Source organism: Cervus canadensis, chromosome 12 (genome assembly GCF_019320065.1).
Source record: "Cervus canadensis isolate Bull #8, Minnesota chromosome 12, ASM1932006v1, whole genome shotgun sequence".
Classification (NCBI taxonomy): domain Eukaryota; kingdom Metazoa; phylum Chordata; class Mammalia; order Artiodactyla; family Cervidae; genus Cervus; species Cervus canadensis.
In genome coordinates this window covers 25,035,788-25,179,966 of record NC_057397.1, presented here as the reverse complement: position 1 = coordinate 25,179,966, position 144,179 = coordinate 25,035,788, and the positions used below count along the sequence as shown (strand labels likewise).

At 41.9% G+C, this 144,179-nt stretch overlaps 1 protein-coding gene, 1 non-coding gene and 1 pseudogene across 3 annotated transcripts; 1 reads left to right on the top strand and 2 right to left on the bottom strand.

Annotated features, from left to right (window-relative positions):
• Positions 1 to 27,643: 27,643 nt before the first annotated feature.
• On the bottom strand, positions 27,644 to 92,962 carry RAB2A (RAB2A, member RAS oncogene family). 2 transcript variants are annotated; one of them, XM_043483153.1, is made up of 9 exons: positions 92,820 to 92,954; positions 80,297 to 80,352; positions 67,772 to 67,843; positions 58,190 to 58,257; positions 51,877 to 51,959; positions 51,356 to 51,448; positions 46,077 to 46,188; positions 30,983 to 31,051; positions 27,644 to 28,968 (listed from the first exon to the last, which is right to left on the bottom strand). In XM_043483153.1, exons 2-9 carry the CDS (start codon positions 80,313 to 80,315, stop codon positions 28,873 to 28,875), a joined length of 612 nt encoding a protein of 203 aa, XP_043339088.1. In that variant the 5' UTR covers positions 80,316 to 80,352; positions 92,820 to 92,954; the 3' UTR covers positions 27,644 to 28,872. The 2 variants fall into 2 exon arrangements, with proteins under 2 accessions (XP_043339088.1, XP_043339087.1); XM_043483152.1 differs by lacking the exon at positions 80,297 to 80,352 and having other exon boundaries at positions 92,820 to 92,962.
• LOC122451565 lies at positions 35,642 to 35,748 on the top strand. The gene has a single exon (XR_006272459.1). It is a non-coding gene; the product is annotated as a U6 spliceosomal RNA (small nuclear RNA).
• A 7,360-nt stretch (positions 92,963 to 100,322) lies between the features above and the next one.
• On the bottom strand, positions 100,323 to 103,082 carry LOC122450928 (annotated as a pseudogene).
• Positions 103,083 to 144,179: the final 41,097 nt, after the last annotated feature.

The window sequence follows — 144,179 nt, the reverse complement described above, 5'->3', positions numbered from 1 at the left end:
TATGCTAGTGTTATCTGAGAATTTTCTGTTATGTGCAGCCAAACCTGATTCTATTGACATGTCAAGTATTAAAATTAACTAGTAGGTAAAAAAAGATAATATAAAAGATAAAGACATGATATTTATAACAAGATAATAAAATTACAGAAATAAAATTATAAGCCAAATTATCATTGATTAGACCAACCTATAACAATGTGTAATTTTTTTTTTAAACAGTGTGTTCTTAAGAATATTCAGGGGGAGACTTCCCTTCTGGTCCAGTGGCTAAGACTCCTCTCTCTCAATGTAGGGGGCCCAGGATCAATCCCTGATCAGGGAACTAGAAGCCACATGCCACAACTAAGGATCCTGCATGCCTAAACAAAGACCTGGTGCAGCCAAATAAAGGAATAAATCAAAAATAAGGATAAGATGGTTGTATGGCATCACCGACTCGATGGACATGAGTTTGAGTAAGCTCTGGGAGTTGGTGATGGACAGGGAAGTCTGGTATGCTGCAGTCCATGGGGTCGTAAAGAGTCGGACATGACTGAGCAACTGAACTGAAGCATTTTTTAAAAGTATATTCAGTGACTTATTCAACAGGTTTATTGTGTCAGGCCTGCATCAGATTGGGAGCATGCCACTATAAAGACGCCAAAATCCCTGCACTTTCATGGGAAAGTCGTAATACACGTATGATGGGAGGAATAAGCAGGGGGTGCCGTGGGCACACAGGCTCCTGCTACAGCCTGAGGGAGGGGCCAGCATCAGCTTTCTCAGAATTGAGCCCTTAGGAACACGGAGGATCTGTTAGACAAAGAAGAGGGAAGAAGTAGTGTGCCAGGCAGCAGGATCTGCTTGTGCAAACACCTGGACCGAAGGAGTATAGCACTTTTGGAGGGCTGCAAAAAGAGCAGTTAAAAATGAGGTTTGTTTGTGTAGAACAAGGCTGAGGCATGACAAAACAGAGCCCCAGAACATGCATTAGCGGAGGCCTCCAGTGAAACGGAATGAGACATTACTCAGCATAATGTCTCCAAGGCTCATCTGTGCGGTAGCATGGGTCAGGATTCCCTTCCTCTTTAAGGCTGAGTACCACTCCGTTGTGTGTATGGACCACATTTGTTCATCCACACAGCCGTGCCCGTTCAGGTCGTTTCCACCTTTTAGGAGCTACCACATTCTTTTTTGTTTTGTTTGTTACCACCTGTGGTTGAGGCTTAATTACAGTAAAAAGAGTTGGGAGAGAAGTTTGCAGGGAGAGGATGGAACCCAGATCAGAATAGGAACAGAATCCATTCCTTCTTTTCTACAAATGTGGCAACTGAAATCTGAATAGCTCAAAGTCCCAAAGAACTGGGGTCTTCTGACCTTCAGACTGCTTTTTCTTCTAGTGCCACTTTTACCACAAAGCTAGTCTGAATCCAGCTGAACCTCAAGACAGTCGAGAGCTACGGGTACTGCCAGATGCAGAGATCTAAAAGCCTGAGGGCAGAGATGGGAACCCCACGGCAGGATGTCACACCTGCAGAGAAGCAGAGCTAGAGGGACTGTCCCAGCAAAACTGTCAGCGTGCTTCTCTCTCCTCTCTGCGGGACCTTCCTCTCCACCTTGGCTGGTCACATGCTCTTGTGTGTCCATCTTCTTCCCTTCCTTGCTCTCAGCAGGATAAGAACCATCTCTGCTGAGCAGGTAAAAGATTATGTGGGTGTTAACTCCCAGTTCCAGCAACACCCCTCCCAGGGAGATTTATACTTTAACGGGAACTTCAGAAAATGGATAGTGTTAGGACCCAAGAGAATGAGACTCTGAGGGAGGAACAGTCCAGGGTGAGTGGAGGGTACTCATGTAGGAGATGCCTCCTCTGCTTGGTGCTGGGGTCCGTTAGAAGCAGTGGGAAGTTGCCCACCCAGGCTTCTTCCAGGGCAGAGTGCAGGCTCATTCACAGACATCTTAGGGCTCTGTTTCTTTTCTTTCTCAGAATTCTTCCTTGAGAGAAAATACATCTTGCATTCATTTAACCATCCACATCACGTGCACTATTGCTTTCTGCATGTAAGTTTTCAGTCAAACCTAGGATAATTAACCACTGGCCAAATATTTCAAACTTGGGTGAAGGAGTCAAGGATGTAGAGGTGTTTTGGTTGCCATTTTGCTACTTTATTCTCCAGGTTTATCATGGGTAAATAACAATAAATAAATACTGTCATTGAAGAACATCTTTCATCTTTAGCCTTCAACAGTGAACACCAGACAAGATATACTTCACTGGGGCTTCCCTGGTTGTCCAGTGTCTAAGACTTCATGCTTCCAGTGCAGTGACCCTGGGTTCGATCCCTGGTCAGGGAACTAGGACTCACATGAGACAACTAAGACCCAGTGCAGCCAAATAAATACTTTTTTTTCAAAAAAAAAAAAAAAAAGAGAGATATGAAATCAGTCCTGAATATTCATTAGAAGGACTGATGCTGAAGCTGGAGCTCCAATACTTTGGCCACCTGACGTGAAGAACTGATTCATTAGAAATGACCTGATGCTGGGAAAGACTGAAGGCAGGAGGAGAAAGGGACAACAGAGAATGAGATGGTTGGATGGCATCACTAACTTGATGAACATGAGTTTGAGCAAGCTCTAGGAGTTGGTGAAGGACAGGGAAGCCTGGCATGCTGCAGTCCATGGGGGCGCAGAGAGTCAGACATGACTGAGGAACTGAACTGCACTTAACTTCATTAACTATCTGCCTTATTTTCCTTTATCCATTTTTATTAGTTTCACACACACACATATCACCTTGCTCCTGCATTCTACATAGAACACCACAAATTCTAGACACACCATCATCCTCTGTACCTTTACTACAAGGATTGTTTTTTATACAGGGTGCCCCAATTGTCTCTAATATCAGCTATTACCCACAGATAAATGCAAGCATATATAAATCCTCCTTGAAGAGTCATAGTTTATGACAAAGTGATTTATTTCCTTTATATATACACATACATATATACACATATATACATATACATATATGGCTTCCCATATGTGCTAGAGAGCCATAAGAGATATGGGGTTCAATCCCTGGGTCAGGAAGATCCCCTGGAGGAGGGCATGGCAACCCACTCCAGTATTCTTGCTTGGAGAATCCCATGGATAGAGGAGCCTGGTGGGCTACTGTCCATGAGGTCATTCCACGGACTAACATTTTCACTTTCATACACACACATATATAATTCATATATAATTTTATGATTTCCATGAAAATCAAATGTCTCCAATGACAAGGCAGAATGTGTAGGACAGTAGCAGGAACTACGAGTTATCTAGTATTTCAAAGCTGGCAGGATACATTATCCTCACATGATCCTCACAGACACAGTGGTCAAGATGACAAATAGTTGCTTAATTTATAAATGTGGACCGTTGGTCTCAGATGTAACCTGCAGAAGGTACAAAGCTCTCTGATTTAGACCCGAGTCTTTTCATTCCAAATCCCACCCTCTCTCCACTTTGCTCCCTGCTGGTCTTCAGTGTCTGCATCTCTCTTCTGAGCTGACTGCCCAATCAGCTTGAAATCTCTGCTAAAACCAACAAATGTAGCAAACGGCAACCTTAGATCTCAGCCTCAATGTGTGATTCTCTTAAGGTGTCACCTAATCAGGTTTGACATTTTTAAATAAGGCTGAAATGTATGTCGTTGTAGATATGCTCTTTTTATTTATTTATTTACTCTTGTTAGGTCATCCTGTGCAGGTTTCGGGATCTTAGTTCCCCAACCAGGGATTGAACCCTCACCCTCAGCAGTGAAAATGCAGAACCTTTAACCACTGGACCACCACAGGGAATCCCCTCTTAAAATAGCTATTTGTAAAAAATGTTTCACTATAAAGTTTTTTTTAACAATCTTTTACCACTCTATAGTTTAGAAACAAGATTTTTTTTTAAGTTTTAAAAACTGAAAACCAGAACTAGCTAAAATGTAAGTAAAATACAGTATTTTTACTAAATCACAGTACATAAAATGTTTTCTAAACTCAAAATTACCCAAGCTGACATATGCAAAAGAAGCCATTTCTCTCACATTTTTTAAACCCTTATCGTTTATAATAATCATTTGGTGAGTCCCATAAACAGATATGATACATGCTGAGAGAATATTTTTGTGTAGAAATAGTAGATAATTATAATGCATGTTTTTTCTCCTTTAAATACTTTAAGTACATTACTTGCTTTTACTTTTATATAATTTTGTTGATTTTTTTGGTTGTTGTTTATTTTACTAAAGAAATAAGCTTACCCTCCCTTCTTTTTAAAAAATGTTTATTTCTTACTAAATTCCCCTCCCTTCCACCAAGGTGTAACAGAATCAACAGACTAGTTGTACAGTAATGAGAAAACCAACAAGGATCTCCTTCAGAGTAAGGCTGCAGGGAAACAATTTGCAGTAGTTAAGATTTATTCCCCTATCCTCCCCTCCAAATATTACATCTCTCAACAAAGAATTCTTGTTGAACTTCATTGGAAAGTGTGTAGCAGGGCGGTGTTCGGAAATACTACATATCTAAATGTACATATGTTAGTATTGTGAGCTTCAAGCACAAGGAAATGAGAATTTCAGTTTGTTACGCTGACATTTCTTGCAAGCAAAAGAAAAATATTAGGTGTATCGGGAGTTGTTTTTTTAAAGTCAGTATCAGTAACTTCTTAACATATGGCTAGTGGTATTCTAAAAATTAATAATAATAATAAACAAGGAACCAAAACTCTCAGCTTAATACTCTTTCTTTCCATGCCTTCCCTCAGTCATTACTGGGGCATTACTTTCAGCTTAGATTCAGAGTCTGAGTGTCAAATAAGCCCATTTAACCCATTTCTGCCTATTTGCATTGAACGGCAGCCACTGGTCATGAATTTCATTTCATAAACCACACATACTATTTCTGCTGAAAGAGATTTATAGTTGTGACAAAAAACATCACAGTTGGTTTAAGTAAAATCCATTGTTTTTTTTTTTTAAATGCTACTCTTATAAAGAAACCTGTAACTAAGAGAAGAGGAATTCAAAACTGAAAAACTCAGCAATAGAAAATGAATCAGTCAGTAGACACCTAAGGCTACCGGTTTCCTGTGCCCCTCACTTGGTATTCTAAAAGGGTCACCCGGCTCCGACCACTACTGCCAGGATGTTCCCAGGAACTGGGAACAATGCTGAGCAGCACAAAAGCCCCTGCTCTGAAGGGCAGGACGACAAGCCACCACAGGAAAGGGCTATAGTTTGTTGCAGAGGTAGGGGTGCAGTGGGCGCCCCTAATTCTTTCACACTTTGGGGAAGGAGGTAAGGGAAAGGCAGGAAGCCAGCTCTCAGGAAAGGAGCCTAGGGAGGGCTGCAGAAGCCAGAGCAGACTGGGCACATTTAGAGAATTTGAAAGCAGTTCAGGTAGGCTGGAACTGGGGACGGGTGGGAAGAGTGGCCGGTGGTGAGAGATCTAGCAAAACACAGGATTAGGAGGGCCTTATAAAGAGAAGTTAAGGGGACAGGACTTTATCCTGAGGGTGACAAACATCCCCTAAGAGATTACACGCGACACTTTACAATAAAGTATCTATGTGCCTGCAATATCGAGATGAGGGTGGGGCAAAATCCCTGGACAGGAAGATGAGTGAGCAGGTAACTGCGGTGACCCAGGAGGGAGACGCCGGTGGCCTGCGCGGAGGAAGCCAGAGCAGGGCAGCAGCGACAAACAGGCGTCAAGAAGTACGGAAGTAAAGCGGGCCCAGGGGTTTAATGACTCGACGATGGGGTGAGGGGTGGACGACCGAGCTGCAGCGACGCAGCTGCTGAGATGGGAGCCGCGGCAGGTTTGGAGGGGAGGTGCCGAGCTCTGTGTAGGACACCCAGATGACGTTTCTGAGGCTCCCAGATTACCCACGCCTGCACCTCAGGACGAGGTGGGCTGGAGCAGGACTACGCTCTGCGAGGGGACGAGACCATCTGGGGGGAGAAGGTGGCCTAGGACAGCTGCCCAGGGGGTCCCTCCAGTGCGACCGGACAAAACTTATATTCCACTTTTCCTCGATCGCATCGAACGACAAAACATCGACGAGATTAGGTAGAGATCATGGCTTTCATTGTGCAGGTGAGTAAAATGAGACTCCGAGGTGCGGGTTTGTTCATGTCGGCATACACCCCCTATTCTACCCTAAAAACTAACTCAGTGTCTTGACTGCAGAAACATTCTTTCTCAAATTTTCGATAGAAGAGATTGCAGAAATTAGTTTTAAAATGCCCTTTGTTCCTTTCCCCCGCCCCCAACTCCCATGATAAAATATTGTGATCAACTTTCTATTTTAATAAACTTTACCAGATATCAAAAATCTGTACCCACTTTAGAAAAACGCGGACAGAGGAAAATCTTAGGACGCATCTCACCAGTGAGTGCACAACTTCTTCAAGTTCTCCGTGCTGCATAAATAAGCCCTGACAGATTCTGGCTTCACGCTCATTAACTCGGCACGTCCATCCCTAGTTCTCTATCTCCGGGACTTGCCTGCTCGCCCCCGCCCCCGCCCCCTCCCCCGCCCGCTCTCCTCCCCCGCCTCCGGCTGCACCACCTGCTCCCGGCGCCGCCCCCCTCCTCCCGCCCGCGCCGGTTCTCACGCGCGGCTCGCGCCCCTCCCCGCCGCTCCCTCCCTTTCACTTCCGCGGAGCTGCCGAGTCGGAGCCGGTAGGCTCGGTGTCCGGCTCCCCCGCCGGTCCGCACTCCCTGGTCGCCAGCCAGCCGCCCCGCGCCGCGCCCCCCACGAAGTTCTGCCTCCCGCACCGCCCCCCGCGAGGACTCCAGGGGCGGTCCCGGGTCGACCGCCGCTGATTGGCTGACTTCTCGGCGCCCCGCCCCCCCGTGCACGCGCAGGAGGTGGGGCGGGCCCGACGCGGGCGCGCGAAGCGCGGCCCCGAGGGCGAAGCGTCCGTGACCCGCGTGCCGGCCCTGGCGTCCAAGCTCCGGCGACTGTGAGGTGGGGGCGGGCGGCGGCGAGGCTCACCAGGGCCGGGGGCTTACGTGGCTCTGAAGCCCGCCCCTTCCTCCCCGGCAGCGCCCCCCGCCCAGCCGCGGCAAGCCGGGCATCCCGCAGAGGCTGGGAGCTGCCCGAGGGGCCGTCGTCGTCGCCAGCCCGGTAGCCCGGATGTCGCTGCCCCCCGCGGCGGGGCCGCCGACGCGCTCCTCGGCCCGGGAGGAGGCTCGTCTTAAAGGGACAGCGCCGCGTTCTAGCCGGAGGGGGCGGTGCGTCTTGCGCTCCGAGCGCGACCCCTGCCCCGGGGTCCGCCGCCCCGGGCCCGCTGCTCCGGGCGGGGGCGCAGGCGGGGCACGGCGTCCGGTCCCAGGATGGCCGCAGATGGCCGCCCAGAGGCCAGGTTTTCCTCCGGCCCGAGCGTGGCCGGTGGCGCCGCGCGGGGCCGGGAGGCGCCGGCCTGTGATTGGCCGAGGCCGCAGTGAATGCAGGACATTGTCTGGTCGCGGCCGTCGCTGTCCCGGCCGCCGCCCGGGCACTGGGCAAGATGGGTGCGAGCGGGGCCTGGGCGGCCCGCAGTCCCCGCCCCGGGGGAACCCGGGTGGGAAGCCGAACTTATACGAGGTCACGGCATCTGAGCCTGGAATGAAGGCGCTGTTTCAAAACACAAGATCATCTCCACTAGGAAATAAAATCATTTGTGTTGCCATAAAGATTTCCTTTAAGATTAAAAATATTAATTGAAAAGGGCCAAGTGTTATAAAAAACCGCTTAGTTTTCAAGATCCCCTTAATTAGTATCTGTGACGATTCATGTGATATTCTTTATAAAATTTTAAGCAGTATAGATGATACATACACATAGATTTGTGAAGTAATTCTTTTCTACACAGTACAACTTCTCTGGGTCTTAAGTTTCCGTGCACGTAAAAAGAGGGGCTGGTAGATTTCTACGGGCCTGGTAGATTTCCAAGTTTGCTTCCATTGTTAAAATAACTGATTACAGGCGTAAAATCCTGATACATCCTATGTACTGGATCATATCTCAAGGCCTGGGAATAGATGAGACCTTTTAAAGAATCCTTGAGAAGATTATAGTTCTCCTCGGACTGTCTATGAAAATAAGTGGGAGTTATTTAAGTGGAGCTGTAATCTTTTAGTGTGTAATTTTGGCATCAAGGAAAATGAGCAGTAGAGAAATGTATGGAGATGAATCAGTTATTAGCCAATGTGAAGAGCAGGGTTTACTTTCGTTCTCCGTAAGTTTTCTGAGTAATAGAATATTGTAATAGGGAACAACCATCTTTCCTATTTTGTTTTCAATATCAAAGCAGTCAGAAGATGGCAAAAAAGAGAAGACACACTTGAAAAAAATCGATGCAGAAGAGAAAACGTTAGGAGAGTTTTGAATAAAATTAAATCAGTATTTGCTTTTTTAAAAAAACTGGATAGGAAAAATTATTGCAGAGTTAAAAGATAGTTGATACAAATAATATTTTGTAGCTTCAGTTTCATGCCCTTTTGAAAACTGAAAAAATAAAAATCAGTGCTTCCATTTAATTGAGCAATCAACAAGAATTAGAGACTTGGAAATGACAAAATGAAGGAAGGAAAGTATCCAGAAAAGAAGATAAATTTAATGGACATGATTCATTGCAAGAGACATGACCTCATTCCTTAATAGAGGGATTTCCACTAAACCAGATTTGATGTGAAATAAATTTAGTTTACAGACTTTCCTCAAAATTATATTAATTTGATATTGCCCCCCCTTTTGTTATGGAAAAGGGAAGAAATATTGAGAAAGGAAGAAATACAAGCAAGATATTTAAACATTGTTGCAGCTTCCTCAAATGACAATTATTGCAGGCTCCTCACCCTCACCCATTGTAATAAAGAAATGAAAAAGCAAAAATCATCAGCATAAAGACTCTAGCTGTCTCCAGAAGTGAAACATGAATAACTGTGTGGATGACTGTCAGTGAAGCAAATATACATTTGATAATTTAAACTTCTAGCATTTAAATTGTTGATTTTTCTAATTATATGAACTTTACTTAAAAGTTACTAAATTTTACTAGAGATTGTCGTACAGATTGTAGTAAGTTAGAAAAGAAGAAAACAAATATATGTTAATGCATATATGTGGAATCTAGAAAAATGGTATAGATTATTTTACTTGCAAAGCAGACACAGAGACAGAGGCATGGAGAACAAATGTATGGGGACCAAGGGGGAAGAGGCGGCTGGAAGAACTGGGGGACTGGGATTGACATACACTATTGATACGAGGTATAAAACAGATAACCAATGAGAACGTACTGTATAGCACAGGGACCTCTGCTCTGTGGTGAATTAAATGGGAAGGAAATCTAAAAGAGTGGGGATATATATATATATATATGCATAGCTGATTTATTTTGCTGCACTGCAGAAACAACACATTGTAAAGCAACTATACTCCAATAATAATTAATTTTTAAAAGTTATTAAAATTTAAAGGTTAAACTGAGTGCAATAGGTTGTTTACAATTAACACAAGCAGCAAATAATATGATACAGTCTATAAAGCAAGAAATATCTTACCAAAGAAGTTCGAGACTCTTCCAGCAAGTTTCTTCCTTCAGAGTTTTGCTTTGGTATTTGGTGTGTAACTATAGGCCAGTCTGTATAGAGTTTGGTAATATTTATGGAACACTTGGTCTATGCCAAACCCTGTCCTAAGAATCTTCTTTCATCCTCACAAAAATCTTGGGAGCAGGTATAATTACCCCCATTTTAAAGATTTGGAAACTGAAGCTCTAGAGGTGGGGTAGCTTGTCCAAGGTCAAGTAGTTGGTGGGTGTAGAGCTGGGACTCAGGCCTAAAATCCTGAGTCTGCTCAAAAGTCCTGGCTCTGTTTTCAGTCACTCACTAGATAGACTTAATTATTTCTATGAATATAATTATTCATTTTTTTATCAGTTCTTTTTGACAGTTATACATTTTTTTTTTAAATATTTATTCATTTATTTGGCTGCACCAGGTCTTAGTTGCAGCATGTGGGATCTAGTTCCCTGACCAGGGATTGAACCTGGGCCCCCTGCATTGGGAGCTCAGAGTCTTAAGCACTGGGCCAGCAGGGAAGTCCCTTGACAGTTATACATTTAAATATTTCTGCATTAGCCCTTTCATTCATTTATCTTTTGGGTGACCATGTAGATACAACATTGCCACCTGTATTTACTTTGCTACCGAAAGTCAAACATCCCTGTCATTTTTAAAGAGAAAACCCCTCTCAGAGTTGCATCTCCTGTTCTCTTACAGACAGACATGGACGTGGACAGTAGCACATGAGCAAGCCCTCACCCTCTGCTTTTCTGTCTTTTGTCTTTTTCTCTCTTTTTCTTCTTTCAGATATACTGCTTCTCATGCTGTGTGCTAAATCACTTCAATCATGTCTGACTCTCTGCAAACCCATGGACTGTAGCCCACCAGGCTCCTCTGTCCATTGGATTCTCCAGGCAAGATTACTGGAGTGGGTTGTCATTTTCCCCTCCAGGGGATCTTCCCAACCCAGGGATCGAACCGGCATCTCCTGCATTGGCAGGCGAATTCTTTGAGGACCCCCTTAATACCTATTGGCTGTGTTAGCTACATCTAATTGGTGTCAGTCTCAGAATAGATCTAGGGTGTTCAGTCACTCAGTTAGTGTCTGCATGCTTACAAATCAGCCAGTCCTTCAGAAGATAGGGAAGGGAGGAAGAATCAAGAATGCAACACAGGGACTTTCCTGGTGGTCCAGTGGTGAAGAGTCCACCTCCCAACGCAGGGGATGCCAGTTCAATTCCTGGTCGGGGAACTGACAGCCACATGCCACCAGACAACTAAGCCCCTGTGCTGTGATGAAGAGCCTGAGTGCTGCAACTTAGATTTGATGAAGCCAAAAATAAGAAGTAGAAACATATTTTAAATAAATAAAAAGAATGCAAGACAGGAATGTGGGGGATTCAGTAGCATAAAGCTGAGGCAAAGGGCTGTACCTTTAAGACTTTTTTTTCCTACCTTTTTTCTTCAGTCTGTACCTTTAGCTGAGAAGTGGCACATCCTTAATGACAATCAAGGATGCAGAAGACAATCAAATGTCCTCACATTTACCTTGCTCTGTGGAGGCACTGGTTCCATGGTTAGTGGCCGTTGCTATCTTCCGCTGTAGCTCTGCCCAGGATGGGGAGAGTGGGCAGCCTGCCTCAATTCTGTCCGTCACTTGTTCCAAGGGCTTGTATCAGGAGGGTTAAGAAATTAGAAATAAAATTATTCTGAAGGGGATCATTTGTGGTTCATTAATCCATGTGATTTCTGATGCTCATTATCACAGGAAATTGAGTTGGCTAAGTCTGTTTAACTTTTGTGATGAAGGATCAGCGTTAGGATTTGATGTACTGGGGGGCTGAGAGGCATAAAAAGATTGCGTTCAGCTGTCCTCCTCTCCCCCCAGCACCCGTGGCAGCACTCCCCACTCTTTGCCCTTGGTCACCAGGCCTCCTCCGTCTCCCCCGAAACGCTGGCAGGGAAGCCCCCCAAGTAAGCAGCATGCAGGGCAGCACAGTGGCCGGCAAGCCCAACCCGCTGAGTCCCACTGCCACCAGTGGGTGACAGGCATGGCCACCATCAGTGTCTCAACAGCTCAGGTGCCCAGAGAGGCAGGGGAGACCCTCTGCAGGCCCCATAGAGAATCATCCGGCTTCTTATTAGCCAGTGGTTGTCTTTTTATTTACGTATTTTTTTTTTACAAACGTCCATAATTAAGCTATTACTGTCTGATATTTCTCAAATCTAATTATTAAGAAAAATATTTTACACATTACAATTGTTGTTAGATGACTAACAAGTCCCTGAGCTGTGCTTAGTTGTGTCCAACTCTTTGCAACCCCATTGACCACAGACTGCCAGGCTCCTCTGTGGGGATTCTCCAAGCAAGAATACTGGAGTGGGTTGCCATGCCTTCCTCCAGGGGATCTCCCAACCCAGGGATCCAACCCAGGTCTCCTGCATTGCAGGCAGATTCTTTACCGTCTGAGCTGCCAAGGAAGCCCAAGAATACTGGAGCAGGTAGCCTATCCTTTCTACAGGGATAGAAGGAAATTCCCTACAGGGGAACTTCCCGACCCAGGAATCGAACCACACTTTCCTTCATTGCAGCAGGATTCTTTAGCAGCTGAGCTACCAGGGAAGACCTACCTACTCTCTCATTTCTTCCTGTCCTAGTACTTCTTAGCATTCCACATATGGCCACTGTTCTCTTCCTGGGCTCCAGTGCACAGCCAGATTTTGGAAATGCCATCTTCTCTCTGTGACCCGCAGGCTACATGGGGATGCTGGTCCCCAGGTGCCTTTCCTTGTCAACGATTCCTTTCAGTCTGCCCACACTTCTTTTTATTTATTTGTTTATTTATTTATTTTTGGCTGCGCTGGGTCTTCATCCCTGCACGCAGGCTTTCTCTAGTTGGAGTGAGAGGAGGCTACTCTCTAGTTGCAGTGACTTCTCTTGTTGCAGAGTGTGGGGTCAAGACAGTGTGGGCGCAACAGTTGCGGTGCACAGGCTTAGTTGCTCTGTGGCATGAAGGGTCTTCCCAGACCAGGGATCGAACCTATGTCCCTTGCACTGCAAGGTGGCTTCTTAACTGTTGGACTACCAGGGAAGCCCCCTGCCCACACTTCTTAAAAGTCTTTCCAAAAAGCCCAAATGAGCGCGCCTCTTCTTTCCTCCATTCTCTCCCGCCTCCCACATCCATCAGGACCTGGCCCCGACCCACTCCTCCCGTGTAGCCTGTCCCTGGCCCTTTCTGTATCCTGTCTCTCTTCCACAGCAAACTCCTCCTCCTCCTCTTCCCCACATACTTGGACCCTCGAGTCTACTACTCTTTCTGTCCCAAAGACACTATGAACACATCCTTGGTGCCTTCCACATAAGCTGTCTCTCCTGTTCACTGACCACATCACGTTTGAATTGATGTCCTACCATTCCAAGATGTCAGTTCCCTGAAGTCAAGAGGCCACGTTTTATTCACCTGTATACCTTGGAGCTTAGCACAGTGCAGAACGCATGAAGAACATCAAGAAACCACTGCTAGACCCCAGCTGAAAAGGTTTTGTCTCCTTGATTGATCCATTCAGGAGATCAGCTTTCTAGCTCTTCAAATTTTAATCAATTCAAAATTGAGGAGTCATTTATTTCAAGTATAAGTATGTGTGCATCCATACTAAGTCGCTTCAGTCGAGTCTGACTCTGTGTGACCCCATGGGCTGTAGCCTGCCAGATTCCTCTCTGTCCATGAGATTCTCCAGGCAAGAATACTGGAGTGGGTTGCCATGTCTTCCTCCAGGGGATCTTCCCCACCCAGGGATTGATCCCACATCTCTTTTGTCTCCTACATTGGCAGGTGGGTTCTTTACCACTAGCACCACCTGGGAAGCCCAATTATACCTTGCAATTAATATTCACATGATAGCATGCTCACGTGATAGTGTGAACATACAAGCCCACGCTGTATACAACAGACATGCTTTCAAAATTTGAGTAAATTAATATTCCTAATTCAAACATTTAAAATTTAAAGATAATTTGATTTCTTTATTAGTGGTGAGGCCTTTTAGTTTTCTTTTGTAGAGCAAATAGTCATACTCTAGGTTATTTATTTTGGAAATACTACTTCTCTTACATCAGATTTACCTTAAGAAAAGTAACTGTATGTTGTACTCTACAACACTACAAGTAGATTAAACTGGGAAGTGTCATTTTACTGTCTTTTGCCTGTAAATGTAAAAGTAAAGGCAACGACGTAAGAGTTGTATTTTCTCTCAAGACAGCACATCATCTGTGTGTGTTCAGCAGTTGGAGAAGGGCGGGGGCACGTGTTCTTCTGTCCCTCCCAGTGCTTCTCAATCTCCAGCAGAGACGTTTTCTGTAATTGGTTTTCCACATTTGCCAAGAGTCTGTTTCCTCTTAACATTTAACATGTTTAACAGAAGTCTTGTAATAGTTCCAAAAACAATAAAACTGGTCCCAGCTATACAAATGATACACATACACAACACATTGGGTTGGTTTTTTTTTTTTATCATGGTTTTGGTTTTGTTCTTTTCAATAATTTTCAGTGTCAAATCATGCGACAGAAGTAAAAAGGCTTCCTTCACATTAACAAAAGCCCCTAAAAAAATGCCATCTGAGGGCTGTCTGCACAGAGGCCATCCGGGACAGAAGGGCCTCTCACTGTTCTGCCCTTCTTCGTGATGATGAAGTGGGGTTACGGTTCAATTTAATGCTGTGTCATCAGAAGGAACGAAAACTTACTTGAGATGCATGCTTCTGAGGCATTGGTAAGGCAGTCCTTAATTTGACAAAGTCCATTTCTCACACTGTCAAATGTTAACATAAAAAAGCAACACTGTCTTATATTTGATCCCACTCACTATCACTCCTAAGAAGGGGGTTAAAACATCCCTACAACAAGTAGATATTGGACAGGTGAAAAGAATGTAGATTTCTTTTTCAATTATGACTTGATTGAAATATTACAAGTTGTATTATTATTAAAGCATCTTTAAGTGCTCCAAGGAGCTGGATTTAGGAAGGACTTTGAAATTCCAGAGAGGAATCAGAGGTACTGACAAGCTGGAAACTGTGGCACTGATAACAAAATCTCCTCCATCTCGTGCAAGGCATTCTAACCCTGTCTTCATCAGTAAACTGGAATCTAAAAGATAAGACTTTGGCAATAAAAATAAATAACCCAGGAGAAGGGATGTCCCTGTCACTGCAGCAGGGAACGTCCCAGAGCTGGCAGGGTTCTGTATCCTCTGACCCAATGCATGTCAGGGAAGCCTGTTCATACATTCTCCCATCCAGCCTGGCTGTTCTCTCAAGGAGCCCAAAGTTTTCTACCTGACCCCAATGGGCCCTGAACTAAAAGCCCTCTGGTACTTCAAGCCTGTTGGGAGTGACCAACAGTGCAGCATCGGGGTGACCAATGACCTCATCGGAAATGCAGAGGCTCAGGTGAACCCCGACCTGCAGAATCCGAGCCTGCATGTTAACGTGGTCCGAGGGGCACCCCCCACCGCCCAGTTGAAGACCAAGCAAGAGTGTCCAGAGCTGGTGAAGTGGGAACCACCCCTTCCCCACCCCCCCGCCTTGGATCCTGTGGGTGTCATGTGAGCAGCTGTGTCCCAGGAGTGGGAGATTTGAGGGGGAATAATAAAGGGGTACTTACCTCACAGCGCCCCATCAATACATGGAGTTCAAATTATGTCATCACCAGTAAGGTCAAAAACAAGACAAAACAAAGAATTGGTGGGCGTGCTTGTCAGCCAGTGGAAAAATCTTACGTTTCAACCTGCACCCATTTCTTAGGGTTGCTGTTTTAGCAAAGAATTGGGTGACCCTGCAAACCCAGCTTCTTTCCTGAAGCCAAGACACTGGTGGGCGGGGCCGCTCCGGCCTGGGCACTGGGCGCATGTGCGCGGCCTGGTCCAGCAAGGTGGTACCCGCGGTCCTTGGCTCACTGCCCCAGCGCTCACCACTCTGTCCTGGGTGGCACGTGGCCTCTCCTGGGGGTGTGCTTCTTCACAGGGTGTTTCCTTCCTCTGGAAAAAAACAGTCGTGTTGGATTAAGCTCCCCTCCCGACCCCCAACCCTAGTGTGACCTCACATGAAAAGATATCATTTCTAAATAAGGTCATGCTCTGCCAGCCTCGGGGATGCGGAGGTGAGAATACAGGGGAGAGGGATGCGGGGGAGAGGGCAGAGCAGCCTGAAAGTCTCGCAGGATGTCTTTCCAGCCGGACTCTATGACACCCTCGCCACCCCCTTTTCAATCCCGTGGCCCTGGCACAAGCCCCAAGCGACCCTGACGCAGACACAGCCTCACTTGCCACCCAGCGCCATGGGCTCCAGGATCCTGGCGGGGGGCCCACCTTGCCAGCCCGCACTGCCCCCCAGCTGGGGAGGCAGGCCCCAAGGGTGCAGGGGCACCGCCTCGTGGGGAATCATCCGAGTACAGCGACAGCGACAAGGTCCCTTAACCACATCACGGCGCACACTTTTATTGTTCTGAGGTCCCTACACCAACCTCAGAAGTTTCAAGTTAGGGGCTGTTCACTCACTCATCAAATATTTTTTTCTTTTTCTTGGCCTCGCCATGTCACATGTGGGATGTATTTCCCCGACCAGAGATGGAACCCGTGACCCTGCATTGGGATTGCACAGTTTTAACCACTGAACCGCCAGGGAATTCCCACACTCATCTAACATTTGATGCCGAGTTGGTACAAAGCCTTGTATTCAGCACTGTGGGATTTGAGGGTTTTGCTATTAAAAACAAACATCAAATTAAATAAATTTGGGAAATTAATCCAAGGTTGCAAATAATTTTTTAAAATCTTGCCAATTATATTTTAAAATTGCCATCATAAAAGCAAGGACTTCAATTACTTTATATTTATTTAAAATTTGCATTTCTTTGAACAGGTGATAGAAAAAAGTACTAAGGATGATCATGAAAAATAAATGTACCTCCCACAGGGGCAAATACTATTTCTTGAAAACAGCCATTTCAACAGCAAAGAGGTAGGAAGAAAATAATCTTAGAGAAAAAGAGATTTTTCAAAAAAAGAAACAGTTGGAAAAAATATATGGATGAATAAAAATATAAGTGGATGAATAAAAAGGAAAAATATATTTTCAATATATATTTATTTTTGCAATATATTTGTGAATTATTATTTTTACAATATACTTGTATATATACAAAATATTTATTTCAATACATGTTTTTACAATATGTATATGTATACATATATATTTTTTCCTTTTTTCTTCATCCATTTTTTTTTACAAATATTTTTTAAACTCCTTTTATGAATGAGGCATTGTTTTAGATGCAGGAGATACATCAGCGATCAAAACAGTTAAAATAGCATTCCCTGCCCTCTTGGGCTTTATGTTTTGGTGAAAACTGAATCTGAAATTGAGACACAGGAGTCCAGGTAGGTGAGGCTATAGGAAGAGTGTGCCTCTGCGGCCAAGAGCCACCTGGTGTCCTGTGGGCACACGTGACACGAGGAGGGTGTGAGTTTAGAAGTCGCCCACCTGCCTTGCCCAGGACTGGTCAGAGCCAGGCCAGGTGGGCCAGCTGAGGGTCTTCATGTGTGGTGCTGAACAGACTCGAGAAACAGTGTCTGACAATGGAATTGGTCCAGGTGTGAGTGAAGATGCAGGAGAAGGGTGTCGAGGTGGAGGTTGGAGTGATATTATGGGACGGAGAAGAGAGTGATGTTTAATGTTTTGATGGGGTTTCTGCTCATGCAAAGAAACCAGCTAAATCTGTCTGCCATTTGCATGCTTCCTTCTTCCTTCTTCAAGCATCTGGGTGGGGCTCTAACCTAGGGAGCACAGTTCAACAACTGTGATGATCACCAGGCTCTGCCTGTGATTCTCCCGTGAGATCTGGTGAGAAGCATGCACCCCACTCTCCACGTTTTAAAAAAATTAATAGACTTAAAAAAATTAATTTACTTAATTGGAGGCTAATTACTTTACAATATTGTAGTGGATTTTGCCATACCTGGCATGAGTCAGCCATGGGTGTGCATGTGTTCCCCATCCTGAACCCCCCTCCCTCCTCCCTCCCCACCCCATCCCTCAGGGTCATCCCAGTGCACCAGCCCTGAGCACCCTGTCTCATGCATCAAACCTGGACTGGCGATCTATTTCACATATGATAATATACGTGTTTCAATGCTATTCTCTCAAATCATCCCACCCTCGCCTTCTCCCAAAGAGTCCAAAAGTCTGTTTTTCACATCTGTGTCTCTTTTGCTGTCTCTCATATAGAGTCATCGTTATGATCTTTCTAAATTCCGTATATATACATTAATATACTGTATTGGTGTATTTCTTTCTGACTTACTTCGCTCTGTATAATGGGCTCCAGTTTCATCCACCTCATTAGAACTGATTCAAATGCATTCTTTTTAATAGCTGAGTAATATTCCATTGTGTATATGTACCACAGCTTTCTTATCCATTCGTCTGCTGATGGACATCTAGGTTGCTTCCATGTCCTTGCTATTGTAAACAGTGCTGTGGTGAACACTGGGGTACACGTTTCTCTTTCAATTCTGGTTTCAATGGGATTGCTGGGTCGTATGACCCAGTTTTTTAAGTTTTTTTAAGGAAAACTTAAGGAAATAGACTTTTTTTTTTAAATAGAAATTTTAGGTTTATAGAGAGGTTTCTATGTACTTCCTCAGCCATCCCCATATTCCCTATTAGCATCTTGCCTTAGTGTGATAAGTTGTTACAACTGATGAATGCATACTGATATATTTATCATTAACTAAAGTCAGTGTATTGGGGGCTTCCTTGGTGGATCAGATATTAAAGAGTCTGCCTGCAATGCGGGAGACACAGGTTCAATCCCTGGGTTGGGACGATCCCCTGGAGAAGGGAATGGCAATCCACTCTAGTATTCTTGCCTGGAGAATTCCATGGACAGAGGAGTCTGGCAGGCATTTGTATTTACTTTAATTTCTGCCGCACCATGCATCATTCAGGATCTTAGTTCCCTGACGAGGGATCGAACCTATGCCCCTGGCAGTGGGTGCATGGAGTCTTAATCACGGGACTGCCAGGGAAGTCCCGGGAGAACTCATCTGTACATTGTCTCTAAGGTAGAAGGGTGGGTCGTGGAGCCAATCAGGGCAATTTGTCTTGTGACGGAACTAAAAGAGCCCACCTGCTGGGCAGGACACCACGTGGAAAACTCAATTAGGCCGTAAGCAGGGACTCCCATAGTCATTATTTTTCAATGATTTGGATGCTAAATATGAAAGAATATCTCATTATATTATCTAGTAGCACATTCATATGATTCACTCTATTTACTTGGCAAATACCCAGTATTTGCTGCATGTTCATTTACACTGAATTGAATCAGGTGCACACTGAGTGAATATCTGCTGTTTATTCCTGGATGACATTTCATAGCTAAAAAAAAAAAATGAAAGGCTGTTTTTTAGGATCATGAACCAAAAGAAGTACAGAAGAGAAAACAAATAGTTGAAAAATAAGCATAAATGAGAAATGATTAAAATAAGTGGAAATCATAAAATGCCTAAGATTTGGTCAAATAAAAAGCAAAATGAGCAGAAATTTCCTCCCTAAAATGCACTGAATTTAAAAATGCATAAATCAGATTAATTTTAGATTTTTGAAAACAAACTGAGCTCCTTAAACTTCTGTTTCTGGTATTAATGTCATTATCATAAAAGTCCTTGCTGCACAGACATATCTTGTTCCTGGATGACAGCATTTAATATCATAACAATGTGGATTTCTCCCCAAATTAAACTATACATTTAAAACAATTAAAAAAAATTAAAAGCCCCCCATAGAATTTTGGAGGTTTTGAGAGATGGTGCTAACACAGAAATGTAGTCACCTGTGACACGATAAAAATGTCAGTAACAAGTCAAATACGCACATAAAAATGTTTGTCTGAAGTCAAAGCAGTTAAATGGAATGAGAGAAAGAAGAACTGCTTAATAAATGACACTGAAACTAGAGATTTTCAAGTTGCCAAAAGTGTATTTTTTAAATGAAAAATCCCACTGTCAGTAACAGTACAGGAAACAGAGTGCTCTCATGGTCTGGTGGGACTACAAACTGGTACATTTCTGGAGGAAAATTATTTATATAAAAATCTATACTATCATCGAGTCAATGGGCATGAGTCTGAACAAACTCCTGGAGACAGTGAAGGACAAGGAAGTCTGGTGTGCTGCAGTCCATGGGGTCATGAATAGTCTGACACGACTGAGCGACTGAGCGACTGAACAACAAGAATTTCTGCCTGAGGGCTAGTGTGCCTCGTCCAGGGCAGGCCTGGGGGCTGAGGTCCTGGGAGCAGTGCTCACCTGTGAAGGAGGGGCCCTGGGCTGGGGCGTATCCTTCTGTTTCTCAGAGGGTCCCCGGTGGGCAACGAGCCTGGGGCACCTGCAGCAGCAACACCTCTGCTAACGCTGCCCATCGCAGGCGTGGTGTCCTCTCCCCTCCGATTCTGCAGGTCTTCACTGTGCCCCTGACATCCTCTTCCTTAAAACTCACTTGTACCCAAATCTCTTCTTTGTGGGGAATCAAAACTTAGAGAACAGTTTCCCAGTTTTCTTCTTTTGTTTACATTCTCTGCAGAAAATAGACTGCACTTTATAACACGTTATAAAGGAAGGCAAAGTTTTTTGAAAAAAAGGAATTCACTGGGGACTTCCCTGGTGGTCCAGGGCTTAAGGACTTCACCTTCCGATGGAGGGGGTGTGGGTTCGATCCTGAGTTGGGAAGCTGAGATCCCACATACTTCAAGGTCAAAAAGCCAAAACACAACCAGAAGCATGTTGCAACACATTCAATAAAGACTTGGTCCACATCAAAAAAAAAAAAAAAATCTTAATTCAAAAGGAGTTCACTGGACTTCTAGAAAAATGAGATAAATTGAATACATGCATTTACCTCCTCCCCAAGGTCTCAGCAAATGGCATTAAAGAAATAAAATGGACAAGCACACAGGGCAATGAGGAAAGGAGAGGAAGTTGGCCGTGTACAAGGAGTGCCCACAGTACTCTGACTGAGGAGAGGGAAAGTCTGTGAGCAGGGAGCCAGTCACTGGGGAAGAGGAGCTGGAGGCACGAGGCTGGCTCCCATCATCTCCCACTGATGCTGAGCCAGGGTGCCCATCTCCATCCCTCTGAGTACAGGGCCTGGAGATTGACAGGGATGCCAGGCACCACAGGAGCAGGCGAGGAGCAGGGCTGAGAGCTCCAGGGAGGGGATTATCAGAAGGGGACGGGTGGGATGAAGGATGGTTATTTTTACCTTATGCCTTCTAATACTATTCATCGTTCTTTTTAATTAGTTTATTTATTTCTGGCTGTGCTGCGTCTTCATTGCTGCACGGGCTTTTCTCTAGTGGCAGAAACTGGGGGCTACTGTAGCTGCGGTGCTCAGGCTTCTCATTGCAGTGGCTTCTCTTCTTGCGGAGCACAAGTCCTAGGCACGTGGGCTTCGGTCGCTGAGGCACATGAGCTCAGTAGTTGTGGCTTGCCGGTTCTAGAGCACAGACTCAGCAGCTGTGGTTCACGGGCCTAGTTGCTCTGTAGCATATGGAATCTTCCCGGACCAGGGATCAAGTCGGTGTCCCCTGAATTGGCAGGCGGATTCTTACCCACTGAGTCACCAGGGAAGTCTGACTATTCATCTTTTAAAAAATCTATGTGCAAGCATCATTTTAATACTTAATAAAATGTTGAAGCCATGTTTTTGTTATTTAAATGCAGGAAAATCAGAACCAGGTTGGGCGCTAAGTACTATTAGATCGTCAGACTGATTCACACACACACTTGTCCATCGTAGATGTCGTCACAATAGCCACAAGGTGGAAACTGGCCAAATGCCCGTCAGTGACTGAATGGACAAGCAAACTGTGGTTGATCTACTCGATGGAACAGTATTCAATCACAACCAGGAATGAAGTACCGATGCATATTACAACATGTGTGAACCTTAAAAAACATGCTTAATGAAAAAATCTGACACAGATGGCCACATATTCATATGATTCCATTTATGTGAAATGGCTAGAATAGGTAGATCCACGGCCACAGGACACAGATTAAACAGTCACCAGGGGATGGGTGGAGAGGTAAGGAAGAATAACAGATGAATAAGTATAGGGTATCCTTTGGGGATCGTACTGGCTTGTTCATGCCCCATGTGACCGCCAAAGCCTAGCTTCATCATAAACACAGACTAGGCTGATTAAAGGGCCGATTGGCTCCCTTTCTTACTGTCTAAATCCACAATCCAAAACCACATTGGTTATGGACTGAATAGTGTAGCTCCCCTCCCAAATTCGTGTTGAAATCTTAAACCCCAGTGTTTTAAGATTGAGTGTGACCTCACTGGGAGATACAATCTTTACAGAAGCCATCCAGTTACAACGAGGTCATTAGGGCAGGCCTCAAACCATACGACTGGTGTCCTTGTGCAAGGAGGAAGTTTGGATTCGAAGAGAAACACAAAGCAATGATGATGCAAAGAGATACAGGGATGACAAGGCCATCTACAAGCCAGGCGAGAGGCCCAGAACAACCTTCTCTCACAATCCTCAAAAGGGGCTAGCCCTGCCAACACCTTGACCTTGGATTTTTAAGCCTCCAGAACTGTGAGATAATAAATTTCTGTCATTTAAGCCCCCCAGTTTATAATACTTTGTTATGGCAGCCCTAGCAAACTAATAAAACATTGTACATAATCCTTTTTACCTTAAAAGGCACATTGGCTGCATAAACATGTTACCTATCATGTAATGGCTGGTTGCATGGAATAAACTCGTGGTCCTCTGAGACAGTAAGTTCCTGTTCCAGTGGACAGGTCCCATGAACAGGCAGCTTTTTGGCCAAAGCCCCTGACAGAACCATCTCTGACCACAGTCGTTAGCAAAGGCTTTCATAATTCTGATTGCAAAGAGGATGCTGAATTTCAGTGCTTTAACATAAATCAGCACCAGCTTGAAAGCCGGGTATGACATGAGGTCTGGATATTTGTATTGGCCACTCCCAACACACACACAGGTGCATGAAGACACAGCCGAGGGCTCACTCTGTGGCCAGTTTTCACGTTCTTATGTGAATTTGGTATAGCAGCTCCTGGGGACTGGAATGTGGCAATTTGAATGCAAAATCGATTGTCAAATATAAGACTGCAACAGTCTTCTCCCTAGTGACCATCTCACCCTCCAGCTAGTTGTCTTCACTCTTGTTCTGGATGCTCTGTACCTTGTTGGCAATATTCAAATGATCAAAAATGATTTCAGGATCTCAAACAACCCCTCTTGATTGGCTTACGCCTCCCTTTTAATTTGTTCTCCCTTGCTTATTTTCACAACAAGAAGGATGTCATTGCTGAACTTGTTTTATCTCCACTTCCACCGTCAGCATCACAATCGTAAGATCACTCTTATACACATTTGACACCTATTTCAATTTTAAACTGAATTCTGCGCTTAAGTAACACTAAAAACTGTATCTTTAACATCACATCAAGGAAGTCCTGCGTTGTGTCTGGTTTTTCATGCAATCTCTAGGTAAAAATGTTTCATATTTTGAATAGCAGCTGGATGTGTAAATTATTCCAAAGCAGGAAAATGTAAAAATAACATCCCTACAGATTAACTTTGCTTCTCTCAGGATGTACGCGTGCCACACAGTGAAGCAGGTGGTACATTTCCATGAATCCAAAGCTTCAACATGAACTTTCACCTAAGGGACACAGACAACCCGTCAAAAAATGTCTTCATTCATTGGATATAAGGGACGTATTAATTTCCTAGGGCAGCCATAACAGTGCTGCTGAGTGACTTGAAATAGCAGGAACTTATTCCTTCACAATTGTGGAGGCTCAACCCCTGAAGTCAGGAGTTCGACAGGGCTGTAACCCCTCTGGAGCCACAGGGGACTCCTCTGGGCTGCCGGTGGCTTGGTGGCCATCTCTCGGGCTCCTGGGTTTGAGGCTGTCTCGTCACACAGCCTTCTCCCCGTGTCTTCACATGGCCACAGTCCTGCTTTAGTATGACTTCATGTTCACGCATCAGATCTGCAGCCATCGTATTTCCAGAAAAAGACAAATTCTGAGGGACTAGGGGCTAGAACTTCAGCATGTATATTATGGGGGCAGGGATAGGGAGCACGATTCAACCCATTGAAAGGGGATAGGGTAAACTTCACATATGTAACTTTTGAGGGCAACTCATAAGGCAGCATTTTTGTTTGATGGAGATAAATTCTTATTTACAAGAAAGTGCATACTGCACACCGTTGTTTAGTCGCTAAGTCGTGTCTGACTCCTTGTGACCCAATGGACTGTAGCCCACCAGGCTCTGTCCATGGGATTCTCCAGGCAAGAATACTGAGTGGGTTGCCATTTCCTTCTCCAGCAGGTCTTTCTGACCCAGGGATCAAACCTGTGTCTCCTGCATTGCAGGCGGATTCTTTACCACTGAGTTACCAGGTTAGCCCATACTGCACACAGGCACAAAGAATTATAAAGCAAGTACCCCTGTAACCCCCCTTCAGGCCAAGAAACAACACTGCTACACCAGAGATGCCCCGCATACCCCTCCTTCATCAACACCCCGTCAAGGACCCATCCAGCACCCCACATTGCATCTAGTTGTCATGTTTGTCTCCTCCAATCTTTGACTGTTCCTTATCTTTCACAGCCTTGAATTTTTTCTTTGGCTATGCCATATGGCATGTGGGATCCTTCCAGACCAGGGATCGAACCTGCAACCCCTGCAGCAGAACTATGGAGTCTTATAAATCATTGGACCACAAAGGAAGTCCACAGCCTTGATAGTTTTGAAGCGTACTGGCCACTTACTTTGTAAGGTTTTCCTCAATTTGGGTTTGTCTGAGGTTTCCCCACGGCTAGGTTGAGGTTATACATTTTGGGCAAGAATTCTCCAGCATTGTGCCATGTGGTCATGTCACTTTTCCATACTATAGAGAGGTCCAATCATTAGTTTTTATTTCGAGTTCCTGGTACATTATGTTTGATTTTCGTTATTTTCAGAGTATGTAAAATATTACTATAGTTTTGAGTCAAACAAAAATGTATATTGAAAGGTGCTACTTGTCCCCAATACCCCATTCCTGTTCCTCCTTACTTTCTACTCTGAACTCAGCCATTCTCTGTATGTAACCAGTCTTTTGAGTTTCTAGTATTTCTTGTGTTTCTTCTGCACAGATGAGCAGGTACATTATGTATTTTCTTCTACTGCCTTTCTTATTAAATGAAGGATGGCGAACTGTAGACATGCTTGCGCGTTGCTTTTCTCACTGAACAATATATCCTGGGAGTGACGACGTCAGCACACACTTTACACAGTGGTGGAGGACTGTATCGTGTGATGTTCCAGGTCACTGAAGCATTCTATGTGTAGACACAGGCCATTTTCAATTATCTTGCCATTACAGCCAATGCCGCAGTGAGCAGCGTTGTGCACAGGGCTTTTGCACTGCTGGAAAGTATCATCAGGTCTCTTCCGAGAAGCGGGAAGGCCAGGTCAACGGCTAAGCGTATCCTGGTTCCATAGGGATTGCGAGTTCCGCTCCAGAAAGGGAACATTAAGTCTGCACTTTCACCAGGAACAGGAGACATTTCACCGACAGAATGTGTTGTCATACTTGTATATTATAAACTTCTTCCAATCTCATAGGAGAGAAATGGTACGTGTTAATTTCCATTTCTCTGTTTGAAGTTTATTTTTTGGCAGCACTGTGCAGCACGTGGGACCTTAGTTCTCTGGCCAGGGGTTAAGCCTGTGTCCCCTGCAGTGGAAGCATGGTCTTTTTTCACTTTGGCTACAACACTTCAACACCATTGGTCTTCACTGAGGTATGTGGGATGTATAGTTCCCTGACCAGGGATCAAACCCGGGCCCCTTGTGTTGGGAGCAGAGTCTTAACCACCAATCACCAAGGAAGTTATGTTTTGTTTGAATTTTGAAATACATTTTAGGGACACTTCTGTTATTTTTGGTGAGCTTTTCTCCTAGCAGGTTTTTGCCTCTTGTCTTTCAGTTTTTAAGAGCTGACCTGATGATTTTCCAAAGCTAACGAACACCAAGTATATACACTGGCACCTTGAAGTTTCTTATCCTGACTCCAACCAAGTGAGCCCTATTGTCTAGTATATACCAACACGACACGAGAAACTCTACTTCTGGGGTTGAACACCAAAGTGCGTGTGAACTCTTTCTAAGAAACACAGGGAGGTATAGTTCAATTACATATCATGGAAGAGGGTCATTTTTTCCATTATTATGGTTTCCTTTCTGCATTATTTTTTAGCTCACAGTCAAACCCTGGGCTGCCAACCTTAGTACTGTGCTTAGATGAGGTTTCACTAGCTACAAGAGAATAAATGTTTAATGTTTTCCAAAGCCAAACAGAATTTTTGGAGTGATTAGATGTTTTAGTATCATATACATTCCTACTCTATTAGAAGAAAATTACAGACTATTTCCTGTGAATAGGCTACTTTTAAAAAGTACACACACACACACACACATACACACACACACACACACACACACGTATGTATAAGCCAATCATTCTGCTGCACACCTGAAACTAAAACAATATTCTAAATCAACTCTATGTCAATAAAAAATTACTAAGTGTATGAAGATAGAGTTTTGCTTTCACATGTTGTTTGAATTGTATATCTAAGTATATGCTACTCTTTCAAAAATTTGGTCTTAATTCAGTTTTGTTAAATCCAGAAGGCAAATTATAATGCTGTCTTTATGAAGATTACCACTTTGTGATGTTACATGTTGAGACATTACAAGTTGTATTTTTTTTAGTGATTGATTTTCTAGCTCTTAAAACATGTCCATGGATGCTACAAAAACTGATCAAAGACCACTTAAAGACTTGAAGTTTTAAAAGGTTCGGTTCCAGGCATCACCATTACATTATTTGTGAAACGGGAGAGCGGAAACCAGAGAGTAATGCTGCTTTGTCGACTGAAGTCAAGGATTCATCACATGTTTCTTAATGGCAGGTGAGGTATGCAGAGAAAGTGGTGTTAACTACGGAGAAGCCCCCACATGCCCCTCCTGCCCAAGTCCCGAGGCAGGGAAGGCTGTGTATAGGGGTTGCATTTGAGGGCTCCAGCTCTTCTTAGGGCTTTCCTGGTGGCTCAGGTGGTAAAGAACTTGCAGCAGACTCGGGGTAGATCCCTGGGTCAGGAAGATCCCCTGGAGAAGGGACTGGCAATCCACTCCAGTATTCTTGCCTGGAAAATCCCATGAACGGAGGAGTCTGGTGGGCTTGTCCATAGGGTCTCCCAAAGTCGGATGTGACTAAGCACACATGCACGCTTTTCTTAGGTTACTAAGATACATGTGTTTTGTTGTTTTTTTACCATTACTTTCTGTTTTTATACTTGACTTATAGAAGAATTAGAGGAGACAGCATGGAAAAGGAATATGTTAAGCTTCTGGAAAAATTAATGGCAGCTGAAGAATCATCCTCTTCCTGGTTGAGTGGAACAAGTCTTCATTGTCTCACCTTGTCCTGCCCACCACTGATGAGTGAATGGGAAGATTGGGAATTTGGTAAGACCACTTCCAGGGAAAAACAAATATAGTAAAAATACTCAGGAACCTCAATTTCCCCTCACCTTTCCCTATGCCCACAAGGAGCTTGTGAAAACTAAGACAGCGTTAGGTGACTTCTCCCAAGAGCAATGTCAAAGCTTTGACAGAGCATAGCTGAATCTTCAGGGAAGACAGGCAGAAAGGTGAAGTCAGTGAGTAGATTGAAAGTAGTTGGTTTCATTCTTAAAAATACTTGCTTATATATATCATCAATAACAAAGAATTTTAATACTGTTGAAAAGATTACCACATTCTAGCAAAATTTTTAAAAAGGGTAGTGTTAAAACATTCTGACCCTTTTAAAAAATATGCTTAAATACACGCCAAAGCTGTGGATGGACTAAAAAAATTAACTTCTTAAAAAAGGATGTGGTCATAATAAAAAAAAGAACATTTTTATACATAGGATTTTATTTTGCACTGCTATAACAATTTCATTATAGACCAAGGGAGATAAAAGAAAAAGGGTAAAACCACCACACTGAGTAAATTACTAAAGCTTTTCTACTTTTAACAGGATTTTCCATCTGGTAGATTTATTGTCATATCCCCTTCAAAACAGACAAGATGCTTACCATATTTTAAAGATTATAGGTTGCCACTGAAAGAAAAATTTTACACAGTCACTGTACATCAAGGTTGAAAAACTGTCCTGCATGAAAAATATACTTAGAAATCATGTGAATAAAAGGAAAAGAAAACATTATTGTTGAAAGAAAGATTAAAGTCCTCGCAACGTGCCATCTACACGTGGACACTCGATCCTCCTGGAGTTGCTCAGGTGGAGAGAGTCCGTGCTTCTGCCCAGTTCACTCATCATACTGTGTTTTTACCCAATGGGATACATTAAGGCAAACAAATCCTTCTCTGAAGAGATCTTAAAGAAACTGTGGACAAATAGCAAACTTTTGGCATTAAAACAGGTTAACACATACACAGCCTTTAGTAATAATGTACATTTAAGCATATTTCTCTTGGACTAGTGACAAGGAAAAATGAACATGCTTGTTAACAATGTCAAAAAGTTTTAAAATTCAGTGTCCAAGCAATTCCTAATGATGCTTCTGTAGCTTTAAGCTCTAAACAGTATAGAATTTATGCAAATGCATTAAAGAATTCAAGCTTGGCAAATTACACCCAAGCAGGTTATTAAACTATATATACAGAAAGTAAATGATAAATACAGAATTAAGAGTCCTTCTGTTTTCCTTAGAGCCTTGAAAATTGACAAACTTTTGAGGACAGTTCTATAATATTAAACATTAGGTAACCACGCATGTGGGGAAACCTAACTCCACAAACTGATTTAAAATACTCAGGATGACTCTGTAGTGTTTCATACAATTCAGTTCGTAGGTAGGGGCACGAGACAACATTTAACAAAAATAATCACATCAATTGACCTAGAAATCAAATGCAAATAGATATGAATACAATCTCCAAAATCTGTCTTTTTAAGTGAACATTAACCATTTATTCAAAGTTATACAAGAATTTGAAGGATTAAAGTCTTCTGTGACATAAAGCCATTTCAAATAGTTTCATGTCTCAGCTGAGCGGGAGGAGAGGGTGAAAGGATAGGTGAGCAGCCCCTTTCGGGCATCGAGACCGTACAAACAGACTCAACAGCAGCCTCCCCCGGCCTGCTGTCCTCCCTGACTGCCTGCGTGTGTGGCATTGGTAGCAGCATGCTGAGGGCCAATTTTAATGCCATTTGCCTGCAATAAAAGAGAAAAGGATAACATAAAGGTTGAGTTTAAGAAATCCTTTGGTTTCTTAATGGTACGATATTACCAAACAACTAAAATATATTTTTAAAACACATCTATTAAGCAAATTTTTGGCAACATTTAAGACAGTATCTCTCAGGGAATGTTTCTTCCTTTTAAAGTAATACTGTGGAAATATTCCTGAAGACAATTCCTTATCACGGCCAGGTACTAGGTTAACAGAAACTGGAGAGCTGCTTTTAAGGGAATTCTCACAATGGAGAGACTGTTTAAAACGAAAGCATTAAAGGAGGAAAATGTGCAAATCTTATGCCGCTCTCACACAACGGACAACCTTTCCTCTAGACAGCGTTTCTGCTCCATGTTGAATCAGCTGTACAGGCTAAGGGCATATGAGTGTTCTGTGTCATCAATAATTTCTATGATCCCCAAAGACATGGCAGCTTGCCAGGAACCCACACACAGAGTGGTTCTTTCATTCATCAAACTCACACTTATGTCTTAACCCTCACTCCCTCAAGTGGATTTTACCTAAAAATACAACGCACGGAGAAAAGTAATACAGTAGCTTCAGAAATTAAGCTCTTAAGGAAACTCGACGTCACAGTAAATCTCAGATTTATAGTGCTTGGCAGTTGTTCTGCAACAGTAGTAGCCTTGGGGTTTCTGGCACTGGCTGAGTATTGACAGCAGCTGATGTGGTTTCTTTTCGCTCCTTTGACTCCTCTTTAATAAAAAGCATGCCCTATGGCTCATTGGTTTTGCCCCCTCTGGGCTGGTAGCAACTTCTTGAGGAATCAAGGAGTCAGACTTGGCAGTAGGCCAAATAAATCGCACGGCCTGTTGGCTCCTGACAGCACGTTACAATCAAAGCCGCACCAGGCACAGTAAAGCAGTCAGCTACTATATGAAACCAGACAGACACAATGAACGCGCCCTTGTTCACAGAGGCCCAATTACTGTTCCATTGATACGGCATTAGTCTCTGAATGGTATCGCCGCGAAATTAACTCAAGATCTACTGCCATAGAAACTTTATCACTACAGATTACACTTTATCACTACAGATTACAAGAAATCGAAAAATCAAGTACTTTTTGGAAATCTTGGGTGAACTGTTGCTTGTTTTAGCAAAGAATACTGAGGCAAATAAAAAGAGCCTCTTGTGTCCTGGCCAAGAGACACACACACACACACACACACAATGTCCTCCCAACACAGGGCCTTCCTCACTGCACCTCGGGGAGGTATAAGGGCTTTTCTCTCGGAAGCAAGAAATCCTAACATGGACTGGCAAAAACATTTATGTAAAAGTAAATAATATACCCTGTTCACATAAAAATTCTAAAATAAATAAGGATAAATGCATGGTGGGGATTTAGGTCAAAATGATGGCCTTTGGTAAACACTCTGAATTATTTGCTTCAAATTTTTATATTTTATCCTAATCACGTTGATCAAATCTGGCTCAGAATAATTTTAGAAAAAGAGAGAAAAGAAAAGCTACCCACAAAAACCAAACAACCAGCGCCAACTGCCAATTACATGTATTAACTCGGTCTCCTGAAAACACGCTATGCTGAACTGGGAGTAATTTCCAAATTGGGCATTTCCCTCTTCCGCACCAGACAACAGAGAGAGCATCCTGCACGAGGAACACTGCACATGCATTTACACACTAGGAAATTATTCCCCAAAGCAGACGACACCATATGGATGTGTGGATGAAAGTGGATTTTCTTCTCTTTGGAGGATTTCTATTATTTTGCACTGCTTGCAATAAATGGATAGGGTCACTTACTTTAATCTGTTTCATAGATGCTTTACAAAACATAAAGATTCAGCTATTAAACAACATATAACAAACTTTTAATTACATGATTATAAACTAATATTTAACTGACAGCATAGATCGATTTTAGGAATTTTTAAAAATATAAATTGACTCCAAGTAATTAAAATTAAATTCTAGATTAATTAGTAGCCAATTGTATGTTTATACCTCATTATTAATGTCAAAGACTCCTTCTTGGATTTTTTCATAAATTTCTTTTGCTGTATTAATAAATGCCTGAAATATAAGATAGATAAGTTAATTTAAATTATTTAAAACCACATAGTAAAAGAACATTATATAAAAAGGTCTATAAAATATCACAATGTTCAACATAAGAAAATCAACCAATGTAACACATCACATTAATAGAATATAGGACAAAAATTATATGGTTGTTTTAATAGATGCAGAAAAAGCATTTGACAAAATCCAACACCTTTTCACAATAAAAGCATTCAACAAACTAGATATTGAAGGGGACTTCCTCAACCTGATAAGCCACATCTAAGAAAACCCAGAGCCAATATCAGACCCAGTGGTGAAGTGGTTCAACAAGACGAGGATGTGTGGGAACTAACACAATCAGTCATAAAGTAGAAACAACACACCTGTTCACCAGCTGGTGAATGAAAACCAAAATGTGGTGCAACTCATACAATGGAATAATATTCAGCCCTAAAAATATAAAGTACTGATTCATGAGATAAGCTTGATGAACTTTGTGAAGTAAAGTAATACAGATATGAAAGGTCACATAGTATGATTCCATTTACGTGAAGTATGCAGAAGAGGTCAATCCACAAAAGGAAAATAATTATTGGCTGCCAGGGATTACGGGAAGGGAGGAATGGAGTGATGAAAATATTCTGGAAGACAGTGGAGATGGTCGCATGGCTCTGAACATACTAAAATCCACTGAATTGTACCCTTTAAAATATGATATGTGAATTGTCTTTCAAAAGAAAAAAAATCATGGCTGGGCAAAGGGGAGACCAAAACATAAGAACAGCACACATGGAAAAACACATCAGCTAGATAAGCTGCACAGACACCCATGACGTAACCAGCTTATTCTTGGAGGTCACTGTTCCACACAGGATCCTGTCTGGCAGACAACGTGTTACTTAACATACAGTTCAGGGGGGAAAGAGTCAAAGGGTACTTATTATAAAGAGATAAAGGCAGTTCAACTTCTATGTCATATTGAATCAAGTTTCACCCTTTTCCCATGTAGCATACTACTAACTGACAAAAAATTAGTGATAGAACATTGTAACCAAATGAAGTCTCCAAATATCAAAATTAATCCAGAAACAGCCTATATTTAAGATAATAAGATATTTTACACATTATTGCCAATGCTACAGAAGATGTATACAAACTCTGCTTTTAAACCACCAGGTTTGAGAGATAATAGTGTTAATATTATATTCAATTAGCATTTTATGAAAATTCATAAAAGAAGGTTGTTCTCCATTACTATTGATACAGACAATTCAAAATTTAAAAAGTAAACAGGTCCATGGAGCAGAACACATCTTACCTTCCGTCTTTTCTACACTAGAAACAACTGACTGCTGAACTTGCCACCAGAGCTTTTGTTTCCTAATTAACAGGACTGATATGTTTTCACCTTTAAAGGCCTTACAGCTCCCCAGAGTAATCAATCTCCTGCAGCTCAATTACTGCACCAAGAACACCCCAGCCGGTGCCGGGACGTGCGCGGCAGTGGCGGGGGCACAGAGGTATGAATATGCATCAGCTCTAAGTGGCTGATCGAATCATCAGAGAGGGTCATGAGAACTTGCAGCAAAATAATGAGAAGAATTAATCACTGCAGATTCACTAGGCACTCAGGAAGCCAATGTGCTTTTCATGTGTGCGCGTTGGAGTTAAAGTGAAGGAGAAATTGGCTTTCAGCCAACTATGAATTGATTCACATTCCTCAAAATTGAGGTTACCCTTATAAGTAAGGGAAAACCTAACTCTATTTCCAATAACATGTCAATTACAGTGATGGCTGGGCTAACTAAACACTGAAGTCAACAGATTCATAAATTCACAGGGTTGGAATCCTTTTCAGGGGCACCCATACTGTGTACGTTTCACTAGAACATCAGACAGAACTACAAGGTCGCATAAATGAACTATAACTTCATATAAACAAGCATTTTTATTATGAAGATCATTACACGTGCTGATGGATGTAAAAAAATTGACTTTTTTGCCAATCTGTTGATGAATTAATTTAAAAACTGGCTTAAGAAAGCTACATTTTCTAAATCACTAATTTTATCACTTAAACAGTACTTAAAGCTTTGTTAAGCAAGCACCTTCAAGAATATTTGTACCCAATGGACGTAGGATGTATTTTATATCTGAAAGATATGCAATTAACTCAATTATAATTAAATATAACAGTTATCTTTTATAATTCCCATCATCTCAATGAAATACTATTTGGACAATACTACATTTACTTGTCATCCAACTCTGATTACATGTTAAAGACACTGAAATAAAAATATTTTCCACTTCTTTCAGCACATTATAGAGAGGATACTATATAAATGGATTGTTTCATTTATATCATAGCAAGGATTAATAGTTAATATATATTACTAAGTGATTAATGATCAATTTTAATGATACCTTAAGAGTTTAAAATCAATGTAACAGATGTAGGCAGCAGTATACCTCTTTTATACACTGAAATTGAGTTCCTAAATATAGTGACACATTAACCAAATACTGTTAAGGTTTAGTAGAGATAAAATAAAACTTCTAAGAGAAGAGCCTTGCCTGTCACAGATAATAATTGTCCACTAAAGCTTCAAAGCATTTCAAAACTCAGAAAGAGATACATATCTGTTATAATAATTGACTAGAATTTTCTTTCATTGCTCATTTCACTCCAGTCACTAAAAATCAGTCTGCATATATATTCTCCTTTTTGACTGGAGGATAATTGCTTTACACCGTTTCTGTTGTACAGCAGCGTGAATCAGTTGTATGTACACACATATCTTTTCCCTCTGGAACCTCTCTCCATCCCCCATCCCATCCCTTCACATATATATTTTAAGAAACAGATGTAATAGTCTGAAATACCTATAGAACACAGAAAAAAAAATCGAAGTAATTAACATTAATAATATTACAAAGCCTTTACACCAGGCTCATGTTTTGCCTTTCTTTTTTTTTTTTTCGGTTGCACTGCATAGCATGCATGATCTTAGTTTCCTGACCAGAGACTGAACCCGGGGCCCCGGCAGTGAACGCGCCAAGTCCTAACTACTGGTCCACCAGGGAATTCCCTAAAGCTTAGGCTTTAATAGGACAGTCTTAAATTGCAATTCCTTCCAATTTTAGACATCATTTTAACTAGTTTTACTTTTTCTATTCCCCAGGCTACCAACGCAAATTATGAAAAGGAGGGGAAAGAAGATGGGAAAGCGAGCGAGTGAGAAGGATGTCTTGAGTGGCCGGTGGCGATGCGCATGCGCAGCATCGGGAGCCAAGCCACTCTTCAGATTGGCTGCGGAGCCGTGGGCCAGTGCAGACCGGGCTCACGGCTCCTGATGGAAGGGGGCACATGTTGACCAAGATGGCCCAAGTCAAGAAGGAGAAAGAGGCTCAGGATTTGCTGTTTAGCGTAAAACAAAACACATTTTTGAAATGCCTTCATCATTCTTACAGATGTCAATGTTTACCAGGGAAAGACTGTGTAACAATTAACTTATCTGGAATAGTTATTTCCTTACTATCAGAAAAGTGAAGCAAGATGATGGCAGAACTCCAGAAAATTTTCAGCACTGGTTAATTAACATAATACTTTGAAAACATGACATCCTAAAGATCCCTGCAGCTTTCTGCGACACATTAAGTCAGAACCACAAATGTTACATTCATCTCTATCCATGTTTCAAATAGTCAAATCTGAATAAATAGGTTATAGGACAGGAAAAAAAAACCTGCTAAGAAGCTGATGTGAAAGGATTTCATTAGGCCTGTGAGACAATCCAGGCACATCCATGGTTGAGAGGTGTAAACAGATTTCCTTGTAGCCAACCTACCCTGGCGAGGCCTGACCTCCCATGCAGCGCCCACGCAGGCACCTGAAGCCCCACTCTCTCCATTTCCCATTAGCTCCCCGCTCTGCTCTCCTCTGATTAATTGCCGTGTCCAGTTCCTTACCTTTATTAGCCATTAACTGCCTTCCACTTCAGACATTAATCTTTCAACCCCTAGCAGTAGTTACCTGAGTGATGCTTGATAATACCTTGCCTTACTGAGGTTAAGTTTTCAGGGACTTCTATAGCACAAATTAAAATATACATAACCACAAAGAAATAGAGTGCATATCCCACCTACCACCTGGCCAGTATCCAAGGGCACCTACTCCATTGTTGACTGAACTGGTACTTCTTGGGGCATGGATGAAAGGTTTGTGGATAAGGGCAATGTAGATAGATCCTACTGCTGCTGAAATGAACCAGTTTAGTCAAAAGGATCTCAGCACGAGTGCTGACATTTCAGCTGCAGATGCAGGAAACGTAAACCCTCTGCCCTGGCTGAGAGAGGGAGGACGCGTGCAGGCCAAGCCGGGGGCAGGGCCGACTGTGGACACTGAGCCCAGAGTGCCTGCTCAGCCAACAAGGGGGAGCACAAAGGGGAACATGAAGTCAAGGTTTGTTTTTATTAAGGGCTTTACAGTTTTTAAGGCAAAATATTGAAAATAAATGGTCTAGAACAGAGTAACATTTAAATTACTTGTGTAACATGCTGCCACCTGGTGGCTAGATAGAAGTTACAGCATTTGTCGTGCTCGCTTCGGCAGCACATATACTAAAATTGGAACGATACAGAGAAGATTAGCATGGCCCCTGCGCAAGGATGACACGCAAATTCGTGAAGTGTTCCATATTTTTAAAAAAAAAAAAAGAAAAAAAAAAAAAGAAGTTACAGCATTTGTTAGGTGACAAAAATACATAGAAGTATCTCAGTTTTACTTAGACATCTAGAATAGATGTTAAAGAGCAAAGTGCCCTGTAGAATAAGCGACTCTTCGGTTCTCCCTGAGAACTGGGAAAAAGAGCTAGAATGTTGCTGAATTCTCTTTTCCATTGCTTAATCAATGCCATGGACAATACTGGTGTTCATTTGCCAAAGCTTCTATTAACCCATATTTACCAAGTATTTACTGTATGGGTCGGTCACTATGCTAAGTGATTTACACTGGTTTCATTATTTCTGAAAAGAAGTTCAAAATATGTGTAAAAATGAGGAAGTTACTTTTGTGAGTTGAAGCTGTACATGTAAGCTTGTTAGCAGAACAGAAGGTGGGGCTCTGAACCAGGCTTGGGAGGCGGGTCAAAGGTCAGTGTGGCCTCTTACCACATGCAACCTCTCTGTAAAATGGGGGCCACAATGATGCCCATGCCACAGACTTGTTGGAGGAAGAAGGTTAAGCACTAAGACCAGCGCTTGGCTCGTAGGTAGACCTTGGTGCAGTACCCACCACCAGGTATATGAGGGCAAGGGATAGCTATGGGAACCACAGGAGAAGCAGGTACAGCAAGCAGAACCCCCAGGGAATGAAAACATCCTGATTAAATAAAACTAAGTATCAAAAGGTAAACTAGCAACACATAATGTGTACAGAGTGAGTTCTCAAGAAGAAAGTGCATTGAGGTAAGACTTTGATATTATGCAGAGATAGGACAGTCCTGTGAAAAGGACATCAGACTAGAATTTAAGATGGGGCTGTTTACACATGAAGCTTCTTCAAATTCTGTGACTGATTCTATCTGCTTTAGCTTCAAGGGAGAGGCCTCCCACACACAATGACTTCTTACAGTGTTTCACGGACACCCTGCAGGGGCCACCCCTGGGGGGATGAGTGAGGAAGGAGGGTGGCCAGTGGCAGGAGAACCAGGGCACAGCCCCTATTCCACAGAAGAGCCGTTCTGCTCTTCTTTCTTTCATCTAGTTTTCTGTGTTCTATTAGGAGAGACAGCAGCTGCTGAATCTACTGACCTGTAATAATTCTCACTGTACAGGCAGCACAGACTGAGCTGCAAAAAGAGAAACGACTTGCCCAAGAACAGGCAGGCAACACTGGAGCAGAAGCAGGATGAAGATCCTGCCCACATTTATCCTCTTTTTACTAGGATCTCTTATCTTCAATACAACTCAAAGGAATTTTCATTTATTTTGCTTACATGGCCATTAAAACTGAACATAAAAAGCACACACTTCTCATATCCTTTAAAAAAAACTTCTAGCTAGCTAGAAGTTGTTTTCGATGGCTAAGTTTGTTTTTGTGTTACTTATAACACAGAGATATATTTAATTCTGTGTTAATTTAGTTCTTCCATTCAACAAGCGTAATGAATACCTGATTCATACCAGGCACTGAGCATGCAGTTACATACTCAGGTACATGCATGTTTTGATCTCAAGGATGTGGTAACACAGGACAGATGTAAACCCAAGATTGGAACACAGCACAGAAACTTCCACAACAGTTGTTTAGAAGGGTAATGTGCCATGACTGCTTCCATTGGTAAAACAACCGCCCAGAGAGAAAGTCCTGTGAATGAAGGCCTGAAGGATAAGTAAGCTCCCACTCATTTATTAGAAAAATCAGGGGAGGAAAGACCACCCTGGACAGAGGGCCACATTTTAAGCTTAGTTAACATGGAAGCTGGGGACAGTGAGCCATGGGAGATGAGGATAGAGAGGTGCCCAGTGAACTCTGAAAAGGGAAGAAGTCTGGGGACAAAATCAGAGGGTAGCTTAGAGGAGGAGTTAAGAGGAGGCAAGGCTGGTGACAGGAAGGCCAGTAAGGAGTTTAGGACAATAATCAAGCTAAGAGGTGAAGGCCTGACAAATTGTAACAGTGGCAACCAGAACAGAAAGCAAAGATTAAACTTAATATTGCCTTTGGAGAAATTAACAGGACTTGACAAAGAACACGGAAAGGATGATAAGATGTTTAAGGATGACTCCATTTTTGGCTTAAGTGACTGAGATGGAAGGTTATGTTGTGAATCAGGTTTTAAGGAGAGAATGCAAAGTTTATTTTACACACATGGAACTCTCCCACCGATGGGAGCCTTGAGAGCTGGTGATCTATAGAGTTGTGTGAGTGTTTAAATGTGTGACATGCACATAGCAGCATTACAGTCTTCAGAAATGTCTAGCTTCCCTGGTTTAGAAGTAGAGAAATTGGATGTAACTTTGAAAAGTTAGTCTGGTTCTGATCATTCCTGAAGTTCCCTAGGATGATGGCCAAACGGGGGTGGGGGTGGGGGAAAGAGGAGAAACATTCTGATCTTTGGAAGGGAGCAGTAAACATTTATTACACTAACCCCCCCAGAGGGATGCTGGAAGCTTGCTAAGGTCAGGTCAGATTTACAGTGAAAAGCCCTGTGGAGAGTACATCATTCGAAATGCCAGGCTGGATGAAACACAAGCTGGAATCAAGATTGCTGGGAGAACTATCAATAACCTCAGATATGCAGATGACACCACCCTTATGGCAGAAAGTGAAGAAGAACTAAAGAGCCTCTTGATGAAAGTGAAAGAGGAGAGTGAAAAAGTTGGCTTAAAGCTCAACATTCAGAAAACTAAAATCATGGCATCCGGTCCAATCACTTCATGGCAAATAGATGGGGAAACAATGGAAACAGTGAGAGACTTTATTTTGGGGGGCTCCAAAATCACTGCGGATGGTGACTGCAGCCATGAAATTAAAAGACGCTTGCTCCTTGGAAGAAAAGCTATGACCAATCTAGACAGCATATTAAAAAGCAAAGATATTACTTTGCCGACAAAGGTCTGTCTAGTCAAAGCTATGGTTTTTCCAGTAGTCATGTATGGATGTGAGAGTTGGACCATAAAGAAAGCTGAGCGCCGAAGAATTGATGCTTCTGAACTGTGGTGTTGGAGAAGACTCTTGAGAGTCCCTTGGACTGCAAGGAGATCAAATTTCCTTTAGTCAATCCTAAAGGAAATCAGTCCTGAATATGCACTGGAAGGACTGATGCTGAGCTGAAACTCCAATACTTTGGCTACCTGATATGAAGAGCCAACTCATCGGATAAGAGCTTGATGCTGGGAAAGATTGAGGCAAAAGGAGAAGAGCGCGGCAGAGAATGAGATGGTCAGATGGCATCACTGACTCAATGGACATGAGTCTGAGTAAACTCTGGGAGTTGGTGATGGACAGGGAAGCCTGGTGTGCTGCAGTCCATGGGGTCAAAAAGAGTCGAACATGACTGAGTGACTGAAATGAACTCAACGGCCCTGTGGAGCTCACAACGCTGAGTACAGGGCTAAGGGGACAGCAAACCCCTCAGTTTACACCCACATTCCAGCTCTATGAAACACCTGTTCTACCACTTACAACACAGCCCAAGGCAAGGAAGGTGTTATCTCACTTGGAATTCAGTCTGTAAATCTCCAAGTACCAGGAGAGGACACCAGTATTAACAAGAAGCCTTGAAACTGGTCTTCTTGGTTACTGAAGTATCATCGTCACGTGCTTCCCCCCAAGACAGAAATCCATTGATCCTTCAGGTTAGATGGCTCGGCAGATTACTACAATCTGTCTCTGGGTTAGCACACTGTATTTTCAGTTATCATCTTGGCTCTTATCTTCAGTACATTAGCAGCTAAGTCAGGAATTTCCAGCCCTGATTTTTCAATAGTTTAAGATATTTTTAATTATTAAACTTTTCCCTCAATTTTTTTTCACATTTATGTATTTATCCTGGTTTCCCACAAATTTCCCATCTTAACTTTAAGAAAAACTGATGAATATAGGGAAAAATCACCCATCAAATGGCTAAGAAACTGGGAAGAATATCTGACACAGTGACAACAGTTTGACAAAGAATATTTCATTGACACCACAATCATCTTTGGGTCCTAGAGGGAATGCAATAATGTCAAGCTTTGGTAATTACAACTTTGAGAAAAAGAAATTTTAATGTAGAGAGGAAATACAAAGAGAAAAACAAGGTAGGAATTATAGAAGCAAATATACCACTTTTAGAGTATTTGGACATCTTTAGAAAGTTGGCCTGCTGCTTCTGGGAAGGGGTACTTTCTGTCGCCTGCCATAATCTTTGAGGCAGTTATTCCTGGGTCTAAAAAACCCTTTCAAACCACAAAGACTCCAGGTAGCTACCAGAGGGAGCTCCCAATCAAAGGAGAAGCCAGTCTATTCATCAGTGTTTTCAAGAATCTCACAGGTTTTAGAACACTTAGGGCAAAGAAGGTTTTGGACAGAATTGCACCTACAGATTAACAAGTGGGACCAAAGCAGAAGGTGACTAAAGACTGCAGGGAGAGGAGAAGGGTTAAAGAAATTAAGTGAATACTTAACCATCCACACATTTATCTACTGTGTAGGGAAACAACTGTGCTAGATATTTGGAGATGCCAAGATAAAAATATGGTCTAGGTTTCCAAGGAATTCTGTCCTTATGTTGAGCCAACGTGAAAACAAGAGTCATGACAGAGTCATGAGAGTGTGAAGATAAAGCCATGACCAGAATGACCCAGGAATGAGTAAGCACAGAGAAACAAGCACAGAAGGGGGACTGTGTGGGTGGTGGAGGGGGCGGTGTGTGTGTGTGTCCCACGTCACAGCATTCCATGAGGAAGGAGACTCAACGACATCCTTGAAGGCTCAGTAGGAAACGGGGCATTTCAAGTGCCGAGAACACATTCTGTGGATGCACTCCCAGTTTGACATGAAGAGTGAGGAGGGGCGGGCTGGCAAGTGAAGGGCCTGTTTTCCAAGCCAAGGAGTTTGTTTCTGAAGTGGTGAGGAACCACTGGAGGGTTTTAATAAAGCTGGAGAGTGACATTCAGTTTTCCTTTTTTAGAAAGGTGTTATAGGCAAGAGTGTGGAGGACTGAAAAATGAAGATGGGGAGTCCAGTTAGGAAGCGATCATAGAAGAGGACAGTGTGGAGAGATACTTAAACTAATAGGCAGAAATAGTAATACACATGTGGAGAGCAACACACAGCAACCGAGTGTGAAGAGGCAGGGAAGGGGGGTGCCCTGGGATACAGGAAAGGGGACTTCGCAGACGAGGGGAGAGGAGGGCCAGCAGTGGTCAAAGTGGAGATGGACATACAGCCTAAGAAGGGTATTCCTGGATTCAGGCGATAATTTCAACATGGAAATAAAAGACAGTAAAGGAGTCTGGGAGGCACAGATAAAAAGAAGATTATGATATCATGGAGCTAAGAAAAAAGAAAGTTTATAGAAGAGTGAGTGGTCAGAAGTATCACATACCCCCCAGGGACTATCAAAGGTAAGAAGAGAAAAGATTTGTTAGGTGAGGCAACTAGGAGGTCCAGCAAGACCCTGGCTGTGATGGCCAAAGTCAGACTGGGAACCTAGCTCTGAAAAAGAATGAGGAAACAGAGTGTGGCGCGCCGGCTGCTCACTGCAGAGGCTTCTCGTGTAGCAGAGCACAGGGTCTAGGCCCATGGGCGTCGACAGTTACAGCTCTCGGGCTCCAGAACACAGGCTCAGTAGTTGGGGTAAACAGACTTAACTGCGCCATGGCATGTGCAATCTTCCCAGACCAGGGATCAAACCCGTGTCCCCTGCATTGGCAGGTGGATTCTTATCCACTGTGCCTCCAGAGAAGTCCCCTTTTTGTGTGATTATAGATGATACTGTATTTTAAATTTTGGTGTTCATTGTAGATACATAGAAATACAGTAGATTTTAAAAATATGCCTTGCATACTATCAACTTGCTGACCTAACTTATTAGCTCTAGTGTATTTTGTAAATCCCTTGGCCAGAGGACTGGAAAAGGTTAGTTTTCATTTCAATCCCAAAGAAGGGCAATGTCAAAGAATGTTCAAACTACCACACAAGTGTACTCATTTCACAAGCTAGCAAGGTAATGCTAAAAATCCTTCAAGCTAGACTTCAACAGTACATTAACTGAGAACTTCCAGATGTACAAGCTGGATTTAGAAAAAGTAGAGGAACCAGAGATACCAGAGATCAAACTGCCAACATCTGTTGGATCAGAGAAAGCAAGAGAATTACAGACAAACATGTACTTCTGCTTCATTGACTATGCTAAAGCCTTTGACTGTGGGAAACTGCTAAAGAGACAGGAATACCAGACCACCTTACCTGTTTCCTGAGAAACCTGTATGCAGGTCAAGAAACAACAGTTAGAACCAGACATGGAACAACAGACAGGTTTAAAATTGGGAAAGGAATATATATCAAGGCTGTATACTGTCACTCTGCTTATTTAACTTATATGCAGAGTACATCATGCAAAATGCTGGGCTGGATGAATCACAAGCTAGAATCAAGGCTGCCAGGAGAAATATCAACAACCTCAGATATACAGATGATATCACCCTAAAGGCAGAAAGCAAAGAGGAACTAAAGAGCCTCTTGAGGAAGGTGAAAGAGGAAAGTGAAAAAGCTGGCTTAAAATGCAACATTCAAAAAACGAAGATCATGGCATCAGGTCCCGTCATTTCATGGCAAATAGATGGGGAAACAATGACGGACTTTTATTTTCTTGGGCTCCAAAATCACTGTGGATGGTGACTGCAGCCATAAAATTAAAAGATGCTTGTTTCTTGGGAGAAAAGCTATGATAAACCCAGACAGCACATTAAAAAAAGCAGAGACAACACTCTGCCAACAAAAGTTTGCATAGTCAAAGCTATGGTTTTCCCAGTAGTTATGCACTATGGAAGAATTGGACCATCAAGAATACTGAGTGCCAACGAATTGATGATTTTGAACTGTGGTGCTGGAAAAGACTGTTTAGAGTCCCTTGGACAGCAAAGAGATCAAACCAGTCAATCCTAAAGGAAATCAACCTTGAATATTCATTGGAAGGACTGATGCTGAAGCTGAAGCTGCAATACTTTGGCCACTTGATGCGAAGAGTCAACTCAATGGAACAGACCCTGATGCTGGAAAAGACTGAAGGCAGGAGAAGGGGATGAGGATGAGATAGTTGGATGGCATCAATGAGTTAATGGACATGAGTTTGAGCAAATTCAGGGAGATAGTGAAGGACAAGGGAGCCTGGCGTGCTATAGTCCAGGGGATCACAAAGAATCGGACACGACTGAGAGACTGAACAAAAACAAATTCTTGGGATTTCTACAGAGATAATCATATCATCCACAAATACAAACAATTTATTCCTTCCTTTTTGAGCTGTATGCCTTTATTTCATGTCTTTATGCCATGTACTTAAATCTTCTGGAAGGAACAAAACAGAAGAACACAACTTTCTGGATTGCCACTTACTCCTGAACCCAATCTGAGGTAATATGAGGCAAAAATGAACCAAGGGGACCCCTGCTGCATCATTCCTCAGATCCCAGGGTCTCTAGCTGGTTGGCCTTCTTCTTGCTACTTTTCGGTCTTCTTATAACTGTTTTACATATAATGCTCAGAGTTTTAGTTGTACTCAGCAGGAAAAATAGGTGGAAAGTCAGTCTACTCCATCTTCCCAGATGCAGAAGTCCTTTGGTTATTATTTTCTTTTTTTTTAATTTTTTTATTAGTTGGAGGCTAATTACTTCACAACATTTCAGTGGGTTTTGTCATACATTGATATGAATCAGCCATAGATTTACACTTATTCCCCATCCCGATCCCCCCTCCCATCTCCCTCTCCACCCGATTCCTCTGGGTCTTCCCAGTGCACCAGGCCGGAGCACTTGTCTCATGCATCCCACCTGGGCTGGTGATCTGTTTCACCATAGATAGTATACATGCTGTTCTTTTTGAAACATCCCACCCTCACCTTCTCCCACAGAGTTCAAAAGTCTGTTCTGTATTTCTGTGTCTCTTTTTCTGTTTTGCATATAGGGTTATCGTTACCATCTTTCTAAATTCCATATATATGTGTTAGTATGCTGTAATGTTCTTTATCTTTCTGGCTTACTTCACTCTGTATAAGAGGCTCCAGTTTCATCCATCTCATTAGGACTGGTTCAAATGAATTCTTTTTGACGGCTGAGTAATATTCCATGGTGTATATGAACCACAGCTTCCTTATCCATTCATCTGCTGATGGGCATCTAGGTTGCTTCCATGTCCTGGCTATTATAAACAGTGCTGCGATGAACATTGGGGTGCATGTGTCTCTTTCAGATCTGGTTTCCTCAGTGTGTATGCCCAGAAGTGGGATTGCTGGGTCATATGGCAGTTCTAATTCCAGTTTTTTAAAGAATCTCCACACTGTTTTCCATAGTGGCTGTACTAGTTTGCATTCCCACCAACAGTGTAAGAGGGTTCCCTTTTCTCCACAGCCTCTCCAGCATTTATTGCTTGTAGACTTTTGGATAGCAGCCATCCTGACTGGTGTGTAATGGTACCTCATTGTGGTTTTGATTTGCATTTCTCTAATAATGAGTGATGTTGAGCACCTTTTCATGTGTTTGTTAGCCTGGTTATTATTTTCATGTTCAATTAGTTTCTAAGTTGTGTACAGATTCAAGTTTGATTTCCTTTGGATCATAGAATGGACTTCCATCTTCTTAAAATATTTTATCATGAAACATTTTTAGCCTTTAGGTAAGATCTCACATGTTATATTATGCAATGCTTATCTATGAATCCTTTAAAATGGAATCTAAAAAGATTATCTCCTAATATCCTTGGCTTCTGAGAGGTAAATTAATTTACATGATTAAGAAAAGTGCTGCTCTCTCAAGAGTATGGAAAATTCCTGCCCTGATCAAATTTAAACAATTATTTTCATTATTAACCACAGATACAGAATTTTTGTAATAACGCTGCCAAAACATTAATGAAATATACTTCATTTAAATGTTCAGTCAAATGACAATAGTAATTTTCTACTTATAAATAAACACCTACTGTGACTTGTTAAAAATTAGAAAATGAACACAAAGGCTTCAGAGTTAAAACCAGAAATTCAGAATTACTTTCCGGTAGTGGCTGTCTTGTCATCTGACTTCACAGGACAGCTCTTTCATAAAATACAGATAGTTCTGGTTTTAAGGTTCTCAAAATCAACACGAAAATCCACTGTTAATAATCAATAAAGATATGTTTCCTATGTCTTGAAACGACCACAACACACTAGCCCCTCCAGTTTCAAATCCAACCTCTAGGAAAGGAATGCATCATTGAAACAGGCAGCTTTCTGTCTATTTTAAGTTAAACAAGAGGACAGAATGGATTTCTCTCTGGGTTTGCTGTGTAAAGTAAAACATTTTCATATGTCATCAAGTTGCAATTAATTGGCAACACAGGTAAAGCATTAGTTGGAACCTGTAAGAAACATATTAAGGACAATCACAGAGCACCTCATTAAGTGGAGATGAACAGGATATCTTACCTAAGAATTCTTCAGTGAAAATACCAATGCTGCTGAACTACTATAGTCAACTTCCGGGTTCAACAGGTAATTAGACGAGTATTATTCCTAATAAATATGTATTCACTGTTTACTATGTGGAAGGTCCCGTGGCTTAGGACCCCTATCCTTAAAGCAAGTGCTTCTCCAATCATTTCTGCAGCTTTTCTGCAGCTGCTTTTAAAATTCTTACCCAGAAGGTGGAAACTGCAGCATTACTCTGTGCAAACTACATATTTTCTTAAGTCTCATTTCTCCTTTTTATGAACTAGAGTGTAGTCATACATTTACCTTAGAGAGGATTGACTGCCTACTCCTGCATGTGTAGTAAATAAATCCCATATCCCACATACACAAAGCACAGAAAAATATGGTGTGTTCAGAAAACTTCCACAGTTCAGGTTGACAACAGAAATAATTAAGATACCACAAATCTTATTTATTAAATATGGCAGAATTCCCATGTTTAATATAATGTTATATAGCAATAATACTTCCTCTATTTAAGCAGAAGTGGATGCAAACAGCTACAAATGTTTAGCGTCTTGAAACATTTCCAAATTTCATTAGTGTTCTTTTTTTCCCCTCTTCAACCACATTAAAAAAGATTTTAGGCAAAGTATATACAAAGATCTGTTAAATCATTCTGACTTCAAGAGAAGGCTCAGAATATAATTTGAGAATCTGATATAACATGAATGTTACAAGGTATTTCAAAGGAAAGAAATTTTGTACTTTCAACAACTATCTGTGTCTAAAAAGCCTATGGGGTATAACCAACAAATGATTAACAAATGATTGCTATTACGTAGAAAGATAAACATTTAAAAAAGGCCTTTATTTACCTCTTCTACATTAGAAGCAGTCTTAGCAGAAGTTTCCATGAAGATAAGTCCGTGTTCTCGTGCAAAAGCTTCACCTTCTTCTTTTTTTACTTCTCTTCTAGATTCTAAATCACTGAACATGGGAAAGAAAGGGCTCAGCTATCAACCAACACAATACAATTAGATTCAAAGTTGTGCTGACCATTTTTCCAATTAATTTTTCACACATAATAATTAACTGCATTATCCTGTGTATTATGAGAGTCAAAGTGCACACTGCTTAGTTTCAAAGAACTAACAATCCAAGCAAAGAAAGATTCTAAGTTAGAGTCCTAGAATGCTAAAACCAGAGAAACTCAAAGGGAACATCAAGCCTCAAATCCCACCTTTGAGTACAGTGGGTTACGAAAGAAGGGAACTATCTTACTCAACATGATGAGAGAGCAAAATTACACTAGACTCCTCATCCTTCAGCCAGACTCAGAGTCTGAATATGATTAAAAATAAGACACAATCCTCAGAAATTACAGGAAGTTGACTGATAAAATTCAAAGTACTACTGAAACATTAATTATTCATCCTAGTTGGTTTAATTCCCAATAAAACTGTTAATCAAAGGAGAGAGAGAAAAATAGAAGTCTAATTTAGAAATTTTGGACAAAAGTACGGTATCCATTTTTATCATACTGGAATCGTATTAGTTAAGGTAGGGGTAAAAAGTAGCTGTCTCTTCTTCAAGTGTGTTTTATTGTAAAAAAAAAAAAAAATTAAACTCAGTCTGCATAACTGGATGAAGATAATCTATCCAACTGAAATCTGGGGCCCTCCTGCGTGCCAAGCCATTTCCAGGATCTGGGGACAGATCACTCATCAAATTAGACATAAAACACCTCGCCGCACCCCCTACCCCCGCCGCCCTGGCCACCTCATGGAGCTTATATTCTAGCAGGAATAAAAAATAAGGGTTGGGGGACACCCTCAACAGTGATATGGCAGTGTGCTACTGAAATTCAGCTCCCTTATCTTATCTCATTCTTAAGAGTTTTGTTATCTGAAATTAGCCTTAAGTTACACAAAATCTTCAAGAAAATACTTTCCCTTAACTGCCCTTCATCCCATTTTATGTGTATGCCACATTTTATTTAAATAATCCCTTATTTGGGGATATTTCAAGTTAGTCACAAGTTTTCCCTACCAGCATCTCTCATGATGTCTGCATTTGCAAATGTTATATTAGCAGAGGGTTAAGGGTATGTACATATAAGGAGTTGTTTGAAAAAAAGAAAGTGGCACTTCAGTGTTCACTTCTTCTGTTTTAGCACTCATTTCTTCAGTTTTCCAGGCATAAAATCATATTGTGGTCTTTGACTTTTCACCCCATTAATCCCACTTAAATCACTTTTACTACTTAAGTAGTAAACCATTTTCTTAACTTATGCTTTCTTGTTTAGGGTATTCTAATCCTTTACCTATTAAAAACTTTCATCTTTGTAGACTCTGCTTTCTAATTTCTTGTATAATCAATTCCAAATGCCACAGTTAAGAAAAATCTATGTCATCTGTCATTCTGACTAGGTCACTATCTTTCTCAAATGGTTCCACTGGCTCCCTACAGCTTAATCCACCTAACTCAAAAATGGCTTACTCTCTGTCTCCAGGTTTACCCCAACTCCCGTTATCTGATAATAATCCCATTTATCTCTGTTCATTGCCATTCACTCTTTGAATGTCATACATTTTTTTTTTCTTAGTTTCTTCCCTAAAATGTCTTTCCACAGCTAGTGTATCCTAAAGAACTACCCTTCTACAATCATTAGAAACATGTTTGGTATACACTATAGTTTGCTCTTTCTTTTCACAACTGAATTACAGGCAGCAACCAAATTTAAGCCACCAGTAAGTAGCTTCTCCAGTGGCTCAGGGGTAAAAAGCTGGCCTGCCAATGCAGAGTTTGCTCCCTGGGTTGGGAAGATCCCCTGGAGAAGAAAATGGCAACCCACTCCAGTATTCTTGCCTGGCAAATACCATGGACAAAGTGGTGGGCTATAGTCCATGGGGTCGCAAAAGAGTCGGACATGACTTAGTGACTAAACAACAAGCTGCCCCCGTCTCGTTTTAAACACAAGGAAAACACTGGTAAGATAAAAGTGTGAACTTTTCCTTTATTACTCAAACATTCTCCTCTTACTATTTCACACATCACCACTGAATGGTAGTATGAATACTTCCATATTACTGAATACAAAGACCAAAGCTTCCCTCCAATAGCCTTAATCTTAAAAGAATTTTGATATTTGAGGAGAATGACAGAATCAATCCCCCATGGATATGGAGGAACAATTCTATGTTCTCTTAACAGCAAACCTCAATTAAAATAACACTAAAAAAATTTAATTTATGCCATTATAATATTTAATTATGTTACTTTCTTTTTAACAGCTTTACAGCAATACAACTAACATAAAAATAAAATCACGTTTAATAGAAAACTTGATGAGTTTGATATGTGTATACCCGGTAAAGCCACCAGTCTCCTTATTCCCCACTGTAATTCACCCTTTCCTTCCCCTGTGCCCTAGGCAACTAATGATCTGCTTTCTGCTACTAAAGAATAGTCTGCATTTGCTAGGGTTTTATATAAATGGAAAATAGCATGTCTCCTTTTTCATCCTTTTTTCTCGGGTAAATGCTTAGGAGTGAAATGGCTAAGTGGTATAGCAAATGTGTGTTTATTTTCTAAAGAAACTCCTAAATTGTTATGCAAAATCATTGTATTATTTTATATTCCCACCAGCAGTATGAGAGTTTCAATTTCCTCTAAATCCTTACCAATATTTGTTAAGTTGATCATTCTCTATGTAAGTAATGTTTGACAAAATCAGAATCCCTAAAATTTTATATGGTTTCTTCTACAGTTTTTTTTTTAATACCTTTAGCTCTTACGTTGAGGTCTATAATCCATTTCCAGTTAATTTTTGTATATGGTGTGAGGTAAGAATCAACGTTAATTTTTTGCACATGGTTATTCAATTGTTCCAGCACCATTTGAAGAAAAGATTACCCCTTCCCCTACTGAACCATGGCATCTTTATCAAAAAACAAACTACCTGGGTATAGACTGACTTCTTATTTCTCACTTTGTTTCAATGATCTATGTCTATCTATGCCAATATCAGACTTATTACAGTAGCTTTATAATAAATCTTGAAGTCACTTTACTGAAACCAGCAAATCCTCCAATATTAGCTATTCTATGACCTTTGCATTTTCAAATAAATTTTAAAATCAGCTTGTCAATTTCTACCTGCTTAAAAAAGACTGAAGCATTTTGAGATTACAATGAATCTGCAGACCAATTTGTGAAAAGCTGACATCTTAAAAATATGTATTTTCCAATCCATGAACATGGTATATCTCTCCATTTATTTAGATTTATTTTTTGCACTAGAAGATTCTACAGATAAGAAAGCAGTCATCTAATAGAGGAAGTTTATGAAGACTATGGTAACTACAGTTTAGAACTGGTAAATCAAACAGCTGTGAAAAAAATGTTTTTTTAAAATTGTTTAGGGATTATTTATTTTTTGAGACACAGTTGACATGTAACACTGTAAGTTTAAGGAATACAACGTATTGACTTGAAGCATTTATATAACACAATATGACTACCACGGTAGCATCAGCTAGCACTTCCATCACATCATGTATCATTTGATTTTATGGTAAGAACGTTTAAGATCTTGTTTCACAGCACCTGGTACACGGTGCAGTCCTGCTAACTATAATCACAGCGCTGTACATGAGGTACCAGAACTTATTCATCTTCTAACTACAGGTCTGCACTCCTTTGGCCAACATCTCCCCAATCCATTTGTTTACACTACTCTCTCATTATCCCTTTAATATCTAAAGGATCTGTGGTGATGTTACTCTTTTATTCCCAATAGTGATAATGTGTGTCTTCTTTTCTCAGTCTTCTCAAGAGCTAGCTTTTAGTTTTACTGGTTTTCTTTTCATTAACCTCCTTATTTATTTTTGTTTACCTTAGGTTTACATTGCTCTTACCTTTCTAGTTTTAATCTTAAGGTGAAAGTTTAGGTTACTGATTTGAAACTCTTCCCTAATAAAAGTGTTTTGTGTTATAATCTCCCTCTAAGCACTGCTTTAATTGCACCCCACAAGTTTTCAATAATTGTAGATATATTAAAGAGAAACGAACTTATGAAAAACAGATACTAATGCAAGTAATTCTTGTCCATGGAAATGCAAGCTGAGCCCTGGTGGAATATAGCTATCAATCTATGAATTTTGTTCAGTTTTGTATCCATCTGTAAATTCATTTCAGCATTCCTTATTTGATTATAAACGTGTGGCATTTTGAGTTCTCTTTTGAACTAATTGTACCATCTTACTGGTTCCCTCATTAATGGATGAAATAAATAAAAGCTTTGTTGTGTTTATTACCATATAAGAGTAATACTTTTACTTTTCTAAAAATATTCTTTTAATACTATTTTATAAACCTGAAGAATGAATGAATTCTGTATCTAGCAATTTAAAAATACTAGTTTTAATTGTTACCACTGTAATTTTCTACTAAATTAGTGAAAACTTTCCTACACTCTTGAAAGTTTATAGAAACTACGGTCAAGAAACTGTTTTCCTATGTATTATACTATCATTTAAAACAAACACAAAGACATTCACTGCAATTAATATAAGGTAAAATAAGATTGTAAAAATACTATTAAGATGACACTAATATGTAAGTCCTAGAGGTAAGCTTAAAAGTACTAAATATGGTATCTATTAAACAATATTATTAATAAAAGTGCTTTGGCCTTCAAGTAGAAACACACATGATTAATCCATGTATTGCATTAACTCATGTAATACATATTAAATCACGATAAAGGGAAAAAATGTTTTTCTGAGTTCTGTATGGATCCTTATTTCTACTGCCAAGTATTTTGGATAATACCGAACAGTGACCTAGCCACCAAACAAATCAGTGGGTTTTATTTTAAATTACTAATCAGATAAAACTCCATAAAAATATTATTTAAAATACAGCTTCCAACAAAAACTATTTCAAATAATAATAAATCCCAATAAAGCTTATGATCTGTATTTTAAAAACCAAAAGAAACTTCTTAATATTAAAAAAATTTCTTAATTTAAGAAATCAATAACTTATATTTTGGACAATGTACAAGACAGGCACTTTAACAGTGACCACATAAACAGCTATCCAGTCTTCACCATTAGGCAATAAAGATTTAAAGATATAGTCTTTTTACCTTTTATTTCCAATAAGCATAATGACCATGTTGGAATTGGAATGCTGGCGGGCATCTTCTAACCAGGTTGTCAAGTGGTTGAATGTGTCTCTCCTAAACATAAATGACAATCTGATGGCTATTTTCAAAGTATTTTCCCTAAGTGCTATACAATGAACAGTATACATTCCATTAAAGATTGTTTTTAGCCATATGCAATGAAGAAACAAGAAACAGATTTTAAGTACAGTATCTGGAGTCACAGCTCAATGACTATAGTTCAGTTTAGGAATTAAATGTAACCTCACTTCAGGAAATTCCAATGTATAAATATCATTACCAAACTGATCAACTTGGGATGCTTATTTATATAAGAGAGCAACTCAGTTACAGATTTCTGTAGGAAATTTAAATTTAATTCAAGATACACAAATTTTAAAGGCAAGTAGTCAGGACATAAAGGCAAAGCTATACTTTTACTACTGATACTTGGAAAAATTCTCTGCGTTGCCCACTGAGCAGAACCACTTGCAAGTTCTCACCTTGTAATATCATACACTAGCAAAGCCCCTGCTGCTCCTCTGTAATACGACCGTGTGATGGAACGGAAGGACTCTTGCCCTGCCTGTGAGGAGAGAAGAAAAGTTTGAGAGTTCCCTTTAGTAAACAGCCCTCTGTGTTTCCTTATTATTCACATGTGGAATATATCGACAGGGAGATAATGAGTACATAAAAGGAAAAGAAGAAATCCTAACTTCACCAGTTTTAGGAAAAAGTCACGCAATACCACTACTGCTCAAGTCAACCAGACGCACATGCAATCCACACCCCGCCACCCCCCAAAACAAGACCTCGAAACCTTTTTTGGCAATCCCTGACAACCCAATTTACTGAATGGCTTCACAATACATGAATCATTATTAGAACACAGAATGGACTCCTAGCAACTAAGCTCAGAAGACAAATTTGAAAGGAAGCAAATAACCCAGAGCCTCACATTTGAATTCAATAACCCACTCCCTGGGGCAGCTGTTGACACTAGAATAAATAAAGCCCATTGTAAATAAATGATGAATGACATCTTTACGCCCACCATCTGCTGGTGTAAAGGTTGTTGGAAGGCCAAGGATGCAGATTTTATCAGTTATATCATAAACTGCAGTGAGCTTTCAACAGTGATCAGATGGAATTCTTTGAGCAATCATTTTATTATGAAAAAACAGAAAATGGTTCTGAATTTATGTAATTCTTTTCTCTACACTTAATCAATTTTCTCTGTATTTGATATATAATGCTTGTCAAAAGGCAAGAGGACATAAAGTCATCTTAATACCCACTTGTGAAAACAGACTTCAGAGATACTAGTTAATTTCTCTCTTCTACTAGCGGCATTAATGTTCTGCTTTTTAAGAAAGGGTGGTGTGGGATGTCTTTTGCCTCTGAATTTAAAATTGGGGACAGTTCTTATCGAAAATAACTTTTCATTTTTAATCATTTCAACCTTTGAGAAAAAAAATGGCATGTAAATTAAGTACACAACAAAGTCTGCTTTCACAATTTTTTAATTAAAAATCTACTAGCTCCTTGCATTCTGAGTTCTGATCTTCCAGTGTAAATATTCAGTCCTTCCCACCCTCAGAATGCACATGGACAGCTCGGGTTCTGCCCTGTTCTAGTAGTAATACTCAAGTGCTGTCACTGTGGTTCTTCCTATCCTCCGCCTAGCACTGGGTCTGGCAAACACCAGACATGCAGAGAAAGCCTGCTGAGTGAAAGAATGAATTCTAATGTCTCAGGCAAATGCACAAAACGATTATCACTCCATTCTGATGTCACATCCATACTGATGTCCGCCTAAATGAGTGGACATTAGTAGGTCCTGACATACTAAGATTCAGTAAAAAAGAACTTCTCCCAGTGGAAACTAAAGAATGAGACCTTCTTTTGGTAACTTAAAAATAATTCTGGCAGTATGTCTTGTGAAAAATTAGATACTGAGAAAGCCATCACATAAAAGGGCTGTAAAAACAGCCAACTCGTTTCACAGAATTTGAGGTTAAAACACTAGATACTAGCTGGAAGTAGGAAACTACTTACAATTATTTTTATATAATTTATTGAGACACAGCTTTCAAAAAAAAATTCAAATCCAAGTTCAAAAGGCAAGCCTTATGGGAATTTCCTCTTCAACTGCTTAGTATGGGAAAACGAAGGACTAGATTTTTAAGAGATTTACTTCACTGTGAATGATATATACCAAGGAAGGATTATGTGGTAAACAATACAAAAAAGCTAAGTATCTTATGTGTTCAAGACGAAAATCAAGTTTAGAGCTCTTCTATATCCCAAGTCTATACAAAGAGCAAACGTAAAAGTTCTTTAAATCGATCTTGGTGGGATCTTTTGTGGGATGAATTAAAATGAATATAGTTGACCCTTGAACAACATGGTTTTGAACTGTGTGGATCCATTTATATGTGGAGCTTTTTCAATGGAAAATAGTCTGAGGTTAGTTGAATCCACGAACATGGAAGAACCGGGGATAGGAAGAACCATGGAGAAGAAGGGCTAACTATATAACCAGATTTTTGAGCGTGGAGGGTTGGCAACCCTAACCTCACACTGTTCAAGGGTTAACTGTACATTGCTACAGATCGTACAGAAGAACTATACTGAGATCTAAAACTTCAGGGTTTATAGTCCAAATAAGAAATAGTAAAACGGAAACAAACTTAGGAAAAGCACATATTTGCATATCACTTCCATTCCTCCTGAATTGTTTTACAAAGAAGAAACATATTGCAATATGGAAATAATGTATATTATGCATCACTTTATACTAAATCCACTGGATCTGGATCCTGCCATAATTACAAAATCAAACAAAAATTCAACCAAAAAAATGACATTCCAAGTGACTGTCATGAATGCAGCTATGCATCTTAAAATCTATGATTACTCTGTAATAAGCAAAGATCAGTATTCAGAAGTTTCTTGAGACCGGACTTGTAGGAACAACATCCCATACTCTGGCCTACTGAACAACTAACTGCAGAAAGCTAGCCCAATGGTTAATGATCTTGATCATATTAAAGTAAAGTAATCTAGTCTTTAAAAAACACTTTAATGTAAACCTGTCCAAAGTGTGATCAACTGATACTATTTTAAGTGAAAAGAAAATCAATATAGGATATATAGATGTTTTTCATCCTCTTCACTATAAGATGGTGGCTTAAAGAGATCTTAGAAGTTTGAAACTGAACAAGATATAGAATTATTTGTAGAAAGGGATTCCTAATAGCAGCTAAGGATATAAAGATTCCCCCAAATTGGCTTCCCTATGTGCCTTTCTGTTGATAACAATTTCTGTAGTAACCAGTTTGGTAATTTAACAACTCCTCCTCTTCTGTTACCTCCATTAATATACAAGTCTACATGCATCAAACTAGTGTTCAAAAATCTTTACCCTGAATGTAAATCCTAACCTCTTGGGCATCTGATTTCTATTTGTTTCTCTAGAATTTTATATTATTATTCAATAAAAGTCTTATTCATACAGCCATTTTTTTCCTACTGGTATTCTATCCATATTCTGAATATTCCTGCTTCTGTGCCTCTATTTTAACTCTTTGTCTGAAAATTTTTCTCCTCTTTCTACTTCCCCAATATCTATTCCCTCTGAGGACCAGTTCAAGCTCCATAATCCTCTCACAAAGCTAGGAAGCTTGTCCACCACAGCCTATACTTAGCCTTTTCCCCTTCATGTGATCATTTGGGTCTAATACTATTGATTAGATAAAATGAACACACTATTCACATGCTTACCTTTTTTCCTCCTTAGATCTTCTTGAGGGATAGCCCAATTCAGAATACTGAAGTTTATTTATAGCAGACATTCAAATATGTCATCTTCAATGATCCCAAACAGCCAATCAAGTTAGAAAATTAAAAGTTGTGAGAATCAATACTACAGTAATACCTTTTAGTTTGTCAGTCATTTATCTAACAACTCCAGTTACATGGAACACAGCTGAGAGCTAAAAAGAAAAAAGGATTTCTAAGTAGCCAACTAAGCTGTCCAGGGCCCAAACAAGGAATCTCAGGTACTTTACTCAACTTACAAATCTAGACCTGTGATCAAGGACTGCTGTTATCAAGGAAAAAGATTCTGAGGTTTACATGCAAGGGTAAGACTTCTGGTTTGGATGACTGCAAGATTAACAAGAATCACAGTAATTTTTAGGCTGTCTTAGTGTCAACAGCAAGGATGGAGAAAAAGTCAACCAGGACTATTTAATTCTAGGTTTTTTAAGGGAATTTCATATAGAAACTTAAGAAGATTCTGGGAAGAGAAATAAAGGTTGCAAAGATCTAAGAAAGAAGAGATGTTGAATGCTTTGACAAATTTAAGAATATTTACTTTGAAAAAAGACTTCAGAGGATGTAACTGCTGACTTCAGATTCTTTTAACGCTGTCATGTAAGAAAAGCAGATCACGGGAGGTAGACATTAATGTAGAGCGACTTCAAGTAAAGTATGCAAGGCACAATGTATGAAAAACATATTAAAGAACAGTAAGCAGTTTAGTTCACACTACAGTGAAGGATTTGGGTTGCACAAGAATGTTTTATTAGCTAAGGAAGCAAACTGGTTTCTGTAAAACAATCACTTCTGGAAAAGAAGAGAAACTATTAATATAGAAGTAGAAAAGATTTCCTTTTGGTTAGAGATCATTAATTAAAATCTCTAGGAAAGAAGGGAGTTTGTGTATTTTATTTTTCTCTTTTCTGTGCAGTTTTGAAGTTACATTGCTTGAGAGAACATAAATCCAGAAAGTTATGATATGCTACAGGTTGGGGGTGGGGGAAACACTAAGAAATGGTGAATGCATAAATTTGCACTGCAGAAAGAGGAAAAAGAAAGCATAAAAATAGAGTCCCATATATGATTCTCAAACAGAGCAAGACAGAGATTTAGGGTTTCCCATTTTGGGATGACTGTGTGGCATATAGGAAAGATGAGGAAACCTAGGTCTCACGACAGCCTTCAGAAATTCGCTCGGCGTTCTTAAGAATCCAGTCTGTGAGACTGAATATTCTTCAAGATACCTTCTTTCAGTAATGGCTATTAAAGGTGACAGGTGAGACACTAAGACTGTAAGATTAGGAAAAAAAAAAAAGACCAGGGGCATGCGGCAGTAAAATTCCCTGTATTTTCCATTTCATTTACTAGTTTAGAGATATGCTGTTTGTTGTCCTAAACCTTTCGGATTTTCTCAATTGGGGTTCAGCGAAGACTTAAGTCCTAATTGCCCTAAGGCAGTGGTGCTTACAGTGGGATACCTGGACCTCTGGGAGTCCCCAAGACTCCTGAAGGGCCCATGAGGTCCTCCATTCTCCAACTACCTATCTGCGTGAGGTTGTATTCTCTTCATCAGTTCAGTTCGGTTGTTCAGTTGTGTCCGACTCTTTGTGACCCCATGGACTGTAGCATGCCAGGCCTCCCTGTCCATCACCAACTCCTGGAGTTTACTCAGACTCATGTCCATTGAGTCAGTGATGCTGTCCAGTAGCAAACTGGGCACCTACTGACCTGGGGAGTTCATATTTCAGTGTCCTATCTTTTTGCCTTTTCATACTGTTCATGGGGTTCTCAAGGCAAGAATACTGCAGTGGTTTCTATTTCCTTCTCCAGTGGACCACATTTTGCCAGAACTCTCCACCATGACCCATCCGTCTTGGGTGGCCCTACACAGCATGGCTCATAGTTTCATCGAGTTAGACAAGGCTGTGGTCCATGTGATTAGATTGGTTAGTTTTCTGTGACTGTGGTTTTCAGTCTGTCTGCCCTCTGATGGAAAAGGATAAGAGGCTTATGGAAGCTTCCTGATGGGAGAGACTGACTGAGGAGGAAACTGGGTCTTGTTCTGACGGGCGGGGCCATTCTCTTCATAGACTTCAACAAAACAACACACAAAAGACTTGATGCAGAGGGCGACACAAGAATCCAGCTGTCTTCTACTAAGCAGAGTGTAAAGACAATTTTCAAAATGTAACAAAATGACACTCTTCACACTGGAAAATAGATTTTTGTCTTGGGAAAATGGTCAATTTCCATAAAAATTGCATTTTTTACTCTAATATACAATGAGTTTATCAGGGTTATTCTACAATCAATCAATAATGAACTGTTTAATACGTTTCTCAGCCTTAAACTCTAGTGATAGTGATAGCTATAAGCCACATAAGCAAAGGCTCTTTGAGGTCTCTACATATCAATTGTATACAATGAAGTACTTCTCTTTTATGCAGAAGATGGGAAAATAAAGAAAATACTCATGCAAATAACTTTCCGTGGTTCAGATGAGAAACTGCCATTAAAAACTATGTGACAGGATATTGAACTTGCATTCGATGAATGTAAACGACAGGATTGGGAGCAAGGTAGCATCAAGTGCTCAGGACTAAATCCTATTTTTAGAATAAACCAATAAACTATCACATCAAGTGACTCTAAGGTACTGACATTCATATATTTTAATTCACATGTATACTTTAGACAGTATACTGCTTGTTTTTCTTAAAAACACAGTTTCTGAAGCATTTCTATTTGGATCCCATAGCCTGAGCATTTGCTCAAATATGTTCCCCTACACCTGACACCTAGGGTACCGCTGTTGAAAATATTGCATGATAAAAATGAATCTTTTCTGTTACCACATTTTATGTCATGGTTGCAGGTGTCTAACAAACCATAACAGTCATAAAATAACATTAAAACTGAACAAACACACAACAATGTACTTTTATAAAATGACTTTACTGAGGTCATACAAGGTATCTGCGCTATACTTACCGTATCCCATATCTGAAGTTTTATCTGTTTTCCATCAATAGTTATCATTCGAGCACCAAACTCAACACCTGAATAGAACAGAAAGTGTTTTGTTAGGCAAATTAGTGGGAATATATTTCACATTTAAGGATTTTTTTTTAAAAAGGGTATTTCTAGGACATGCTATGCCAAATGATACACAGATTAATAAATACATCTTCCATCCTTAGAAAATGTATAAGTTAAGGCAGAGGTATTCATAAGACATAGGCTAAGAATATAATTAAACACTAAGATATCTGAGTCTTGTGTAGTCAAGACACCAACTGTGGCCTTCATGTTTTGCAGGCTCAATAATATTAAAAATAATTAGACATGAGATTCAAGAACCAATTTCTTAAAAACTATTAATGTGGTTTAACAATCACTAAAATGGATAGATGAATTTCAACAGCATAGTCTTAGTTCCATCACGGGTTATCAACCAGGAAAGAAATCTCCAAGTTCATTCACTAGAGATGACACTGTTTAAACATATTTTCAGACATCGCACCATGAATAAATACACATAGAACCATACAGTTTTATATAAATGGGAACACACAAATGCTGTCCTGAAATTTGCTTTTCAGTCACTATGTCATAAACATTATTCCATACCACGAAGTACTTTTACAATAAAAAAATTATATAAAACTATACCATTATTTTTAATGGCTACATAATAGTCCTGTGTGTTATGTATCTTTAGATATACATGCATTTTATTAAGTTGGTACTCTATTGCTACAAATTTTGGTTGTTTTCAAATCTTCACTAAGTAGTTAATGCTGAAATGAATTTTTTGCATATATTTTTCCAACTTATGATGATGAGTTTTGGCAAATTACAGGAGACAGGACTGCAGGTTAAGGGAATACAAACTTTACACTTATCAGCTTACTACTTTGGCTTTTTTCCTTGCATTTACCATCTTTTGAAAATACGCATTCAATCATCAAAATAGGAGGAGGAGAAAAAGAGGAGCTAATTTCAGAAGAGCAAACAGCTGTGAAGGAGACTCTGCAAGAAGTCTATCACTTACATTACACCAAATCATTACTGCTTGGAGTGTGTTCTTTCAGTATTTAGATCAGAGTCAGGGTGACGGGGAGACACACATGGTCCCCAGAAACCAGATGTCATCCTGGCAGAAAAGCAGCTTTTAGTTGCCCAGGGAAGGGCACGCTGCCCAGTGCCAGAATTTCATTTCAGCATCTCCTATAATTCCCCCAACTGTGATCAGGAAGGTGAGATAGAAAGGTGATTTACCCTTCCAGGATATGTAACTTGATTGAGTTTTTATTCTGTATTTTATTATTTATTCCATATTAAGTGCAAAGTCAATACGAAGAAACTAATGGTATGTTTCTCAGACTCAGAAATACAGGAAAGGCACAGAGAAAAGACCTAGGAGTCAGGATATACTAGAAAGAAAAATGCAAAACTGTACAATTAACCTCATATAAAACCACTACAGTGTTTACACATCTACCTATCTATATGCATATAGTCATATACCATCTATGCCACAGGACGGGGGGATACCCAAAACAACAATCCACCAGCTCACTCAGTGACATGAAAATGAGTGGCTGAGGAAAGAAACTAGTGGCTAAGGATGGTACAAATGCTCTTTGAAATGCCCACTATTTAAAAGGAATGTCCTAAAGCACAAAATTCTACAGATAGCAAGATAGTTGACAAAATGGAAGCCTTTTCATCAATCTATTGTAGCCACAGAGAGAAATCCTGTTTTTCCTCCCACTGTCATATAAAGGCTTTTAACCACAATCCAAAAACATCTGCATTGCTCAATGGGATTCAAGATTTCTTAAATCCAATACATAATGTCAAATTTGACGAAAAAAACAATGGCAAATTTGAAACAGACCCTTGACTGACACCATGGATGGGTAGGCAAGGCAATCAAGGACCAGCACCCTGAGCAGAGGGATGAAGGTACTCAAACTGACTGGCAACCATTCCATCCTTTGACAGGAGGATGGCTGTTATGGTTTCTGCTTTCCAGCCTCTTAGGATGCTTCACTCCTGCCCATTTCCAAGTCCATGTCCCCACCCTCTTGTGGATTCTATATAAAACTCCAGACACTCTAACACATCCCTTTGCTTAACTTAACCCACAGTTGAGTTTTGGCATATTTAGCCCTTTATTCAAAGTATATATACACAGAGACTACTGACACTTAAAAAGTCTTCAAAGATTTTGCCTATAAAAACACACCTAATTTTATTTTATTTTTTTTTCCATTTATTTTTATTAGTTGGAGGCTAATTACTTTACAACATTGTAGTGGTTTTTGTCATACATTGACATGAATCAGCCATGGATTTACATGTATTCCCCATCCCGATCCCCCCTCCCACCTCCCTCTCCACCCGATTCCTCTGGGTCTTCCCAGTGCACCAGCCCTGAGCACTTGTCTCATGCATCCAGCCTGGGCTGGTGATCTGTTTCACCATAGATAGTATACATGTTTCAATGCTGTTCTCTTGAAGCATCCCACCCTCGCCTTCTCCCAGAGAGTCCAAAAGTCTGTTCTGTACATCTGTGTCTCTTTTTCTGTTTTGCATATAGGGTTATCATTACCATCTTTCTAAATTCCATATATATGTGTTAGTATGCTGTAATGTTCTTTATCTTTCTGGCTTACTTCACCCTGTATAATGGGCTCCAGCTTCATCCATCTCATTAGGACTGGTTCAAATGAATTCTTTTTAATGGCTGAGTAATATTCCATGGTGTATATGTACCACAGCTTCCTTATCCATTCATCTGCTGATGGCATCTAGGTTGCTTCCATGTCCTGGCTATTATAAACAGTGCTGCGATGAACATTGGGGTGCACGTGTCTCTTTCAGATCTGGTTTCCTCAGTGTGTATGCCCAGAAGTGGGATTGCTGGGTCATATGGCAGTTCTATTTCCAGTTTTTTAAGGAATCTCCACACTGTTCTCCATAGCGGCTGTATTAGTCTGCATTCCCACCAACAGTGTAAGAGGGTTCCCTTTTCTCCACACCCTCTCCAGCATTTATTGCTTGTAGACTTCTGGATAGCAGCCATCCTAACTGGTGTGTAATGGTACCTCATTGTGGAAAAACACACCTAATTTTAAAACCATGTTATATGAAAATCAAGACTGTTTCTAAAGCAGGAAAATACAGAAAGATTGCCATTTTAACTTCACTTATTAATAGAGTCAGGACAGAAAACAAAAACAAGAGGCCAAGAAACTAGTTTTAAAAGGCTACTACTATATTATCCAGGAATGAGATAAAAAACTGACAAGCACAGTTGATTACTGAAAAACTATGATTTCTGTTTTCCTATCAAGTGAAACAGAAACAAAGAAGTCAATTTTAGCTTCAAAAACATAACTCTTCCCAATTTACCTTCTCATAACTGGGTTCATTCAGTGCAGGCTTTACCTTTGTATTCTATGTGGTAAAAGAAAATGCTGAAAGCTGAAGTGTCCTAGAAGTTTTAGAAACAAGCAAAAACCCCAAACCTTACACATCTCCTCTGGACTGTAAAAATTTTAAATCATTTTAGTTAAGTATATATTTGTACATGTGTATGGGTATGTATATGCTTAAGAAGCTTATTTAGAAAGTTTTATTTCTTTTTTATGAGATAAACCATCATCCCCTACGCCCCTGAGCCTCTCTTCCCAGATACATTTTCAATTAACAGCCAATTCTGGCTGCCAGAGAAATTATCTGTGGAGCCAAAGGCCAGGCCTCATTTACCTGACACTGTCAGGGAGTGATGCTTATTTTTTCAGATGTTACTCACTTCCAACCTTCCAGGACAAAACACTCTGAGCGTAAATACACACTTTCTAAATTACCTCTGGATCGTGATTATCCTTGTAGAGTAAGTGCTTGCATCCTTGCATAGTAAACATTTATTTAGTATTTAACAACTGATACCAACTAATTGTGTGACCCTGAGCAAGTTACTGTATCTCTTCTGTTTTAGTTTTTATTTGTAAATGATATTAATGATACCATTAGTCATTAATACCCATCTCATAAAATTTCTTCAAGATTAAGAGTTATTACATATGTGGAATCTAAGAAATGATACAAATGAACTTATTTATAAAAATGAAAATATAGGCACAGAAAACAAACTTTCGGTCATCAAAGGGGATGGGGGCGTAGACATAAATTAGGAGTCTGGGATAAACACAGACACACTACTATATATAATATAGGTAAACAACAAAGACCTACTGTATAGTACAGTACTCAAGATCTTGTAATAACCTATAATGGAAAAGAATCTGAAAAAGAACATATATATGTATATATGTAAAACTGGTTCACTTTGCTGTACATTTGAAACTAACATAACACTGTAAATTAATTTACATTGTTACATTAATTTAATTAGTGTTAATTAATTAATGTTAAATTAATTTACATTAATTACATTAATAAACATTGTAAACTTCAATTTAAAATAAAGTTACCACATGCCTTAGTTACCATATACTTATTGCCTGGCACACAGTAAGTATTTTGTATGGATCCATTATTATTTCATACTATACTCCAAGATTTCTAACTAATGATGACACGTCACTCATGAGGTGACTACTGATGACAGCCCCAATGAAACAGGACCCCCTGCCAGAGCCAGGGCACGTGGAGGTGCAGAGGCAGAGTGAGGCTCCTCCCCTGAGATGGTGCTGCCAACCAGACAGCAGGATGGTATCAAGTTAACAGCCATAAGGAGCCCTCCTTAGACCGTCTTGAGAAAAAAAAGGATCTAGATCTACTCCTGGAACTTAGAAACTGCAGAGGTTCAAAACAGAGACTGGTGGGGAAGAAGGCTGATACTCCTAGAAACAACACTATAGATACTAGCAAAAACAAAAGGTATAGATATTAGCTAAGAAAAAATTATGACTTACAGATAAGGCCAAAATGTCTACCTAGAACATGCAAAATAATTAAACAATAGTCATGGTGGGAAAAACCTGTTTGCAATAGCAACAAAATCCATAAAATACAAAAATAATGTAAAAGCACAAGACCTTATGTAAAACTTCACTGAAGAGCATTTTAAAAGCCAGAATAAAAGAAAACATCTTATGTGTATAAATAGCTAATTTTAATACAGTAAAAACATAAATTGTCTCCAAACTAGTCCATAAATTTAATATATTTCCTACCAAATTTTAAAAGCCTCACTAAAAATTTTGCAATTTGGCAAACAGACTAAAGTTCAACTGGAGAACAAATATACAAAAATAAGAAAATTCAGAAAATTTTTTAGAAATTTAGAAAATGTTTAGAAAAGGAAAAACGTCAATCACACATTAAATATCTAGAAAGTGACTGTAAATGCCAGTATGATACTGCCTCATAAAATAGAAAAAAGAAGGAAGAGAAAGTCCCCAAACAGGCTGACATACATACAGAGATTTAGCAGATAACAAAGGCTAAACCAAATAGGAAAGAAAGAATGGCTGATTCAATTAATGGTGTGGGGCCACAAGTTATGTAGGGATTAAAGAAAATAACCTACATGACCATATACCAGATGAAGTATAAATTTATAGTATGAGAATATTTTAAAGAATACGCATATAATTCATATACGTGAAAGGGCATCCCTTTCTTAGTAAGACTTGAAAGTCATAACAAAAAGCATCAATGAACTTGACTAAAGAAAACTAGCAGTAGAGAGGGCAAAGATAAAAACACATAATTCAAAGAAAAGACACAGAAGTGTTTCTCAAACATATTTTAAAAAGTTCAGCCGCACTAAAAACTAAAGAGTTGAAAAGTCAAATAGCAACTTTTCTCCCTCCAATTCACAAATATTAAAGCCATTCATAAGCTGCAGTCACAGCAAAGAACAGGTACTTTAGGACATCCGTGGAGGAAAAGCAAATGAGAACAGCTTTGTATGTGTGTTTATGATATATTTAAAAACTCTAGAAGGTGATACACATACCAAACTCTTCACAGTGGTTGTGGAGGGCCAAAGGCAAGTTTACATGGGGAATTTAACCTTCTTTGGATTTTTACAGTGTTTTCATAACAATCACAACCTGTCAGGAAAATATCTTTATGTTCTAAGATCAGGAAAATGGTCTTTGTTAGATCTGAACCAGATGTTCACAAGGTCTTTTCAGCTATCTTCCTAGTTCTTGGCAATGACATTCTAAATAACTTCATCAGAAAATTGAACCCCAAATAAATGAGGCATAGTTTTAATTGGTCTCTTGTGGGGCACCTGATATGGGAAACGATACCACCTTTTCCCCAAGAGTATCCTTTCACTTTCAGTAGTCACTTCTTAGAGGCTGACGGTTTAAAGTGAGGGAGAGAGGAAGCAAGGTGTAATGAACATGTAAATGGCCTAGCTTCTGGATCAGTATTTGTCAAACTGTCCACTAGTAGGTAGTAAAATAAACACAGTGGGAATGAGTGGGCTATAACTAAGAGGAGGGACAAAGCAGCAGAGGGTGTACACAGGAGTAATTATAATGACATAACTATAAGGCTTAGAATTAAAGCTGGGTAAGGGGAGAAGTAAGAAAGCAAGAGGGGTGAGAGTACAAAGATGGCGGAATCAATGGATTTTACATCTGATGGGGTAAATAAACTTTTAGCGTTAAGAACTAGAAGGTGTGTGAGCTCAAAGGACAGCAGGGGTGGTCAGATAGCCAGTCACAAGAATCCAAGACTCTGGAGTAGTTCCAGACGCTGTTGACAGAAAGGTCCTGGGCAAGACTGTGCGGGCAAGGAGCTCAGTGGAAGCAGGATCACAGAAGAAGCGCAAGTAAAGGAAGTGAGGGGCCAGGATGTGTGCGGGCGTGTGCACAGGGTCCACAATATGAAGCCTATTTCCACCTGGGGAACCCACACACATATTCACAAAAGCCATTGGTCCAGTGATTCTCAGCCTTTAATGCTCATGTGAATCACCTAGAGACCCTGTTGAGATGCAGAATGGGAGCCAGTAGATCCTGTAACCGGAGAAGGCAATGGCACCCCACTCCAGTACTCTTGCCTGGAAAATCCCATGGATGGAGGAGCCTGGTGGGCTGCAGTCCATCGGGTCGCTAAGAGTCGGACATGACTGAGCGACCTCACTTTCACTTTTCACTTCCACGAATTGGAGAAGGAAATGGCAATCCACTCCAGTGTTCCTGCCTGGAGAATCCCAGGGACGGGGTAGCCTGGTGGGCTGACGTCTATGGGGTTGCACAGAGTCGGGTACAACTGAAGTGACTTAGCAGCAGCAGCAGCAGATCCTGTAACAACCCTCACACAATGCTGATGCTGCTGGTCCAGAGGAACAGCCCCTGAGCCACCCTCTGCATGGCAAGGCTGGGGTCTGGATCCTCAGTGAAATTGTGCCCAGGAAGTTTTTTACAGATGGCTCTTTGATTCCCAGCATAACAATTCTCACTGAGATAGCAGTCAAAGGGTAAGGAACATTTTATATAGTCTTCCCTTGCCTTTTATTTGCCCTTTGCTATCAGTTAATAATTCTTCATCACGACCCAACCTTAACCTTGTCACCTTTCTCTATTCATCAAGCAAAAGTAAGTATGCAACAGAATCAAGACACTGCCTCATGCCTACTTTAGCAATCATTCTACACTCCTAGAAAAAGTATGTACTAAGGACCTTCTAAATTATTTCTATGTCAGAAAAATAAATTCTTGTGATGGGTGTCATGAGTATAGTAGTTGGTGTCCAACCAGAAAAACAGAAACCATACTTAAGTATTGAAAACAGAGGGGATTTAAAGTAGGGAACTGGTTATGTTGAAGGCAGGGCTGAGAAACCCAAGGAGCAGAAGGTAAGGCAACCCAGAGATCAGGAACAGCCGGAAGCTGCTGCTGCCCCCAAACTGGGGGGCAGAGAGAGAAACCAGGATTTCCAGAGCCCAGGAACCAGACCACCAGTGACCCTGACAGGCAGGGACTTGTACTGAAGCCATGGAGGACACACAGTAAACCCTGGCAGAAAGGGGAGAAGACCCTCAGCTTCTTTCTGCTTTTCTCCTCCGAACTCCCAGGGCCTCCCATCAGCGAGCCCAGAGGAAAGCCGGCCAGTGCGGTTACATGAGTTAAGGTTTGCTGAGAACTCCCTCTGATCTACTTCCCCATCTCTCTTCACAGCAGAGCCTGTCCTCTGACAGCAGCGAGGCTCAGGCCTATCCTCCCTACTGGGTGTGCTTCAACGAAAAGGAAGACACTTTTGACAGTACCCTATAAAAAAAACAACATGTCTCGGGACCGAGTCATGCCTAAGAGGTGGCCTCAAGGTGCAGACCTATTAAAGAGCAGATCCCTACAAAAAAGGAGCTCCCCCAAGTTAAAATGCATCATGAGAACCAGCATGAAAGAGCAGCACCTGTCTTACCCATCATCAGCAGACATAATTAAAACTACCAAGATGAAAATGGAATCTGCATGTTCTTACTGTAAGTAGCCAGTGAGGAAAGATGTTTAATACATGCACAAATACATTAGGCTTGGCTGAATACCATCAACTGATCTAATAATCTGATTTATAAACTCTATCTTCAATTTGGTACTTTAAAAATACACAGGACATGAGAATCAACTTGTTAGGAATAGTGAGTTAATGATACCTATAGAAAATAAGCAGTCACTGGCTGAAAATACACATTAAGCTATTAGTTCTTAAGTTTAACTAGATTTCCAATTACCTTATTTATACATGGTTGACTAATCTCTATTGCAGCCATAGAAGAAGAAATCTAGATTCTTTAGCTTTCGGGGTGTAATTTTTTAAAACAGATTAAGGACCCTGAAATAGCACACTTACTTAAAGTTTTTAGTTTTTCACTTAATTTTATACTTGTGCATATTAATGAATAATATCACTAAAAACAACCAGTAGAGCTAACAGTAATAATAGCTAAAATTTGTTGACCATCTCTTACCAGGAACTCTCATTTATTCTTCACAATTGAGGAAACTACAAAATGCTTGATGGTAGTTTTTCTGGATTAATAATTACAGGCTGGCCTGGAGCACTTACCACACTGTTAGGCACTGTTTCAATGCATCACATTTACTTACTCACTCACTGTTCGTAACGATTTTGTGAGATGGTCCTACTACTTTTCTCATTTTACAGACAAAGAAACTGAGGCATGGAGTGGGGAAGGGGTGTGTCCGGCTAGTGGCAGAGCCCTGATCCGAACTCCAACAAAACGGTCCACGGTCTCTGCTCTTACCCACCCCTGTCTTGAGATACACTGAGATATACTATCTCTCAATCTTCTGTTTCATCGTTAAATACAATCAAGATCAAGTATGACTGTCTGCTGCATTCCAACCACTCTTACAGAGTGGTGTAATATCATTTTTACTGCAGATACAGATATTTTAAACCCAGTTGTGGAGACTAAACTCCAGTACAGCAACAGGTCTAGTTTCACTGACTTCTGACTCCTCACTAGCGCAATGAGCCCTCTAGCATATTCCATGTCCACTACCCCAAACTTGTGAGTGTGTCTCATCTCTTTGTAACACTTACCAATAGTAAGGTCATGCACTGGCTGAAACCTCTTGTCTGTAAACTGTAGCAATAAGCATGATTTACCAACACCTGAAAGTTAAAAGAAAAAAAAAATTAAGAGGAAAATTCACAGAAATTAAGAAATACTTCATAAAAGCACTTAGAAGAGAGACATTCAGGGTTCCCAGTGCTCTGAGAGCAACGTGCCATGCTTTCTCAGTGCTATACCACTGATGTGAGTGAAAGGTGGTGACCAATCCAAAACCTCCTTTTCATCCTTCATGCTCATTCCAGCATTTCAGCTTGGAAGATGGGAGTGGCAGGAACCTCCAGCAGACAACCAAGCGGCCTCCACCACGGAGCTCATGCGGTCAAGGGTTCCTGCACTCCTGCTTTTTCTGCAGTAATGAAATTTAAAAAACACAGCGCTTTCCTCTTTTTATAGTTTATTTTACCTTGGTCTCAAAAAACAAATAAAGAAACAAGAAATAAGTGTCTGGGATCTACTTTAGTGGGAAAAACTGCTTGTTTTATCTTCTGGCTGATTCACTTTGAAAGTGAAAGTCGCTCAGTTGGGTCCAACTCTTGACGACCCCATGGACTATACAGTCCATGGAATTCTCCAGGCCAGAATAATGGAGTGAGTGGCCTTTCCCTTCTCCAGGGGATCTTCCCAATCCAGGTCTCCCGCATTACAGGTGGATAGATTCTTTACCAGCTGAGCCACTAGGGAAGCATTGATTCACTTTGGAATCGACTTTAATCTGAATGGCATTCCTTCACTCTTATCATTGAAGTCTTGAATAACTTCCCAATTTTCAAGTTAAAGGCAAAATTTCTATATACATCCTACTTGCCCTCTGAGGAGAACTGAATATTGAATACGACACCACTTCCTACTCATTTTCAGGCCCATAACCTTCAGTTCAGTTCAGTTCAGTCACTCAGTCGTGTCCAATTCTTTGCGACCCCATGAATCACAGCACGCCAGGCCTCCCTGTCCATCACCAACTCCCGGAGTTTACTCAAACTCATGTCCATCGAGTTGGTGATGCCATCCAGCCATCTCATCCTCTGTTGTCCCCTTCTCCTCCTGCCCCCAGTTCCTCCCCATAACCTTACAGGAGACCAAATCTGCTTACTTGGTAGCATCGTGCACTTATGAAACACAAAGGCAGTCATCATTCATTCATCCATTCACTTATTCAAAAAGTCTCTGCTGAATGCCATCACATGGAAAATGATACACTTGTTTCCTTACAATCTAGCACAGGGAGAGAAATTAAGCAGAACAAATGCCCAAATAATCTGTATGAACTGTAACTTAAAATAATTGTAAGTGCCATCTGAAGCAAGAAAATAAAGTACCATGAAGAAGAGTAACAGAACAGACTTCGTTTAGACTGAAGGGCTGAAGAAGGTCTTTCCTAAGTGACACAAACTGAACAGTTCAATGTCTTCTAGGTTATTCACTCAAATGAGAGAAGGACAATGAATACCTTGTCACTTGCTACCTGTCTTAAGGCAGAGAGAAGTCACTCAATAATTTTGCTGAATGACTGGCCCTAGTGTCAAGTGTCAAAATGAACAGTAACAAATCAAAGACAAATTCTGTGTGTGTGTGTATATATATAGTGCTTTTTTTTCTTTTTTAACTTTTGTTTCTTTTTTAAAAAGTTTTGGCCTTATGGGGCAGCATATGAGATACCAGTTCCCCTTGCGGTGGAAGCATGAATTCTTAACCACTGGACCACCAGAGAAGTTCCCCACATGGCTGTGTTTTAGGAAGTATTTTATTTGTTCAAAGTTTTTTGAACGTTTTAAGATTCTAGTTAACTGAATATAAGTTGGAATTTCAAAACATTTGAATTTTTTTCTCTTGTATTCTCTTTTACATTACAAAGGGCACAAACCCATTAGATTTCTAATACCCCTTCAACAGCCTTGCAGGTCTAGGAGAGAAAGGAAAATTACTATTTATTAAGTGTTAAAGTACAAAATAGGTGAGCAACTGAGATATGAATCTTCCGTTCTGCTTTTAAAAAGAGACTTTAAAAGTAGTTTTAGGTTCACAGTGAAACTGAGCAGGAAGTACAGCAAGTCCTCATAGCCTCCCTCCCCACGGGACACAGCCCCCTTCACCACCAGCCTCCTGCACCAGAGCTGTAACACTTGTCACAACTGATGAACCTGCCCTGACCTACCATCACTCAAAGTCCACAGTTCATATCTAGGTTCATTCTCGGTGTTCTCCATCCTATGGATTTTACAAATGTATCATGTATCCACTGTTACAGTGTCACACAGAGTACTTTCACTGCCCTAAAAATCCCCAATGCTCCATCAGTCCTGCCCCCTCACCACTCATCTTTTTACTGCTCCGTAGTTCTGCCTCTCTCTGACTGTCACGCAGCTGGAATCATAGGGTATGTAGCTTTTCCAGATTGGCCTCTTTCACTTAGCAATATGCACTTAAGATTCTTCTTTTTTCTTCATTTCTATTTTTAGCATTCAAAATTTCCCCATATGGTAGAGAAAAAAGTTATAATTAGAAATTACAGATCTTATTACTGAGGGACCTCAAGAATCATCTCACAGTCTGGTAATTACTTCAGTGATACAAGAACCTGAAACCCTCTTCTTATCTCACAACAGAGTATGGATTGCTCTGGTAATAGCAATACCACTTACTCTGACCAAGTACTGACTTCATTTTCAAGATACCATATTCTTAGAAAAAAAAAAAAAAAGATACCATATTCTTTCTTCAGATAATCAAAGTATCTTTCAAAGCAGAGAATATATCCAAGTGCCACTATGGTGTTTCCCAGGTCTCCTTAGTCACCTACCTATTTGTCAGGATCAGTTAAGTTTACAGATAGCTTATCTTATTCAATATATGCTGACTTATACTATTTTAATTCTGGATAAAATACTTGGGGTTTCTGGCTCACAATCACGAACACTTTTCCAAATTGCCAAATTGAATTGGTTAGGCTTTTTCTCAGTCCTCAATTTATTTGACCCAGAAACATGATCTGTTTGTGCCATCAAATATTTCTATATAATTTATCTACCTACAACCTCCTTGAAAATGACGATTTCTGGCTTTTTCAGGCTATAATCATCTCCTTGGTCCCTTAATTCTGTGACAACTGCTCCTCTTCTTAAATACTGGAGGTTTCACCACCATTTCATCTTTGGTTATCTTTTCTCTTCAGCTGACAGAACTAACTCAGTCCTCTAGCCCCAACATACATCTATAAATTAGTGATTACCAAACCTATCTCTCTAGCCACCATCTTAATTAATTTCATTCTCATTATATCCAACTGCCTTCTGAACATGTCCACTTTAACTCTTTCAGGCTGGGAATGAAAACTTGTAAAACCTAATCCATTCCGTTTCATGTTCCTGCCTACCATTCTTCCAACAACTCAAGAGTCACCTTCAGTATTTCTTTATCTCTGAAGTTGGTTCCCAATGGATCACATCAACAAGAAAATCACTTAATTCCTTTTCTTCCTACAGCTAATGGCTCACCAATCTCATCAGTTCTCTCAGAAATACCTTGAATTCCATGCTTTCCCCTCTTAATCCTCAATGCTCCAATAAGGCTCCAATGGCTCTCAATAAGACATGGTCTTTCTGCCTTCCACCTTTGCCTCAAATCTATTTGTATAAACCTCTGAAAATTTTTGGTAAAATGCACATATATAAAATTTAAGCCCTCCAAAATACTAAACAACATTCTTTGAGAAATTGTTATCCCAACAGATCATATTCTCACACCACAGTCTAGAAAGCCTGTGGTTAAGCACAACACATCACCTTCTGTCCTCTGAGGTGACACCACATTCTTTCTCTGGCATCTCGCACCAAGGAACATGTCACTCCTTGGCAACTCTAAACTCATGCTTAGAGATTCCAAAGCTTTCTTCACTAAAGCACTCCTGCTCCAAAGATGCTATCAATCCCCATGCATAACTAATATGGGGATTGGTTCCTTGGGTTTCCATAGTATTTCCTTTATGCCTCAAAAGCCTGGTTAGAATCCTAACTCTGTCACTTACTAGCTGTAACATGGGGCAAGGAAACTGAACTTTCTGAACTTCAAAATTCTATCTATAAAATTGGGGAAATTCCTATACTTTCTTTGGTGCACTGTTGTAAGAATCAGATGAAATAAATATAAAAGGGCTCCTGAACAGTAAGAGTTACCTGGGTCCAGTTTATAAACCTTCTCTGAGCTATATATTTAGGACATGTGCCTTTTTCTATAAGCACAATATACTTCAATAAAAATGAAAACACTGTGATGGTCTTTCTGATGCATCAACTTGACTAGGCCCCTTCCAATTCCTGGGTGCTGTTGTGAAGCTATTTGGTAAGATGTAATTAAATTATAAGTCCACCCTCAGTTTCATAATGGTGTAAGTTTCATTCTTTTGTATGTGGCTGTGCAGTCTTCCCAACATCATTTAATGAAGACTGTCCTTTCCCCACCGTATACTCTGGGCTCTCTTGTCATAAATTAACTGACCACATATGTATGGGTTTACCTCTGGGTTCTTTACTCTGTTCCACTGATCTATGTCTATGTTGATACTAATACCATACTGTTTTGAGTACAACAGCTTTCTAAGATAGCTTGAACTCAGGAAGCATGGTGCCTCCAAATCTGTTCTTCTGTCTAAAGATTGCGGTAGCTTCTCAACCACTCTTTAACAGATCCTGCTGCACTTAACAGTTGTTAAGAGTTTCTACTGTGAAGTCCCCTTACCTTCTTCCTTTACTCAGGGTCCAATACACTGTCCTCAGCAGGCCTAAGTGCTGTGGTGAGAACTGACTACCTGATTACCACATCAATGCCAAACAATTATAAGTGACACTCATTAAAAATGCAGATTCCTAAAACCTCGCTCCAGAGAGTCTGATTCAGTCTTTGGTTAGGCCCAAGAATCTAATTAATAAACCTCCAGTGATGTTTTTAGGCAATGGAGCCTTCTCCACAAGGAGTATTGGTATAAGTGCTAGGGTATTCTACTGAAGTTTATTTTTCTAGTCCTAAACCAACTTCCACCAATTTCAAGATAATTTTAAGAAACTGATGATTGCTCCATTTTAAAAATCATAAGACAGTTTAAAATATGTGGGGAAAGCAAAGATCCAAAGTTTCATCCAACTTTTATCCTGAAATCATAGCTACACACTGTCATCTACAATGTTGGGTCCTCAAAAGCACAATGAACCAGATGGTCTATAAATGAATGACCTGTCTTCATGACTGAAAGTAATGCACTGAAGAACTCTATGTTTTAAAGTCATAGCAAAGAACTGACAGACCTCAAACACAGATGATGCAGAGAGGTGGCAATTTGGTGTAAATATTTGTGGCTTATTTTGCAAAGAGAAAATTTTATTCTTCATGCTCACATTCCAAACCAAGAAACCCATGAAACATGAAAAAACAATGAGGTCTGCTCCTTTCAATAGAAAATTAATAAACTCAGCAAGATACATTAAAAAGAATACAAGGTTTATAGTTGTGACACCAGTGTTCATCTGTATTATTTCATAACTTGTAACCTCAGACAAAATTCATTATAGAAACTAAGCTCCATTTCCACATCTGTAAAATGGGAAAAAGAAAAACATGGCATTTCTACTTCAAAGGAACATCATAAGGTTCAAATTCAAAAATTTTGAGTTTTGCATATTCAAAATTTTTAATGAATACATTAAAGGATTCTTCAAGATGAATACAGTTGAGGAGCAAAATCTCCAACCAAACTGATCTGACCTTGAGTTCACATTTTTAACTATCTAGTTCCTACAACTGAAGAAAATACTCACAATCTATAATTGTCTTTTAAATAAAATGACTTCAGAGTTGTTTTCACGCTGCTGGTTTCCCACACATCATCCCCCTTGCATCTGAGACAGCAATCCTCTCATTTATTGCGATTAGATACTGATCTGGTGCTGACTGGAGTGGGTTAAAGGAGACACGTCCAAGTCCCAACTCCTGGAACTTCTGAATGTGACCTAACTTGGAAAAAGATCTTTGCAGGTATAATTAAGGATTCTGAGATGTGATCAGCCTGGATTCAGGTTGGGCCTAATTCCAGCGATAAATGGATGCACAGGGGAGAAGGCTGTCTGAAGACAAAGGAGGAGACTGGACTTGTGCTGCCACAGACCCAGGAGCCCCCAGAGCCACCAGAAGCTGGAAGAGCAGCAAGGATCTTCCTTGGAGCCTTCAGAGGAAGCACAGCTCTGCCCATCCCTGGATTTTGGACTGCTGGCCTCCAGAACTGAGAGAGAATAGGTTTTTGTTGTTCTGAGCCCTAAGACAAGTTTCTTAAAATTATTAAGCAGCCCAAGAAAACCTACAAAAATGCACTTGTGAGGAACAATTTTCCTCCCTCCCTTTCCTTGGACTCATTGGTCTCTCAGTCTTGTTGACTCTGTCTCTAATAATTCCTACAGTAATCAGTAAAAAATAAAGAGACTCAAACACCAGAAATATTAAAATAAGCGAAGAGGAAACAGGGAAGACAGCATTTATTTGAGAAACCTCTCAGTGAAGGCTGAGGGCAGGGAGGAAGGCACTCTGGACCGTTCTATGAAATGGCCAAGCCTTCTCCATCTCCAGAGCACCGATGGATTCTACCAGCACTGCCAGACCAGCAACCCCTAAGGACAGGAACACTTCTAATTCACTTTTGAAATTCTTCTCAGAACTGTGCTTTACATTTGGTAAACTTTTACCATTGCAGCCTCCTGTATTTCAATGTACACCACCAATTTAAGAGAGAAACACTGGACTATATTTGGATCCCATGTGTGACAATGGTAGAAAAAGTTGTTTCAGGTTTCAAGGCCTTGTTTGCTTATTGTATCACAGTAATCATACATTCACTTTACTCAGAAGGCTACCGCAAGGAATAAAATAAATGGCACATAGAGAATAAAACACATCTATGCTTCCTTCCCATCCCTGGCACAAAGTCAGACTAACACTTCATTGCATGCTGCGGCCATAGTGCTCTCTACATACCTCATTAAGCACCTCTTGTATCATACTTCTATTATCAATTCACACGTCTACCTGCCTCCCTTAGGAGCAATAACATTTTGCATTTAGAAAGCCATTCTGCTGTGGCCTGGCTTAGAATTAATAGATGCTCAGTGGATGCAGGATTTATGTATTAAATGCTCGCTGAAAAGATCAAACAGTGACATACTCGCATTTTCTATATAATGACAAACTTAAGTCTACATTTTAAAAAGTCAATTTCTCAAAAAATTTTTATTCCCAACAATTTTTATTTATCTACCAACAAAAAACCACTGTTGGTAGAAAATGATGTTGGAGAATGAAATCATGACCACGTGACATTAAGAACTGCATCTCTGACACTATCCGCCCCTGAATTAAGTGTAATTTCCCTCTGAAAACCTGAGATCCCCAGGAAGTGTTCCTTCCTTCCACGCTCTGCCTCTGTCTTAGGGGCAGTGGCTGGGCCCTCCACCTGTTGTTCTGTATTCTTTAGAATTCTCTTAGTCCACTTGCCCATTACTCTAACCACACATTAGAGTCAGTGGTTCTTTACACCAGACTTTCCCTGTTCAAACTTCTGTGTAATTTCCATCTCCTAACTGGACTCTTAGAACTAATATGATTAATACATCCTTCATTAGAAGAAAAATTTAATTTGGTGAAGCTGAGGGTTTTTTAATATAAGCTGAGTTTAGATATTCTTAGGAAAGACCTAGCTTGTGCAATATTTTCAAGAAAACAAAGCTAGGTGCAATTTATAACTTTTTAAAATTTAAAAAATTAAATGGAGCACTAGCTAATTTACATAGAGAATAAATGACAGAATATTAAATTTAATAGCAAGTAACACAGCAGAAATGTGGTTAAAAATAGCATCCCTTTCCTTTTTCTCCTCCCACTCTTGGGATTTTCTCGAACTAGTTTGTTTTAACGGTGGAAAATGGCTTAGAGAAGAATCAGAATGAAGGAAACTGAAGTATACCTCTCGGAATCTTAGAAAGTCACAGTATGTCAGAAGCAAAGGGGTCATCTGTGCAATGTTCTCTAAACAGTAGGCTGTAACCAGTGAAATCAATTTACTGGATTACAACTAGCATTAAAAAAATGAACTAGAACAAAATAGCAAATACTAGACTATAGGTAGTCAATAAAGATAGGACAGGTGCTATATGCAAGCTACTGTCATACACACACACACACACACACACACACACACACACACGCGCGCGCGCACGCACTTTTTAAACCCTGGGCTGCAATGTAAGATGTACCTGTTACTGTGCTGATAAGACACAAATTTGGAAATTATTCTCCAGCATCTCATCCAATCACACACCCAGTGAAAGAACCCATCCACAAAAATTATGCTAGGATTCACGGCAAACAAATCAGCTAAAGAATCTAGAACACTTCTGTTTCTCTTTTAATGAATATTTACAAGGACAGGGATCAAGGAAAAAACAAAACTGAATCATCACAGCTGGGAATTTAACATAAACCAATAAACCAACCAACCAACCAACCTTGGGTACCGTGAGTCATCTACTAGGTGACAATTCTATTGCATAACCCTCTTTGTAAAAAGATTTTTCAAACAGGTAAAATGAGGATGACTCTGTATCCTGGTTTGCCAGGGACAGGCTTAGTTACCCCTGGTGTCCTGATGAATTAGGGATCAGCCTGGATGATGAATTACATGCCTTCACTAAAGCGCTGATTCTCTAGTGTGCTCTCCAGAGCAGCAACATCAGCAGTACCTGGAAACTTTTAGAATGCAAATTATCAGCTCCACCCCGAACTTAATGAGTCAGAAACTCTGGGGTGGAGTCCTTAAATCAGTGTTTCACCAAGCTCTTCAGGTGATTCTGACGTGCCCTGAAGTCTGAGACTCACTGGCCTAGCTACGCTGCTGCTAAGTCGCTTCAGTCGTGTCCGACTCTGTGGGACCCCATAGACGGCAGCCCACCAGCCTCCCCCGTCCCTGGGATTCTCCAGGCAAGAACACTGGAGTGGGTTGCCATTTCCTTCTCCAATGCATGAAAGTGAAGTTGCTCAGTTGTGTCTGACTCTTAGCGACCCCATGGACTGCAGCCTACCAGGCTCCTCCGTCCATGGGATTTTCCAGGCAAGAGTACTGGAGTGGGGTGCCATTGCCTTCTCCAAAATAGCCAACTAAAATGCTGGTCTCAATGTCCAATCCTCTTTAGTTTTCCAGCTACAACTAACATGACACCATTACCTGCTTGGTACAATAGATAAGTAACAGAAAATAGTGAAGATATGCTGCACCTCAGTACAGGTTAAGTTCAAAACAGGGTTATCCTGGTTTCCACTTAGAATCTCTGGCAATTACTCAGCTTAGAATAGTGAGACTACCTGATACCTGCCTAATACCCAAAGGACCCACTTCAATATGAACAAGTAGTTTTTATTGCAGCTATGGACTTCTATAATTGAGTTCAAGCTAACACACTCTTGTCTTATGTAAAATATATGCATGACTTTTGACATTTTGAAGGTGAAAACAAGCTCCCTCTTCACACACAATCTTATTTGACCGTAACAGTAAGCCTATGACATCAGTAAAGCAGGAATGATAATCTCATTTTTTTTTTTTGCCAAGCCACACAGCTTGTGGGATCTTAGTTCCAACAAGGGATTGAACCCAGACCACGGCAGTGAAAGTGCTGAGTCCTAATCATGGACTGCCAGGGAATTCCTGATAACTTTATTTTAAAGAAGAAAGAACTGAGGCTTAAATGACATGCCTCAAGTTAAAACACAGTAAGAAGCAGAATTGAAACTCAAAATAAGGTTTTAAAATTTACAATATTAAGTCATATTTTCCCACTGTACCACCCAACCTCCTGAGTTTGTTCTTCTCAGATACATATTACTACTTGCAAACAATATCTCCTCTAACTAAAAAGAAGCTATCTCACTTACCATGTATTAGCATCAACAGTAAGATAAAGAAAGGAAATGTTCTATAAGCTTAAAGACTCTGACAGACCAGAAATTTAACGAAGGAAGAAGGTTTTAAAAAAATAATAGATCAGGTGTATCAACATACTTTAACCTGACCATTTTACTAATCGTTTCATAAAGTAAAGATTCCAAATAAGAACTTAGCATCTCACAAATAAATTTCAATGAAGGAGCATGAAGAGGATACTTTCTCATGATGCTTTGAAAGGAAGAAGGTGTCTGGATATAAACATACAATATAATCACCATACAGTAAGTTTACTGCACATGATGTCTAAGCAGTATGTTATGATGTCAATGAGTATCAAAATCAAAGACTGTAAGCAGAACGATCCATTTCTCGCAGTGCTAGGTTAATAAGAAGTACATGATAACAGTAATTAAATCAAGCTCCTTAAATCCCTGCAGACTTGATATCAGTCAACACAGACAATGTTGAGACTAGCTTGTTGAATTTAAGTATTGATACATGAATACTTAAATTCACAATTAAATACTAATATTCTTTCTAAATTCCTATTCTTAATGGAAGATGATTTATGACCTTCCATTGTGGTCACATTTGACCTAGGCTGAGCCAATCAGGTGCTCCTGTTCAGAATTTGGAATCTTGAAGGAATGCGTCAATATCAGGAACCAGAAAGAAAGAATCCACAGTGGCTACAGGGGAGATGCTGGACAACTGGCATGCACCAGCATCTGCTTCAGCAGGTTGTATTGACAGCAGGAGTCTAGCTGTGTCTTGCCTTCCGTGGTTTTGCCATTTTCAAGCTTGATTACACTGCCTTCCCATCAATTCTATGGAGCATCCTATCTTTCCAATAAAATGCTGCTCTGCTTAAGTTAACCACAGCAGGTTTCTGCTGTCTGCTAGCACAGACCAGGACTAAGAAAAGTGAGGACTGACCGAAGTAATAATGATTCAGCTATACAGGTTTTTAAAAAGAATGAGATAGATTTATTCGTGATATGTTAAGACACCCAAGATTTACCCTTACGTGAAAAAAAGGTGAAGAACAGCACAATTTGTATAATCATATTGGTGGGACTGGGACGGATGGACACACACACACACAGAGACATGTTTAAAGATGCACAGAAAATTTCTAGAAGGATACACAAATCATTACTATACTATGCAAAATGGTGGAGTATTTAAATTTTCATTTTTCACCATAAACATTGTTTTTATTATAATTTTAAAAAGATCTGAGTTTTTCAAAGGACCTATTTTTTTTTTTTCCCAAAGGACCTATTTTAACATCAAATACTATATAAGCAATACTTTCACTAGCCCCATCCAACAAACTCCAGTGTGATGTGGCATTTAAATAACTAGCAAAACTTCTAGTGTGACCATAAATAGTCACATTAAATACTGGTCTGCTAAGAAAATTAGAAGCCTGAAAGTAAAATAATGTGTTGTGAAACTGAAGATTTTGATTTTTTTTTAAATTTCCTTTTTTAACTCCTAAAAGCCACTAAAGAATAACTAATCAGTAGTACTTTTAACAAGACTTACTTTATGACTAAGGCTCAACATTGATAGATTCACATTCAAATCCAATACGATTTTTCCATTTCTTGGGTAAATTCTCCAAGTAAGGAAACTGTAAGCCAAAATGGATGGGGGGGTGGGGGAGATCAAGAAAGAAAAAAAAGTTAAATGGTGGAAAGGCCTCAATAACTCCTGTCAGAAGTCTGAGTGAAGAGTTAGTTATCCCATTCAGAGATGGGGAATAAAGCTTCTTTTATGAAGCTGTACCCAGAGCATATGAAACCAACTCTTTATACCACACAATGCTCTTCATAGTGTGGTCCCAAGATTCCTGTATTCCTGAGCCTCCACAAATCCCGACAAAACTCCACAGGACCACCCTCTGCAGAACATTCCTGGTATAAAGTCATCCCACCTTCTTGGCAAAACAAAAGACTGAGTAGCTCAGTTCCATCCTCTGTTCTCCGTAAACAACAAATACACAAATGGAGGCCAAAGCACAAACTGATTCTACAGGATTATGAGGTGGGGAAGTTCTCAAAGTGTCTGATCGTGTCACATCTCATCTATCATTTGTAAAACGGGGTCAGGAGCTATGAGGATTACTGCGAGAAATGTATGAAAGCTACAGCACAGTCTTCAGCATACAGTGGGTCCTCAGTAAATGTTTACTCAAAGTCAGAACGTCATGAGCTGTTCACTCCAGGTAGAATGAATGAGTCTTCTCCATGCTCCTTCAGTACGCTGCATAGACAAGTTTCTATTACACCATCTTGTCATTGTGGCAAACTGGTCTCCTCCTTAGGGTAGGGTAGTCCTGCTCCTTTTCTTAACTCCAGCACCGGGAATGCCCACATAATACCTTAACTTTCTTTAAAAAGAAAAAAATATTCAAATCCAATCCCCTACTGGTTGCATAAATTTCATCTTCCATGTCCTAATGTGTCAATCAAACCTCTGCCTCAACAGCCCCAGTAACCGACCTACTCACCACTTAACACTCTTTCCATTTCACAGCGAGTCGTCTACTTGTAGTCCTGATTCTGTCTGCAAAAAGCCACAAAGGGTAAGTTGAAGCCCCTTCTTAATATGACAGTCACCTAAGTATTTGAAGTCATTGTTATATTCTCCTTTAAGTCTTTTTTTGTTAAAATGTTTCAGTTATTCTTCCTTTCCTAAATATGTTGGGAAATATGGCTGACACACCTCTGTACCACCCTGACTGGTCTCTGAGTACAGATTCCAATGAGCAGATGTCCCTCTGAACCAAGTTTCCATAAGTGAACTGCAGTTGAGTCCTGACTGAGCACAACTACTACCTGCCTTGTTTGTACATTACACTTTTACTGAGAGTCACATTTCTTCCTTTGTGGACTCATACTGAACTGAACTGGACTTAGTTATGTAAAACTTCTAAGTTTTTAGACATATGTTGCTATTTAACCAGCTACCTCCATCTTATTTAATAATTTTTTTTTAAGAAAAAAGTAAATATAGTGCTTTCACTCCATTTTTATTCAACTCCACTTTGTTAAATTTAGTCAGCCATTCTGGATTCTGTCTGGTGTAATCCACACATTAATTCTTTCAACCAAAGTGGAGTTTATCCAAGTTGTTGCCAATATAAAATGTAAAAATCTAGGACTGAATATAGCAGCATGCTCTCTTCAGGTGGCCTACATGGACAGTACTTAAGGATAGTTATTCAACCAGTTAAAAATCCACTTGGCTGCAAAACCAGAAGAAATTCTTCACCCCATACCAAAGATCAACCTGGAAAAGTGTTAACAAATATTTTTCTTAAAGGATTGGTCAATTATCTCACCAGGCAAACAATTACTACTGCTTCAGTTTATAACCTAATAACGAATTTCCCTATTTATTAATATTTGTATCAAGTAAAGCTTTGAACGTAAGTGGTTGTGGACAAATCTACTTTTACTTTGTCCTTTGAAATAGTTAAAACTGAACCAACAATACTTGGGCCAAACAGAGAAGATAACCTTTGACCAATAGATTCATTTATACTGAAGACTCCTGCAGATCTATAGAACCGCCTCTTTCCAAAAAGTTCAAAATTAAGAGAAACCTTGGCAAGGAACCTCAAGACACCATGAGTGAGTATAGGAAACAACTCTCCATCTTAAAACCTCTTTTCTGGAGACCAGTGAAAAAGAGCACCTCCAACCCAATATTCTTCTCATCCAAGTCTAGAAAAGACTTTTTCTTTTACAGAGTACAGAGAGAATTTCAAGATCAAAGAACTGCCATTTTGCAGGTTAACATGTTGTTTTGCTTCTTTCAACTCAGGTAATTATAGTTTAAAGTCAGCATAGTGAATACCTTTTTCCATAGGCAAGACATCCCCCCCCCCCAAACACACAACTTAATTTTAGAATACTCAACATGTAAGAAAAAATATCTCTAAAATACTACCATTAATAAAGCACCCTGCAGCTTCAAAGCATCTGTGTACAATGTTTATTTCAAGCTAACAAAAATCCTGTGAGGTAGGTAAGTTAGCCAGTACTACTGACATTTTCTAGATGAGAAAACTGAAGCTAAAGATGTCTGAACTTTACCAAAGCAATGAGTAAGCAGGAGCCACCACCCAATCCAGATATTTTTCTAATCACAAACAGCAGGCTCTGAGGAAATTTTCAAGAGTGCAGTCTAAGCTAAAATACCCAAGAGGACTTAGAATAACGTATTATTTGCCTCCTAGAAGCATAGTAGTTACTGCTAAAGGTGAACAAATGTTAAGGGGGAGCTATCCATCAATGTTAATAATGCCAAAGGCTGCAGAGCAGGCATAAATGCACCACTTCCACTGGTTTATCAACTGTAAATAAATGAAGAGAAACTACCGACATTTGAGTTTCAAAGACAGCTACAAAGTTAGAGGAAAAAAACCCAAAACTTAGAACACTGGGGGACAACCCTATAGAGTGCACTAAGCCAGTAGTACTACACACATTTTACAAAGAGAAAACTCAGGAATTTAAATGAATTGTTCATTTGCACAAGTAAGTTATGGGCAGGTGTCCTCTTTCCAGATTGTCCTACAAGGACACTAGACAAGCCTGGGAGATCTGGCCACCATACCGTTTCCTGTGTGGGACAAGTGCGCCTCCCCTGAAGTTCAGAGAGGCAACCTGGGGCCCAGGCCTTGACACCTGCTTGTGACTGAACCAGGCTGGTGCCGGATGGCAGGAAAAAATTCAAATTCACTAATGATTACATTCTCCTGGTAAAAGACAGCCTCTCAGATTGAATTTTTTTAAAAAATAAGAGCACTGGGCTACACAAAAAACAGACTTTAAAGAAAGTGACATAGTAGGGCTGAAACAAAGATGAGAGTTGCCAGATAACCACTCTGGAGAGTGACTGAGATTAGCTGGTGGAGCTGAAGGGGACACCCCTCCACCTGCGGTTCCACCTGGAGGTGTATCTTCAGAGCTCTGGCACCTGCGCTCAAGGAGCCAGAATGATCCATGCGGAGCTGTCTTTTACACTGCAGCAGAATGATGAAAATTTGACTGATCAAGCAATAAATATCAATAAAATAGAACAAAATATATTAATATAGATAAATCCCTCAAAATAATGAACAAAACAGTTTCGGAGCAAGTACAGTAAATTCCATTAATATGAAGCTGAAAAAATACATAAAATACTGTGCATCATTTACAGATAAATACATATGTATTAGTAATCATTTGGAAACTTTCATAGGAAGATTAAATACCAAATCCAGGAGATTGGTTTCCTCTAAGGACAGAGGTGAAGTGTGTGCAATGGGTTTCAATTGTATCTGTAATGTTTATTTCCTAAACAAAACGAAAAAATCTGATTCCAAAGGAAAATGAAATGTATATACTATGCAAATATGAACAAAAAGTTTATATTTAATATTAATATCAAATACTCAAATACCAAAAACTACACTACTAAATACAGAACACGTATAAAGTGCAGGGGAACTTAAATAACAAAGGAAGAATGAACTCTTCAGCAAGATGTAAAGGCCACACGCACCTTACAAATTAGTCCTCAAGTTTACTGGGCGGGGGAAGGAAAATCAATTTGACAAAACTACAAAACAAACAAAAAAATCCCCCAAACCCATCCAATTATCATAACACAGGATATTTACATCTCACTCCCAAACTCAAAAGACTGAAGAATATAGAAGAATATGACTCATACAAATAGCAAGACTGATCTAACTGATGAGACTGGAACCCTGACTCCACCACACCCAAGAATACACTTTCCAAGCACACATGTAACATATAAAAACAGTGACCAAGTACTTGGCTTGAAAATTAGTCTCAAATACTAAAGAACCAATACACAGAATCTAAATATATTAAGTGAAATAAAGTAAAAAACTAATAATGAAAAGATTGTTTTAAAAAAAGAGAGAAAGGAAAGAACACCTTTAAAACAAGAAAAACACATTTCTAATTATCTTCAGAGTCAAAAGAGCAGCCATTAAGAACAAAACAAAGATTTCAGAGTGTCCAGTTCCCCCAGACTTGTTTAGTTTTTCTTGGATTCCTGAACATTCTAAATTCTCATCAAAACCTCTCTTCTTCAGCCAGTTGGAGTAGCCTTCTGTTCTTCTTAATCAAATGGGTTCTTTCCTAGAACGAAGTCAGTCTCTCTACATCATTACTGGACTTGGATGGTCATACAGACTACATTAGGCAAAGCCGATAAAAACAGATACCTGGAATAAAATGAATCCTGCTGAACAATTCTGAATCTTGCTAAAACAATGTTGATAAAGTAAGGAACCTTCCATAAAACATCAACCTGCAGACAAATATGGTAAGTACAAAAAAACACCAACAGAGGCTAGTGAAGTGAAACTCACTCAGTTGTTTCCAACTCTTTGCAACCCCATGGACTATAAAGTCCATGGAATTCTCCAGGCCAGAATACTGGAATGGGTAGGCTTTCCCTTCTCCAGGGGATCCTCCCAACCCAGGGATCAAACCCAGGTCTCCTGCACAGGCTAGGAAAGCAACCATGAGAGTCAAAGATGGCAGACTCTTTCAAGTTATCAGCTGGCCATAAATGAGCAAGCTACTCAAGGAAGTGGAAAAAAAAAAATCAACACAGTAACTATTATGTGAACATATTAGTTCACATGGAGGGTGAAAGAAATTATTTTTGCTATGAACAGCATTATCAAACACTATATAGCATTGGTCAAGTTTGGTTTAGTTTTTCAAATGCATATGGGGAAATTCTTGAAAACATTCAAAGAAGTATAAAAATGATAAAAAAAAAAAGATAAAAAACGAAGATGAACTATTAACCATTTATCTAGTCAGGGTCACACATAAAATCTCGCTTATTTATTCCATTTTATAGATGAAGACACTGAGATTTGGAGACTGAAGAGGCTGCCCAAGCTTACAGAGCTGCTGAGGAGCAGTGAACAAACTTTATCCTTGTTTTACTGACAGAATATTTCTGCCTGGTTTTGCAGAGTGGAGGTAGTTTCTGTTTTAGTATAAAAGTGAACTGAGGGACTGTGTACTTCCACATCAACTCAACAGACCAAGCAGCTGATAAGCCAACGCAAGAGGTATGATATGGAATAAGTGGGAATTAAGAAATGTGTACAACATGGGAGAGAGAGCATGGACTTTGGAGTCAGAAAGATCTGGGCTCAAATTCCAGCTTGGTCAGTTACTAGCTGTGTGATGTGACAATCAGTCAACCTTTCTTCACTGTAAAGTAGAGCCTTCCTCATGGATATAACTGTTCAGATTCAATGAGTTATACCCCTAGAAAAGGCCCCATATGTTCAAATATGCATGTGTGCTTGCTAAATCACTTCAGTCATGTCTGACTCTGTGAGACACTATGGACGCTAGCCCGCCAGGCTCCTGTGTTCATGGGGATTCTCCAGGCAAGAAGACTGGAGTGAGTTCCATGCCCTCCTCCAGGGGATCTTCCCAACCCAAGGATCCAACCAGCATCTATCCACATTTCTTGCATTGGGAGGCAGTTCTTTAACCCTAGCGCCACCTGGGAAGCCCATGTTCAAATATACTATTTGTATATTTACATTTTTCACTACACTGTATTCTTTTTAAGGGAACCAGAAGAAAATGTCTTTCAAGACTCAATTAAAGAATAAGTATATGAGTACACATACTTTTAAAAATTGATGATTACTATAAATAAGTAGATGAGAGGAGGGTTCTCTGCAGTGCAGTCAGTTTAGCCACCCAGTTGTGTCCGATTCTTTGACCCTGTGGACTGCAGCACGCCAGGCCTCCCTGTCCCTCACCCACCTCCCGTAGTTTGCCCAAGTTCACGTCTATTGCATGGGTGATGCTGTCCAACCATCTCATCCTCTGACATCTCCTCTTCTCCTTCTGCAGTGGTGCTAAATAGTGTCCACTTCAAAAAAGTGTACACAGCATGGATATTAATGTTATTTCTGACTTCAATTTATTGTTTCTACCTACTGCTTCTCCTCAGCCTGCTGTGGTAGGAAGGATAAAACCCCTCACTTCCCCCACTCCAAAATACACACACTCTAATCAATCCCCAGAACCTATGGGTATGCTACCCTACAAGGCAAGGGGACCCATACAGATGTGATTAAGATTACAGACCTCAAGATGAGGAGATTATCCTTGATTATCCAGGTAAACCCAATCTAATTATGTAAGTCTTTAAAAGCAGAAAACCTTTCCTGGCTTCGATCAGAGTTTGGACGACTCAAGAAGAGTCAGAAACACTGACACAGAAGGACCTGACCCACTGTTGCTTTGAAGATAAAGCAAGGGGGCCCTGGGCCAAATCATGTGACTAGGTGGGTAGACTTGGGAAGCCGGGAACTGATGACACCAGCAAGAAAATGGAGACCTCAGCACAGAACTATTCTGCCAACAACCTGAATGAGCACAGACCCTCCAGAAGGGAACCCAACCTGCCAAGAACTTGAGGACAGCGCAGTGAGACACACATCGGACTTCTGACATGTACTGCCATGTACATGAACTTATGCAGAACTTCAAAACTCTAAGATAATCGATTTGCATTGTTGCAGCTGCTAAGAATATGGTGGTTTGTTATGTTGGCAACATAAGCTAATACACTCTCTCTTACTTGCATCTAAAACTGTAGACAATTTGTATGTAAGTGCCCTTAAATCCTTTTTGAAAGAAGAAATAAACTGGTCAATGTGTGCAGCCTAACCAGCAGAGGCTACCTAGCACATATTCATCATGTTCTGAGGCACTAACTCTGTGCCTTCAAGAACTTCACTCATCATCCATCAACATTCATTTTCTTCTTTTTTCCCTCAGATTGGACCAGAAACACAGTAACAGTCAGCTACCCCTGAAAATGGCAACATTTTCAAGAAAGAACTGGAGAAACTTAGAGCTACATCATAGCTATGAAAAGTAGAAGAGCTTGTGGGAGAGAAGAAATAGTTTGCCCCAAAGGACACAGCTCAGTTTCCTCATCTATGAAATGGTTACTTCACACAGCCAGTTAAAGGATTAAAAGCTTTCGAAGCTGTGCATGGACTACAAAAAGTGGGGAGAAGTCCTCCCAAGAGTCCAGCAGGTAGACAGAGTGCCAAACACTAATGTAGTGGAGAATTCTGTGTCAATTCACCCAGGATGTGCCTTAGGAGGAGTAGTGTTAGTCGCTGAGTCATGGCTGACTCTCTGTGACCCCACAGACTGTAGCCCACCAGGCTCCTCTGTCCATGCTCCAGGTAACACTATCAGAGTGGGCTCCATTCCCTTCTCCGGGGGATCTTATCAACCCAGGGATTGAACCTGGATATGCCTTAGCAATTACTTAAAATCCCAGAGAGCAGAAAACCTGACAGTAGAAAAGAATTAATTTTAGAAAAAGTCAGGCAAAAAGGCTCATAACCAACAAGGAAAGGAGTGTCACAGTACCACTACAAAGACTGTTTTTTAAAAAATACACATGTCCAGGACTCGCTGCAGATCCACTAAAACAGCATCTCCAAGGATGAGACCCAAGTCGTCTGAGTTGAGGAACACTGTAGGCATTAAAAAGGGTGACTCTGAGTGTTTGACAGCAGATGGTACTTTGCATCTCTTTGCTGGGTGTCCTTTACTTTCAAGTGAGGAATGACGGCAAGAATGTGGAGAATTTTAAAACCTGCAAATGAACGAGGCTGATGAAAAAAATGGGGAAGTGTCACAGAAAACGAAAAGTCAGAGAGAAGGACGGGGGCAGTCAGTACGTGGTTCTATCTTTTGTGGCAAAGGACTCAGCCTCCCAGACTGAGGATGAGCACAGAAGAACAAAATGCAGCAAGCACAGCTGGGCAGAGAGAGAGGGGAAAACAGCTGAGCTGGCAAAAGTAGGATCTGCTCAAGTCAACCAGCAGAACGACAGGCTAAGAGGAGGAGAGCTGTCAGATAACACGGGGAGGGGGAGCAGGGGGAGAGAGAAAGGAGGACGTTAATTTCACGCTGGAGCGGGAGCAGCAATGGAGTGGGGACAGAAAGGACACAAGCACAAGACAGAAGAGTGGGGCATGACTGGACATGAGGGGCAGGCTCACCGGGAGAGAAGAAAGAGGGAAAGGGATGAGGAACCCGGGGCCGTGGCCTCTGTGGCTCAAAAGGAAGTCTCAGGAGCAATATAAATATTAGAGGAAGCAGGCAGCAAATACACTGGCTGGGATGGAAAGGGAAAGGGGAGTCAAAATTCTGAAGGATAGTAAATAACATGCAGAAAGCGAAAACGTCAAGTAAATTCTGGGTGACATTAAAAGGTATGTTTCAGAAGCATAACTCTCTCATTTAATAAAACAACCGAACACATCCAAAAGCAGGCAGAACTAGACACTATAGTTTAGGGATGTGTTAAGTGAGACGTCTATGAAGAATAGCTAGGGAAGGACTAATACAGAATTCAGGTGAGAGGAAGCCTTGTGGAGACTCAAGTGATGAGGCTCTGTATTTCTCTCGCATGGGTGTTTGATTCAACTCTATTCTTTAAACTGTGTTAACATATAATATGAATTTGTTTTACATGCATGATATATAATTTTTTAAAAGTTAATGGAAGTTTTCTGCCTCCCAACTTCCCAGTTTGTTTTCTGAAACAGTCTAACAAACTTGCTCATATAACTATATAAAGTGATTAGTGTTTCTGGCCTTAGGTTTTGCAACATGAAGCTCCACTTCAGATCAAGTAACTCAAAATCACTGAGGGTTAGGCCACTGAATCCTTAAAAGAAGAAAAAAAAAAAAAACACACCAAAAAACCAATACACCAGGTGACTCATAAGAATCTAAAGAAACTCAAATGAGACTGTCCCAGAGAAAGCGGTCTTCCTGCTGTTACAGTTCCAAACCTAGAGAATCAAATACTGTTCTTTCCCGGAATCCTCTGGGATTTAGCCTCTACCCTTTCTCTAGTAATTTCAAACTTTCAACCTCAAGTCTCCCCTGTCCTCATACACACACACCAGCCAACTTGATCTTGCAATCAACTCTAAACTTCTTACTCTTTCCTTCTCTTTCACATGCAAAGTCTTCAATAAAATGGCCCATGGTACAGCTCTGTTTTCAACTTCCCAGTATCACAGGGAGGTCTGGCGAGCTGCAGTCCATGGAGATGCAAAGAGTCAGACAACAATGAATATCACTATGTTTTAAAAACATCAATGACTGAGCTACAAAGATGCACTTGCAATTATCTACTAGATATTTCCCCTTTGCCCACCTGGCAAATCAAGTATTATCTTCCAGGTAGAGCCCTGCAGCACCTTCCCCAAGAGCCCATCCACTTATCTATTAAACATGTCTGATACTGAATGCCTACCCTCACTTTTAAAACAAAGTCAAAAACATTCCAAACAAACAAAAAGATTATTAAGACGCTGCAGTAAAGGTGATCAAAAAGTACAAACTTCTAGCTACAAGTCCTGGGGATGTACTGTACAGCATGATGAATAGAGTCATCAACACTGTATGGAACAGCTGAAAGTTAGGAGAGTATATCTTAAAAGGTCTCATCACAAGGAAAAAACAACTTTCTAGCTGTTTTCTAACTTGTTTTCTAGAAAACAAGTTTTCTAGCTGAAACTTATTGTGGTAATCATTCTGCAACATATTTACTTACCAAATCATTACGCTGTGTGTCTGAAACTAAAACAGTGTTATACGCCAATCATATCTCAAATAAAAAAACACATTCAGATGTCAGGATAATGTGTGTTCAGGCTTGTTTATTTCGACTCCACTGACTGTACCCACCAGGCTCCTGTGTCCATGGAATTCTCCAGGCAGGAATACTGGAGTGGGTTGTCATTCCCTTCTGGGGATCTTCCTGACCCAGGAACTGAACCCAGGTCTCCTGCATTGCAGGCAGATTCTTTAATGACTAAGCTACGAGGGAATCCCTTCTTATACAACACTTGTCCTTAAAAGTTTTTAAGAAAAAACAGGCAAACCAAACTGTGGGGGTGGTTAAATAAAGAAGAGAGGAGGGAACTAGTACAGGGAGCTAGGGAAGGGTGGGGTTTGTTATCACCCTGAAAGAATGAATGAACAGGAGCTGCTAAGGTAATAAAAAACTCTGACCTGACTTTCACTTTGGCTGGAGTGGGGTTTTGGGGAGTGGAGCCCAGAAGAAAGGGTATTTCAGATAGAACACAACTAGGTTTGTGCTTCTGTGTACCAAGATTATAGGTTTATTACAATTTTTTGATTCTTCTGCATTTGATAATTATCTGCTTATGATATTAGTCCAGGCTTGTTAAAAACCAATTTCCACTTTATATCTAGGTTTAAATGACACATTTTCCTAAATGATTTTTCAGGAATGAGACACTACCCATGAAAAAATTTAAAGCTGTATTTTAACCGCACTTGGCCATATAGTAAGAAAAGGAACACTTCAGCAGCATGATGACCACGTGCAGTGTTTTCATATCTGCCCTTACTTTATCTCACTATGGGGGTCACGCTAATAATGATTGTCTCAATAGGCAGGAAAACTGAAAATCAGGAAAAGGAGTGATTTTCTTCGATTTAAAAATGCATGTTTTCCACACTATGACGTTAAAAAAAAAATTAGGATGGATCTACCATTATTGATTTACTATCATTCTTGTGTGTGTGTGGGGGGTCACATTAAGCGGGTCTACTTTGAATTAAGCAAACACGGTAAACGGGTCTGGTCAAAGTTGATATAAATGGAAAACGGCAGAACTCGGCTAAAAAATTCTGTCAAGTTATCAATGTATACTAATAGGAACATTATGGCCTGTTTGGCTATTCTTTCATTAATGTAATTAAGTATCTGGGGCCTACCTTCTACTAAGCTCTTCCTGGCATACAAAACCATGCAAAAACACCTTTTCTGCCCTCAAGAGGTATGTAATCAAACACAAATGCCCACCCAAGTATCTACAAAACAGTCAGGAATTAACACAAAGGGGGATACATCCAGATAAGGAGGTGTAGTCACTTCCAGTTGGGATATCAGGAATGCCTAACACATCAAAAGAACTTAATAAACGTTGACTGTGAAACCACTATGGAAGACTCTAGTCAAACTTTGAGGGCAGACAAATTTGACAGAGAGGCACTCCAAACAGAGGGAGCAGCAGTGACCAGGTAAACGCACAGGACCTCACGGCAAGAAGACGAGGGGGACTAGTGGACAGTGGGGAAGAAGGCTGATGTGGGGAATAATGCTTAGATGTGGAGGTCCCTGAAGGTCAAACAAATGAATGTAAATGGAGGAATGGCCTCCTAAGAGACCCATCTGCGGAAGATTAATCTGACAGTTACTGGAGTGGGGAGAAAGTGACGCAGTGGACAGTCTACTGTCAAGCGTACTTGAACCAGGTGGGTAACAGTAGCAATGCAAGAATGTCTTCCCTCTGAACTGCCTGGACATTGTTTTGGCATGAGGGCAAATTCCAAAAGAACCCAGCACCAACTTGCTAATATTTGTAGCCCCACTACTCCCAGCACAACTCTTCACCCACAGTAGATGTTTGGTAGGTTAAGTTGAAAGAGAGAAACCTGCAAAGGCTAATTTCAACTGTCACTATTGCTGATGTCCATAATAACCCTTCTACTTCCCAAACCCATTCGTATTATAGTTATTGTGAATTTCCTCTTCCAATCTCATTGTTACAACCTAAATTAAAACGTACCAGTAGGCTTCGAAACCCCACTTCCTTCAGTATTTTAAAAAGTATATAAATTTGCTACTGAACATGTGCAAAACATTGCTTTATCCAGGATTTTGCAAAGAGAACCATCAAGTTTCAATGCGCACGCCAAAAAACATTGCTGAAACGCTGTATTTACAGCAGAAAATCTTTCTTTTAGGCAGCAATCAACATGCCTCTTGTGTTACTTATTCAACGTGACATATTGCTAGTACAACCACAAGCCTCCGCTTACATTTCCAAAGTTGTGCAAAGGGTCCAAAGTTGTGCAAGAGTCATCACTGAAATCAGACTCTGGTATATTAATAGTTGTAACACCTGAACACGTCTTAGCTTTATTATTAGATTCACAGTAATGTCAAAAAAATCCTTAAATAATTTAAAAAATATATTTTCAATGAGTTTGACTACTTTATCTGTAAAATGAACTGAGATGTAATTTTAAGTGAAAAATAGCTGTATGTCTTTCTGCTTCAAATGGACATTAGGTCATCTGATTAATTGGCAGTTGTGGGCCTGGATTTCATGTATCGGAAAAAAAGCCAGTGTCCCCAACACGCACACGCACCCGAGAGCACTGAAGGGCTGAAGGGCCTTGCATTACTATCAAATAACGCCAGTTTACACGTGGCAAAAGTCGACAGAGACAGAACTCTTCCGTGCTTTAATGACCTCGAAAGGCATTCCCCAGGCGTCAAGTAATGGGATGCTACTTATTCAGACTTGGCAATTGAGAGTGATAAAAACACATATATACACACACACATATATATCTTTTTTTTTTTTTTAAATGTCTCCTTCTCAGCTAGCTGTTCCACGCCGGGGAGCGCTTTGCTCAGGCCGTGGCAGATGTGAACGGGTCGGAGAAGGTGGGATGTGTCAGGGAAGCCAAGACCCTCCTTCCATCTCCTTCTGCTCTCCCCGGGCCCCCCTTTTCCTTTCTCGGGGGCGGCGGCGAGGCCCAAGGTGAGGGGCTCCGGGCAGGGCGTGCAACCCTCAGAGCCAGGCCGGCTCCCCTGTAATCTACTCCCCAGACCGGGCGGTGAAACGGCTGTCACGGCCCCCGGCTGCAGGCCCGGCCGGGGCCGGGGCCGGGGCCGGGGCCGGGGCGGCGGGCCAGGCCGCGGCCGCTCGCAGTGCCCACGTCACCAGCTCCAGCACTGCGGAAATGGAGCGGCGGGGAGGCGCCCGGCGGCGACCAAACCCGCGCCGCGGCCCGATGCCGTTTGCCCCTCGGCCCCGGCCTCCGGGCCGCCGCCTCCCGACCGGTCGGCCGCCGCGTCCCGGGCCTCACCTGTGTCGCCGATGATGATGTACTTGAAGAGATAGGCGTACGCCATGGCCGCGGCCGCTCGGTGCCAGGGCACACGGCTCCTCCTCCTGCTGCTGCTCCTCCTCCTCCGCGCCCCTCACCCCGGCGCCACTCGGCCTCGAAAAGCCAGGCCCCGCCTGCCGCAGCCGCCGTCGCCGCCGCCTTCAGCCGCCGGGAGTGAGAGGCCGAGGGGAAGCTGGGCAAACTGACACCGACCGAGCCGAGGGAGACAGCGCCGGCCGAGCACACTCGAACAATAACAGCCGCCGCGGCTCCTCCGCCCCGCCTCCGCGCCGACCCGGAAGTGCTGCGGCCGCCGGCGCCGCCGGAGGAAAGGGGAGGAGCCCTGCACGCTGGCCGCGCCCCGCCCCGCTTGCCGGAGCCCCGCCCAGCCAGAGCCCCGCCCCGCCCGCGCCGGAGCTCCGCCCAGCGCCGCGCCTAGCCGGCCACGCCCGTCCTGCCGGTCCACCCAGAGCCAGGCGAGGCCGGGCTCCGGTCGTTCCGGCCCCTCTGAGCGGGCGACGCGGGCGGCCGGGAGACGCTAGGGGAGGGGAGGGGCCGTGTGGCTCCGTCGCCGCGACGCGCGCGGGGCCGCGTCCTTCCGCTCTGCGGCGGGGACGCGGGGGTACATGGTGGAAGGCAGAGGTCGCGTTTGGCGCTGGGCCTGCCGTGGGCTCGTGACCAGGGGTTTGAAAATGATGGGACGGCGGGCGAGGGCGAGGGGTAGGAGGGTGAGGGTGTTTCTGCGCTGGAGGACGGGGCTTTGACAGTGAAAATAATGGAAGCATACATCTAAAACCCTAAATCAGGGAATGTGAGGGAAACCTTGGCGTACCCCTGCGGTGGAATACTGCGTGGTCTTAATTAAAAGGGAAAAACCTGACTTCTGCCAAGTAAAAAGGCACAGGACTTAGTCTATAAATATATACTTAATGCTATATATATTTATAGATACAGCGGCTATATGTAATAAGTGATATATATGATATATATATTTGTGTATAAGCTGTATTGTTATGCAAATAAAAATAACTTTTTTTTTTTTTTTTTACTATTGTGTAGAAAAATGACAGGAATACAGTTAAATACCCTTATGTATATAGTCTGAAAGGACACAACTGAGACCAAGGGTCGGAGGGGATATAGTTGGGGGAAGATCTACTTTTCACTGAATTTTTCGAGTGCAGTTTGAATTTTATCATTGCTCATGAATTACCTATTGAAAAATGCACTCAAAAGATCACAGTGACTTCTTCATTCATTCAACTGACACCAAGTACATACTATATTTCCTGCACTGCTGGGCATTGGAACTAAAAGCAGAGTCTGTTCTAAAAGAACACAGATTTTGGAAGAGGAGATGGAGGACAGGATAGTGTCAGAATAGGTTATCTAAAGTAGATGGTCTGAACCAGACATACGAAGGATGAGTAAGAGTTTGTCAAAAGGACAAAAGGTCAGGAAGGGAACTGAAATTTAGGCGCAAGAAACAATGTACAGAGGTCCTGAATCTGGTTTAGGGAATTCAAAATTGCCTAAGGGAGCTCATTTGCTAACCCATGGCCTCTGACCTTGGCAGTGGAAGAAGAGTCGTTGTTAGGGCAGAAGTGACTGGGTGACCGTGGCCCTGGTTCCTGTTGCCTAATACTTCCCTCTCCCTTTTGAAACCTGTCATTCTACTGCCACCTTCATGCGGGGATGGCAGTGGTTGGCTGGTATGTAGTTGAATGGCCTTTCGTTTGACATGAAAAATTACCAGGCATTTCATAACCTGGTTCACTTTGGTTTGGGAGGTGGGAGAGACAGTCCCTGCCCAAGTCCTCCAGAATTTCAAAGGTCATTTTGTCCCTCCCATCTAAGTGCCTTCACTCAAATCTTTCCTGATGACAGACACCTAGAAAGTCCCCTCCTTCCAGAAAAGACTCAGTTCGCTGCTGTTCACAAAAGTATGTTCTTTATCCATAGTCTGCACAAGACCACTCTGTGAGGATGTTACCCAAAGGACTAGCATCCTTACAATCAAAAGCATTCCCATGCAGTTACAGGAAGTGAGCAGTGGGAAAAGTCACTGGTGTCAGGTCATGCGGGGGGCTACCAGGGGTTGGTAGCCGGGCAGTTGGCATGCAGCAGTTTACTCAGTGAACACAAGAGGAACTGGGGAAAGAAAGGTCAGAATTGTGTCTGTAAAAAAAATTATAGAAAGGGTATGTATGGAGCTATAGAGGCAATAAAGTGTAAAGAGAAGGATTCAGGAAACCTGCCTTTGACCCTGGCCCTACCACAAACGGATAGAATGATTGTGACAAATCTTTTGGCTTCCTAGAGAGTTTTGATGCACTCATCAATAAAGTGATCAAAGACCTTACCTGAAAGGTCTATTCCAAGTCTGAAGTCCTTCAATTTTATGTCTGTCCATCTCCAGATCTAAAGCACCTGTAAAGAGGTAGTAATCCTCTCATGAAGATGCCGTGGCCACAGGAATCAAGTGTTTATTGTTCTTCCGGAGAACTGAGAGGCATCAGTTATCCGTTCCCAGGAACTGTAACAATCAGTGGCGTTGAAAAGAACAAGGACTAGATTTTCCAAGTCCCTCCCTGAGCCTCGGTTTTCTTTTCTGGAAAATATAGAGAATAATTGCCTCAAAATTATTGCCTTTTCAATTTAGGATCAAATGAGATAATGTATGTGAAGGTATTTTGTGAATTCTGAAAAATGTATACTTAATATGAGAAACCCTTAGTGCTGCATAATTTTTAAAAATTACCTTGAGGAAGTAGAGGCCTTATCAGTATACAAATTCATGTTATAAAATCAGCTCCACTCCTGTCTCCCTAGTTTATGTCTCTGTTTATTTTTTTCTATGTGTAATTCATATTTTATTATATTTTCTCTAAGCCTATATGCTATCTTAAATTCTCTTTGAAATAATACAGAGTATAAATAAAAACCACACAAACTTCATCCAAGCATTTTATTTAGCCCCCAAAATCCAAAGACATTTTTTAAGAAAAATTTCATAGGCAAAAATGGTAGAAATAAACCTTTCTTCCTTTAAATCGTAGGATACTTCCTAGGATTTTCCATTCAGTTTATTTTCAGCTATTTCACTCCCCTGAGGATGAATTCTGAGCAGGATGAATTCTGAACCTCATCACTCAGTCTTACATCACATGTGGTCTGAAGATCATGACTGAAATTTAAAGATAGTCTACATTTTCCAAGGTCTCCTTGTTCAAATTGTCCACGACAGTTTTAAGTAGAGCATTATATCAGAATTTTAAATTTGCTCTTCCCAATCAAACTTTTCATGTGTTTAAACTTTCTCTGGTTTTGATGGCTCTCAGACTGTGGGAAGAGAGGTGGGGGGAATGGGATAGGAGAAGAGTGGTTTGGAATACTGTCATCATAGGTTCTTACTTTGGTTTCCATGGTTTCCTTGGGAGCCCTTGATGCGCTCTGGGAGCCCTGTGATCCCTGAGAAATGGTATGCACAGTGTTGTATGTATTTGCATATATATAATTTTATGGGAGAGATCCCTGCATGAGTTCATGACCCAGAAATAATTAAGAATCATGGTGAAATGCTTTCAGCCATTTCTAAACACCATGCCAGAACTAATTTTCCTGCAAATACTAATAAGCTCAGTACCAGTTTTGGAGGAAGAAAGAATTAGGTTCAAATCCTGAATTTATCTCCTATCAGTTGAGTGATCTTGGATAAATTACTAAACTCTCTAAGCCTTAGATTCCTCATGAGATGACAAAAGTGCAGTGTCTAGCAAAGTGTCAAGATCGAAGGAGTAACTAAGTCAACACTGAAGTCATTTCTGCCTTCCCTTCATCCTCTGCCTGTCCTCCACCTCCAACTTGTCACTAAGAATTGTAGGAGTTAAATAAGCCCAACAAAGACACTGCCTGGAAGAAGATTAGAGTCTCTTTGTGCTAAGTCATGGATAGTTTTGGCTTGATGAAGGCTAATGGGAGAGGGACAGTGTTATCTTAGAGGACAGAATTTTGTTCTGGGAAATAAGGGTAGATTTTACAGGAGGGCCATCTAAACTGAGCCTCAAAGGACATTATCTTTCATGGTTACTGCTTTAAACCTAATCATTCTAAATGCTTCAACAGCCCTCTCCACTGTACTTCAATCACCTTACCCATCTCATCAGCCATTTATATTCTTGCCGGGTAACACACTTAGTACTCCCTATCTCACTTTTCTACTTGTGACCTATTTCTGACCACTTGTCAAAGCCAGAGGTGACTGTTTTCCCTCTTCCATTCCATTCTGCTCCCCCTTCAAAGGTTTACTTGAAGAGTCAAAATGGAATGATTGCAAATTCACATCCTTAACCAAAGTGTGTGCAGGTGAGTGAAGAAACTTTCTTTTATATGTTTTTTTTTTTTTTTTATTAGTTGGAGGCTAATTACTTCACAACATTTCAGTGGGTTTTGTCATACATTGATATGAATCAGCCATGGATTTACATGTATTCCCCATCCCGATCCCCGCTCCCACCTCCCTCTCCACCCGATTCCTCTGGGTCTTCCCAGTGCACCAGGCTGGAGCACTTGTCTCATGCATCCCACCTGGGCTGGTGATCTGTTTCACCATAGATAGTATACATGCTGTTCTTTTGAAATATCCCACCCTCACATTCTCCCACAGAGTTCAAAAGTCTGTTCTGTATCTCTGTGTCTCTCTGTTTTGCATATAGGGTTATCGTTATCACCTTTCTAAATTCCATATTAGTGTTAGTATGCTGTAATGTTCTTTATCTTTCTGGCTTACTTCACTCTGTATAAGGGGCTCCAGCTTCATCCATCTCATTAGGACTGGTTCAAATGAATTCTTTTTAACGGCTGAGTAATATTCCATGGTGTATATGTACCACAGCTTCCTTATCCATTCATCTGCTGATGGGCATCTAGGTTGCTTCCATGTCCTGGCTATTATAAACAGTGCTGCGATGAACATTGGGGTGCACGTGTCTCTTTCAGATCTGGTTTCCTCAGTGTGTATGCCCAGAAGTGGGATTGCTGGGTCATATGGCAGTTCTATTTCCAGTTTTTTAAGAAATCTCCACACTGTTTTCCATAGCGGCTGTACTAGTTTGCATTCCCACCAACAGTGTAAGAGGGTTCCCTTTTCTCCACACCCTCTCCAGCATTCATTGCTTGTAGACTTTTGGATAGCAGCCATCCTGACTGGCGTGTAATGGTACCTCATTGTGGTTTTGATTTGCATTTCTCTTTCTTTTATATGTTGTTGTTCAGTTGCTCAGTTGTACCTGACTCTTTGCGACCCCATGGACTGCAGCACGCCCAGCTTCCCTGTCCTTCACCATCTCCTGGAGCTTGCTCTAACTTTGTATGTAGCTTAGTTTTTTTAATCAGTGGACTTAACAATGATAGAACAGGATCTATGTAAGTGCGTGAATGAGAGAAACAGTGAATATTATAACAATAAGCTCATTTTATAAAATCATGGATTAAAAATATAACATAAACTATTTTGAATTAATACAAAATTTAAAAGCAAACTAAAAACCAAAATTGTGTTCTTAAATTACCCACTTTTCTAAGCCGTTAACAGTGGCCTGGAGAAAGGCCCTGTATTGGATTCCAGGAGGTCTAATTTATAGTCTTTCTTGCCACCAACAAGCTGACCCTGAGAATTTTTGTCATATACTCAATAGAAATAATAATTCCAGTTGCTAATAGAATTGCTGGGAGGTACATGTGAGGGAACTCTGAAAAGTACGTTATTCCTGGTAGAAAGTCTATATACCAAATCTCAGTTGAATGATTTTCTGAAAATGTATCTAAGTACATTAGAAGACTGACCCTTACAGAACCGCATTAACATCAGCAATATTTTATTCTTTGCATTGCTGGGTTTTGTCAGCAGGGACTAGACCATGCAGTTACTTCAAACCCTTCCCTCCACGTATCCTTGCTGTGTTTATTGGTAGGGGCCCTTATTTTGGAAAAGTCAGAATCATTATAAGAATGAGGAACCATAAGGCATATACCTCATGTTGTGCGAAGAGAGAACCAATTACCACTCCCATGAGTACTTCAATTTATTTTAATCATTACCATAAAGGTCTTTAAATTTTTGATAAAGGGAAAACCATTTCTCTCCATTTTTGAGGACATGATAAGCTAGCTATGTCCCAATGGGAGGTGTGGACACAGAAAACCTTCTGTCACTGATATCTTTTGTTAGAGATGGGTGCCAGGAACTATGAGATCACATTTCAACCTTCTTCCACCTCCCCTTCCTCCCGTATCAGGAAGATCCCCTGGAGAAAGGAATGACAACCCACTCCGGTATTTTGCCTGGAGAATTCCATGGACTGAGGAGCCTGGCATGCTGCAGTCCGTGGGGTCTCAAAGAGTTGGACATGATTAAGTGACTAACACTATCCTCCTGTATACTCTTTATCTCTGCATCTAGTGATCTCATTATCAGAATTTTCAACACATGGAGTGAGAGAGAAAAACGACTATCAAAGAATCACATTTTCACTTCTAAAATGTAGAAAATAGAAGTCTATTTTTTCCAGTTTTTTTGATTTAAAAAAGTTATTAAAAGAATAAGTCTTTTCTTCCAAAATTGAGATTACCTCTAAAGACTCACATTTAAAAATCTGCAAGGTTAATTTAGATTTGCCTAAGAATCATTGCTGCACTTCTACTCTTTTAAAAATTTCTCAATTTAAGGAATCTGGGGATCAATTCTCAACAATTTCTTCAAATAAATAGATTATTAAAAACTACAGTATAACCTTAAAACAGCAAAAAACATTTATTCTCACCCAAGGTTTGTGCATCAGAAATCTAGGAGCAGCTTAGCTCAGTGGCCCCAGCTTGGAGGTCTCTCATGGGGTTGCAGTTAATCTCTGAGCCAGAGCTGTAGCCGGCAGACACCTGAAGGCTTGACTGGGGCTGGATGGTTTATTTCCAAGGTGGTTCATGCACAAGACTGAGGCCTTAGTTCTTTACGACCTCCCAGAGAACTGCTTAGTATCTTCGTGACATGGAAGCTGATTTCTCCCAGTGGGGAGAGGTGAGAGAGTGAGCAGGAGGCCCAAACCTCAGTATCTTTTATGACCTATCCTTGGAAATCACTTCTGCTGTATCTTAGTTGCTCAACTGAACAGCTGGACATTTGGGTCTGGAGCTTGGGGGAGTGGTCTGAGCTCCAGGCAGAAATACCATATAGCTAGTATGGTTATTGGGGCCAAATAGTTTTTCAAGTGTCTGATAGACACTTGTGGTTCTTCTATTTTTTTTTTAAACCTCTTAATGCGTTTATCTTTAACATTTTTTTGGACATTAAGTTTCCCTCTCTATAAAAAAGTGTTGGTGGTTCCATCCCCTCCCCCACCCCCACCAGCCAGATCAGTCCCTGCTGCAAGAGCACTTTTGTTGCCCCTGAATCTGGAAATAAATATCTAAAGAAATGACATCAAGTCTTCATGTTGAGCGATGGCACGAAGTGGGCCCCAGAAACCTGTCAGGCAGAGCGTTACTGGGTCTGGACAACCTCAAGGTGTCGTGGAGAATGTGGGGGCTTGTTGCTGTTGTCACTGTCCCTGGGCGCAGGGACCGCGCCGAGGCTGCCTGCAACCTGTCCAGGCAGTTGTCCAGGGCTGGGATGCCTGCCTTCAGGCCTTTGCGCTTGTGCGTCTCCACCACCACTTGACTGGGGCGGCTGGTGTTGTTGAAGGGGTCGCCAGGCAGGATCTGCCTGTGATCGAACACACACTGGGGGAAGGCCTGGCCACCCGTGTTGGACCTCAGGTCAGCGGTGAAGCCAAAGGACTCATTGACAGGCAGGTAGGCCTTCATGACAAATATGGGGGTGCCAGCCAGCTGGGTCTCCTCGAAGACGTGGCCCCGCTTCCTCTTCAGGACACGGTAGATGCCACCAGCCACTTGTTCTGGACACTGGGTCTCCACAAGGTAGATGGGCTCCGTGAGCCAGTGCTGGGCGGTCAGCACACTGGCGTACAGGCAACGCCGGGCCATGGGGATGATCTGGCCGCCCCCACAGTGGATGGCATCAGTGTGCAGCGTCACATCATGAACGTCAAAGCACATGCCCCGCATGTTCTTCTTGCACAGCGCCCCATCCTTGGTGGCCCACTGGAAGCCAGCCACCACACTGTCTGTGATTTCATTGAGGTACTGCATGCCCTTGGTGATGTCTGTGAGGATGCTGGGGCCCATGCTGTCAGGGCCGAAGCACCAGATCTTGTGGGCCTCAGCCACATCCCACTTATACTTCTCGGCCAGGTAGCGGGCCTGCTGCTTGAGCTCTTGGAGCAGATACCTCGCCCTTGTCGATGCCCTTGGCCAGGCCGTCGGGGAAGGGCCGTGCCTTCATGTAAAACCCATTGTGCTTGTTGGGGGACTTGGACAGGCAGAGCATGTTCGACTCCTAGCTGACAGTCTCCTGGTACCAGACAACTGGGTCAGATTTCTCTTGATGGGGATGCAGGCATGGTCCTCCTCCACATCCTTGAGGCAGATCTCCAAGTGCAGCTCCCCAGCCCCCCATGATGATGTGCTCCTTGGACTCCTTGATGATGCACTGCACCATGGGGTCTGACTTTGGCCAGCCACTTCAGGCCCTCCACCAGTTTGGGCAGGTTGGCTGGGTTCTTGGCCTCCACAGCGACCCTGACGACAGGATTCACACTGAACTTCATCACCCGCGTGTTGTGGGCATGCTCAAAGGTGGTGATGGTGTCAGTCTTCACCAGAAACTGGTCCATGCCCACCAGGCCCATGATGTTGCCTCACATCCTCAATGGGCTCCTCATAACTGCCCATCATCAGGATTGTTCTCTGGATCAGCTTCAGGTACAGGTCCTCCTTCTCCCTGGGAGTACAGTTGGGCCCCATGATGCAGACCTTCTGGCCGGTGGACACCAGCCTTGAGAAGACTTGGCTGAAGGCATAGAACCAACCTTTGTCAGAGGTTGGCACCATTTTGGAAGTGTATGTCATGAGAGGGCCTTTGGGATCACAACTTTTAATGCCCATGGCTGCTTCATCATCTAGGGGCCCCTCGTACAGGAGCTCACAGCGGTGTTTCTGAGCCATCACAGGGGAGGTCAGGTGGATGGTGATCATCTGCAACAGGGCATCCCCAGCAGGCAGCCAGCGGCACATCACAATCTTCAGAAGTTATTTGCCCTCCTTATCCTTACCTTCACTGTCCAACTTGATGTCCAGTTTTTCAATTAGTTTTGCCGTCTCCTCTTTCTTGAAGTTCATGATTGGATCAAACACCTTGAAGATGGGGCCCAGGATGAGCTGGCAGAATGTCCATGGCAGCTTCTTGTCGTTGGGGTTGTTGACTAACTTGCTGAACTTGCTGGTGGGTGGATCAAAGTACTGGTCTCCCCACAGCTTTTTCATTATGTCCTCCACCTTCTTGGCTTGCTCAGCAGGCCCCAGCTGGCCTTCACCCTTGGCAACAAACTTGGCCACATACAACTCTGGAAACGGCTTCAGGGTAAAGGCCCAACTGTGGAGACCAGACCTGAAGCCAACAATACCGAGGACAAGGTTGATTATGATATTGCTCATGGGGCCGCTCTCGCCCTCGCCATAGGTGGAGATGATGCTGCTGACGTTCCCACGATGCAATGGAAGGTCTGGTAGAGCTCCTCGGGTTCCTGCTGCAGCTCAGGCAGGGCCCAGTCCATCTTGTTCATCATCAGCACCAGCTTGATGCCCTTGGCGATGGCCTGGTGCAGCACCGTCTCTGCACACACACACACACACACACGACACGCAGTCCACCACCACCAAGGTGCTGTCGGTGACATGGAGCACAGTTGTCACCTCTGAGGAGAAGTCCATGTGCCCAGGGGAGTCGATGAGTTTGATGAGGAAGCCAGAGCCATCCTTGCTCTGCTTGATGAAATTCAAGTTGTTGTTCTCTGAAGGCTTGTAGAAAAGGGAGACGGCCGTTGACTTGATTTTGATGCAACACTCCTGCTCATCCTTCCGGGTGTCAGTGAAGCAGGTCTCCCCAGCCTGGGCAGAGGTGATGATACCTGCCTTGCACACCAGGAAGTCCATCAGAGTGGACTTGCCCTGGTCCACATGGGCGATGACGGACATGTTCCTGATGTTGGCCTTCTTGTCCGTGATGGACCGGATCTGGTCTACTGTGAAGTTCACCATGGTGGTGGATGGTGGTGGGTTCTCCCAGGCAGATCCAAGTGAACTAGTTTGTGCCGAGGATGGCGATGATGATGCTGGAAGAGAACCGGATCTTCTATTATGTAGCATCTATGTGAATGCTCTACCTGTGTATCTATTAAGTATCTGACAGTTATTGTTAAACTTCACACACATTTAATACAATTGAAAATGTGTAACAAACCGCCCAAATAATCCAATCTTAACAAATCTAATAGTTTTTTAATTAATCTATGTATTTTTTGCATTTTACCCTGAGAGTTTTATTTTAACTTGGAGTATAATTGACTTTAAATGTTGTGTTAGTTCCAGGTGTGCCGCTAAGTGGTTCAGTTATACATACATATGTTCTTTTTCAGATTCTTTTTCCTTACAAGTTATTACAAAATATTAATATAGTTCCCTGTTCTATGTGGTAGGTCCTTGTTGGTTATCTATTTTACATATAGTAGTATATATATGTTAATCCCACTGATAGTATTTTTTAATTTAAAATATTTATTTAAAGAAAAACAATAATAATCAGAAGTGAAAAAAATGTGAGAAAGTGAGAATTCTTTTATAAACCTTGAAAAGGCAAATTGAATCAATTTTTGAAAAGATAGTGAAATGAGTATCATAATGCTTTAATATTTGCAAACTCTTTAACCTGAATTTCCAAATTCTGTTAATATAGCTAAAAAAATACAAAATAAATATACAGAGAAAAAAAATATTTTTGATAGAAAAAGAAACTGAGGTTTAAAGAGATTAAATAATTTCTCATATCATGATAGTAAGTGACAGTGCTGGAAGCTGGTTGTGTGGGTCTGATGAGAGTTCTGACCTCCGCATACAAATTTAGAAGTCATTAGCATATAACACGTAAGAAAAACATATTTGTCCTCCACAAGGAATTGATGAAAGCTTTATGTCCATGAAAAAGGGTTATATTCACTGTCCCAAGAGAACTCACAGGATGGTATATATAGTAAATCAGGCTTAGAAACCTGATTTCTCTGCACATCAAGAGTGAATCCATCTTTCAGAAATGGCTCACGTTAACCTAGTTTATGAATCTGATTTTTAAAAGTAGAATGTCAATTGCAACGAGAAATCACTCTCCCAGAGATGGGAATACATAAAATTAATGCCACTAATTTTTTCTTATCCTAGACAGAGAGTAAAATGTATGGAAATGTTTGATGACTTTAAGCAGAGGGAACATGAAACATTCATCTTATGTTTGGGATGGCCTTTCTGGGGAGAAGAATCTGTGACTCCTAGTGCCTTTCATTTTCTCACTCTTTTCGTCAGCCCGACTACACCCTGATGTCTCATTCTGATCTGCAAGCTGTATCTGTTTGGCCTCCAAAAGCATTTGTAAACCTGGCTCAATGGCCTTATGCCTGTGTGCTCAGTCTCTCAGTTGTTTCCGACTCTTTTCGACCCTAATGGCCTTACTCAAGTACCAAATACTTTGATGAGTCAAAAACTCCCCTAAGTAATGTTTCAGTTAAAGTGAAAGTGTAGTTGCTCAGTCGTGTCTGACTATGTCACCCCATGGACTGTAGCCCACCAGGCTCCTCTGTCCATGGAATTCTCCAGGCAAGAATGCTGGAGTGCGTCGACATTCCCTTCTCCAGGGTATCTTCTCAACTGAGGGATCGAACCTGGGTCTCCTGCACTGAAGGCAAATTCTTTACCTTCTGAGCCACCAGGGAAGCTATAATATTTCAATAGAGAATATGAATTTTTATCTCCAAGATTTTTGTTTTTTGAGCCTCTAAGACTGACTAAGCCTCCTTCTGATGGACTTAGCTGATTCAATCAAATTACCATCAAGTTCTGTCCCCAGGACTCAACCTGTATCTTTAAGTCTCTCCTGTAACTTCATTTTGCAGTATATTAAGCCCCCAACTCATTAATTACCTGCCGTCTGATCTACCAAAGACATTGATCCCATCTGCACTTGAGTTCCTTAGTCTGTAGAATGGAAAAAATAGTATCAGAATCATAGGATGACCGTGTAGCACCTTGGGCATGAGAAGCTCTCTGTGTGTTATCTGTTATTTTCACCACATGATTGTCATCATTGTTAACATGTTGAATTGTCAACATTAATTCTCAGGGGACAAACTTACATCTAAGTTCTTGGGCGAATGCTTGCTGTAAAACCCGATGACTGTAATGTCAGTCATATGTAGTTCTTATGCTAAGAAAAAAAATGGCACGTTGGGCTCTCTAACATGAGCTTCAAAACTGAACTGAAAAGCAGTAATCAGAAAGATTTTAAAAATTAGGAAACATGGTGTTTTGGTGTTCTCATTTTTCTTTTAGCAGTAGATCCCATTAGTATTCTAACCGTTATGGCAGAAAGTGAAGAGGAACTAGAAAGCCTCTTGATGAAAGTGAAAGAGGAGAGTGAAAAAGTTGACTTAAAGCTCAACATTCAGAAAACTAAGATCATGGCATCTGGACCCATCACTTCATGGCAAATAGATGGGGAGACAGCGTAAACAGTGTCAGACTTTATTTTTTTGGGCTCCAAAATCACTGCAGATGGTGAATGCAGCCATGAAATTAAAAGACACTTACTCCTTGGAAGGAAAGTTATGACCAACCTAGATACCATATTGAAAAGCAGAGACATTACTTTGCCAACAAAGGTCTGTCTAGTCAAGGCTATGGTTTTCCGGTGGTCACGTATGGATGTAAGAATTGGACTGTGAAGAAAGCTGAGCGCTGAAGAATTGATGCTTTTGAACTACGGTGTTGGAGAAGACTCTTGAGAGTCCCTTGGACTGCAAGGAGATCCAGCTAGTCCATCCTAAAGGAGATCAGTCCTGGGTGTTCATTGGAAGGACTGATGCTGAAGCTGAAACTCCAATACTTTGGCCACCTCATGCGAAGAGTTGACTCATTGGAAGAGACCCTGGTGCTGGGAGGGATTGGGGGCAGGAGGAGAAGGGGACGACAGAAGATGATATGGCTGGATGGCATCACCGACTCGATGGACATGGGTTTGAGTAAACTCGGGGAGTTGATGATGGACAGGGAGGCCTGGTGTGCTGCAATTCATGGAGTTGCAAAGAGTCGGACATGACTGAGTGACTGAACTGAACTGAACTGAAAGTTCATGGATAGCTGCTCAGAATAATGCTTTAAAAGTGACAAAAAATAAGAATTACAGAAAAAAAATTGTATTAGAATTGTATTAAATATTCCCCAAATAAATTTCTGTTAGAGAAATATGTGCACTTCTTTATGAATATATTAAAAACCAAGATCTAAGAGGAGATCTAATAATGATCATAATTTAGCAGTTGGGACGTGTGTAAATGATACAAGTTATTTGTATCAATTGTATTCTTAGATGACAACATCCATATTCCTGTTAGTGACAAAGCCATAGATACTGCTAATATACCATAGTGTTGGCAACAATCATCACTGAATAAAATGTTAAATTTCAACTAGAGTTAATACAAATAAATATCCCCTCATCCAAGGGGCATGTTCTTTACAGAGAGACAGCAAGACCTAAGAGCCTAAGAAAGATATTAAATCAGGTAGGTTACTTGCTGTGGTAAACAATAGAAAATCCAACATTTTGAGATTTATTATTGACTTAAGGAATACAGGTGATTTATTGCCCTTGCTCAACAGAAGAACTCTAGAGAGGAGCAAAAAGTTTTACAAGAAAATTTCCAGGGTGAAAAAAATCTATTTCTTCCAGATGTACTCTCTCCAGAGAGCTCCCTAGCAAACCGCTGTTTTCACTTCATTGACCCAAACTGCATACTTATTCCTGGACCATGCCCTGTGGCAGAGAAATTCCATTCCATTGGCTTACCAACCACTGGGTGAGTTCCTGAACCGTCATTTGCAGGAAGCATCGTGCTCCCTCTGGACCAGTTGCTCAAGCAGAGCATTGGCATTCAGGTGTGTGTTGGGCATTTTAGGTTGCTAGAAAAACTGCAAGAGGAAGTTAGGGGTGCAGAACATCCCAAGATGCATGGGAATGAGTTGCCCAGCCCCAAATACCATTGTGCCTGCTGCTAAGAAATATTGCTGTAGACACCACCCTTGAATGTCACTGGCTTCATAAAGAGCTGTGGTATAATAAGAAATACATTTGGTTTGTTTCTATTCTTGGCACATAGCTCCTAAAACCCTTGTAATTTCCTGAGTGATCAGTCTTTTGTTACTCGTGTGTGTGTGTGTGTGTGTGTGTGTGTGTGTGTGTGTGTGTGTGCGCGCGCTTAGTTGCTCAGTTGTGTCTGACTCTTTGCGACCCGATGGACTGTATAGCCTGCCAGGCTCTTTTGTCCATGGGGATTCTCCAGGCAAGAATACTGGAGTGGGTTGCCATGTCCTCCTCCAGGGGATCTTCCCAACCCAGGGATAGAACCCAGGTCTCCTGCATTGCAGGCAGATTCTTTACCATCAGAGCCACCAAGGAAGCCATTGTTATTTATGAGGAACTCCTTTTTTTTTTTTTCATTTATTTTTATTAGTTGGAGGCTAATTACTTTACAATATTGTAGTGGGTTTGTCATACATTGACATGAATCAGCAATGGATTTACATGTATTCCCCATCCTGATCCCCCCTCCCACCTCCCTCTCTACCCAATCCCTCTGAGTCTTCCCAGTGCACCAGGCCCGAGCACTTGTCTCATGCATCCAACCTGGGCTGGTGATCTGTTTCACTATAGATAATATACATGTTTTGATGCTGTTGTCTCGAAACATCCCACCCTCGCCTTCTCCCACAGAGTCCAAAAGCCTGTTCTGTACATCTGTGTCTCTTTTTCTGTTTTGCGTATAGGGTTATCATTACCATCTTTCTAAATTCCATATATATGCGTTAGTATGCTGTAATGTTCTTTATCTTTCTGGCTTACTTCACTCTGTATAATAGGCTCCATCTCATTAGAACTGATTCAAATGAATTCTTTTTAATGGCTGAGTAATATTCCATGGTGTATATGTACCACAGCTTCCTTATCCATTCGTCTGCTGATGGGCATCTAGGTTGCTTCCATGTCCTGGCTATTATAAACAGTTCTGCGATGAACATTGGGGTGCACGTGTCTCTTTCAGATCTGGTTTCCTTGGTGTGTATGCTCAGAAGTGGGATTGCTGGGTCATTTGGCAGTTCTATTTCCAGTTTTTTAAGAAATCTCCACACTGTTCTCCATAGCGGCTGTACTAGTTTGTGTTCCCACCAACAGTGTAAGAGGGTTCCCTTTTCTCCACACCCTCTCCAGCATTTATTGCTTGTAGACTTCTGGATAACAGCTATCCTGACTGGCGTGTAATGGTACCTCATTGTGGTTTTGATTTGCATTTCTCTGATGATGAGTGATGTTGAGCATCTTTTCATGTGTTTGTTAGCCATCTGTATGTCTTCTTTGGAGAAATGTCTGTTTAGTTCTTTGGCCCATTTTTTTGATTGGGTCATTTATTTTTCTGGAATTGAGCTGTAGGAGTTGCTTGTATATTTTTGAGATTAATCCTTTGTCTGTTGCTTCATTTGCTATTATTTTCTCCCAATCTGAGGGCTGTCTTTTCACCTTGCTTATAGTTTCCTTTGTTGTGCAAAAGCTTTTAAGTTTCATTAGGTCCCATTTGTTTATTTTTGCTTTTATTTCCAATATTCTGGGAGGTGGGTCATAGAGGATCCTGCTGTGATTTATGTCGGAGAGTGTTTTGCCTATGTTCTCCTCTAGGAGTTTTATAGTTTCTGGTCTTACATTTAGATCTTTACTCCATTTTGAGTTTACTTTTGTGTATGGTGTTAGAAAGTGTTCTAGTTTCATTCTTTTACAAGTGGTTGACCAGTTTTCCCAGCACCACTTGTTAAAGAGGTTGACTTTTTTCCATTGTATATCCTTGCCTCCTTTGTTGAAGATAAGGTGTCCATAGGTTCATGGATTTATCTCTGGGCTTTCTATTCTGTTCCATTGATCTATATTTCTGTCTTTGTGCCAGTACCATCCTGTCTTGATGACTGTGGCTTTGTAGTAGAGCCTGAAGTCAGGCAGGTTGATTCCTCCAGTTCCATTCTTCTTTCTCAAGATTACTTTGGCTATTCGAGGTTTTTTGTATTTCCACACAAATTGAGAAATTATTTGTTCTAGTTCTGTGAAAAATACCGTTGATAGCTTAATAGGGATTGCATTGAATCTATAGATTGCTTTGGGTAGAATAGCCATTTTGACAATACTGATTCTTCCAATCCATGAACTCGGTATGTTTCTCCATCTGTTTGTGTCCTCTTTGATTTCTTTCATCAGTGTTTTATAGTTTTCTATGTATAGGTCTTTTGTTTCTTTAGGTAGATATACTCCTAAGTATTTTATTCTTTTTGTTGCAATGGTGAATGGTATTGTTTTTGATCATCCAGGAGTTTAAGCTAATGGGATGACTTAAAACTGTGTCCCTACATATCCTCAGGATGGGGCTGGTCACCAGAACGGCTGAGTGATTAGAATGGTTGGAACTTTCAGGACCACCCACAAATCTCCAGGAAAGGGAGGGGGTGCTGCAGATCAAACTCTGTATGAATTTTTTTTGTTGCTAATTTTCTTTGGAATAAAAATTGCTTTACAATACTGTATTGGTTTCCGCTGTGCAGCAAAGTGAATCGGCTGTATGGACACATGTATGTGTGCATGCACTCAGTCGCTCAGTCTTTGCAACCCCATGGACTGTAGCCCTCCCATGGGATCTCCCAGGCAAGCATACTGGAGTGGGTTGCCATTTCCTTCTCCATCGGATCTTCCCAACCCAGGGATTGAACCCATATCTCTTGCATTCCCTGCACTGGCAGGTGCATTCTTTACCACTGCACCACTTGGGAAGCATACATATATCCACTCTTTTTTGAATTTCTTTCCCACTTAGGTAACTACAGAGCACTGGGTAGAGATCACTGTGCTATATAGTAGGCTCTCATTAGTCATCTATTTTATACATGAAATGAAGTGAAAGTCACTCAGTCGTGTTCAACTCTTTGTGACCTCATGGACTATACAGTCCATGGAATTCTCCAGGCCAGAATACTGGAGCAAGTAGCCTTTCCCTTCTTCAGGGGATCTTGCCAACCCAGGGATCAAACCCAGGTCTCCTGCATTGCAAGCAGATTCTTTACCAGCTGAGCCACAAGGGAAGATTTTTATACATAGTAGTATATATATGCCAATCCCAATCATTAGAACAATGAGACATTGATCAGCTTCTGGGTCGGTGAACACCTGGAGGTCCTGGGAGGGTGGGACACCCAGAGAGTGTGGCTCTTTCGTCTGGCCGTTCCTGAGTAGTATCCTTTTCTAAAAACCAGGTAAATGTTAAGTACATGTTTCTCTGAGTTTTGTGAGTCATTCTAAAAATTATCAGACCCAAGGACTCCTTGGCTTTCTGGGAACTCATTTATGACTGGTGGGTCGGCAGGAGGCCCCTGGACTTGAGATTGGTGGTAATACAAGTGGGGGAATCTGGTGGGACTGAGCTGTTAACCTTGGGATGTAATGGTGTCTCCAAGTTCAGTTCAGTTCAGTCGCTCAGTTGTGTCCAATTCTTTTCGACCGTATGGACTGCAGAATACCAGGCTTCCCTCCCCATCAAGTAGAGAGGATCAAAAGTGTAAGTGCTATTCCTCAGCCTTTTCTGACTCTTTGCGACCCCATAGACTGTAGCCTGCCAGGGTTTTCTGTCCACGGAATTTTCGAGGCAAGATAGAGTCAGAATTGAATTAAATGTGCAGGACACTCAGTTGATTGCCCACTGCACCTTGTAGAGTTGCTTGAAGGTGATGGAGAACACTTTGTGGGGGGTATGGATATCTGAGCAGAAGTGTGGAAAGAATGGGAAATGGGTTCAGGGAAGACAACCGACTATAGCTGCTACAGATATTATAGATCTCAGAAGCAGAGAGCTTGCGGTTTAAATCCTGGTTCTGCTTCTTCAACGCTGTGTGATCTTGAGCAAGTTAATGAATGTTTAAAAGCCTTATTTTCTTTAATAAGTAAAAATGGAATAATAAAACCTACCTCTGAGATTTCTGAGAGGATTGATAAGAGAATGTATGCAAGCCTGTTAAATGTCCTGGTCCCTGGAAGGGATGCCATAGAGTGTCAGTTTCCTTTCTTCCTGCTCTTATATGCCTGAATTTCCAGGATAGCTATCTGATAGGATCCAAAGGGATCAGTACCTTGCTGTTTCCAGCAAATGTTTTTGAGGTGCTAAGATCTTCTAATGAGAGCACGAGCCGTCATTTAAACCATTAAATTAGGAACATTACAGATGGTCCCAGAACAATGTGTTCAGTGTCACAGATGGCTCATAACAGCAAGTCAGTAGTAATAAGCAAGAAGACACATATCAGTTTTAGCTCTGGGCTTTCAACTGCTTCTTAGATATACTAGTACTGTATAAAATAAATAAAACATGTGTGCACACACATGTTTGACTTTCTGTATACTTCATTTTTAATTATTTTATTATTATTACTACTATTTTTTGGCCAGGCTATGCGGCTTGCGGGATCTAAGTTCTCCAAGCAGGGGTTGAAGCCAGGCCACAGCAGTGAAAGCGCTGAGTATAACTATTGGAACGGGAATTCCCTCTATATGTTCCAGAGTCAGGTGAAGATGCGTAGGAAAATGACCTTGGTTCCATTTTATTTTTAATTGGAGGATAATTGCTTTACAATGTTATGCTGGTTTCTGTTGTACAATAACATGAATCAGCTGTAAGTATACATATATCCCCTCCCTCTTGAGCATTCCAGGTTTGAAGGCATCTTCTTTCCTTTAAACAGAGGCCTTTGTGCACCCTGCATCCTGCCTTCCCTGTCTGGAAGAGAACACTTATTTTTCTTTCAGAGTCCACGTGAATGATCAATTCCTCTGGAAAGTCCTTCTGATTTTCCAGACTAGGTAGGAGCTTCTGTTTTTGTTCTCATAGCCTCGCATTTTTGTTATCTATTGATGTATTACAAACCATGACTACATTCAGTGATTTAAATACTCACAGGCTATTATTTTCCATGATTCTTTGGGTTGATCCGGTGGTTCTTCTGCTTCTTGACACTTTGACTGTGGTGCAGAGATAGCTGGAAGGTCCCGAGGCCGACCTATCACACTGGACACCAGCTGGGAGCTCAGTTGGAGTTGTTGTTGATCAAGGCCCTTGGTGATCCTCCGTAGGGACCATGCATTTCCAGAATGGCAACTGGATTCTAAGAAAGTGCATTCTAAGAGGCCCAGTCCCATTGAGCAAGTATTCATCAAACCCCTGCTGGTTCTGTGTACATAATCTCCCAACAGTCACAGTTAATTATGTGGCCAAACCAGTGTCAACATGGAATAAGGCTGCACAAGGCTTGGTTCACTGGGGGCCGAAGTCTGCCATATCCAGCGAACCTTTCCTTCGTAGGACTCATTATTGTTTGCAATCATGTATTTGTATGTGTAATTATTTTTCCCTCTCAGTAGGTTCAAAAACTCATGAAACAGGATGTATATATATACATATATATATGTATATGCTAATTATCGTGGAACAGAACCTTAAATGCAATTGAAATGTTTTGCTGAAGCCCATGCATGCATGGATACTCAGTCACTTCAGTCATGTCCCACTCTTTTTGACTCTATAGCCTAGACTACCAAGCTCCTCTGTCCATGGGATTCTCCAGGCAAGAATACTGGAGTGGGTTGCCATTTGCTCCTCCAGGGGATCTTCCTGATCCAGGGATAGAACTCATGTCTGCTGTGTTTCCTGCACTGTAGGCAGAGTCCTTACCGCTGAGCCATCAGGGAAGTCCTGCAGAAGTCCAAGTGACTGAGAACCTAGCAGGAGGCGCCATGTGCAGGTCTTACAAAAGGGATTGGTCCTGTCCATTGTTAGTTGATCACCTACCGCCACATTATTTCAAGGATAATTGTAGGTATTCTGTGTTCCCTCTCATCTCAACCTGAGGAAGAAGGATTTCAAAATTTATTTGGAGAACTTAACATGTGATCCTTGAATTTTGATGCACCATTCCTGTGAGCATCCCAGTGCTTGCACGCACCAGGGTTGTTTGTGGGCATCAGACCCTACAAGGGGATTGGCTCAGGATTGTCCTGTCAGGCAGCCCCTCTGAATAAAGGAATCTGTACACGTCCTTGACAGACACCCAATGATGTTTTCTACCAAAAGACATTAGCTGCATTTATCAAGTGCCTCTCATTCCAGGATGTCACATATATTTTTTCTAATGTGTAGGACAACCCTGCGAGGTATGTAGATTTTATTCATGTTTTACAGATGAGAAAGCAAATTGAGATTAAAATACATGCCACCATCATAGAGCTGATAAATACCAGAGCTGTGTTTCCACCCTAGGTCTGTCTGTCTTCAAAATTCCAGTCCTTTCACCAGCGCCCCCACTGTCACAGTTCAGGCGGATATGGAGAAGACGGCCATGTGCAGCAATGAAGACCCAGCGGTCTGGGCCTTCTCTAGTTGTGGTGAGCAGGGGCTACTCTCTAGTTGTGATGCATGCGCTTTTCATTACGATGGCTTCTCTTATTGCAGAGCACGGGCTTTATGTGTGTGGGCTCAGTAGTTGCAGCTTTCGGGCTTAGTTGCCCCAAGGCATGAGGGATCTTCCTGGACCAGGGACCAAACCTGTGTCCCTTGCATTGGCAGGCTGATTCTTCACCACTGGGTCATCAGGGAAGTCCAATGCATGTCTTCAAAGACTGATATGGAGAACAAATTTGGGATATATTTGATAGGGATCAGTGCCTATAAAAAGAAGGGGGTGGAAGCAGCGTTGGGCAGATGGAGAAACTGCAGTGCAGGCATCAGGAACCATGTAGCAGCTCTGGGACACGTAGTGTCCACTGTGTGTCACCCTTCTGGCTGGAAGACTGGACCTGATACCTCTGCCTTATGCAGGCATAGGATGTGGGTTGCCCCCATGTGATAGTTAATTTTGTCAACTTGATGGGGACATGGGGAGCTCGCATACTTGGCTAACTGTTATTTCTGGATGTGTCTGTGGGGGTGTTTCTGGATGACATTAGTGTTTGAACTGGTAGAGTAAGTGAAGCAGATTGCCTTCCCCATGTGGATGGGCATCATCCTATCAGTTGAGGACCCGAATAGAGCAGAGGTGTGGGGGAGGGGTGGATTTGAGGTCTCTGCCTGGTGGTGGAGCTGGGTCTCGTGTACTTGGACTGGGACTTACACCATCACCTCCCCTGGTTCCCAGACCTTGTGATTTGGACTAGAATTGACACTCCTGTTTTTCCTGCTTGCAGATGGCAGATCACGGGGTTCTCATCATGTGAGCCAGTATCTTGTAATAAATCAATCTCTCTCTTTGTGATTTCTATCTTTTTCAGGGCTTTCCTGGTGGCTCAGTGGTAAAGAATCTGCCTGCCAATGCAGGAGATGCAGGTTTGATCCCTGGTCTGGGAAGATCCCCTGAAGAAGGAAATGGCAACCCACTCTAGTATTCTTCCCTGGAGAATCCCCATGGGTCCCAAAAGAGTCAGACACAACTTAGAGACTGAACAACAACAACAATCTTTTTCTATCTCTGTATCCGATTGACTCTGTTTCTCTAGAGAACTCTAATACACCCAGGAAGCATCTGTCCTCAGGCCGGGTTCTCTCGGCAGCTGAGACCAGCCCCACAGTGGCTGACAGGTGGGGTTATCTGCTATCTGCACACCCCAGCTGGCAGCTCGTCCTTCCTGCACTTGGCAGCACATCTCCACGTCTCCTGCACGTCTGAGCTATTCATTTGTGGCATTTTTATTTTTTGACTTAAATTATACCTTATTAGCATTTATGTTTTAACAAAAATTATCTTGATGTTCATTTACTATTTTATCAGATTTGAGCATGTGATTTAAAATCTGACTGCTGCAAAAAATAAAAAATTAAAAAAATAAAATAAAATCTGACTGCTGGTTAAAATGATAACTTTCATGTTATGTATATTTTATAACAGTAAAATAATCTATGACTCTTACACATTACTTATATGGGAATCTAAATTCCTTATCATGGTCCGTGAAACCTATCCAAATCAGACCTGAAACTATATTTACAAGCTTCTACTGTTGATCAGTCTTGCCCCATTCTCAGCCTCCCATCCCTGACTGCTCCTGCTTCTGGACAATGCTTCAGTGATATTCAACTTGTCACTGATCCCCAAACAGTCCATCTTAGTGTCCATCTAATTAGCGTTTTTGCACAGCCTAGATTATTTGCATTATACTTCCCTGACTTCTCTGCCTGATGATATCCTACTAATACCATTCAAGACAAAACATAAAGGGGGCTTCCCTGGTGGCTCAGAGGTAGAGAGTCTGCCTGCCAATGCAGGAGACATGGGTTTGATCCCTGGTCTGGGAAGATCCCACATGCTGACGGGCAACTAAGCCTGTGTGCCCAAACCAGTGAGCCCGGGAACTGCAACCACTAAGCCCATACTCCCCAGCTACTGAAGCCGGCATCCTGGAGCCTGTGCTATGCAACAGGAGAAGCCTCCTCAATGAGAAGCCCTTGCACCACCCCTGGGGAGAGGCTCACCACAGCTGGGGAAAAGCCTGCACAGCGATGAAGACCCAGCACAGGTAAAAATAAAATAAATAAATAAAATTACATTGATAAGACAAAATATAAGTTTTATTTGACTCTTGGCAAATTTTCTATATCCTTGGCTTTCCTGTTATGTGGCTTCTAAGGATTCTTGATTTACATATAATGCAGGTGTATGATTGCATTACACATACATGTCACGTCATTGCATTGTGTCAGGATGGTTTTGGCTGCAAGTAGCAGAAAAATAGAGAGGTTTTGCCTCTCTCTTGGTTCCATCCCTTCTAACCAATAATTCTATTTAATGTAAACACTGGATATATAGTGGCTACGTGACACAATTTGGCACCCTCCGTCTAAGGTCATCTTCAGTGAGATCTGGCAAACATCGGTGAGGCACCATGTTCCAGCCTGTGTATCGTATGAAGAGCCTAGGAAGTCAAGATGAATGAGGGAGGGAGGCGTCCAGACAACCGAGCAGTGAGCAAGGTGACTGTGTCACAGAGATACCGGATTGCTGCCCTGTGCAGGGAATTAACTGCTGCTTCTCATCTGAGAAGCCAGAGGGATGGGGGGAGGATTCCAGGTGGAAGGAACACAAGTGGGGCATGGAACAGGAGTTCAGGCTGCGGTTGGGGATGATGAAACCCTTGGCTAGAGCACAGAGCATATGCAGGTGGGCACCAAGGAAAACAACTCCACAGAAATCTGGGGCGGCACCGTGGAAAGCATTGTTCAGAGAGAGCTGAGTCATCGAGGCTTTTGAACAGAACTGAGGCTTGCTCCTAGTCCTGCTCCATGACTGTCTCCCGGGGAGCATCATGTCAGCCCTTGTCTGCATGGGCGTCTTATTCTCATTCTTTTTTGATAGTGAAGGCTCCTTTTAAAATAAAAAACAAAACAAATAAACCAAAAAAGCCCTGTCCTTGAACTGGGTCTCTTTCTAATAACTTTCTCCTAAACAACCAAGCCCATGAGAATAGGCTAGAATCTCTGTGTTGGACTCCCTTACTTCTTTTTGTGTTTTTTCTGAGGTGGGGGGTGCTCAGCTGGCGGCTTGGGGGTTCCCAGGTGGCCCTAGTGTTAAAGAACCTGCCTGCCAATGCAGGAGATGTAAGAGATGTGGGTTCAGTCCCTGGGTCAGGAAGATCCCTTGGAGGAGGGCTTGGCAACCCACTCCAGTATTCCTGCCTGGAGAATCTCAAGGACAGAGAAGCTTGGCAAGCTATAGTCCATAGGGTCACAAAGAGTCGGACATGACTAAAGTGACTTAGCACGCATACACTATGGCTTGTGGAGGTTTTATTTGCCCCACAAAAGGTTGAGCCAGAGCCCTCGGCAATAAAAGCCTAGAGTTCTGACCACTGGACCACCAGGCAGTTCCCACCCTCACTTCTGTCATAGTTATACCTCTATAGATTATCTATGCATGTGTGGTTAGTCACTCAGTCGTGTCCGACTCTTTTTGACCCCATGGACTGCAGCCCACCAGGCTCCTTTGTCCATGGAATTTTCCAAGCAAGAATGCTGGAGTGGGTTGCCATGCCCTTCTCCAGGGGATCTTCCCAACCCAGAGACTGAACCCAGGTATCCTGCATTGCAGGTGGATTCTTTGCGGTCTGAGCCAACAGGGAAGGTGGCAGATTATCTATCTTTCTAACCACACACGCAAACACACACACACACACACACACACCCTACTGGTTCTGTTTTCTCTTGCTATTTCCTTCTTCAGGGGATTTTCCCTTTCTCTGGACAGCCTGAACCAACAGCAGGGGACCTCAAATTCCAGGTGCGTTAGACTCACAGAAGCTGTCTTTCTCGTAATACCAAAGATGCAGTGAGTCCCTTTCTCACAGTTTGGTTTCATTAAGTCTGGGATGGGCCTGAAAATGTGCATTTTCACAGTCTCCTCAGTTGCATCTCATGCATGTGGAGAGAGAGTCACATTTGAGAAACACTGCTCTGCATACTCTTTCTGGAGGATCTCATCAATTCTCCTGTCTCTAATGTTATCTATGAGATGATTACTTTCAGATCTATAGCTCTTGGGCAGAACTCCCCTGATTCCAGGTTTCTATAACTGTTTCACATTCAACTACTTGTTCTTTAAGCAACTAATCTCTCTATTTCCCCTATAACATCTTTTTATTTTTTCAATTGATAATTTCACTTTATTTTTAATATTTATTTTTATTTATTTGTGTATTTGTCCACACTAGGTCTTAGTTGCAGCACAGGTAATCTTTCATCTTTGTTGCGGCATGTGAGATCTAGTTACCTGATCAAGGATCGAACATGGGCCCTCTGCATTGAGAGCATGGAGTCTTAGCCACAGGACCAGCAGGAAGGTCCTTGTAACATTATTTCAGTGAAGGACACCAACATGTATCTGTTCATTTAAAGGAAGAACCTGGGAGCCCTACTGAAACCCTTCCTCCGCTTCTGCACTTCCCTAGTATCTTTTGTATCTTCCCCATCTTTCCACCCCACTGCCATTGCCGTGGTCTGAGCCCCCAAACCTCTGAAGCCTGGGCAGTTGTAATTAACTCTACCCCCAACTCATCCGCTATCCTCCCCATCCAATCTCCCCTGTTTTGCCAGATCCATTTTCTAAAATCAAATCTGACCACAGTTAAACCCTATAATTGCTTCTACAGCCCACAGGATAAAGCCTCAATTCCCAGGATGACGTAAAATCTGCCCTCTTCGTTTAGCCCTGCTCCACTTTAGGGTAATGCCTCCCTTCCCTCTCAGGCTTGTGCTGCACCCAGCTGTTTGTGGCTACCAAAACACACGAGGCTGTTCTTGGCATTTTTGTGATACTGTTAAACTGATTCATCCACCTAGAATGTGCTCTCTGTTCACGCAAAATACTTTTCACTCATCTCACAAGACTCCCGAGTCATCTTTGCCATCAAGCCTTTTCTGATATTTTCAGGTAAAATCAAACGTTTCCAGCCTTACTTTGATAATATCACCTGAAATACTTTTTTGCTCATATTCATTCACATTTGTGGTGGTGGTGGTGGTTTAGTCGCTCAGTTGTGTCCAACTCTTTGTGACCCCATGGACTATAGCCTGCCAGGCTCCTCTGTCCATGGGATTTATATGGGTAGCAGGAAAAAAATGGCAAATAATTTCCTATCGGATTGGGAATTAATTGTTCACTTTTATATCCTGGGCACCCAGTACAGAGTCAGACATAAGGTACAGATTATGTGTATGCCTGTTGAATAAATATATGAATTAAGTATAGTGGAAAGTACATTGTTCTTAATAAGGTCTGAGGATCTAACATATATCATCATGACTATGGTTGATAATACCATATTGTATAACTGAACTTTGCTACAGAGTAGATCTTAAATGTTCATACTCCCCTCCAGAAAAAGAAAAAAAAGGATATGTATATGAGGTGATGGGTATGTTCATTAATTAGGTGGGAGAAATCTTTTCACAATGTAAACACATCACATCTCGATGTACACTTAAAATATCTTACAATTTTAGTTGTCAATAAAACTGGAGAATAATTATAAAAAGAAAGAACATTGTTCCAGAAGTTCAATTGTGTGAGTCTACTCCTGGCTCAACACGAATGAACTTACTGCCTAGGACCAGTGATTAATTCTCATGCACTCCAGGTAGCTTTGTGGTTTGCTGGAAAGGAAGTAGTAAAAACAGCAAAACGATGACAGAATGGACATGTGATCCTGCTGAGACTGTCATGAGCCCCTATAAAAATTATTATCGATACTGGTTTATGTACCAATAATCCATGTTCTGTGATGTCATAATGTTTTTAGTGCTAAAAGGATTGGGGCAAAGAGTGACTCATGGTGCAGAAATAATGCAGATCTCCTTCTGATCAATCCAGAGGGTATAAAAAGAGAGACACGGGGGTAATCAGAAGTCAGGTGGGGGTGTTCAGCCCACAGAGGGATGGAGGGGACCTCTGCATCACACAACATGCAACTGGTATAGTTGTGGGGAGGGGCTCCCCCTTGTCTCCCATGCAGGGCACATGCCCACGAACTGCTCCATCACTGATCATGTCCCCCTTGTCTCCCATGCAAGGCACATGACCACGAACTTCTCCATCACTGATCATGAATTAGAAGCCCTGGGTGGCCCTTGGGTTATCTGATTCTATGCCAGGTTTAGGGTGGATCTATTGTTTGAAAAGAACCATGTGTCCATGCTTCCTTCTGCTCAACCACTGGAGGAAAAGCAAATAAAAAGGAGAACTGGGATTCTCAACTAATCATTGTTTCGATTTCTTTTCCTTGATTCAGGCACAATCCCCCTGAAAAGTTAAAAAATGCCTTTTACTTGAAGCATGAGTAGGAATGTCCCCCTTTCTTTGGGAGGGGGCAGGGAAAGGTGGTTTAGAATTAGCCGTTAATATAACAACAACAACACAACGCAACAATAGTAGCAGCTACTGTTTGGAGGACAGATACTAGAAGGGCTTGGTACTAACCATGTGGCACACATTACTTACTTAATATCTGTGATAATCCTATGTGATAAGGTCACTTGTTACCTCTCTTTACAGATGAGTAAATAGGCTCAGATGGATTAAGGAACCTACCCGGAGCCTTACAGCGAGTTAAGAGGCAGAGCTGAGAAACAACCCAGATCTGTCTAACTCCAAATTCCTCCTAACTACAGTCTTCTCTGACAGTATCCCAATTCCATAGCATATGCTCAAAAATTTATACTGAGGATTCTATCAATATATTCTTTGAATTTCATCTTTGAATTGACTGAGCAGTTATATGCATAGACATGTTCATGACACATAAGAAAACGTATGACAACTGGAAAATATGGGTCCTTGGATTTTTCTGATTAAAAAGCCCCCCAAATGTGGGACCTCCCCAGCGACTCAGCGGGTAGAACTCTGTCTTCCAATGTAGGCTGCATGGGTTTGATCCCTGCTTGGGGAACTAAGTTTCCACATGCCGCAAGGTTCAGCCAAAAAAACCCCAAAACTACCACCAACAAAAACCAACCAACAAACAAAAAACCCCCCAAACAACCAGCTAACCAATCAACCAACAAAGATTTCTTATGATAGAAACTTTCTCAATACTGGTGAAGCCACAGGTTCATGGACTTGTGAGTCATCTGTTGGATCAGTTTTACCCTCTAAGGTACACTCCATTTGCAAACACTTTATCAGTGGGAGATTAATGCATGAACTCTAAAATTCTTAAGAATTATTTACTGTACATTTTACTTGCTCATCAGCTATTTTCCCCACTTATGGGTCTGACCAATCATTGCTTCAGATATGTTATATTTCCAGTGATAATGTTGTTCATTCACTACTCATACAAATTCATTTCTTCTGAGCCCTGTCTTCCACTGAGTGCTTCTTCTAAACATTGTTCTTGTGATTAATAATTTTTCACTGCCAACTGCTGTGATTCATGGGTAATAAGCCTGGTAGTTGAAGACATTCTGGTTTTTTTTTTTTTTAATATTTATTTGTGGGCTTCCCCTCTGGCTCAGTGGTTAAGAATCCACCTGCAATGCAGGACACACAGGACACATGGGTTCAATCCCTGGGTCAAGAAGTGAGAACCCAGTCCAGCATTCTTGCCTGGAGAATCCCATGGACAGAGGAGCCTGGTGGGCTACAGTCAAAATATGTATTTGTATTTACTTATTTATTTGTTTGACTTCCCTGTGTCTTTCTTGTGGCATGCAAACTAAAATTAGTTGAGTCATGTGGGATCTAGTTTCCTGACCAGGGATTGAACCCAAGGCCCCTGCATTGGGAGCACTGAGTCTTAGCCACTGGACCATGAGGGAAGTCCCAGGAAAGATATTCCTATTTTCCCCTTAACGTGGCTATTCCAACACTGCCTTCTGGTTCACCCCTCTCACCCCCTTCCTCTGAGAACACCTGATTGTTGTTGAAATCTAAGCTCTGTGAGTTATAGAGAAATAACATTCCCTGTCTAAACACTGCCTCCATCCAGACGCAGATGATTCATCCAGAAGCACTGGCTATACCCATCACCCCCCAGGACCAGCTATTACTCCCTAGTCTTGGGGAATCAACACCTCCAGGCTTCAGATATCTGTGGCTCATCTTTATCCTCTTGAAATTAGGAAGCCAGGTTCCACGCTGCTGCCATTCATGACAGACCCTAAATTCCCACGGGACACCAGCATAAAAATTGTTTCCAGGCAGAGACCTAGGCTTGCCTGGTGGCTCAGTGGTAAAGAATCCACGTGCAAGGCAGGGACTCGGGTTCGAACCCATGTCTCTTAGGTCTCCTGCATTGGCAGGTGGGCTGTTTACCTCTGAGCCACCTGGGTGTGTGTGTGAGTGTATTCATAATGCGTTTCTTATTATATTTTGTAGTAATAAATGGGGGTTCTCTACTTGCAGGTGAAGATTATGATTTGGTGGATCATATTTGGAAAATACCGTGTCCCTTGGACTGCAAGGAGATCTAACCAGTCCATCCTAAAGGAAATCAGTCCTGAATATTCATTGGAAGGACTGATGCTGAAGCTGAAACTCCAATACTTTGGCCACCTGATTCAAAGAGCTGACTCATTGGAAAAGACCCTGATGCTGGGAAAGATTGAGGGCAGGAGGAGAAGGGGATGACAGAGGATGAGATGGTTGGATGGCATCACTGACTCAATGGACATGAGTTTGAGCAAGCTCCAGGAATTGGTGATGGATAGGGAAGCCAGGCATGCTGCAGTCCATGGGGCCGCAAAGAATTGGACATGACTGAGAGACTTAACTGAACTGAAAGGCATATCAGTCTCTGGAGGGATCAGGGTAGGTATGTGTGTTTGTTTTATCTTATATAGTTGATTACACAGTTGTGTTAATTCTGCTCACAGCAAATTGATGCAGTTTTACAAATATATACATTCTTTTTCATATTCTTTTCCATTACAGTTGATCACAGGATATTGAATATAGTTCCCTGTACTACACAGTAGGACCTTGTTGTTTTATGTGTAAAACAACTTTGTTGTTGTATGTGTAAAGTTCCTGATTATAACATAGTTCTCTTGCTACTTCCCCAGCACTGGCACTGGTGTACATGCACACACACATACACACACACACACACACACACACACACACACACTCTGCTGTTGTTGAGAACAATCATGTCTTATGCATCTGAATAGCTCCCTATTCCTGAAACAGTGCCTGGCACTTGGGGGTACCCAATCAATGCTTATAACTGTCAAATGGCAAAGCTTTGAAGGTTAAAAGGTGGAATCTATGTTGTTTTCTTTCACCATGCCTGGCACACACTTGGGACTTGATAAATCACTGGGTGTGATTGTGATGACTTAGTGAAAACAAAAATATAGCCATGAGAAGCTATATGAATCAAGGGCACAGGTGTAATGAACAGCCACAGAGTGGGGCCGGCCCTCACAGCAGAACAAAGCTCTCTTTCCCCCTCAATGCACTTCAACAAACCCATCCAAAGCAGGAAACCTCAGGGACAGAGTGGCTGTCATCTCCCTAAGTAATAGAGCCTATCTCCTCTTAACCTTTGTGACCCTCAAAAACCAGTAAATTCCTTCTTTTATCTATCCCAAATCCTTTATATTACCCTCTAAGCCAATTTTCTGTTGTACTGTATTCAGTGGGAATTGAAAACAGCTGGTCACCATCTGCTGTAGATTAATTCTTCATGTACTTGAAGCCTCTAATTAGGTCATTGCTCAGCCTTCTCTTCTCCAGGCTAAATATCTTATTTCCTTTAGCCCTTCCCCAAAGGTTTTATTTTCCAATTATTCAATTGTCTTCCTAGTGTTACTCTCAACATCAGGCTTTGTGTTCTCCGCACACCTCAAGTGGAGGAGGGCTGATCAGTGTGAAGGGTTATAGGTGTTGAAGGTCACCCCTGCCACTTCTGAGGAGTTTTTTTTTTTTTCCCTGTGAGTTGTTTACTTTCAGAGGGCCATTTAGAAATGAACAGCAGCCTTTGACTGCCATGCTGAAATTGGAAACAGAGGAATCAGACGATTGTGCTTTGCTTCTACACTAACTTCAGACATGCTAGCCCATCACCTTGACTGCACACCCCAAACTATGAGATGGTCATTGCAAATCTACAAGCAGTAACTTCACTCCTGATTACAGATGCATCGCTAGAATGGCACTGTGGAAGTGCCTTGGGAGCCTGGAAGGTCAGTGACAGCTGCAGCAAGAGTTTTAGCCTGACCGAGCTCAGGAAACAAGAGTCTGGTAGAGAGAAGTGTCCTCCCTCTTAAGTTCAGGAAATAGCCCGCACAAGGAATGACCCAGGTGTCCAAGCACCATTCTCCAAGGCAGCGGTTCTATTACCTGTCTCCCTTCTGGAATTACGTATATACAAGCCATTCTGTAGTGTCCAGATTTTTTATGAAATACAGAAATATTTCATGGATTGATTGATTTTCGAAATGATTGCAATCATATCTTCACTTCTGGAGCTTTCTTGCTCTGTCTCTCAAAAGTGTTGAGGGACTTTTCCTGGTGGTCCAGTGATTAAGACCCTGCCTTCCAATGCGGGGGCTGTGGGTTCAATCCCCGGTCAGGGAACTAAGATCCCTGTGCCTTGAGATAGAAAAATGGAAACACAAAGCAGAAACAATATTGTAACAAATTCAATAAAGGTTTAAAAAATGGTCCACATCAAAAACTAAAGTGTGTTGGACTTTTGGTTGGAAGAAGTTATCCCCTGTTTATCTGTCCTTTAAAGAACCCATCGTTACTCAGAAATGATGACCAGGCTAGATAGTGTACTTTGCTTAATGCTATAGACCCTCCCTGCCAGCTGAGAGCATCAGGGCTGGGTCAGAAACAGCCCCGAATGCGTGGATTCTGTGATGGAATGTGCACAATCCCTTCAAGAGGTGGACAGCAACACTCTCGTCTTTACGGATGACACAGACACAGAGAAATTGTCTTTAAATGTGTTTACAATCCCTTAGCTTCCCAGGTGGCTCAATGGTAAAGAATCTGTCTGTAGTGGAGGAGATGCGGGTTTTATCCCTGGACCCAGACGACCCCCTGGAGAATGAAATGGTAACCCACTCCAGTATTCTTGCCTGGAATATCCCATGGACAGAGGAGCCTGGCGGGCTGTAGTCCACAGGGTTGCAAAGATCTGGACATGACTGAGCCACTAAGCATGTACACTTGATTGCTTAGATGGCAGAAGTGAGACTTGGTTTCTGGTCTGTTTGGTCTCTAGTGTCATTATAACCTCCTCTGCATGCTTGTTAAACTTCAGACCTCAGGATCCCATGCTCAGATTCTGAGTCAGGAGACGGGGCCCAGGAATCTGTATTTTCAATCCAGTACTCCAGCAGAGCTGATGCAGGAAACCCAGGTCCCATGTGTAAAAAGACACTGTCTAACTTGGTCCCCGGATGAGGTAATCTAGGTCACTCTTCTTCAGACTCTGTTGTACATCTGCCCGGGAGCTGGTTGAGAAGAGGCTTGGATTCCACTTCACAGCTACTGAGTCAGAATCAAGGAAGGGTTGAGTCCAGATGCTCTATTGTTACTGTGCAACCTGCGGTCTATTCTGTTGTCGTTCAGTCTCTCAGCTGTGTCCGACTCTTTGTGACCCCATGGACTGCAGCACGCCAGGTCTCCCTGTCCATCACCAACTCCTGGAGCTTGCTTAAACTCATGTCTATCGAGTCGGTGATGCCATCCAACCATCTCATCCTCTGTCGTCTCCTTCTCCTCCTGCCTCCAATTTTCCCAGCATCAGGATCTTTTCCAAAGAGTCGGGGTCTGTTCTGAGTCATGCTGAGTATTGAAAACTGCTTCTGTCAGTCTTCCTGCCAGAGATTTCCTATCCCCAGCACTTCTAGATGCCTTTGTGGGAGATGGAGTCTGGTAGGGTAAAAGACAGGAGGCTGTGGGCTTAGGGGTCTTGGCTTCCTGATTGTGGAAGGAGCTCTTGACTAAGAGAACAGTTGAGGTAACCCCTGAGAATGCCTGTTGCCTCACCTCCCATGGAAGAAACCTTTACCCTAAGGATGAAAAGCCATGGTTTTGAAAGTCAAGTGTTGCATTTGCTATCAGAAGTCCAGCAAAGAGATAGCCATTCCTTGAGGTGTTGTAGCAGGTAGTGTTACCTTGGCAACATAGCAGGGGACTTACCAAGAAGACAGATGACAGATGGACAGATGGGCAGGTGTCATTTCTTGGAGAACGCAGGGGTGACAAAGAGGTTTACTAAAATGAGCAACTTGAAAAAAGACTCGGCACCCTCAGAAATCCAGTCATCGAAGATGAAAACTCAGAAGTTTTGGTTCTATGAATACATTTTAAATCTACAAAATATGTTTTAACAGCAGGGGCAAAAGTGTCATCACAGACGTCTGAGAAATCTTCATTCTATGGACCTCCTTTGCAAGTAGCTTTCTAGTAAGTCACATTTTGTACCATATGCTGGTAATATACTGTGTGTGGGGAGAATGAGTGGAGTGTTTGCACTTAAAAACCAAAGCTATGCCAAGATGATTAAACTGTCACTGGATGACCTGGAGAGAATTGACTGGATTCAGCAAAGCAGTTTCTTGAATCAGTATTTATCAGGTAGGTAGGTGGTAATAAGTTTGAAGGTTTGTGTACATTTGTATTTAAATATCAGTTTTATAACATTCTGTTTAAAAACAAATCTAATTTTAATTCCCTCGATGAATTCTGACTCCTATTTATTTAATTCATTCTTACTTTGAACTAAGGGAAGGTTATTACTTGACACTTCAACATCTATACTCCATCAATTTCCCAAATACATGATAACCAAATCAAGATTATTGGGGTGAGGGGACCCTCTGGACGTCAATAATTCAGCTTCACTAGTTGTTAAAGTACCACATTTAAATTATTTAAAGAGGAAACATATGCATTCTATACAAATGTTTATCTCATCACTTGATAAAGATCAAGCAGTGTTTTCTGCTAAGTTAGGCAGTAAACAGATGCCGACCTTATCAGCTAGGGCAGGGGAATTCCTTACATTTTTCTTGTTTGAACTGGTCCCTGAGCTCTAAGAATGGGAAAAAGAATGACACTTTACACACGCCTCTGAACACTCCTTGGGATACATGGAGAGAATGCTTCCTGTAGAGAGGTGTGTTGAGCTGCTCCTCAATCCTGTACAATTGTACTCTTCTTCCTCCTGACTTGCTGTAATTTACCTGTTCAAAGTCTCCCTTTGCTTCAGAGCCTGGTAAACCTTCCAATCAGAGCATCTCTCTGCCTTGTGTGTCTTTGGAGGCATCTGGTAATTCCTTTTCCCTCTTTGTCTCAATACTACCCTGGGTCCACGCATTCCATGCTGCCTCAGAGATCACATCTTCAGCTTTCAAGGATGACTCTCCCTCACTGCTTCTTCCTGTGAGATGCGGAGCTCTTCAAATCCAATTCTGAAGCAGGCAGACTTGCTCAGGATATCAACGAAGAGCGGAAGTAGGCTCATGACTGTGTGGGACCCACGCTATCTATTCCTGGTCACCAACCCCCCCGTACCCCCAAATCCCACCCTTTCTTTATGTCAGCACTGAGGAGGGTAGTCGTGGTGAAAACTGAGACCAGCCTTTAAGGTGTGACCAAGTGAGGCAATTGTAATTCCGTGACAGAAACAGGTTGGGATAAAGATGGTCAGAGTGAGATTATGACCTAATTAATGATCTAACATGCTCCACCTGTCTTTTTAGTGAGTCTGTGTTTCTAATCATGCTAAGTATCTTCAGTCATGTGTGACTCCTTGTGACCCCATGGACTGTAGCCCGCCAGGCTTCTCTGTCCCTGGAATTCTCCAGGCGAGAATACTGGAGTGGGTTGCCATTTCCTTCTCCAGGGGATCTTACTAACCCAGGGATACAACCCAGGTCTCCTGCACTGCAGATGGATTTTTTTTAACCACTGAGCTACCAGAGAAGCCCTTCTAATCATTCCTGTAGGCTAAAAGTCTCAAAATGGAGCTTGTTTCTACAAAAAAAGCAATGTCTCAAATTCTGGAATGAAGCTCTTTGTTACTTAGGACTCTACTGCTTACAAATCACAAAAACTGATTTGAGCTAGCCTGAGCAACAGGGGAGACTTTGTTTTCAGGGTGACGGAAATCAAAGGGCAGGGCTGCAAGCTGGGACTTGGATGGGTGCTAGAGAATGGAGTCCATCGAGGGTCAGTCTATGCTGGCCCTTGCTGGTCTCTACATTCTTGCTCATCCCTTTCTCTGCCGACTGGTTTATGCTGCTCTTCATTCTCCATATTGGAAGTGTGGGCATGGCCACAGTCAAATCGTCCGGTTTTGTTTCTTCCATCCAGGAGGGAGCCTGGCTGAAGCGTGCACATATCTGGTAAGAAATGGTGGCGGGAAGATTGGACTTCATTGTTGTTGTTTCATTGCTAAGTTGTATCTGACTGTTTGTGACTGTATGGACCATAGCCCTCCAGGCTTCTCTGTCCACGGGATTTCCCAGACAAGAGTACGGGAGTGGGTTGCCATTTCCTTCTCCAGGGGATCTTCTGGACCCAGGCATCAAACCCGCATCTCCTGCACTGGCTGGCAGATTCTTTACCACTTTACCAGGGAAGCTCCAAGATGGGAATAGCCGCAATAAAAACCCTCCCACTTAGAATACAGAAAAAGAAGAGTGCTAAAAGTCCACTGGTGAAGAGTCCAGAGCCTGTGCCTTCTGTCTCTGATAAATAACAGGATCCCAGAGTCTCAGGAACATCAGTGCCACCTCACTGCTGGTGGTGCTGTGAGTTCTCTGCTCTGTGGATCTGGAGGTCCTCAGCAGGTCCTGCCTGCTGGGTGCCCGTGTCCAGCGCCTTTCCTACCCTATTGTGGGGGCATGGGATGATGTGTGTGTTCAAAGCAGCCCGCTTTCTGTTGGTGCAATACTTGGACTTTGGGAGTGATTTAGAACCTGAGAAATTGTGGGGCCTCCACTTTTTTTTCATTCAGTCGCTCAGTCATGTCCGACTCTTTCTGACCCCATGGACTGCAGCACACCAGGCTTCCCTGTCCTTCACCATCTCCGGGAGCGCGCACAAACTCTGTCCACTGAATTGCTGATGCCATCCAACCATCTCATCCTCTGTCAAGCCCTTCTCTTCCTGCCCTCAATCTTTCCCAGCATCAGGGTCTTTTCCTGTGAGTCAGCTCTTCCCATCAGGTGGCCAAAGTATTGGAGCTTCATCTTCAGCATCAGTCCTTCCCTAGGACTGAGTATTCCTGGTTTTTGTTTTTCTTTCCTGTCTCCAATGCAACTCCCTTAAATCATTCTTTAAAATTCTGGGGGCTCCATTTGTTAATAACCACTGGAAGAAATCCTATGTGTCTGTCTCCTAGCATGGGGGCAAGGCACGCTCTCCCTTGCCCCTGGCTTTCACCTGGAGTGATGAGTTTCCTTCTTAATCTGCCCTGGAATGTTGCCCCAACCTCATCTGTGAGCTGCATCACCTGTGTCTGCCAGGGGAGAGTTGGGTCTAATCCTCCGTTCCTCAAAGGCTGTCTTCTAAAGAGTCTATCCAGGTCTCGGGAATGAAGGGTTGAACAAAGAGCAGTGATTATTCATTCACTCCACTCCCCAGCCCTGGAAACTGGACAGACTCGCCACATACCACACATGGGCTGCCTTTCCAAAGCAGGATGCAAATGGTGCTGGTGGAAGCAGTTGCATATTCTAAACAATATAACAATTTCCACCATTAAACACAGTTTAATAGGATTTAAGGTCCATCTAGTCAAAGCTATAGTTTTTTCCAGTAGTCATGTACAGATGTGAGAGATGAACCATAAAGAAGGTTGAGTGCCAAAGAATTGATGCTTTTGAACTGTGTGTTGGAGAAGACTCTTAAGAATCCCTTGGATAGTGAGAAGATCAAACCAGTCAATTCTAAAGGAAATCAACCCTGAATATTCATTGGAAGGACTGATCTTGAAGCTGAAGCTCCAATACTTTGGCCACCTGTTGTGAAGAGCCGACTTATTGGAAAAGACCCTGATGCTGGAAGAGATTGAGGGCAGGAGGAGAAGAGGCGGCAGAGAATGAGGTGGTTGGATGGCATCAATGACTCAATGGACATGAGTTTGAGCAAACTCCAGAAGATGATGAAGGACAGGGAAGTCTGGCGTGCTACAGTCCATGGGGTCACAGACAGTTGGACATGACTTGCTGACTGAACAATAACAACAATGACAACAACAAGATTTAGAGACACTTCCTTGGTGATCCAGTGCCCAAGACTTTGCCTTCCAATGCAAGGGGTGGGGCTTTGATCCCTGGTCTGGGAGCTGAGATCCCACATGCCTCATGGTAAAAATAAAACCAGAACATAAGCAACAGAAGCGATACTGTAACAAATTCAACAAAGACTTAAAATAGTAATATTTAAATAATGTGCTCTCTTCCTCCTCCCAAAGGTCTGCTCACACTAACTGGTCTTCTGGGCTGAACTCTTAGCCCTGGAGTCAGGATTCATCCTCTGTCCCCTGTAACTCTGGGCTCCTTTCTCAGCCGTGTGAATGGTGGCATCACTATTGTTTCCACGTTTGTCTGTTGCTCCAGTCTTGGCCCATTTTCCGCATGATCTCTGATCTCACTCCAGCTCCATAACTCAGGAGATTTTGTGCATCCCCAGGCTTGGGGTGGGGGCAGGGAAACACACAGTGGGGAAACACTTCTTTGCCTTCATTTTTGCCAAGTCTGTACTCAGCACTTGGGTTTTGGATCCTCCCTACTGTGATCAACCTAACGGTGCTGTCCATTAAAAAAAATATATTATATATATACATATTTTTATTTTTGACTGTGCTTGGTGTTTGTTATAGCACAAGGGCACATAGGATCTTAGTTCTCTGACCAGGTATTGAATCCACTTCCCCTGTGTTGGAAGGCAGATTTTTTAACCACTGAACCACCAGGCAAGTGCCTGGGTTGTCCGATTTTAAAAAAAGACAAGGGTGTCATGGTTTGGTTGTTGTCTCCCTCCTTCCCTCTTCAACTTGTTTCTTCTTCTAAAGATTTATGCTAAGTCACTTCAGTCATGTCTAACTCTTTGCAACCCCATGGACTGTAGCCTGCCAGGCTTTTCTGTCCATGGGATTCTCCAGGCAAGAATACTGGAGTGGGTTGCCATTCCCTTCTCCAAGGGACCTTCCTGACCCAGGGATAGAACCTAGGTCTCCTGCAATGCAGGCAGATTCTTTACCAACAGAGCCACCAGGAAAGCCCATCCCCATTTTACAGTTAAGGAAATGAAGGCTTAAAGAATTTAAGTGGGGACTTCCCTGGAGGTCCAGTGACTGAGTCCTCCTTCCAATGCAGGGGATGTGGGTTCAATCCCTGATCAGGGAACTAGGACCCCACATGCCATGGGGCAACTAAACACGTGCACCTCAACTAAGATGAGATGCAGTCAAATCAATGAATATTTTTAAAAATTAAAAATGGGATAAATTGAGAGAATAGCATTGACCTATATACACTACCAGAGAAGACAATGGCACCCCACTCCAGTGCTCTTGCCTGGAAAATCCTATGGACGGAGGAGCCTGGTAGGCTGTAGTCCACGGGGTCACGAAGAGTCAGACATGACTGAGCGACTTCACTTTCACTTTTCACTTTTATGCATTGGAGAAGGAAATGGCAACCCACTCCAGTGTTCTTGCCTGGAGAATCCCAGGGATGGGGTTGCATAGAGTCGGACATGACTGAAGTGACTTAGCATTAGCATAGCATATACACTACCATGTGTAAAATAGATAGCTAGTGAGACGCTGCTCTATGGCACATGGAGCTTAGCTCAGTGCTCTGTGATGACCTAGAGGGGTGGGCTGAGGGGGTGGGAGGGAGGCGATATGTGTGTACTTACAGCTGATTCACGTTGTTGTATAGCAGAAATGAATACAACATTGTAAAGCAATTTTACCCCAGTTAGAAAAAAAGAGCTTAAGAAACTTAAGGTCACTCAGCTAGCAAATGATGACGGTAGCCACTCCTGCAGCCATCCTTGGAATCTGTATAGGAGAACAGTCACTGTTACAAAGCCACGTTCTGTGTTTCTTGGCTTTCATTAAAAAATAGGTCAGGCGTGTGCTTTTCGGACAGTGGTTAACAGTGTCATTCGTACTATGACATAGTCTGTGACCAAAAATATGTGCATTAGTTGAAAAAAATGGGAGAATATCTTCAAATCTGTAATAAAAGTCACTCAGAAAATATATTTGAAAAGTCAGCTCTCTTTTCAGAAATTGTTTAGCATTATATATGAATGTAGCTAGGGACTTCCCAGGCCCTCTACTGGTTAAGATTCCCCCTTTCAAGGCAGGGGGCATGGGTTCGATCTCTGGTTGGGAAACCAAGGTCTAAGCTAGAGAGTAAGGCACACTTGCAACAGTTGAACTGTGTTCTGTTTCAATTTCCTAAAGGATTTCACAGTTGCATTTATGGATATGCTTTCACATTGAAGTATTTGCATAAGAAAAAGCTTGTGATTAATTACATAAGGCCTGAGTGTTCGTCTGTAAACTTGAAGAATCGCTGTTTTTACTTATTCCTTGCTTCTCAGTAAAACAATCAAAATCAACTATATTTGGGGACCACATGCACACATTTCTGCATTAGTACTTCTTTCCCTTCCTACCGCCAAAGAGATAACTCAGAAATCACTCCAATTAAACTTTTCCAAAGTGTTATCTGTGAACTGTGATTCAGAATGCTTCACATACTCCTGTAGCACTCTGCTTTTTGTCTAAAAGTATGGAATTGAAATGCAAGATTTTAATGGTATAATGGGAAGAAGGCGAGATTTATAATCAGAAAACTAGTGTTTGCATTTTGGCTCCAATATCTATCAGCTTTGTGACTTTCCAGCATCAGGTTCCTTTTCTGTCAGATGGGGACATATTTTTTATGTTAGTATAAAAATATGGAGTCTAGGGAAATAAGGAGTTGATAGAAGCAGGGGGAAGGGAGTGGGCGAAATTGGAAAAGGCGGTCAAAAGGTAAAACTTCCTGTTATAAAATAAATAAGTCCGGGACATTAATGTACAACTTGGTGGTAATAGTAAATGACACTGTATTTATATTTAAAAGTTGCTAAGAGAGAAGATCTTAAAAGTCCTCAGTACAAGAAAAAAATATTTTTAACTATGTGAGGTGACAGATGTTAACTAGACACTGTGGTGATCCTTCAGCAATATATACAAATATCTAATCATTATGTTGTACACTTGAAACTAATATAATATTTTCTGTGAATTACAGCTCAATATAAATCCCACTATATATATATAACAATAAAACCTATTGTCACATCACTTTTGGTGGATTAGATACCTGGAGAGTTTCCTAACCACAAAAATTCTCCATAAAAATACAGTGTATCTAACCAACAAACTCAGCAGTGGCCACAGGACTGGAAAAGGTCAGTTTTCATTCCAATCCCTAAGAAAGGCAATGCCAAAGAATGCTCAAACTACTGCACAATTGCACTCACTTCACACGCTAGTAAAGTAATGCTCAAAATTCTTCAAGCCAGGCTTCAGTGATATGTGAACTGTGAACTTCCAGATATTCAAGCTGGTTTTAGAAAAGGAAAAGGAACCAGAGACCAAATTGCCACCATCCGCTGGATCCTCTAAAACGCAAGAGAATTTCAGAAAAATATCTATTTCTGCTTTATCGAAAAGCCTTTGACTGTGTGGATCACAATAAACTGTGGAAAATTCTGAAAGAGATGGGAATACCAGATCACCTGACCTGCCTCTTGAGAAACCTGTATGCAGGTCAGGAAGCAATAGTTAAAACTGGACATGGACCAACAGACTGGTTCCAAATAGGAAAAGGAGTACATCAAGGCTGTGTATTGTCACCCTGCTTATTTAACTTATATGCAGAGTACATCATGAGAAATGCTGGGCTGGAAGAAGCACAGGCTGGAATCAAGATTTCTGGGAGAAATATCAATAACCTCAGATATGCAGATGACACCACCCTTATGGCAGAAAGTGAAGAGGAACTAAAGAGCCTCTTGATGAAAGTGAAAGAGGAGAGTAAAAAAGTTGACTTAAAGCTTAACATTCAGAAAACTAAGATCATGGGGATCTGGTCCCATCACTTCATGGCAAATAGATGGGGAGACAGTGGAACCAGTGTCAGACTTTATTTTTTTGGGCTCCAAAATCACTGCAGATGGTGACTGCAGCCATGAAATTAAAAGACGCTTACTCCTTGGAAGGAAAGTTATGACCAACCTAGATAGCATATTAAAAAGCAGAGACATTCCTTTGCCAACAAAGGTCCGTCTAGTCAAGGCTATGGTTTTTCCAGTGGTCATGTATGGATGTGAGAGTTGGACTATAAAGAAAGCTGAGTGCCGAAGAATTGATGCTTTTGAACTGTGGTGTTGGAGAAGTCTCTTGAGAGTCCCTTGGACTGCAAGGAGATCCAACCAGCCCATGCTAAAGGAGATCAGTCCTGGGTGTTCATTGGAAGGAGTGATGCTGAAGCTGAAACTCTAGTACTTTGGCCACCTCATGCGAAGAGTTGACTCATTGGAAAAGATCCTGATGCTGGGAGGGATTGGGGGGCAGGAGGAGAAGGGGACGACAGAGGATGAGAAGGTTGGATGGCATCACCGACCGACTTGACAAACATGGGTTTGAGTAGACTCTGGGAGTTGGTGATGGACTGGGAGGCCTGGCATGCTGAGATTCATGGGGTCTCAGAGTCGGACACGACTGAGCATCTGATCTGAACTGAACCAACAAGGACCTGCTGGATAACACAGGGAACTCTGCTCAATGTCAAGGGGAAGTGTGGAGGGGAGAGGAGTTTGAAAGAGAACTGATGCATGTATAGGCTTGGCTGAGTCCCTTCACTGTTCACCTGAAACTATCACAACATTGTTAATTGGCTGTAAGTTCAGTTCAGTTCAGTCGCTCAGTTTTCATGTCTCCTTGCGAACCCATGGACTGCAGCACGCCAGGCTTCCCTGTCCATCACCAACTCCCAGAGCTTGCTCAAACCCATGTCCATTAAGTCAGTGATGCCATCCGACCATCTCATCCTCTGTCATCCCCTTCTCCTGCCTTCAGTCTTTTCCAGCATCAGGGTCTTTTCCAATGAGTCAGTTTTTCACATCAGGGGGCCAAAGTATTGAAGCTTCAGCTTCAACATCAGTTGGCTACACTCCAATTTTTTAAATTGGTTATACTCCAATACAAAATAAAAAGTAGAAAAAAATATAGTGTAACAATATTTCCTAAAGAAATAGTATTTCCTAAATACTATTTAGGAACAACTATTTCCTAAAGGCCCATGTCAGAAACATCCCCTGTTAAGTCCTTCACATCTGCAATGACATTAAATCCCCATGACGCTCCTCCATGGTGAATAACGTTATCCTTTACTTATAGACGAAGAGGCAAAGGCTAGGGACTTCCAGACATGCATGTACTTATTAACAGGTAGAATCAACGGTGAAGAGCATCCAGACAACTTCTTGGCAGGAAAAGGAAGCTCACACAGCTGAACTTTGTTGTGAAATCTTGTGTTCCCTAGTTCTTCTTTGACCAAATTTGTCTTCAGCACACAGCCCAGGACAGTGTCCGGCAAAGGCTTCCGTCCTGTCCTGGTTCTGAGTCGTCCTCCTCTGGGGTTGCAGATAAAGGCAGGCCCCTCTGCTAAACCTCTTCCAGTTCTTGTTGGCCCAGGTTTGTTATCTCTCAGTCCACACTTGGGGTTGTATGTTTGCATCCCTTTCCTCCTGAGTCCCATCCTCAGGCCGATTTCCTTCTTGTCTGGGACTTCTTCCTTTATTCTGAGGTATCCATTCAGGATCACTATCTTACAACATTGTCTGAAAAACAGACACACACACATACGAAAACACCCCCTCTTTCTTTGTGTAAATAGAAAACTGTTCTCTTCTGTCTAAGTTTGTGAATTTATCTTCCCAGCTCTTTACTTGACCTGGCTTTAGAAAGTGGGCTTCCCTGGCGGCTCAGTGGTGAAGAATCCGCCTGCTAATGCAGGAGGTGCAGGAGACGCAGGTTCGATCCCCTGGAGAAGGAAATGGCAACCCACTCCAGTATTCTTGCCTGGGAAATCCCTTGGACAGAGAAGCGACATTGGGTTTCAAGTCCAGCTATAGTGCTGGGGTCTGTGGGTTACTTTATCCATGCCCTTCATGAGAGTTTGTGTGATGCACACCATCCCTCTGTGCATCTTCACGTTTCCTTATTCTATGTGTGAAGTTTGCTGTGCTTTCAAGCTCACTATTTCTCCAGAAATATAATATAATCGACTGATTCTCCTGATTGCCTAATTAACAGTCACACCCCAAGTTGGCCTCCTGTGATACTTCTTGGGTCTTCTTGGATTGGCGTTTTGGGTGTTTCTGATCACATTTCAGCAGTCTCTTGGATTAACCGGATGACTAACCTCTTACATGAAACATCGACTTGCCAGCAGAGCACTTTGGGGACAACTTCTTCCCATGTTCTGGGAGGGCACCCCTCCATGTTGCCCCCCCGGCTCTATACACTGTGGTCCAGGGAAAATGAGAGGTTTTGGTCTCTTTGTCCTTCAATCCCCAGCATTTTCTTGCTGCCCCTCTTGGAAATTTTCCTCCTTCAGACAGCTGGCCTTCACCTTTCTTGGCAAATGTCAAGCAGTGAAAATTTAGGTCTTGGTTTCCTTCCTTCAAAAGTCACCCATGAGGGAATTCCCTGGTGGTCCAGAGGTTAGGGTTCTGTGCTTCCACCACAGGGGGCGTGAGTTCGATCCCTGGTTGGGGAACTAAGATCCTCCATGCTGTGCAGCATGGCCAAAAAACCCACAAAAGTCCCAGGTGAGCCCTCCTGAGCTAACCTGAGTGGCCTAGACGGACCTGTGGGGCTACCTGGGCCTCCAGTGGCTCCATCTCAGCAGGGTTTGCTGACTGTCCCCACACCTGTCCACTGCTGCTCCCCTCCTCCGGGCCACCCTGCCTGCCTGCTCTCTTGCTGGGTTGGATCCTGGCCTCGTGCCTGGCTCCCCGACCCCAGAAAAGGTCTGCCAGCTGCTCTCTGATGGATGATACTCAAGGACACGCTGGCAGTTTGGCCCCACCCCAGGACCGTCTTTGTTAAAGCCAACGAAATGAGATGTGCCTGAGTAGACAATGAGTTACTTTGGGGGAAAAAGTTCAAGATGTTTAAAAGTATGTTAAGAATAGTACATTGCACAATATTTTACAATGCCCGGCACAGTGCCCTGGGCTAATAAATGAAGAAACAGAAGAGCAGGAGTGAATTATTTTTCACTGTAAAGACATATCAACTATAGTTAACTCTTCACAAACATCATGCTGAGCTTCCCCTCTGGCTCAGTGATAAAGACTCTGCCTGCAATGCAGGAGACACAGGAGATGCTGGTTTGATCCCTGGGTTGGGAAGATCCCCTGGAGGAGGAAATGGCAACCCATTCCAGTATTCTTGCCTGGAGAATCCTGTGGACAGAGGAGCCTGATGGGCTACCGTCCATAGGGTCCCAAAGAGTGGGACACAACTGAGTGACTGAACACACACACACACAAACATCCTGCAAAATAATAGCATTTTTGTTATCAGAACTCTGTGAATTAATCAGGAATTTATAAAACTTATTAAATGTTGCAGCTATAAAGTTCATCTCCTGATTCTATTATTTTGTTAGTGAGAACACAGCAGTGGCCAGAGCCAGGTCATCTAGAATGCAGATCTTCTTGTTCTGAGTTCAAGGCTCTTTCTGTTACAACTGATGACACAGAATCACTTCCTTCAGTGATCAGCGGCTCAAAGGCAAGTGTGTGGGGAGGCGGAGGTGAGCAATTAATTGGCTTAGAACTCAACCCAATCTGAGATCAAACCCTGGTTTTACTGGTGCCAAGCTGAGGGAACTTGTTAACTCATGAGCAAGTTAATTCACCACTCTGAGTATAAATGATTTTTCAGCTGAGATGTTGAAATAATAATAACAATTAATGAGAATTATTACTATGTAATAAATTAAATGGTGATAATGCACGTAAAGTACACAGAGATTGGTCAAATAACAGCTTTTATTACATATATATTTATTATATCATCATATATCCACTGTTCCATCAGCCTAGTCAGTGGAGACAGCAAAACTAGATGGTTGGTCAAGGCTTGTGAGGATGAATAAGAATTCTGTCTCTCTCTCTCTCCTTTTTTTTTTTTTTTGCCTCACTGCACAGCATGTGGGATCTTAGTTACTCCACCAGGGATCGAACCCACACCCCCTGCATTGGAAACACAGAGTCTTAACCACTGGATCACCAGGGAAGTCCCAGAATTCTCTCATAGAATAGGGTGTCATCACATTAGCTGGTGGTTTTCAGGAAAGCTTTTGGCTGGAACCTCACTCTAGTGATACTGATCTATATATTTTGTGGTATTGGCTCCAATCAGGTGTCTATCTGAATTCCTGAAAAGTAAACAATGAACTTGCAAAATAAGTTGGAAAAAAATAATTAGATTGAATGTAGGTCATGGTGAATCTGACATCTGTTTTTTTTGAAAATGTCTCTTTTTTTTAGAATATAAACAAATCCTATATTTGTATAGGACTTTGAGTGTATAGTGGAGAAGGCAATGGCACCCCACTCCAGTACTCTTGCCTGGGAAATCCCATGGATGGAGGAGCCTGGTGGGTTGCAGTCCATGGGGTTGCTATGAGTCGGACACGACTGAGCGACTTCACTTCACTTTGAGTATATAAGGGGTTTCCTTGGTGGCTCAGATGGTAAAGAATCTGCCTGCAATGTGGGAGACTCAGGTTCAATCCCTGGGTTGGGACAATCCCCTGGAGAAGGGAATGGGAACCCACTCCAGTATTCTTGCCTGGAGAATCCCATGAACAGAGGAGCCTGGCAGGCTACAGTCCACGGGGTCGCAAGGAGTCAGACATGACTGAACGACTAACATTGTCACACTTTTCACTTGAGTGTATGAAGTACTTTCATACTTATGGTCTTGTTACATCTTTATGACACCTTATGAAATAAGTGTGTTAGTTACATCTCCATACATGAAGCAATCGAGCTTCAATTTATTTTTATTAGATTCCCATCTAGGATGCTAATTTCAGGGCTTTCCCTCCACATGGTGACCAGCCCTGGAGAAACGATGCCTGTGTGTGACTAATAAAAGGCAGGCTTCTTACAGACACATACTTTTCTTGCCAAGAGCCTTTTTATTGGGCTGTTATGTTTCATGGTCAACAATTACAATGACACACTTGAATAGAACACCTCCAGTTTGTCTGAGACAGTGTCAGTGTTTTCATGTGTGTGTGCCAGGCATTGTCCGTTTGCTCTTAGACCCAGTGTCACCCTTGTTCTCTGCTCTGTTATTTCCAGAAACCACCCTTCCTAGGCCACTCTGTCTTCTGACTTCTCCCTCCTCCAGGCAGCGGAGGGGAGGGGGAGGAAGCTTCCTCTCTGCTCTCTTCCTTGTATGGACTCTCTGTCTCCATCTCTAGCTAGTTCTTCTCGGTGGTGTTAGTTCTCCTGTCCCACTGGGGTCCTAGCTCCTGCTAATAACCCTGACTCCTGGGCTCTGTACAATCCCCACCTTCCTTTGACCTGCCAGCAGCCAGTCTCAGGATGACCTCTTGATTCTATTTGGCTCTTTAGCTCTTCCCTCTCCTGTGAAACCAAATCCCCTCCTTGAATCCCAGCTATTTTGTTTCATGACCAGCTCATGCAGCTACAGCATGATATTATTACCTCTTACTTTTACAACATTCCAGGGAGGAGGTAATACTATCATCTCCATATACATTTAAGAAAATTGAAGCTTGAAAGAGACAAATGGTGTGCCCAACCTCATATGATCCATAAACAGGAGCTCTGGGGCTTGAAGACAGCATCTCCAGCTGACAAGTGACGCCGACTGAGTGAATTCCAGCATCAGTTCCTGGGACCCGAGTGGGCCTGTACACATCACAGCGCTCACAGCATCTCCCCAGATACAGACGAGGATGCAGAGCTCAGAAACATCAGCTCCGCACAGGCGTGAAGCTAGTAAGTAGCAGAGATGGAATTCAGACCAGATCCGACTCCAAACTTTTTTTTTCTACCACCGCAAGTGCTTCCCCCAAAGTTAGGGGATATTACCGCTGTGGAGGTGTAGGGTGGTTGAAATCTAAACTCCTAATCCCCACCCCCAGAAGTTCCAGTTCAGTAGCTTTGGGAAGGGGCCCTGGAAACAAGCATTTTGCACACTTGCCCTAAGAGATGCTGAAGCCAGGGAGTGTGGAAACCTTAGGAGGCCAACCCTGGTTATCCTACATGCCTCTCCCCACACCTGTGACACCTCATGTAGCCTCTGTGTGCCACTCCCGCCTGCCTCGTTTCCTCATCTGTAAAATGAAAAGTTGGATTGGATAACCTCCAAGATCTCTAAGTCTATGCTGGGTCCCCTACACTTGTGAGCTGGAGGAGTGCAAGACACGTGCTGTCATCCTTCCAAGGGGACCTCTGCCGTGCCACTGAGCCCTCCAAGTCCACCGCTGAGCACCGGGGGTCCAGGGCTTCTCAGGGATCCCCCAGGCTGTGAGATCTGATAGGAACCCTGTGGCTTGAGAGTAAAGGAGAGCCCTGTTTATCTGTTTGCAGTGGTTGGCAAACTGGCATTTTAAAAAGGAAGTGAATTGTGTGGGGTGGGGGTTTCAATTCAGGGAGATATTCGAAGACTTCAGTGTTTGCTCTGAGAGGTCATTAAATAAGTTTTGTTCCCACACCCTCTGGAAAAATGATGCTTCATTAAAATGGCAACATGAGGTGTAGAGAAAACGGTGAAACTGGGAACGCTGAAAAGACACATTCACCAGATTCCACTTAAAATGTAAAAGGAGTGTAAAGAAAACAAATGGACATTTTCTTGAGGCAGCTGAGCGATACAAAACACAGGCATCTTTGTCTCCTTCTTGAAAACTTCCACAATGTGCTCTCCTTTCTTCCTCTTGACTAATCTCTGCTTCTAAGAGGTGTTGAGTTTCGGCCAAACTTTCTGCTCCGCTCGCATCAAAGGCTGCCATCCAGTGAATGGCCAGCTCTCACCTACCGATCCTCTTACTCACTCCTGCCCAGCAGACGCAGGCCCTTCCCCATAATTAGCTCACAGACAGAATTTCCAGGCGGGGTCCGGGAGCATCAATCACAGGATGAATGGGACATCGGTGCGTGGGAACCGCGGAGGAGCTGGGCGCACAGCGTGCAGTGGTCCCTCCGACGGTCTCCGTGAGATGCTGAGATGTTGCCACAGTTCCCCTCGGGCTACATCTGCTCTTGACAGACAGGTTGTGCTAGTTTCCACACAGACTCAGAGGTGCAGAATACCCCACAGGAGGGAGGCAGGAGAAGTTTCTGTTTTTGCTGTATCATGATGTGTGTGCGGTGCTCAGGCGTGTCCAACTCTTTGCGACCCCATGGACTGTAGCCCACCAGGCTCCTCTGTCCATGGGGTTCTTCAGGCACGAATACTGCAGTGGGTTGCCATGCCCTCCTCCAGGGGATCTTCCGGGCCTAGGGACTGAACCCACGTCTCTTATGTCTTCTGCATCAGCAGGGGGTTCTTTACTACTAGTGCACCTCGGAAGGCTGCCTGGGAGACTGGGCTTCTGTTTTGTCCTTGTTGCCTTCTGCTTAACGCCCTGATTTCTCAGGCTTCAATTTTCCATCTATAATAGGAAGGTGATGGTTCAGAATTATTAGCTATAATGAATAAGAGCGAGGACAAAACACTTTGAAAATACAAAATAACGTCAAGTATGACATCCTCGTTTGCTCTTTACTAACATCCTCTGGGTGGTCTTGCCAAGGCAAGTGCCCCAGGCTGCCTCTTCCTCCAAAAGCTGGCTCCTGCTCACCGGATCTTCAGAAGGAACCAGGGCCCGGGAAACGATGATTCAGCGCCAACCTCAATTTGGTCGGTTCTGATGCCTGGTGTACATGGTGCATTGGTCCGTGCGCCTGACATCTTACTCACGCCTGTTCTCGGGGACCACCTCTCCACCTCTCGCCATCACCTGGTTCAAAGGTGCAGTCCTCTGCTCTGTGTAGGGCCGGAGGAGGGGCTGGACCCCTGCCCAGGGCAGCTCCCAGGGGCTGTGGGCCGAGGTGTCTGGGGCACTTCCTGAAAGGCTTTCCTGGGGGAAGGGAGGGTGCTTTGACACTAGAGAAAAGCAAGGGCGAAAACCTGGGAAAGTCTAAAGCAGCATCAGGTCTGTGCTGCCCCCTGGTGGTCACATGTTGTGCTACAGTCGGTTCCCAGAATCGTAAAATTACAACACTCTTCTATCTCTGTCCTGCAATGTGGAAGTCTAGAGCTGAGAGGAGTCAGTCAAGATAGCTTAAGGGCTGTGGAAGCATAGATCTAATCTTCTCGTAGGACTGAAGACAGAACTTTTACTGTCGGAGCCATTTAGTCTTTACCTGGTAATTCGTATAAACTAGTCAACAAGGCCAGAATAAAAATCATACATTGAATGGATTTAAATTGTTTTTGACGGTTAAAAATTAAAATTATATTATTTCATCTATTTTGACTGTTACCAATTTGTTTTCGAGTTCCATCTCATTTTTACGGTTTACAATAGTTTGGGGAGAAGAGAATAATGTTTTTTTTTTTTTAAATTTTTTAGCTTTTTATATTGGAGTATAGCCAATTAACAATGTTATGATAAGTTTTAGGGGGACAATGAAAGAACTCAGCCATACATGTACCTGTTTCCATTCTCCCCCAAACTCCCCTCCCATCCAGGCTGCTGATAACATTGAGAAGAGAGGACAGTATAGCTTTTTTAAAAGATAAAACAATTTCCTTCATTCTAACTTATAACAAGGCCCTTACAAAATTGTACCATGATGATTGTCTTATTTTTCGCATTTTTAAGCTTTTTATTTTATACTGGAGTATAGCTGATTAAAAGTGTTGTGAGAGTTTCAGTGAAGGGACCAGCCATTCATATACATGTATCCATTCTCCTCCAAATCCCCCTCCCATCCAGGCAGGCACATAACAGCGAGCAGAGTTCCTTGTGCTGTACAGTGGGTCCTCGTTGGTTACCCATTTTAAATATAGCGGTGTGTAAGAGAATAGTATAGTTTTAATACCTGTTTCACTGACATGGAAGCAGAGCCAGGGCCCTAAAATCTCTGCAGAGTGAGGGCTGTGGGTGTCCGGGCCCTAGGTCAGAAGTCAGACGTGGGGCAGGGCCATCAGTGCAGACGCAGGGGGCTCTCCTCTCAGATCCCACCCCACCCCCTTCACTTCTGCTCACTCCTGTCACTTGCACCAGGAGCGTTTCTAGTCAGCTGTGTACGCTATGTTAGGCATTTCAAATATGTTTCTGGAAGTTGTCAGGGCTGTTCTCTATGAGGCCTGAAGGCAAAATCCAGTGTTTGTAGTAAATAAGTACTAAAATTATACCAGCTCTTGAGAGAATGGACTATTTCCAGGTTGCTTAGCCATATTGTCTGAGTGTTGAATTCGGCAGTGGTGCCAACACGTTATGCACAAGAATCTCATATTCCTGGACTCTGAGGATCACACTGAAGGTGTCGGTGAAGAATCTGCTCAAGGTGTGGTCAGCAGGGTTCAAGAAAGAGTTTATGGAGATACAAGAGAAGGTTCCGGAAACTTTGCTGGGATGGCTCAGCCCTTGGGCTAGTTGCAGCATCAGAAGCTAGATGGTGTTTTACGAACAGTGGGCTCCAAGGAATGTTTGTTCCTGGAATCGAAGTCACCTCTATATGGGATTCTCTCGTCCCATCTCTCAGGGTCTCTGTTATGGACTGAATTGTGTGCCTCCGAAGTTCCTATGTTGATATCCTACAGTATCTGAGAATGTGATTTCATTTGGAGAAAGGGCATTTGAAAAGGTAATTAAGTTAAAACGAGGTCATTAGCATGGGCCCTCATCCACTGTGGAGGACTACTGTCCTTATAAGGAGGAAAATTAGGATGGAGACATGCACAGAGGCGGGACCATATGAGGACACGGTGACAAGATGGCCAAGCAAGCCAAGGAGAGAGACTTCTGAGCAAATTTGATTTCAGACATCCTGTGTCCACAACCATAAGGAAATGAATGAATGTTGTCTGAGCCAGTCCGTCTGTGGTACTTTGTGATGGCATCCTGAGCAACTAAAATAGTCTCTATTTGAATTTAGGGAACATGGAGTGACTGGCCCATCCACTGAGCATCCACACCAACCAAGTGGAAACCATCAAAGCCACTCAGTAAGGAACTAAAACATCTTGAAAAACAGGAAAGTGACTTGTGAAATAACATCTGGTTGGAATGGCATCCTGTATGTTTTACTAGACAAGATATATTAGCCTGATTTCTGGAGAAAAGCCCAAATACATGCCACAAATATGTACGCCACGGCAACGATTGAATATAAATCTTCCCCTCCCACCCCCAGCTT

Excerpts from the sequence above, each read along its gene's own strand:
- RAB2A (XM_043483152.1), bottom strand. The coding sequence starts at position 92,865 with ATGGCGTACGCCTATCTCTTCAAGTACATCATCATCGGCGACACAG. Across the intron at positions 46,189-51,355 it reads ATGCTTATTGGAAATAAAAG|TGATTTAGAATCTAGAAGAG; the intron begins GTAAAAAGACTA and ends TCCCATGTTCAG. Across the intron at positions 31,052-46,076 it reads CTGCTTCTAATGTAGAAGAG|GCATTTATTAATACAGCAAA; the intron begins GTAAATAAAGGC and ends CTTATATTTCAG.